Source organism: Apodemus sylvaticus, chromosome 1 (assembly GCF_947179515.1).
Source record: "Apodemus sylvaticus chromosome 1, mApoSyl1.1, whole genome shotgun sequence".
Classification (NCBI taxonomy): Eukaryota; Metazoa; Chordata; class Mammalia; order Rodentia; family Muridae; genus Apodemus; species Apodemus sylvaticus.
In genome coordinates, this window is record NC_067472.1 from 170,997,920 (window position 1) to 171,119,815 (window position 121,896).

At 45.0% G+C, this 121,896-nt stretch overlaps 6 protein-coding genes, 1 long non-coding RNA gene and 1 pseudogene across 14 annotated transcripts; 5 read left to right on the plus strand and 3 right to left on the minus strand.

Annotated features, from left to right (window-relative positions):
- Positions 1-6,601: 6,601 nt before the first annotated feature.
- LOC127670189 (zinc finger protein 883-like) lies at positions 6,602-22,564 on the minus strand. Of its 3 annotated transcripts, XM_052164569.1 has the most exons (5): positions 22,402-22,564; positions 17,874-18,102; positions 15,680-15,806; positions 15,438-15,523; positions 12,394-12,470 (listed from the first exon to the last, which is right to left on the minus strand). In XM_052164569.1, exons 2-5 carry the CDS (start codon positions 18,009-18,011, stop codon positions 12,429-12,431), a joined length of 393 nt encoding a protein of 130 aa, XP_052020529.1. In that variant the 5' UTR covers positions 18,012-18,102; positions 22,402-22,564; the 3' UTR covers positions 12,394-12,428. The 3 variants fall into 3 exon arrangements, with proteins under 3 accessions (XP_052020513.1, XP_052020521.1, XP_052020529.1); XM_052164553.1 differs by lacking the exon at positions 15,438-15,523 and having other exon boundaries at positions 6,602-12,470; positions 22,402-22,562; XM_052164561.1 differs by lacking the exons at positions 15,438-15,523; positions 22,402-22,564 and adding an exon at positions 22,131-22,394 and having other exon boundaries at positions 6,602-12,470.
- A 235-nt stretch (positions 22,565-22,799) lies between these two features.
- LOC127676705 (uncharacterized) lies at positions 22,800-22,938 on the minus strand (annotated as a pseudogene).
- A 3,200-nt stretch (positions 22,939-26,138) lies between these two features.
- On the minus strand, positions 26,139-39,756 carry LOC127670173 (oocyte zinc finger protein XlCOF6-like). Of its 4 annotated transcripts, XM_052164542.1 has the most exons (6): positions 39,520-39,756; positions 37,018-37,246; positions 36,742-36,797; positions 34,051-34,177; positions 33,696-33,794; positions 26,139-28,736 (listed from the first exon to the last, which is right to left on the minus strand). In XM_052164542.1, exons 4-6 carry the CDS (start codon positions 34,082-34,084, stop codon positions 26,356-26,358), a joined length of 2,514 nt encoding a protein of 837 aa, XP_052020502.1. In that variant the 5' UTR covers positions 34,085-34,177; positions 36,742-36,797; positions 37,018-37,246; positions 39,520-39,756; the 3' UTR covers positions 26,139-26,355. The 4 variants fall into 4 exon arrangements, with proteins under 4 accessions (XP_052020502.1, XP_052020493.1, XP_052020475.1 ...); XM_052164533.1 differs by lacking the exon at positions 36,742-36,797 and having other exon boundaries at positions 37,018-37,154; XM_052164515.1 differs by lacking the exon at positions 36,742-36,797.
- An 18,781-nt stretch (positions 39,757-58,537) lies between these two features.
- LOC127670235 (uncharacterized) lies at positions 58,538-65,984 on the plus strand. 2 transcript variants are annotated; one of them, XR_007974492.1, is made up of 3 exons: positions 58,538-58,836; positions 63,961-64,080; positions 64,941-65,984. It is a non-coding gene; the product is annotated as an uncharacterized LOC127670235 (long non-coding RNA). The 2 variants fall into 2 exon arrangements; XR_007974487.1 differs by having other exon boundaries at positions 58,542-58,768.
- Positions 65,985-77,784: 11,800 nt separating this feature from the next.
- LOC127670242 (myeloid cell surface antigen CD33-like) lies at positions 77,785-82,533 on the plus strand. Of its 2 annotated transcripts, XM_052164644.1 has the most exons (7): positions 77,785-78,056; positions 78,126-78,506; positions 78,782-79,060; positions 80,686-80,779; positions 81,030-81,096; positions 81,679-81,774; positions 82,003-82,100. In XM_052164644.1, the coding sequence occupies exons 1-6, from the start codon at positions 78,020-78,022 to the stop codon at positions 81,748-81,750; spliced, it is 930 nt and encodes a 309-aa protein (XP_052020604.1). In that variant the 5' UTR covers positions 77,785-78,019; the 3' UTR covers positions 81,751-81,774; positions 82,003-82,100. The 2 variants fall into 2 exon arrangements, with proteins under 2 accessions (XP_052020604.1, XP_052020594.1); XM_052164634.1 differs by lacking the exon at positions 81,679-81,774 and having other exon boundaries at positions 77,798-78,056; positions 82,003-82,533.
- A 12,203-nt stretch (positions 82,534-94,736) lies between these two features.
- Positions 94,737-94,998, plus strand: LOC127682588 (anaphase-promoting complex subunit CDC26-like). Its single transcript, XM_052179016.1, is given in 2 exon segments — positions 94,737-94,820; positions 94,822-94,998. Coding segments are annotated over 2 exon segments (261 nt in total).
- A 5,400-nt stretch (positions 94,999-100,398) lies between these two features.
- On the plus strand, positions 100,399-107,649 carry Siglecl1 (SIGLEC family like 1). Its single transcript, XM_052194444.1, has 6 exons — positions 100,399-100,656; positions 101,875-101,950; positions 102,774-103,055; positions 103,431-103,536; positions 104,304-104,451; positions 107,533-107,649. Exons 1-6 carry the CDS (start codon positions 100,399-100,401, stop codon positions 107,647-107,649), a joined length of 987 nt encoding a protein of 328 aa, XP_052050404.1.
- A 4,698-nt stretch (positions 107,650-112,347) lies between these two features.
- LOC127682594 (sialic acid-binding Ig-like lectin 10) lies at positions 112,348-121,515 on the plus strand. The gene is made up of 6 exons (XM_052179028.1): positions 112,348-112,387; positions 115,738-116,028; positions 117,523-117,804; positions 118,654-118,935; positions 119,075-119,177; positions 121,410-121,515. The coding sequence occupies exons 1-6, from the start codon at positions 112,348-112,350 to the stop codon at positions 121,513-121,515; spliced, it is 1,104 nt and encodes a 367-aa protein (XP_052034988.1).
- Positions 121,516-121,896: the final 381 nt, after the last annotated feature.

Here is a 121,896-nt window from a genome sequence, read left to right on the forward strand (position 1 = left end):
AACAGTCTGTTGAGAGGTGATCCTGTTCACTGTGTATTCTAATGCTGATTTCTATGACCAGACATTTGTCTACAGTCCAGATGAATAGCACCGTCCAGCATCTTAGATCTCAGTGTTATGGAAACATTCTTCTCCATCACCTTCTGATCAGTAGATTGGAGCTGATTCAACCTATGACTGGGCAGAGGAGGAAGAAAGGCTGGAGCTCCGACCCTAGCCAAAGGAGACCAGAGAGAAAGAGGAGGAGAGGCAGCCATGAGGCAGAGAGTCTAGGAGGAGTCATGAAGGGCAGGTCACCAAGGGATTCACCCTGAGGTTGTGATAAGACAGCAAATATGAGAACACACATGTACAGAGCTATGTACACACATGTACAGACCATGACTCAAACTGCAAGTAACACAGTGCCTGTGGCTGGGAGGTGAATAGCTTAGAAGGTTAGAATAGCTTAGGACCTGCCCAGCTTATGTTTACATCATGTTAATAATAATACCAGGTTTCTGTGTCTGTCATTCAGGAGCTAATACAGGAGTAGAAACCCCACAAAGAGTTTCATTTCCACAGACTCTGGATAATTACAGCCTAAGTTTCCCCACTTGCCTATTCCTGAGGATGTCATCTCTCTTTTCCTGGTCTTGGGACTTTCCCCCTCCCCCAACTACCAGGACTATGGGCCTGGAAGTTCCAAATGTAAGATTTTTCTACAAATTTCTAAACTTCATCTTCTGTCGCTAGTCTATATCTGTTTCAGCAGACTTCCATTCGACTGATAGACACCACCCAGTAATCAGCTGGGAACTTCAACCTGCTCCAAATGGCTGCAAGCCCTGGACTTGCAGGAAGCCAGTATGAGCCAGCGTAGCTGATGTGAATGTTCCCTATCTCTTCAGCTGGGTGCACTAACCAGATGCTTCTGATGACTGCCCCATTAGCTGAATCTCTTCCAGACCTCTGACTAGCATTCCATCCTTCCTGGACCCTGATAATGGACATCCTAATTGCAGCAGCAAGTGGTTGCAGAAGACAGCACACCACTCCTTATTCTCTACAAAGGCTGGAGTGTTGAGTCAAAAGGAAACTCCCTGGCAGAGGGGACAAAAAATAGCTACCCTACAGTGCCTAATGGCATACTAGGAAAGGTACCTGTTAAAACAAAATAGACCTGAACCTATCAACAGATAGATTCATTAGCTCAGATAGTTTTACAACATGACAGGGCATCTGACCTGCTTTATGCAAGACAAGGAGGTTATTGTATGGCTTTAAGTAAAATTCTTGTTTCGATTTAAACCACTGGAAAAATTTTAGACACAATTGGCAAGAATTAGATCTCCTAACAGCAGAGAAGGGCGGTCTTTCCTCCAGGAGAAATGTTGCTTCTATATCAACCAATTGGATATTGTAAGAGATAAGATCCAACAGCACCACAAAGATCTCCATAAATATTATCAGGTCCTGGCTATAGAACTGGAGGCCTGAGACTCCTCTTTACAAAAGATTAAGCTTCCCCCTATGGATTCTCCCCCATTCAGCAGGAAGTAGTTTAATGATGACATCACCCTCTTTGCTGACCCCTGATTAGTTATCAATAATAAACAAAAAAGGGAAGAATGTAGGGTAACTGGCCAGTGGAAATCCCCCTGCTGGTGACTTGACCCTGACTCTGAGACTTTGAAATCCCCATCCCATGACTAAGCATTAATGGCCAAACCATATTTCAGGGTTAACAGATAAGCACTGCGCTTTTCAATGGGTTCACTGCACATGCTCCAAAGATCCCAGAAAAGCCTGGCCCTCTATCCAGCCCTGTGATGTCTCTCTTTTCATTCAGAGGCAGCCACCGTTCTGGGTTTCTCCCTGATAAATCTTTTGTGTGAGGTTTGTTGCCTGGTGTGGTTTTTGTGATATTCCTTGGTTCCTGACTGTCAAAAATTCCCTTATGCTGAGAAGAACCCTTACACATTTCCATACTGGAAATACCATAAGGGCAACCGAAAATGGTCAAAATCCCTAGTCCAGGGCAGCATCACAAAAAGCTCAGCACTGGAACACTTGGCTAAACCCATATCCCCTGGCTTTTAAAAAAAAGTCTCTTTTATTAGTCTTGAAGATGCTGTGTCCCCAGTTTGGGTCAAAATTGAAAAAATTAGTTTTCACCATTTTATCTACTTTATGTTATTTTTTTCTCTTCTTGTAGGGTGTGTCAGGTCTCACAGCAGGGCTTCTCTCACACTCCTGGCCAAAAAGCAGAGAGGTTGTCCTTACAGACACTCCCCAGCCCCGGGCTCCACTGATGCCCTTAGCAATCCTGCTCTCCGGACTCTCACAGGACCTTCACCCCACCCCGACTCTGCAGTTGCTTCAGCACACACCAGTGCTCAGCAGCACCACATCCTCCCTACTGCCACCCCTCAATTCACACCACACACAGAGAGCTCTTCACACAGCATGCCGGGGCCCTAACTTGTGCCCACAAAGGTCACGAGGCCTTGTTGCTAACAGTCCAGATTCCCTCTGTATCCTGGCAAAGATAACACTCTCAGACCACCTGAAGATCTAAGCATAAAGAAATATTCAAGATTCCAGTAACAATTTCCCTCAGACTTTCTTCAGGAGGTCAATGAAGCACAAGTTCACCAACAATTGTGGAGTTTCGTTACTTATTTTCCTTTAGACACTGTCATGATCGAGCCCATTCCATAATAGTACTGAAGCTACCACAAAGTGTTTCACTTTTGTATAGTCAGGAAAGACTCCAGAATATCAAAGTGTAAAAGTCTGTCTTACATTGGCAGGGGACTTATTTTCTTGTGTGTGTGTGTGTGGGGGGGGGGGGGTTGTCAAAGGGTGAAAAAAAAATCCAGCACTGCAGAGACCAAACAGAACACAAGAATAAAGTGAAAGATTTGGGGAACACTCTCTAGTCTGGGCTGTTCTCAAGCTCTTTGTGTAGAACAGGGTAGCCTTAAATGTGCAATGATCCTCCTGCCTCTGCCACCTAAGTAAGTGCTGGGATCACAAACATATCTCATCACACCCTGCTTCACAGTTTTGATATTCCCACTGAAAGAAGACATCAGGAGTGCTACTCTTGTGAGCAGTTTTAGCGTCAAAGACACAGCTCCAGGATTCTTAAGTCTAGGCTCAGACAGTTGTCTCCACATGTCAAAATTATAATAAAACTACATAAAAGTTAATTTAATGCAAAATCAATCTGTCCATTTGCCTGCATCTCTTTAACATATCATTATTCACAACCACTTATTGTATACACTCACCACTTTGATTTTCCAGAGTCAAATAATGTCCATATTTTTTACCTTTCCAGCACCAGCCCTACAGCTGGCTTCTGAGTCACACCATCATCTCTGTTCTGATGGTCAACACCACGACCAAAAGCAACTTAGGGAATTAATTGGTTTAATTCAGCTTACAGGCTACAGTTCATCACTGACTGAAGTCAGGGCAGGACCTCAACACTTGGCTAGCTTCCTTATATAGCCCAAGATCATCTGCCTAGGGAACTGTGCTACCCACAGTGGGCTAGATGCCGTACATCAATAACCAAAAGACCACAGCCCCACTCCCAGCCAATCTGATCTGGGTAATCCCTCAATAGACACTCCTTCTAAGGTGACTTTAGATTGTCAAGTTTACAATTAAAGGTAACTAGAAGACTTGACTCCTCGAGTTGATGAACCACAAGCAGAAGACAAAAGTGCATGTTTCCTTCTTCTTTGTTCTCAGCGGAATCAACAAAAGAAGAGGTGCAGAATCTGCCATGGGAATTTGGATTAACTTTTCACTTCCTAGTGGCCTGGACTGACCACATGCACAGCCTTACATTTCATTTCAGCTTGCAAAACTGTTCACTGTTCCTCTTGACAAATTGCACTTGCACACTTTCTGACATGTTGCTCAATTATCTTTATTCTTTACTGTTTTGACAATTCTATCAGAATTCTGTGTGGTGAGACTATTCATACCCCTTTTCTCTCTCTGTTCCTTACTCTACCGTCTATGGCTTTGACTCAGCATGGAGACCTGGAGTGTCCTCACCTCTCCTCTCTCCTTCCCAAAGGCCTATTTTCATGCCTGAAGGGACCTCACAGATCTACTTTCCTCAAGCTTAGCTTCAAGTTCACCAGACTATGAGCCTGTTCCCACTATGTGCCCTTCTAGGAGTTTTTTCTATTTCTTCTTTGTCTTAAAAGACCATGCTTTGCACATGGGCCTGCCCATATGGACAGTAGCTGAGTGTGGTCTCAAGGTAGTTTTTCTGGAAAACTGGTACTGTTTGTTCTTCATGGACCTTGGGAATTCTTGACAGGATGACAGCAAGAAATACCTTCTCCCAGGGTAGCTGGACTTTCTGATGTTATTCCTAATTTTCAGGACTTGAGTCAGGTTAAAACAGAGCCTTAAAACCAGTAACCCTTCACTTCTGTGATGCTGTAACTGCCCCTGCTGAGGGCAGGTGAGTGGGCAAAGGGACAAGGCCTAGTGGAGGGCAGATTAACTATCTTATCTCCCCAGAGGGCACCTGGGTCAGGATTCAAGACCTCGGTTGGCAGTGCCAACCTCAATGACCATACAAAAGAGTCTGTGACTCTTCATGCCATGTAGTTTCCACTGCCCCACTCTTCACTCTTCCAATGATTTGTCTGTGGCTAATGAATACAGGAGCGGGACAGACTATATCACTCCTGGGGTTATACCAACAAAGATCAATCAGTGGAAGGCCAAATCTACTTCTTCAAGAAATTGAAGAAAACACAACAACAACAACAATTAGCCCCTGCTCTTCAAAGCATGGAAAAAGTACATAGGAAAAAGGCCCTTATGTGACAGATGAAAGAATATATAATGAGCAGGGAATAAAATCAGAAATGGTGCCCTGAGGATTACCAGGGCAGAGCTAGAGGGGATTGTGGAGATAGGATACTAGCCTGCCTGGCAGTTGAACTGAGGCAATACTGAATTTTAAGGTACATTTGTTACATACAAACAAAGGCTTCTTCACCTTTTGTCTCTTTTTCTCAGTGGGTCACAGAACCCTAGCATCCACATCCTGGAGAAACCAAGGGTACATCCATGCCAGTGTCCTGACCTCTGTGCTGCATCTGTGAGCCAGGGACAACCTTACCTGGATGGCAGCTATCTTACCTTTCTGGGCCCTAAAAACCATCTGAGCTCTTCAGTGATGATGTTCACTATTAGAACTATGACACCCAAATTACCTGCCTAGTGACCTCTCCTGGAGCTGGTATAATTGCACGCAGAACTGTTGAGGTAGAGACTCCTGAGTGTGGAGTTACGAACACTGAGTACCTGACGGTGTGGGAGAGGGGAACCAGAGCTGGGAAATAAAGGTGGCTGTTTCCTGGAGGCGCAGCTGTGGGTACAGAAAAGGGTCCATAACTATCCCTCTGCATTTGTGTTCTGTGGGGTAGTGTACCCTTTCCCATATTTTCCTAAAGGTGAATTTTTTTCTCTTCTCCAAGATACTGTATAGAATCTCCAAATCTCTGTCTCAAAAGGAGCAGGCCCAGGCAGCAGGCAGCTCTTCCCAGCTATGAAGCAGGACCTCTTCACCTCAGTTCAGATGCTCATCTCTCAGCCTCCATAAACCCGAGAGAGTAACCATGGTTCATGACCAGTGTCATCCTCTGCAGACATGTGAGCTGCCAGGTTACTTGTCTCTACTGCTTGTCACTCCTCTGGATATCTGCCACCAGAGGCACAGGGTGACCTTCATATAGAAGTGCTGTGTGTTTCAGGCTCCTTTGATCCATCTCTAGTAGTCCCCAGGTCCTTATTTACTCAAGGTTAAGTGACTGTTCTAGGAGACAGAATCGCATGGGCAGTATTCAGAAGACACAGACAGCAGTGCATCCCAGAGTATTTTGCTTAGTTCTCTTCCAGAAATGATCAATATCCAAAGAATACCTTGATCCCAGGTTTGTTCCCTGGAGTGTCAACAGTGAGACTGGATGGTCCCTGTTTCCTGACTGAGAAACCCTGGGCATGAATGGACCCCAATTCTCTGGCAATCTTGTACTAATGGGCAGCCACTCCTGATTTCTTTCTGCTAACAGAAATATGCAGTCATCTTATATTGGCATTACGTCTTTTAAATCAATTCCTAAATGCAAAATGTAGCTGGATAAGGTGCCATTCTGAGAATCATGTTTATGTCGTTCATAATGGGTGGACAATTTTTTTTTTTTTTTTTGGTTTTTTGGATTTGTTTTTTTCGAGACAGAGTTTCTCTGCCCAGCTTGGGTGGACAATTCTTGATGAATATAGAAATTAAGTTTCTACCTACTGAATACAGGACAAAACACCTTGGTTTTGTTCTAGGGATGAATTATGAGACACAAATGTTAAGCATTAAAAAGTGAAAAAAACAGTGAGGCAGTGGTGGTGCACGCCTTTAATCCCAGCACTTGGAAGGCAGAAGTCAGGTGGATTTCTGAGCTCGAGGCCAGCCTGGTCTACAACATTAGTTCCAGGACAGAGAAATCCTGTCTCAAAAATACAGCAAAACAAAACAAAACAAACAAAAAACCCCCCAAAACAAACAAAAAAACCAAAAAACAAAAAAAAAAAGTGAGAAAATCCTATTTCTGTAATTTGTATAGTAGTTGGATTTAAGGTTGGGTGACACCTGAGTTGATCAGATATAAAGGAAGATCTGGAGATACACACACACACACACACTCCAAACCCTGACATTAAGAGGAAGGACCCAGGGTCCAGTTAGCAGTTTCCTTCAGCCTCATCCACATTTCTAAAAGAAGACCAGACCCCTTAGCAGATGGCATTGTGGTGCATATGAAGATCTGCTTCATGAACTCAAACTCTGCCTCATTTTCCACATTGAATGCTGCTCTGAGATGAGATGGTTTGGAGAAGTCAGAACTTAGTCTTAGTTCTTGTGGGACCCAGTACAGGTGAGTTCTCAGCACTGCCCTCAGCAAGTTGCTACTGTCATAGGGAAGTTGTAGACTTCATATCCATGGATTGTAGCAGGAGTAGGGAGGACAACTCACCATGAGCCTGGTGTTAACTGGAGGTCGTAATGTTGGTGTTCAGATTTAGCACAAGTGCTATAGGATGCCTTCATACCTGGTTCTGGAGATGTAAGAACCAGACTCAGTCATAAAACACTAAGCTTGTGTCACAGCAGTCTTAGTACTACAATCCAGCATAGCTGACAGTCCTAATTCCCACTACAATCAGAACTCTTGTTGAGTTGCTTACTAGGAAAGATAATTACTGGGGGTTTAGAAGGCTAGGGTTGACCAGAACCGGTAGCCTCTGCCACCAGCAGATGGCTGATATAGGATAGCTGATAAGATCAGGACTAGAGATTTCTAGGCCTAAAAGTTGTTATCTGGCATAGTTTAGAATAATAAAGCAGTCTAGAGTTTTCCTTCTGAGGAGTTAAGGTGGGAAGGAGAGAGAAGACAGGGTGGTTGATGGTGGCTTGGCAAAGCTGGCTTTAGAGCTTAGCCTGGAGCACGGCCCCGGACAAAGGAGGCAGTATGCCTTTTAAAATTACACACGACAGGGTGATTGGTGTAGACAAGGGAGAATATTCTGATTACAAGGTTCACATTGTCAGAAATCTGGGAAGGATCATCGAGATGGTGTGGTACTGGTTTTCCATACAGCTGATGAGGTATAATTCAAGTCCCAACCATAGGAATGATGTCCTGGATCAATCTTCATGTGTTTTATGATCACCTCTGGGCCTCTCCACATTGGCTCAATAGGATTTTCTCATAGTATACTGGCCTCAGTATGACTTGATTTACTAAATGGCAGGTGAAGGCTTCATGAACAGGCATTCAGATAAGAAATGTAGACACTCTACTGTGTTTAGTGTCGCCTCAAACACCATGTTATTTCTGTTATATTTTACTCATTGAACTTGAAGATGATAGGGACAGACTCATCTTTCAGTAGTTATTGTAGTCAGACTTACATTGTAAGTACCTGTTGGATGGGTGACATTATGTGTCTTTTTTTGTAAAAGTATCATTTGGCCAAGGTAGTGGCACACCTTGATAATCCTAGCACTTGGGAGGTAGACATAGAAGATTCAAGATTTCATAGTCATCCTCTGCTATACTGAAATTAGAATATAACCTGGACTACATGAGACTCGGTCTCAAAAACAAAAACCCCTAAGACACCCCACCCAAAACCCGACAAGAAAAGTGAAATAAATAAGAAATACATGGTCTGAACCAATAAGGAATATTCATGTCTAGAGGGTCTCAATGAAAGAAAAACTGAGGGACATAGGGGATTTGTGAACCATAAGTAGATACCTGATAGGTTAGGGCCATTGTTTCATAGGAAGAATAGCAACACAAAACAAGCGTAGTAAAAGAGGAGCTAAGAACATAGGAACCCAAGAGAGAACATGGGAGCACATAAGTTCAGGAACAGTTGACAAGAAAACAATGATTAAGGAAGGTACCGAGATGCAGAACCAGGAAGGCAGGCCATGAGTTGACATGGGCATCCCAGAGCCCTCTATTGGTCTTCCTAGATTGGCTTAGAATAGTTGACCAAACAATAAAAACTTATTTTCTCACCATGTTTGAGGGTAGAATGTGGAAATCAATATATTGGCGAAGGGATGGCTCATTTTGAAAATACCAAGGGAAAAATCATTCTGTTCTTTTTTTTTTTTTTTTTTTAAGCTTCTCTTGCTAAGTCACCAACATTCCATGGCTCAGAGATGTCACTGAAATCTCTGCCTCAATGATCCTGTCTTCCAATATCCATGCATCTTTACATGGCTTTTTCATAAGTATGTCACTAACCCTGGCTAGTGACCAACCTTGACCAAGTTTGCCTGCATCCTAAGTTACTTCTCCAAAGAAGCCATTTTTACGAGGCCATCTTCTGAGGTTCTGGAATAACATGAATCAAGGAGAAACATTACTCACGCCAGCACAGATGGGCTGTGGAGGCACTGGCATCAGTTCATGAATAGTCTGGGTTTCTGTATCTCTTCTCAAATGGCACCCTGAAGGTGCTGATCTCTAGGAACCTGAGACTGGACATGGTGGTAAGAAATCTAGTGAAAGGCCTAGGAAGTAAAAACTAGCTACTTTGTCTGCTGTCCAACATGCTAGGGACAAGCCCAGCACAAGCTGTCTCTTCCTAGACAGAAATGAAGAAAGTTTTGTGACATTTAAAAATATTAGTATCATCTTGTAGAAGAAAGGGAGGAAGGATTGAAGGAGCCAGAGAGGTCAAGGACATCACAAAAACAAAAAAACAAAAAAACACAGAATTAACTAACCTGAGTCTATAGGGGCTTGCTGAGACTGAACCACCAAGAAGAGAGCATGCGTGGGAAGGACCTAGGCATCCTACACATATGTAACAGATATGCAGTTTGGTATTCATGTGGGACCTCTATCAATAGGAGCAAGGGCTCTCTCTGACTCAGTTGCCTCCATTTCCCCTAACTGGACTACCTTGTCTAGCCTCAACAGAAGATGTACCTAGTCCTACTGCAACTTGATAGGCCTTGATATCCATGGGAGGCCTCCCCTTTTCGAAGGAGAAAAGGAGGAGGGGGGAGTAGGGAAAGAAGGTGAGAGAGAGGGAAAGTTCTGACCAGAATGTAAAGTAAATTAATTCATTAATGAAAATAAGAATAAAAATATTACTATCCAGCCAGGCACACTAGTGCTCATCTTTAATCCTACCCCTTGGGAGGCAGAAGCAGGCAGATATCTGTGATTTCAAGGCCAGTCTGGTCTATATAGTGAATTCCAGTACAGCCTGAGCTACATAGTGAGACCCCGAAAAATAAATCCCACATCAAACAAATAAAAAAAATTGATGTATTATTGATGTAATTTCCAATAAACTTTTCTATAAAGCCTCAAAACCTTGTAACCTTAACTTTAGGTCTCAAATATTAGTCAACATTTCTTCAACATGCAAAGAAACACAATCCATAAAATATCTACTACAATACAGGTATTTGTGCTTCTTCCTATAAGTTGATTAATATTTTTTGAACATATATTTATGTTTAAACAAGCAATACATAGCTTTTTTTTTTAAAAAAAAAACTATGGACTATGGCTTGTATAAAGTTTGTATATGTATTGTGTATAGACACCTGTGGCATGTTATGTGTGTGTGTTTGCCTGTGGTGTACAGAAGACAAAGATTTTACCAACTGAGTATTGCATCTTTCTCGTCTCATTCAGATCTGTTGATAAATAAATTTTCACTAAAACTAAGGGGCATATTTTGATGAGGGAAATGGATGAGGAATTGACTCTACAATAATTCTTTTGTATGATGAGTGCCAGGTATGAGTACTTGAGTCCATTGAAATGACATGATTCTGAGGAACTTTCTACATTCACAATACATGTCTCTTTTCAGTATTGCATGGATGCTGCACCTAGAATTGATGAACAATGTCTCATAGCTTCAGGAATGGGAATATGTGTGATCTTGACTATATGCCTTCTGCTGATACACAGCAATGACGGATTTCCCATAGGCAGAGAATCACTATAGTTTCTCTGCACTCTGAGCTTGCTCATAGGAAGTCACTTGTGAATTCTGCATGAAACCCTTTTCACCTTTGTTATGGACAAAGGGTTTGCCCCTACTGTGAATTTTACAGTGTCTATAAAAAGAAGACTTATCACTGAAGGCCTTCCCACATTCAGCACACACATATGGTTTCTCGCCTGTGTGAATCCGTTGATGCTCTTTGAGATTGGCTTTGGAAGACATTGCTTTGCCACAGTCACTGCATATGTAAGGCTTCTCTCCAGTGTGAATTCTCTGATGTGTGCTAAGAACTGACCTATCATTGAAAGCTTTTCCACACTCAGAACACACAAAAGGTTTCTCCCCAGTGTGAATCCGATGATGTACCTTGAGGTGGGATGCTCTCCGGAAAGACTTCCCACAGTCAGAGCATTTGTAAGGCTTCTCACCAGTGTGAGTTTGCTGATGCATTTGTAGGTGAGAGTTTCTTCTGAATGACTTCCCACAATCATCACACTTGTAAGGTCTCTCACCGGTGTGAATTCGATGATGGACGTGTAGGTGCGACTTCACACTGTATGATTTCCCACAGTCATGGCATTTGTAAGGCTTCTCCCCTGTGTGAAATCGGCAATGCTTCTTCAGATCTGAAGCATAAAGAAACAACTTCCCACAATCACTACACGGGTAACATTTCTCTCCACTGTGAATTCTCTGATGTGTAGTGAGGACTGACTTTTGGCTGAAGGCCATTCCACAGTCAGAACATACAAAAGATCTACCATCAGTGTGAATTTGATGATGTACCTTCAATTGGGATATTTTCCTGAATGATTCTCCACAGTCAAAGCATTTGTAAGGTCCTTCACTGGTGTGAATTCGATGGTGTGCAAGCAAGTTAGATTTAATGCTGAAAGATTTCCCACAGTCAGGGCACTCATAAGGCTTTTCCCCTGTGTGAAATCGACAATGCTTGGTTAGATCTGAAGCACAAACAAACATCTTCCCACAGTCACTGCACGTGTACGGCTTTTCTCCAGTGTGAATTCTCTGATGTATGGTGAGGACTGACTTTTGGCTGAAGGCTTTTCCACAGTCAGAACATGCATAAGGTTTCTCACCAGTGTGTGTTCGAAGGTGAACCTTTAGGTGGGACGTGTAACTGAACGATTTCCCACACACGTGGCATTCATAAGGCTTCTCCTTTGTCTGGATTCCACGGAGCACTTGCAGGCTAGACGCACCTCTCAGTGATTTGGCACAGTCAGGACATTCATAAGGTGTCTCGTCTCTTTGAGCTTCTGAATGGGGGGTCAATTTAGATTTATGAAGAAAGGTTTTCCCACATGTGTGACAGATAAAAGATGTCTCCATATTGTTAGTTATTTGCTGTTGACAGAAAGCTGTCTCACCAGTGAAGACCTTCTCACATCCAGTATATTCAATTGTTTTGTCTTGAAAATTAATTTCATGATCCATAAGTGGTGGAATAGGAGAAAGTATGTTTCCAAACTGACTCTCTGTACATAGACCATTAGAAGAGCCTTGTGTAAAAAACTGATGCGATCCAATAATATCATTAAGCTGCTTTATGGTATTGCTTTGACTGTCATTATTTGCTGTTGGAGGTACATATTGTGTAGAAATGAGATGGGGTTCCAAAAGAGTAGATTCTCCAGTTTCTTCATAGTCACAAGCACTGTCTATGTTCAGGATTTTCTGGTTTCGGAAAGCATCAGGACATACGGGTAGGCCCTGGCTTTGCTGGTCTGTCTTTGCAGCAGTATCATCATCCTGCCACAGTTTCTCTAACACGGAGCAATGTGAGGGGCCACGTCTTGTGACTTCACTGGCCGCACCACTTAGAAATGAAGCTTTCACAAATATTTGTTGATGTTGTGTGTCAAGCTGCAATTTACCTGAGGGGGGGAGAGAGATGAAGGAACAGGCAGTGAACAGGATGAAGAATCACACAGAACTGAATCTGAAGAGTGAGAAATCTGAGTCAGGTAGTATCCTGCTCATCACACGGATACTGCTGCTAAGAAACAGGAGATAGCCCTTATTATATACCAAACTCCATATACACAGCACCCATGTGAGCTATGCAACTTTCTGTACACTGGACACATGAACTCAAAATACACATGAACTCAAAATAACATGCCCCCCTACCCTCACAGCCACATCTACTTTGCTTGTTTCATACATGAAAAGATGTGGCCAACTAACAACCAAGCTGATTTCTGGGGAAGATTTGGTTTGGGCAAAGGCAAACAGCTCAACAAATTAGATCCTTAGCCATACAGATGTAGTACACAGAAGGGGATCTGCCAAGGCTAGTATATGGCTATCTTAGTCAGTGTTTCTATTCCTGCAAAAACATCATGACCAAGAGGCAAGTTAGGGAAGAAAGGGCTTATGCAGCTTACACTTCCACGTTGCTGTTCATCACCAAAGAAGTCATGACTGGAACTCAAGCAGGTCAGGAAGCAGAAGCTGATGCAGAGGCCATGGAGGGATGTTACTGACTTGCTTCCCCTGGCTTGCTCAGCCTGCTCTCTTATAGAACCCAAGACTACCAGCCTAGGGATGGCACCACCCACAAGGGGCCCTCCCCCCTTGATCACTAATTGAGAAAATGCCTTACAGCTGGATCTCATGGAGGCATTTTCTCCACTGAAGCTTCTTTCTCTGTGATAACTCCAGCCTCTGTCAAGTTAACACACAAAACCAGCCAGCACAGTGGCATTGCTGGTGGACAGCTAAGATCTAAAGAACAGACTGCAGAAAAGATGTCAGTAGCTCTAGAGAAATGCATATACATGTCCCTTGCCCTTTTTCTCATACATTTTTGGTTAATTTTCTTTTTCTTTATTGTGGGAGTGAGGATCAAAACAGAGCCTCACTCATGTTAAACAAGTATTCCACCCTGAGTGATTAGCTACACTCGCAAATTTTTATTTTCTTTCTTTCTTTCTTTCTTTCTTTCTTTCTTTCTTTCTTTCTTTCTTTCTTTCTTTCTTTCCTTTTCTTTTTTAAATCACATACATAGGAGGTAGGCTGGAGAGTGTAGTTCAGTGGCTAAGAACACTTGTTGCAAACCTAGTGCAATGCAAACTGCCTGTAATCTACAAGGGTAACCCAAGGGAAGGCTCCAGTTATGTGGGATACGGAACCTGAACCAGGTCTTTTCTGTAACCAGGAAAGGTTTCCAGTGGAGGTTTCCACCAACACAGCCACAAAACCTACCACCTACAATTTGTTCTGTCTGCAAGATGTGCTGGGGTAAAGGTATTGCAGAATTGGTGAGACTGGCCAACCAATGGTCCAACTTGAGACCCAAACCACAAAAGGGAGATGACATCTGACACAGCCCAGAGCACCAGGAACTAGAGGCTGGATAGCTCTGAGGCCTAGGATAGAACCAAACCAAACAAAACAACAAAAGGCAACAAAATGATTCTTAATGTATTCCGCTATACTTGTAGAGCTTAGGATTGTCATCAGAATGGTTTCATCCATCAACTGATAAGGAGCAGATGCAGAGACCCACAGCCAAAACATTAGGCAAAGTTTGGTGAATCCTGCAGAAGAGAGCAAGGAAGGATTGAAGGAGACAAGAGGGTCAAGGACAGCACAAGAACACAGCCTACAGAACCAACAACAGGACTCAGAGAGCGAATCAAAAATCAGGGAGCCTCTATAGGTCTGACCTAGGCCCTCCGCAAATATTATGGTCATGTAGTTGGGTTTTCCTATGGGACTCCCAACAGTGGGAGCTGGGCCTGTTCCTGACTCTCGCCTGCTTTTAGGACCCTTTTCCTCCTACCGTGTTGCCTCGCATAGCCTTGATATGAGAGTATATGCCTAGTCTCATGTAACTTGTTATGCCATGTTTGGTTGACATCCCTGGCAGACCTGCTTTTTTCTGAAGTGGAATGGAGGAGTGGATCTTGGGGAGAAGGAGTGAGGTAGTTTGAATAGGCTTGGTTCCCATAGATTCATGCTTTTGAATGCTTGGTCATAGGGAGTACACTATTAGGAGGTGTGGCCTTGTTGGACAAAGTGAGTAACTGTGTAGACCAGCTTTGAAGTCTCCTATGCAGCCGGGTGGTGGTGGCGCACGCCTGTAATCCCAGCACTCTGGGAGGCAGAGGCAGGCGGATTTCTGAGTTCGAGGCCAGCCTGGTCTACAGAGTGAGTTCTAGGACAGCCAGAGCTATACAGAGAAACCTTCTCTAGAAAAAACCAAATCAAAAAAAAAAAAAAAGAAAAGAAGTCTCCTATGCTCAGGCTCCAATCAGTGTGGAACCTAGTCTCCTCCTGGCTGCCCGGGGAAGATGTTCCTCTTCTTGCTGTCTTCTGATCAATATGTAGAACTCTTGGCTCCTCCAGCATCATGTCTGCCTGCATGCTGTCATGCTTCCTGCCATGATGATAATGGACTAAACCTGAAACTGTAAGCCAGTCCCAAACTAAATGTCCTTTAAAAGAGTTGCTGTAGTCATGATGCCTCTTCACAGCAATAAAACACAAACTAATATAAACTAAGGAGGTGGGGTGAGGGGTTGGGAGGAGAGGGAAACTACAGTAGGGATGTAATATATGAGAGAAGAATAAACTAAAAAAAACAAAGACCATTTGTTGTTCTTGCTGATGACTTAGATTTGGTTCCCTGAACCCACACAGCAGCTAAATTCTAACTACAGTTCTAAGGAATATGATGTTCTCTTCTGGTGTCCACAGGCACTGCACACACATGGTATATGGACATGAGAAGGTAAAACACTCATACACATATAATAAAAATAAAACCTTAATACACATACACCCCACATTTGTTTGTTTGTGTGTGTGTGTGTGTGTGTGTGTGTTGCACATACCATGGCATATGTGTGGAAGTCAAAATACAATCTGGAGGAATCAGCTTCACCTTTTACCATGCAGGATCCTTGAGTCAAACTCACTACTGGCAGCACGAAGCAACACATGTAAATTACCAAAAAGGAACGAAACATCAAGACAAAAGAAGGAAAAAAATCACGGAAGACTTGATATTCCACCATATTTGGAAAAGAGAACTAAGTAGGGCCATATCTTAGCTCCCCAGGCCTGCTGTGCTCACCCACTGACAAGAGGTGGCTGTAGATCTCCAGCATCACCTCCTGGTACAGGTGTCTCTGGGCAGAGTCCAGGTGCTGCCACTCCTCCTGGCTGAAGTCCACAGTCACATCATCAAATGACACAAATCTCTGTAATAACATACTCACTGTAAATTGACATTGACAAGCAGAACATGTGTTTTCAGTTACCCTCACCCCTTAAATTAAGCTTTCTACAAAACACCTATTTTCCATTGCATTTTGGGGCATAAAGGAAAACAATATATAGAAAATAACTTGCCACCTATTAAATACTACCATCCCTTCCCCAGGAGGCCAGAAATAGGTTCTTTTTCATTCTCTATCAAACAGTAAACACCATGACAGTTTATTAAGCCACATCGTACTTGTCTGCAGCTGTGCTGGGTCCCTGGGATTCAACACTATATGAGATTTTGCTCTTAAGAAGCTCAGACTTGCCGAATAGCAAACACAAAGACTCAAGTATGGGTCTATAAAGGACTATTTTTAGAAATACATACAAAGCGAATTGTTGGGAAGAGTGAGTTAGGCACATACCTGGGAATGGCTGTCATGATGATAATTGTCTAATTAGCAATGTCTGTTGCTAATCTGAGTACAGCCACTTAGACGGAAAGAGAGAAGTTTGAACTGGAATGTGGAATAGCATATTCTATAGGAGAACTAGGATGGAGCTGGATGGGAGGAAAAGCCATGGTTTCAGGGTGTGACAGTTCAGCGTAGGAGGAGACAGTAACAGCCATAAAGCTTACAAACTACTTGTCAACCAAATCACAAGGAGTTCTCGGGGTGGGGGGGGGGGTTTGGGGGGAGGGATGAAGAGGGTATAGAGTTTACAATTTTGAGTCACGAGTTGTCACTTAAGTAATTCATTGCAGGGACATAAAGATCTTCAACTGTAAAAGGCTGGTCTTACTGCATCCAGCGTTTGTCAGCAGCATCTAAGACATAAATGCAGCCTTCTGAAGAGCAGTTACAACTACAGCACTTTCCTCTTTGAAAATGGCTGCTAAACTACACAAGAGAAGCACTGCCAGGTCTCCACAAACTGCCAGGGGTTTGGGATGATGACCCCTGAACGCAGTGATGATGACCATTATAGGAGAGAGATGACCAGCATGCTGTGAACCTGCAAGGGTGCAACAGTGCAGGCATGGCACCACTGTGAAGCTTACTGCAAGAATAAAATAAAATTGGAGTCTGACCATTCTGCAGAGCAGAGATCTCCAATGCAAATACAACAGGAGTCATCTCAACATTTCTAGCGGCCATGTTAATTACACACCGATGAAATCAACTTAATGGCATATTTTAGTTAGCCCGGCATATCCAAATTATTATTTTAAAATACTCAGCTTCAAACTAAAGAGCAGGCTCAGCTAAGTGCACTGGCTTCCAGAGATCTGGGTTCAAAACCCAAGACCCACATGGCAGTTCACAACTGGCTGTTAATTCCAGTTCCAGGGGATGTGATGGCGTCTTCTGGCCTCTGTGAGAACTATATGCACACGGTACACTGCTATACAAGCAGGCAAAGCATCCAAACACATATAATAATATATATCAAATTAAGATATTCAGCTTTGAGGAGCTAGTGTGTATCTATGAGCTGGGAGAGAAAGTCAAAAGACTCAGAGACTTATACACATGTGTGGTAAAGAGAATGCTATGTAGCTGTTACCTTGGCACTGAACCATTCCCTTCTGCAGGAAGGGAGGAGAGGTTCTAGAGGCCACTCCTTCATGTTACATAAATGTGTAAGCCGGACACACAGCTGGGGAAGGCTGTAACAGGTATTGGAGACGCAACTGCCGGAGTCGCCCATGCCCCTGAAGGGTGCACCTCACAGTTGCTACCATAATTAATATACACACTAAAAGTCTCTGCTTCACTAAGCTAGACTTCGGTGCACCTACTTTTTTGTCCTACCAGTCCTTTGGGTTGAATAGGAACAGGATTCCCCAGGGAGTCATAGATGGGCAGATGAACCTAAATCTAAAAAGCAGCACAATGAACGTGTCATGTCATGAAAAATGAGGAAATGTTGGGGTTTCAGCCCCCGCGTTTCACTTTAGCTGGAGAATCAAGGTTGTCTTAGGAACACGAGTCCAATCTTCTGCTTCTATTGTCTACAATCTAGCTAGGAAAAGTTGAACTTGGGCCATCTCTCCTCACCTCACATGATCCATCCTGCTCTTCTGCTCCCAAGAGCTGGGGCATCTGGAAGAAATTCCTATCAGTAGGCATGTCTTCTGTGGTTTCTACGCTTGGTCTGTCTCTAATTTTCTCAGGATTCTGAAGATAGGTCAGCATGTGGACGATCCTCGTAGAGTTGCAGGGCAAAAGCCAGCTTGGTTATGTTGAGAGAATTGGCGGTGTGAATGGTTCAGCCTCACCCAGAGATCTGCAAAGATATCAGAAAGTCCTGGGAAGTCCATGACCAAACTATCACTCACCCAACATTTATTTGCCCATGACAAGTTGAAAGTTCTACCTGAAGGTCATCTTGTAGACACTGCAGACAAAACCCAGAAATGACCAACTCTCCACCCTACTCTTAACTGTGACAACAGGAAGGTGTTAAGAGCAAGGTGACATAAAGCAAGGATGCAGGCGTTGGTCACTAGCATTGGGAATTCAATGCAGGATAAGGCTCATCAGTCCTCAGCTTTTGACCCAGCAGGTCAAAAGTATGATGGAAAAAAAAAAAATCAGCTAGCTATAAGCTTATTTTCCGGATGATCTTTTCAGCTGCATGTCAGAGGCTACTATACCTGGTGTATTAAGAGGAGGCAAGCGAGGCTGTATGATGTTCCCTGATATGACCTAAGGTCATCAAATGGAAGAGAAGGGATCAGTATATCTGACTTACACAAAATGACACTCTGCCCCAGTTCAAGTTTTTGTTTGTTTCTAGGCACTTCCTAATGGACCTCACAGCCTATCTCTTCTAACATATCTCTGTAACTCACTACCACAAGTCCCTTCTTGATCAAAAAAGATGAGGTATACACAAGGACCAGGACCTCTGTTCTGTAATCCCATTCTTTCCTCCTTTTTATTTTGTCCATTTTGTTTTGTTATTCTGTAGCTATCTGTAGGCTGACAGGGAACTCATTACATACTCCATGATGGCCTTGAGGTCATAGGTCATAGTGCCGCTGCTCCATCAGGCTATCAAATGTATGGATTACAGGTATGGCCATCCCTCTGGCTAACTATGGATGCCTTCCTTGTCTGTAATGAGTCACCCAGCTATACTGGATGCGGTCACTCCGATCAATGATTTTCAGTGACCTCTAAAGACAATACAGGAACGCCAGACTACAAACTACCTCCTAGTGACTGACATGCTGCAGGACCCTGAAGTTATGGCTAACATAATTTTTCTCTAGCATGTTTAATTTCTTGGTTTCCCCATAACCCCAAGTAACTCTCAACACAAGGGACCAAATAACACAGCCCAGGCTGTTAGCAATATTGATGCTGCTTTCTTCTTTTGAGGCAGGGTCATTTGGCCTGGCTGGTCGTGAACTCATAACACAGGTTGGTTTTGATATTCTGATTGTCCTGCCTCATCCCCCAGTAAAGGGAATAAACATATGCTCCACCAAGCCTGGCTTGAAAGCAGCACTGAAAGAAGCTTCTAGAAGCTACTTTGTCAGCCATACCTAGTGGCTGACTACACAAAAACACAGCTCTCACCTCCAAGGGAACAGGAACAGTTTATTCTAGAGCCCAGTCCGTGTGCATGGCCTGGGAGCAGAGAATCAGGTTATATGACTACCACGTTCCAATGCAGCAACAGCATGATGGGGATTTGTATAAGAGAACAAAACGAAGCCAAACATCAGAGTAGTTCTAAAGTACATTGGTGAGAGTCAAAAATGAAGTAGGAACAAATAAGTCCATGGTTGGGGGTCACCACGACACGAGGAATTATACTGAAGTGTCACGGCAGTAGGAAGGCTGGGGACAGCTGCCTTGGAGGGAAAAGGTGCTTGCCAACAAGGCTGACAACATGAGTTTGATACCTGGGACACCATGATAGAAAGAGTGTAACTCTAGATAGTTGTCCTCTGACCTGACCTATTCATGCTCCTCCCTCCCCCCCAACAGAGAGACAGAGACAGACAGACAGACTCTGGGCTGGTGAGATGGCTCAATGGTTAAGAACACCGACTGCTCTTCCAGAGGTCCTGAGTTCAAATCCCAGCAACCACATGGTGGCTCACAACCATCCTTAATGAGATTTGACGCCCATTTCAGGAGTGTCTGAAGACAGCTACAGTGTACTTACATATAATAAATCTTTAAAGAGAGAGAGAGAGAGAGAGAGAGAGAGAGAGAGACTCAAAATGCAAGGTAGGAGGGCTGGAGTGAGAGACTGGATGATACCCTCTGGCCTCCATGCTCACCTGTACACATACATGCACCCATAGCCAAATAAACCTGTACATAACACACACACCCAAACAATAACAACAAATAATGCACACTGGTGGGGCCGTTAGGTAGGCAGGTTACAACACGGTGAGAAAATCTCCCTTACAGGCCTCACATGCTCTCCAATGACATTCTTAGCCTTCCAATTGTTGCAAACCAATGGGCTGTTTAGGTAAACTACATAGACAGGTATTGACTATCTGTCGAGGGGACCAAAGACAACTAACGAGAGACTCCACACCTGTATATAAACTCTCGACAATCACCCTAATACTTCTCAGTTCATCAGCCTTGAAGCATCTTTAACACAGGGGGAGCTTTCGGTTTCTGAAAACTTTGCCTGCAGACCTGCAATCCCAGCACTCCAGAGGCAGGTGGATCATAGCCACATGGTCAGACTGGCCTCCAAACTAAGTTTCAGGCTAGCCAAGGGTACATAGGAATACCTGGTCAAAAGATAGGAAGGAAAGGAAGGGAGGGAGGGAATGGAGGGGGGAAGGGAGGCGATGGATGAGGGGGAACAGTGGCTGGAGGATGGCTCAGTGGTTAAGAGCTTGCTGCTCTTGCACATGCCTCAGGCTCAGCACCTAAACATTTATGTGGCTCCCGGCCTCCTGGAACTCTGATTCCAGAGGGTCAGATGCTCACTAGGCAGACACTTGGTGTCCCTATATACAAGAGTTCAAACACTCATATTCATAAATCTTAAAAGATGAAACACACACACACACACACACACACACACACACACGGCTTTTACTAAAAAGCACTCTGTATGTCTTCTGCACTTTGGCTCTGACTTAAACGCTGCTCCAATTCCTAACCTACTTCATGCCCAGCCTGGCCTCCATAACGCAGCCATCCTCCAGCCTCCGCGTGTAGAGTGCTAAGATTACAGGACAGTCGTGTGTGACCACAACCTTTCATACATCACGCTCTATTCCTAAACTTAACCCCAAATCTGTGCACCAGAGACAGACATGGGGACACTGGGTCACTTTAACTGTTTTTTCTACTTAATGCAACCAATGTCTCATCCTCTGCTTTTCTTTTGTTCCTTAGCATTTAAGAGGTGGGGATTAGTTGGAGAAGGTAGCTCACTCGCAGTTAAGGAAAAACATTTTTTAAAAAGATTTTGCCTGCCTGTGCACCATTAGCTGGGAGGCCAGAAGGGGCCAGAGGTGATCTCGGACCCCCGCAACTGTTCCACCAGACACCGTGTGAGTGTGGGTGCTGGGAACCAAGCACTGCTCATCCCATCTCTGCTCCCCTTCTGCCTGTCAACGTCGCTGTCTCTTCAGTAGGCAGACTGGATGAGACTGGCCCTTGCCGGTCTGGATGCAGGAACCCAGGCTTGCGCCTTACAATCTTTTTACAGCAGCACCTTCACCTTTCTGCCTAACTGTCAATCATCAATCTTTGCCATATTCACAGGTCCCAGGCACAGGCCAAACCTCCGATCAGGGCTCACATCTGCAAAGGACCGCAATATTTATGTAAACGGGCAATTGTAACTGAATTGGGATTATTTTGTTTAATCTCTTTTCTGACTTCAGCTGCACACAGGGAATGGAAATATCCAGAACACCTTCTGTCCCATCTTAGATGACTGTGCCCTTATTAAATACACCTAAATACATCCGGCTTTCATGCAGTTCCTTCTATTGCCAGCACTGCTTGGACTGACACAGATGCCTCCAGTGTCCTCACACTGTGGTCTCCAGTTTGGGCCAAACGTGAGTAAATTCATTTCCCCGTTTTCTCTTACTCTTTGGAGTTTTTCTCCTCTCGCAGGCCAGTGTTTGACTAGGAGCCAGGGCTCCAGTTACCAGCTACTCAAGCAGCCCAGAAAGCAGCGCGGTCGCCCTCACAAAGCACCCTACACTGGCCCCAGGCTCCGTGGCTGCCCGAGCAGCCCCGCTCGCCGCCGGCCTCCAAAGCCAATCCCCGACGGAGCGGGGGCTCAAGCCACCATCAGGTCCTCACCCTGAAGCTCCCGGATGCTGCAGCGCCCACTCCCTGGGTCCTGCCCCGAAAGCCCTCACAGGGTAATTGTCACGGACGACGGTGGGAAATCCCACAGGAGAGCACACTGGGGAGTGATAAAATACAGTCGCGGAAAACCCGCAGCAGAATGGAAGCGAGCCGAACGACCCCCCTCTTGATCCACGGCATCCCCCTGCAGCGGATTCAACCATCACTCAGCCCGATCCTGCGCTCGGCAGCACAGCGTCCTCTCTGCTCCGCAGCCACTCACCTCACACTGCACCTTAGAGAGGCTCTGCACACGGCACGCCAGGGCTGCGAGACTTCCGCCCACCGACACCCACAATTCCGTGGGTTCGGATTCCAAACACCCACGCTACCCTGGCAACGACAGCCGAAGCGAACTACTTTAAGATCTGAGCGGATGTGATCTCTCTAGGCCACTTCCGATTTGAATAAGGGTTCCCTCAGTTCACTAACACGTAACCCTCTTGGATGATGCGCATGCGCACCACCACTGGCGGAAGTAAATCTTGCCAGTACTTATTATGGCCCATCTGGTGGTTTCTGATTTTTTTTTCTCCCCAGAAAAAAAATGGCTGAACCCACACTCCAGGGACACAGAGGCAAGCATCAAAGTGCATCAGTTCCATACAGCCAGGCAAGGCCTGTGGAATGTGATAGAGTCAAAGTCCAAGACTGTCTCACATTGGTAGGGGATTTACTACCTGTATGTGTATATAATTCTAAGAGACTGTAACATTACATCTTCCTACACTTGATCTTAGCCAAAAGGCCGAGAAGCGATACATTACATCTTCCTAAATGTACCTTTTTTCTGTATTTTATTTTATTTGTTTTGTTTTGTTTTTTGTTTGTTTGTTTGTTTTTTCGAGACAGGGTTTCTCTCTATAGCCCTGGCTGTCCTGGAACTCACTCTGTAGACCAGGCTGGCCTCAAACTCAGAAATCTGCCTGCTTCTGCCTCCCAAGTGCTGGGATTAAAGGCATGCGCCACCACCACCCCGCTGTTTTATTAGATTTATTTTATGTATTTTTTTTGCCTGCAGGTTGAGTTTATAGCATCCAGGACAGCTGCAAGAGCAACAAGTGTGCTTGGTCTGTTTCTCTCTTTCAACTTTCTCTTTATTTTCACCAGAACTGAAACGGGTTCTTATTTTTGAGACGGCCTCACTATGTTGGTCTGACTGGCTTGGAACGGGACATGTAGATCATTTTGGCCTTGGACTCCCGGGCTTCCCATGGCCTCTGCTTCCCAAGTGCTGGGATTAAAGATGTATACCACCACACTGGCCTTTTCTAATTTTTCAAAGACTGAAAACTATGTGGTGTTATTAGGAAACAGGAGGTAAAATCATATGGAACATCAAAGGTGAGACTCTGAGATGAACCATCCTGCGTGCCACACTGGGGCATCCTCTCAAGTTTCCCAGAGGATAGAAACCTGTTCTTACTTAGTAGTAAACTTTTTTCTAAGTTGCATAATAGAAACAATGTAGAACTAGGCGGGCAGTAGAAATAATGGTAAATGGAGACACCAGTCAAATGGAAAAAGCATCTCTAGCATTGTAGTGAATAAATTAGTAGACCTAATGTACAGTATGAGAATAAGTAAAGTATTGAATGAGTTATCTCCACACTAAACACGTTCTAGCCCTAGATGGACATCTGCGCTTATTCCATTTCTTTGCTATTGTGAACAGAGCAGTGGTGAACATGGATGTGTCAGTCATTATCTCTGTGGTATGATAGAGATTCCCGGTGTATATCCAGAAGGGGTTAGCAACATGATTGAGTAGTTTCTAATTTCAGAAACTACCACTAAGGTTGCATAGTGAGATCTATTGTTTCAAAACCAAAACGAGTCGAACAAACTAAACACAAGAACAAAACCCCAGACTGATTTCTCTGGAGTTGTAACAAACTGCATTCCCTCAATCAGTGAGTGAAGACTCCCTTTTCTTCGCATCCTCAGATTTGCTGTCCATCGATGACAGCCATCCTGACCAGGTAAGAAGTTAGCTAAGGAGGTAAAACACTTTACAAAGAATTTGACAGTATGTCCTCTTCAGAGAGTTCTCCGCTCAGTTCCTTATCCCATGTCTTTATTGGCATGTTTTTTTCGCTTGCTTTTTCATGGTCTAGGTCTTTTTAAACATTAAAACATGACTTATTGGGAATGGACTAGTACAGCTCTGGTCAGTTCTCACGAAGTGTCTTTCTTTGGGTGGAACAGGCTGCTGCTTCTGTTGAACCCAGTTACTGTTCCTTTGACTACCTCTTTAATTATTTCCCTTCACCCTTTCCAGAAAGTTATCACAAGTCTTTTCTTGTTGTTGTCAGTTTTTGTTGTTGTTTTCTAAGACAGTCTCTCTCTCTCTCTCTCTCTCTCTCTCTCTCTCTCTCTCTCCCTCCCCCTCTCTCTAGCACTGGTTGTCTTGGAACTCATTATGTATATGTAGACCAGGCTGGCCTTGAGCTCACAGAGTTCTGTCTGCCTCTGCCACCTGAGTGCTGGAGTTAAAGGTGTGCACCAACACAACTGGCTATGGATTATGGCATTTCAACTGCATGGGATACTATGCTACCAGCAAAGGTATGTATGTTAGGGTAGAAAAACAATACACACAGAGATGTGATTTTTATAAAACAAAGAGATTCAACACAGGAATATGATTTTGAGAATAGTAACATACACACACACACACACACACACACATACACATCAGCAAATATTTGTAGCTTGGAGATCACAGTGACTTAGTGGTGCTAATGGAGCAGCAAAGCAACCCCAGAATACATACAAATGAATATGGATAAAACTTTATTTAAAAAAATCTAGGCAGGCATGGTGGCATATGCCCTTAGTCCTAGCACATGGGAGACAACAGTGGCAGATGGGTCTCTATGAGTTCAAGACTAGCCTGGTAAGCTGCAGGTTAGCTAAGGTTACATAGTGAGACCCTGTCTCTAAAAAAAAAAAACAAAAAAAAAAAACCAAAAACAAAAACAAAACAAAAAACCAAAAAGACAAAACACCAAAAACACCACCACCACTACCACCAACAAAAAACCCCAAACAAACCATAATGGGCATAAGCTGGCTCAGTGGTGAATGGCACACGTTCAATTCTTGGGACCTGAATGTTGTTAATATAGAACAAACTCCCACAAATAGTTCTCTGACTTCCATAAATGTGCTGTGTCACTCATACACGCACACAGACACAGACACAGTCACAGACGCATATGCTCACATTCTACACTATTGTCTTCTGCATCAATGACTGGTTGGGTCTGTCTATGTAGTTCACTACAGATGGTCACATAGAAAACAGGTACGATGAGCTAACATGAAAGAGAAAAGTTATAATAACAGGAACAGTGAATGCTATAGAATTTCACTTATGAATTTATCTCAAAAGTTACTTTTATATGATGAAAAGATTACTAATTATTGATAGTACAGTCTCAAGATGGTGTGACTAGGGGATAGACTGTCAACACAAATTAGATTCTTCAAAGAAGAAACTCCTGTTAGGAAAACCCCACTCGACTGAGATGACATATATGTAAGTACTGATGTCATATAAATAAGAAGTGTGCAATCAGACATACATGTTAGACACACTTTGGCAGAGAACACTGTCTTGTTTCCTTTCTTGCATTTTAGAAACATTATTTTCCTACAGTCTGGTAACAAATGTGTCTTTTGCCATTTTCTATAGAGAAACCCTTCTCCGCCCGCTGCTTTAGGGTTTCCTCCTAGGATGAATTCCGAAATCCTATTGCAAATGTCTCTCACAAATAATGTGTTTATCCACAAGCAGTGTATATCTATATATTTTAAAGTACAGAAGCCATAATGTATAATGAATTTCTTTAAAATATTCACTTCACGGAACTTAAAGATTATATCTCAGTTAGGAATATGTTTACAGACTATGAGGAAACGTGCTTCACACAAAGACAGCCTAAAAGAACTGTGTCTGGTACGAGCTGCTTGGTATTTATTGTAATCTGACATGCTGTTAAGAGCCTTTTAACACTCAGAGCACAGTAGTGTCTTTCTCTAGTGTAGACCCAGTGCTGCACATCCAGTTGGAATGCACTGCTGGATGATTTCCCATCCTCCCTGCATTTCTACGTAGGAATGACGATGAACATCAGTGGATTGTGTTCTGGGACAATTTCCTATGGCATTCCTAAGGCTTCTTGCCAGTGTGAGTCCGCTGATGGCATTTCAACACATACTTCTGGAGAAATGCCTTCCCACATTTTTGACAGACAAAAGATCTCCCCCTAGTGTGAGTCATCTGATGTCTAGGTAAAGATGACTTATTGTAGAAGCCCTTTCCACATTCAGGGCACACGTAGGGTTTCTCGCCTGTGTGAATTTGCTGATGGGATGTCAGTGCTGACTTCTGGATGAATGTCTTTCCGCATTTTTGACAGACAAAAGGTCTCTCCTTAGTGTGAGTTATCTGATGTCTATGCAAAGATGACCTGCCAAAGAAGCCCTTCCCACATTCAGGGCACACGTAGGGTTTCTCGCCTGTGTGAATCCGCTGATGATCTCGAAGTTGGCCCTTTGAGGCCAGGGCTTTTCCACAGTCACCACATTTGTAAGGCTTTTCCCCAGTGTGTATTCTCTGATGGGTCTGCAGCACTGACTTCTGACTAAAGGCTTTCCCACACTCACTACATATATGGTGTTTTTCTCCAGTATGAATTTTCGTGTGTAGATTGAGGGATGATCTTCGACTGAAGGCCTGCCCACATTCGGAACACGTGTAAGGTGTCTCCCCAGTATGAATTCGGAGATGCTCTTTCTGTTGGGAGGAATTGCTGAACGACTTCCCACAGTAGTTGCATTTGTAAGGTCTCTCCCCCGTGTGAATTCGATGATGGACTGTTAGTTGGGATGAGTGACTGAATGATTTCTCACAGTAATGACATTTATAAGGCTTCTCTCCTGTATGAGTTTGCTGATGAGATGTCAACTGTGACCTCTGGAAGAAGGCCTTCCCACATTTATGACAAACAAAAGGTTTATGCCTAGTGTGAGTTATCTGATGTCTCAGGAAACCTGACCTACCGTGGAAGCCTTTTCCACATTCAGTACACACATAAGGTTTCTCTCCTGTGTGAATTCGCTTGTGTTCTTCCAGTTGGTACTTGGAAGCCAAGGCTTTCCCACAGATGCTGCACTTGTGAGGCTTCTCCACCTTGTGAATTTGGCAATGCACATTCAGTGAGAATGAGTACTTAAAGGATTTCCCACAGTCCTGGCACGTGTAGGGCTTCTCCCCGGTGTGAACTCGATGATGCATCTTCAGTTGGGATGCGTACGTGAATGACTTCCCACAGTCGCTGCATTTGTGAGAATTCTTCCCCAGGTGAAGTGTCTGGTGTGTGCTGAGCTCTGACTTCTGGTTGAAAGCTTTTCCACACGCATTGCACACATGGTGTGTTTGTTTGATATGGATCTTCTGGTGAACGGTGAGGCTGGACTTCCGCTTGAAGCCTTTCCCACAGTCACCGCATTCATAAGGTTTTTCCTTCATATGAATCTGGTAATGCACTTTCAGTCGGGACGGACAGCTGAACAATTTCCCACAAATAGTACATTGATAAGGCTTCTCCCCAGTGTGAATTATCTCATGCGTGTTGAGGATTGACTTCTGCTTGAAGGCTTTCCCACATACAGGACACACGTAAGGCCTCTCCCCTGTGTGTATTCGGTAATGTACCTTCAGCTGGGATGTATTGTTGAATGATTTGCCACAGTCATGACATTCATAAGGTTTCTCTCCTGTGTGAATTCGATGATGGACCTGCAGGTTGGACGTTCGACTAAATGATTTCCCACAGTCGGGACACTCATAAGGTTTCTCTGGGTGAGTTTCTTGATGGGAGGTAAACTCTGTCTTCTGGAGGATGGCTTTCCCACACTTGTGAGAGACAAAAAGTCCTTCTCCAGTGTGAGCTGCCTGGTGTTCACAGAAAGCAGACTCGTCGTAGAAGACCTCTCCACATTCCGTGCATTCATCTGGTTTCTCATGAGAATGAACGTCTTTCTTTGCAAGTGGTTGTTTATGTCTGGGAACTTTTCTGCACTGGTTACCTTTGCACGGATTCCATCCTTCATGAGCAATGGTGCAGTTAGCCTTAGAAGAGTCTTGTGTGACAAGGTGACCAGATGTAACAATATCATTAAACTGTTTTGTGACATTGCCTTGTTCTTCACCATTTGCTTCAAGGTTATGATTCAAACGTTCTGCAAGTAACTTTGGAGCTCCCCGTTGTGTAGAAATACGGTTGGATAATAAGGGAGTGTTTTCCCCGGGCTCTTTACATCCACAGTCTCTGTCTGCATTCTCTGTTTTCTTGTTGAGGAAAACACCAGGACCCCAGGGTGGGATCTGGTTTTGCCGATCCCTTTTTGCAGGGTCAGGATCTTGCCACAGTTCTTCTAAAATAGAACACCACAAACCGTGCCTTGTGATGGCACTTGCCTTACTGGTTTGAAATGCTGCATTCTCAGAAGCTTTCTGTCGAGGAGTGTAAAACTCTGACTCCACTTCTGGGAGAAGAAAAGAGACATGCACAATGAACAGGATGGGTGAGAAATCACAGAGTTAATAAACAACATGCACAAAAAAAAATCTGTGAGGAACTTATGCCAACAAGCAGAACATGCCTACACTCCTTATGTCATGCCAAACATTAGCTTTCCTTATGGTGGAAACTAACTCGTTGTATCCCACAAACCATCTCATAAAGCAATTACAACTGCTTTCCCTGTTTTAAAGATGAAGAAATAGTAATGTGAAAACTTAAGTCAGAGGTAAAGATGGCTGCAATAATCTGCGGGGAAGATTGTTTGGACAAGGGCATTGAATTTGATTTATGTAGGAGACCTAGTAGGGCAAGGTGTAGGGAAGAAAGTGCTAAGGCTGCTATGAGGTAGCCTCAGTGGACAGCCAAAGGTTGAAAGCAAACAGAGACCAACAAAGCAGAGGACTTCAGTTTTAGAGAAAAGCACACTCTTGCAGGGATGGAAGTTTACTTAATCTAGGAAAGCACTCTCTATCTCTGAACCATAACCTAAGATCAGTAAATTTTCTTTCTTTTTTTAACATCAATTTACACATATAGTGGCCTTTTCTGATCTCAACTATATATGAGCAGTTAAAAGCATTTGCTGCTTTTGTAAAGGGCTGGAGTTTAGTTCTCAGCGCCCACAGCAGCAACCAGTTAACTGCAGCTATAGGGGATCCAACATCCTCATCTAGCCTCTCTGGAAACCTTGATACATGTGGCATTTAATTCCATAATGAAATAAAACTAAAAGCCAACAAGAAGGGAAGCCACAGAAACTGTACAGATACATGGACGTAAAACAGTATATTCTGAATTAACAGTGAGTTGCAAAGAAATCAGGGAAGAAATGAAATCATTTCTGGAACAAAATGAAGAGGAATACCAACTTACCATGATCTTTGGATACAGCTCAGACAGTTCCAAGAGAAAGATGATATCTGAGATATTTACATTAAAGAAATCAGAGTTCAACTTAATGATGCAACTAAAGGTCTCAAAATAAATGAAGAAAAAGGCAAAATCCAAAGTAGATGGAAAGAAAAAAAAAGATGTAACATAACAATACACAGAAGGAAACAGACGAGACTGGGATTTAAAAGATGGCTCAGTTGTTAAGAGTACTGGCTGCTCAGTTCCCTGCATCCACATGGCAGCTCACAACTCCCTGAAACACCTGTCCTAGGGGATCAGATGCCCTCTTCTGGCCTCTGTGAGCACTGCACACCGGGGTGCATATATGTTAGTGCAGGCAAAACACCCACCCATACGCATTAAAAAAAAGTGTCCAGGCAGTGGTGGCACACACCTTTAATCCCAGCACTTGGGAGGCAGAGGCATGTAGATTCTGAATCCCAGGCCAGCCTGGTCTACAGAGTGAGTTCCAGGACATCCTGAGAAACCCTATCTCAACAAACAAACAAACAAACAAACAAACAGTGAGATTGAAAAACTCCTAGCCAAACTGACAGGGAAAGAAGACTCAAATTAATAAAATTAGAATTGAAAAAGAGGTTATTACAACAGATTCAAAAGCAGTTTACCGGGGAGTACTTGGAAATCTTACATTAAAAAAACAAAAAACAAAACAAAACAAAACACCAAAAAAACCCTGGAAATTTTAGAGTGATTAAAATTTTAGTCACATATGACGTATGAAAATTAAAACCCTGCTGAGTATAGTGGTGCATGCCTTTAATCAAGGACTTGGGAGGCAGAGGTAGGTGGACCTCTGAGTTCAAGGTCAGCCTAGTCTACAGAGTGAGTTACAGGACTATTAGAGTGAGACTATGTCTTGAAAAACAAAAAAACCAAGGAAATTAAATCAAGAAGATATAAAAAAAAATAGATTCATAAGAAGCAGCAGGAAAGCCAGGCGGTGGTGGCGCACGTCTTTAATCCTAGCACTTGGGAGGCAGAGGCAGGTGGATTTCTGAGTTCAAGGCCAGCCTGGTCTACAGAGTGAGTTACTGGACAGCCAGGGCTACACAGAGAAACCCTGTCTTGAAAAACCAAAAAACAAACAAACAAATAAGCAGCAGTAAAATATCTCCATACAAAGAAAACAGAATATTCATTGGGAGAATCTTCCCAAATCTTTAAGGAACAGGTAACAGCAACACTCCTGAAACCTTTCCATAAAGTGGAAATGGGAGAAACACTAAAAGACACACTGTATGAAGCTAGAATTTGTATCTAATACCAAAACTGGATAAGGACACAACATAACAACAACAACAACAACAGAAATACAAGGAAACTACAGAATAATTTCCTTGATGGAAATTGACACAAAACATCTTAAGAAAAAAATTTCAAAACACATTCAAGAATATATTAAGAAGCATCTTTAACAAATTGTGCTGGGACAACCTGTAAGAAAAAAAGAAGCTAGATCCCCATCTTTCATTTTTCTTAAAAAAGATGCCTTTATTTTGTTTCATGCATGTGCGTATTTACTGACAGTGCCTGTGGCGATCAGAAGAGGAAGTCAGATCCCCTACAACTGGAACTGTAGATGGCTGTGAGCTGCCATCCGGGCACTGGGAACCAGTACTGGGTACTGGGAACCAAACTGGGTGCTGTGGAGAGCAGAAAGTCTCTTAAGTCCAGATAAACAACTTAGACTGAAAATTTGAATGTAATAGATGATGTTATAAAACTGCTAGAGGGAGACAGAAGCAAAACTTTTAAAGACACATGCATGGGCTAGGACTTCTAGAAAAGGACTGCAATAGCACAGGAAAAAAAAATCCCACTAACTAATAACAGGGTTATATAAAAACCTGTACAGCAAAAGAAACCGTCAGCAGAACGAAGAGGCAGCCAATATAATGGGAAAGAATTTTTATAACTACAGATTAATATATAGACTATGCAAAAACACCAAATTCCCCAATCAAGCAATAAATTTATTTAATGGATAATTCTTAAAACAAATGGCTAATACATATTTGAAAACGTGTTCAATATTTTCAGTCATCAGGGAAACACAATTTCAAACTTCTTTCATATTCTGGGTCACCCTAATCAGAATGGCTATTAAGAAAAGAAACAGGGCTAGTGAGATATGGCTCAGTGGTTAGGAGCACTGACAGCTCTTTCAGAGGTCCTGAGTTCAATTCTCAGCAACCACATGGTGGCTCACAACCATCTGTAATGGGGTCTGATGCCTTCTTCTGGTGTGTCTGAAGGCAGCAACAATGTACTCGTGTACATAAAAGAAATTAATAAATCCTTCAAAAAAAAAGAAGAAGAAAGAAAAGAAAAGAAAGAAACAAGAAATGCCGGCAAGGAAAGCTACAGCCCTGCTCCGGGGTGTGTAAACAACTGTAGCCACTATAGAAGCCAGGGTGGAAGGGTCTCAAAGAACTCAAAACAGAACTTCCATATGACCCGGCCTGACTGACCTGCCTATATGCCTGGAGGACTCCAGGTCTTACGTATGAACGTAAGCAGGCCTGTTTGCACAGCCATTTATGCTGCACTGAGAAACAGAACCGGATGTCTCTCGACAGATGAAAGAACTAAAAGAATGTAGAACATGAACCTCAGGGGGAAAACATGCACCTCAGGGGTTTTAGTTAGCCACGAAGAAAAAACGAAATCCTGACAACTGTAGTGACATGAATGGGACTTGCCGTGAGGTGAGGGGAATGAAGTGGCACTCCTTAAAGACTGAGTACCACGTTTTTTCATTTAGGTGGCCTCTAGATTTTAATTTCTGCATGTGTACATACAGGTATGTCTGCATGTGTTGTATGTAAATAGTCAAAGTAGAAAAAGGCCTTGCCCGGCGATGGTGGCGCACACCTTTAATCCCAGTACTTGGGAGGCAGGCAGAGGCAGAGGCAGAGGCAGAGGCAGAGGCAGAGGCAGAGGCAGAGGCAGAGGCAGAGGCAGAGGCAGGTGGATTTCTGAGTTCGAGGCCAGTCTGGTCTACAGAGTGAGTTCCAGGACAGCCAGGGCTACACAGAGAAACCCTGTCTCGAAAAACCAAAAAAAAAAAAAAAAAAAAAAAAAAGAGAGAGAGAGAGAGAGAGAGAGAGAGAGAGAGAGAGAGAGAGAAAGGCCTTAATAAGGTATCTTAAGGGAGGAAGATACAGGCAGAGAGGGGACATTTCGTAGCAAGGAGGGGGACCGACAGGATGGGTTTGGAGGAGCTCAGTGGGGAAAGGGCCAGGAGAGGAAAACATGTGGCAGCTATCACAAGAAAAAGACAACAAAACTAATTTTAAAAAAATCCAATGTTTTTTTTATCCACCCAACCAACTATGCAGAAAGCTTGGTATCTCACTAGTCTATCTTATCCATGTTGACACAGCTGTCTGTCTACACTTCTACCACACTGGGGACTGAACCCAAGGCTCTGCACACGCCAGCCTTCCAGGCCACCACTGAGCTATGCATCCCCAGCCCTAACCATGGTTATCATGAAAAAAGAAAAAGACCAATTTCTTCCCCCAACCAACACATGTATCTATATTCTCAACCACCACTGAGTTCCCTTCACTTGCTTTTTGTTGCCAGTTTGGTAACGCCCAGTGTAGACAAGCAAGGTGTGCACATAAAAACCTATGCATCGATCTTCAGAATAGGGTTGTTAGTCAACTTGGGTGTTGCTGTCACTACGACGAGGCAGCCAGCTGCCCACTATTCTCCTCTGAGGGTCTTATCCTCACTCCTAGATCATAGTGACGCAGTATTGTAGGATTAGCTGTAGAGAGTTGCTGTAGGAAGCAAGCTTGGTGCCCACCATCCCGGTCCATATTCACAATGTACTTGGTACCTGGTTCATATTCACAATGCACTGTGGCATTAGCTGTAAAGAGTGTGGGGGGGAGACAAGCCTGGTGCCCACTACTAGGGGAAGGAATGAATGAGGTAGGCTGGTGACGACGCTCTAATAACATCCACCTCCGTCTAAAGTCTACCCACTCACCTTGACACCAACAACGAGACGGGGACTTAACCTCTCCTGTCTGTTCCTCCTTTCTTTTCTTTATCCTGAAGATGGCCCCGGGGCTAGGAATAGGGCAGCCTGTAGTTGGAAGAATATCTGCTCAGTGTGTAGCTTTTGAGGTCATCCAATGAGCTTAGTGCTGGCTGGTTGGAAAATTAATATTTTGTACTGGGCACAGAGTAATTAACTTGGAGTATCAAAAAGTAATGAACTACTGGGACAGACCATGAGAGAAAACCATGACACACTTTTGGTATCCCACCATGTTCTAGAGAAAGAAGGAGGAAGCATTTTCAACAAAGCCCACCCTGGACCCCCGGCCAGCCATGCTCACCCACTGACAAGAGGTGGCTGTAGATCTCCAGCATCACATCCTGGTACAGGCGTCTCTGGGCAGGGTCCAGGCGCCGCCACTCCTCCTGGCTGAAGTCCACAGTCACATCCTCAATGGACACCAGTCTCTGTAATACAAAATATAACGCTGTAACACTCTATAATACGCAATGTGCAGTCCATTCTGAGTTACTCTTCATTGGAGAGGTGGCCCGGCACACAGCAACCTAGCTCAGTGATTCTTTACTGTGACAGATCATTCAGCTTTCTAGGAAATATCTATTTCATAGTATATGGATAAGAGTATGCAAATATGTATTATATAATATATGTTATGTAAATATTTCAGAAGTTAAGAAAGTTTCTAAAAATATCCATCTCTTGTACAGTCAGATTTTCATCCCCAAAGCAGCCAGAAATGGGTTGTCACTGATACTTCAAAACGGAATAAGCAGCTTAAGACTTAGATCTACCATTATTCTAGGATTCGGGGAAGGCAGCTCAGTGGAGTGGTGAATTATCATGATTCGGTGAGGACCAGGCAAGGGAGGAGCACTCAAGACTGAGGACTTCGCGTTGTTTCATTCTAACTTGGGGAATTAATGAATTCAGAAACACCCCGCATCAAAATACCTCCAGTATCTTTGGACATAAATAATAAATAGTCCATCCACGAGCCAGAGGACAACTCACTGAAAGATATATTACAAATTAAAAATAAAGTTTGAAATTGCATTTTAAAACAATAACAGGTAGGTGTGGTGCACGCTTTTAGTCCCAATGCTCTTAAGAAAAAGGTATGCAGACCATTACCAGTTCAAGGCTAGTCTGGTCTAGACAGTAAATTCCAGCCAGAGAAAGCTACACAGTGAGACTCTGTCTCAAATGAACAGACAAAACAATAACAATTTTTAGACAGATTAGAAAGTAAAACAGATATTCTGCCAGCAAAAGAAAAACAAAACAAAAAAAAAAACCCTTTAATATAGAGAATTAGGGTAAAGGAGATTACTCAGCAGGTAAAAATGCTTGCTGCCCTGCCTGATGATGACTTCAATCCCCAAGATATACAAAGTCAGAGAGAGAGAGACAGAGAGAGAGAGAGAGAGAGAGAGAGAGAGCTGCAAGTTGTCCTCTGACTTCCACAGAATACCTGGGTATGCATGTGCCACTCCTCACAATGAATGAAAACAAAATCTAAACAATCGATAATTAAAAAGTACAGTGGAGCTGGGCGGTGATGGCGCACGCCTGTAATCCCAGCACTCGGGAGGCAGAGGCAGGCGGATTTCTGAGTTCGAGACCAGCCTGGTCTACAGAGTGAGTTCCAGGACAGCCAGGACTACACAGAGAAACCCTGTCTTGAGAAAACCAAATCCAAAAAAAACCAAAAGAGAGAGAGAGAGAGAGAGAGAGAGAGAGAGAGAGAGAGAAAAGAAACAGTGGAGAGTCAAGTTTGAAGGACAGGATTTCCAGAAGGGCGGGTGAAGAGGAAATAGGCAGCTCACAGAGCGCTTCAGGGAGAGTAAGGAAGAGCTTCCCAGCCTAGACTCTGAACCTAGCCAAGGACACGTGTTGAGGTGGAAATATTTCCAACAGTGTGCGTATATATCTGACAAATTATTTCATATATAAGTAATGAAATGAATGGTATGCTGGAAGAATCTGGTCCCATCGTGAAGCTGTGTGAGGACTCTGAGTGCTTGTCAGGAAACAAGACCCAATCTGCGACCTCAGCTTCTTCAAAAAACCATGGAGTTGTTCTTGGAATGGGTTTTACTTCCAGGTAAAGCGGCTAGGAGTGAAATTACTTCGGATTGCTCATTACAACTGGCTCTTGTTATTTATTTGTTTATGTGTCTCTGGAAAAACACAGTTTTGCTGTGTGCATGTGGCTTGCCTGTTCTACACACCTTGCCCTGGAGATTGGACACCTGATGCATGCGATTCCCCTTGGCCCTCTGAGTATAAATTACCTGCTTGGAATAAAGTTGGTCACTGCATGAGACTTCAGTCTGCCTCTGTTATGGTTTATATATGCTTGGCCTAGGGAGTAGCAGATACTATTGGGAGCTGTGGCCCATTAGAGTAGGCGTGGCCTAGGTGTGTCACTGTGGGTGTGGGCTTTAAGAGCATCATCCTAGCTGCCTAGAAGCCAGTATTCTTTTTTTTTTTTAATATTTTTATTTTCTATATTCTTTGTTTACATTTCAAATGATTTCCCCTTTCCCGGATCCCCTCTCCCCATATGCCCCATAAACCTTCTTCTCTCCATCCATTCTCCAATCACCTCCCTCCTTTTCCATGAAGAAGTATGGAGAGGCTCCTGATCCTGGAAAGGATTGACCTAGCATTGGAGCGGAATATAAGGACGGAGAAGCCAGTATTCTGCTAGTTGACTTCAGATGACAATCTCAGCTCCACTTGCACCATGCCTGCCTGGGTGCCGCCATGTTCCTGCCTTGATGATAATAGACCGAATTTCTGAACTTGTAAGCCAGCCCCAATGAAATGTTGTCCTTATAAGAGTTGCCTTGGTCATGGTGTCTGCTCACAGCAGCAAAACCCTAACTAAGACAGTCTCGTTTCTCGGCTCCATTCTCCCAAGCCTCACAGCCTCTAGAGCAGAACACAGCATGTATCTCAATTTTTGGCAAAGCATCCTCACACACTCATCATCTCTAAGACTTACCAGCCGTGAATCCACATCAAATGAACTCCTTCGACAGACTCACAAAATGACAGTGGCTATGAAATGGGACAAGAAGACACAGGATTGAGGACTCGGCCGGGGACACAGGTTTGAGGGCTACATCTACCTAAGCACCAGGACGCAGGACAAGGAGTGACATGACAGACTAGGAGGTGCAGGAGCACTGGCCCCTGTGGTCTGCCTCTGGGAGCCCAACATCTGCTACTTCCCATGTCCGTGTTTTAGAGCACTGGACCCTGGGCAGCTGCGGCTTACCTCACATGACCCATCCTGCTCCTGTGGGTGCAGTCTCTGGGGCTTCTTGGGCAAATTCATGTCAGCAGGTATGTTTCCTCTCTTGCCTCTTTGCTGGCAGATCCAATTCTCTCAGGGACTGGAAGCCGGATGAGTGTCTAGAGGTTCCCAGAAGAACAGTTAAGCAGAGAGGCCAGCTGTGGTGAGGTAGAAAAATCTTGCAGCCTGGATGATGTGGCCTGACTTAGACCTAAAAGGACAGCAGAAAGCCCCAGTGAGGGAATGACCTTGTGTCCTCCTCAGCCAGCGTTAGCCCATGAGTTTCTGAGTGCCCAAGATGTCACAGTGTAGACATGCTAAAACAGACAATGCTCAGAAAAGCCCTGCCCTGGTACTCACCAGGGTGATGACAAAGAAAACCCAAGCACCATAGCCTGGGGTCTGGGGAGGTGGTGCAGTGGGTAAAAGAACTTGCTGTATCAGCATGAGGCACTGAGTTCAAATCCCCAGCAATCTGAAAAGGCAGGGCTTGGCTACAAATGCCTGTAACTCCAGTATTGTGTGGGACAAAGAGAGAAGGACCTCTGGGCTCTCTGGCTATCAGCCTAGCTCCAGGTTCAGCGGCAGACCCAATCTCAAGGGAAAAGACAGGGCGTGATGGAGCAGGATACACAATCTTACTCTGGCCTCTGCGCAGGCGCACTTACAGACTCGCGCCTCTGCCCACGCCCACACGTATATACCACATACAACACACATGCCAAAACCCAAACAACTCCCCTTCCCTGACGTAAACACAAAACACGATAGTTAGGAAGTATTCACTGCCGCTGCTGTATCTTTTGACTTGTGAGAAGATGAGGAATTAACCTAGTTGTTTCCACAGCGAGGATGTGGGTGTGTACCATGGGCACCGAGGACCTGCGGTGATTTAAAGCTCAGCGCGCCCTCAGAAGCTGCAGAGAAATGTGTATAAAAAGGCGTTCAGGAAAAATAAATAAATTAATTAATTAAAAAAAAAAAAGGCGTTCAGGCTGCTCCTTTTTTCTGAGCTTTGTTAAGCTGTTCACACACAGGCCTGCCCAGCCCCCAACTTTTTGAGACATGGTCTCACTATGTTGCTGCAACTGGCCTGGAGCTTTCCGTGTAGAGCAGGCTGGCCTCAAACTCACAGAGTGCCACCTGCCTCTGCTTCCTGAGTGCTGGGACTACAGGTGTGCGCCATCGCACCCAGCTCTCACGAGAGCTCCTTTAACCGTGTCATCAACTTTAGTATAACCATTTCCCTTGACGAAATGACAAATAAGGCTATGTGCTGGTCCAGAATGCACCCTAGGAAGAAGAGCAGGAGCAGTCTCGTTCGTTCCCTGCTCTAAACCACATGCAGTGCTCGTGGTCTCGTGCGGTCCCTGTGTGCCCAGAACCTAGAACCCTTTCTTCTTCCTCCTGCCTTCTGAGAGCAGAGATGTGGCGCAGTGTGGTGTGGTGATGGCCACTCCTGGCTCTCTCTGCCTTTCTTTTTACATCTATGCCCACACTGACACCTTGCTTTCTTCCCTTAAATTCAGTGGCTCAATCTCTTCCCTACCTTGGAAACCCTGCACATGACCAGCAGGCCCTCCACACAAAGCACTTCTCCCCTGTCCACAATGTCCTCATGGTAAACCGAACATATTCACTGACATCCCGGACTTTCACACTGACCTGAGGACTAATTTGACCTCAGGGTTAAAATGGGCATGCCTGGTTCCACAGAACATTATTACTTACTTTGGCGACCAAGAAATGTTCACTAGAGATGGCAATTGAGGAGTTTCCAGAGACTCCTCAATAAACTCAATAGTGATACCCAAAGAACATCTCCCAATAAGGACACAGGGTCATTCTGCTCAAATGCCAATCACTGGCTCTTACTGTGATCATGTGGTCTCAGCAGAGGCAGCCTTGAACCGCCTCATTTGCAAAGGGTCCTGGACCTCCCATAAAATGAGCCTGGGGATAAGGATTTGCCTTTTAAACTTTGCTCTGCAGCGCTAGCTCCTTACAGGAGATTGCATGCTAGGAATGAAACGGTCCTGTCTTACAAGCCCCGCTGCCTGCACAAAGGCTCATCTCGCAGCTCTCATGCCTGTGCCCACTTCAGAGTGTGCACGTGCAAACCCCCTGGCTTTTGTTTCATGTGTTCCTAATATTAGCCTCCCCGGCCGGCGGCACAGGCTGCCTGGGAAGGGCCGACCTTTCCCAGCTGAGCCCAAACCACCAATAATCTCATTTTCCATTTGTATCTGCCTTTTCTCTTCTCGCAGGCCATTAGAAAGCAGTGCGATCGCCCTCAGAGACGCTAGCCCCAGGCTTGCGGTAGGGAGCTGCATTGTCTCTCTCCGCACCCCTGCTCTCCCAACTCCCACGGGAGTCCCACCCCAGCTCAGCCAGGGCCTCCCCCAGCAGCGGTGTCAGCTGTTACTCAACACTAAATCAGCGTTCAATAGTAGGGCTTCCTCCCTGCGCCGCCGCTGCGCTCACCTCTCACAGCACCGCAGAGAACTCCGCACAGGACCCTGGCGACTTCCGCCCCGGGCTCTCGGCGTTAGAATCCAAACTCTCCTGCAGTGCGGGCAACGATAACAGAACCGATCTCCGCGGAGATTTAAGCGGATATGACCAATCCAGACTACTTCCGTTTACTATAAATCTTTTGCCTTTTTTTTTCTTTGCCTTTTTTTCCCTTGTGAAGGCTGGAGAAGAGCATGCGTGCTACCCTTTGTGAAGGTACAACTTGCCAACACTTCTCAAGGATCTTCCTGTAGTTTCTGTTCCTTTAGGAGCTGTCATGGCCACTCCCACAATACAACGATACAGAGACCACCAGTACAGTAGGTTAGTTACACATAACCAGGCAAAGCTTGTAGACTGTGGCACAGTGAAAGACCAAGGCTGTCTCATATTTACAGGGGATTTTACATCCTGCCTATACGTGTAATATCACTTATTTCTAAGAGACTGAGATGCTGCATATTACTAAAAATAGCATTTGTCTGTATTTTCTCGGAGACTTAAAAGATTTCTTTTTTTCCCTCTAAACTAAAAAGTAAATAAATAATAAATTAATAAATAGAAAAAGAAAAGAAAACTAGGTAGGTTTGTTGGGAAATGGGAACTGAAGATGGATAGGATCTTTAAAGGTGAAAGTCTGAAATAAATGTGACACCGAGGCTTTTCACGGTCGCCAGAGGTGTGTGTGTGTGTGTGGGGGGGGATCTATTCTCAATTGCAAGTGTTTGTTTTTAGCTTGGGAGGCAGAGGCTGTCGGATTTCTGAGTTCAAGGGCAGCCTGGTCTACAGAGTGAGTTCCAGGACAGCCAGGGCTATACAGAAAAACCCTATCTCAAAAAACAAAACAAAACAAAAAACAAACAAAAACAAACAAAAAACAAAAAAACCCAAGTGTTTGCTTTTTAGTTCTGTATTATTTATTGTGTTTTGCATATATAGAAAATAGTGCAGAGGTAGATGGAGAAGGTAACAATGATAAATGGGGAGAGAGCAGTTGTCAGTGAAAGCGTCCAGTACAGTAGAGGAAAGAAATCAATAGGCCAAAGTAGAACATTAGAATAAAATGAAAGCTCGTGTGACATAGCTCAGGTTAGCATTCTCTCGGTCTGTGTAGACCAGAGTGTGGCACTGAACAGGGACCGTCCTCCTGCTCTGCTTTCCGAGGGCTGGGAGGGTACGCCATCCTGCCTGGCTTCGCGGATGATCTTGATCATCTTGAGAACAAACTATAATAGTGGTGCTCTCGTGACCAGGGCTTTGTGCCCAAAGATGCAGCTCCGCGGGTCCCATTGAGCAGCCCCAGGCACCCATCACTACATACCGAATTATATTAAACTACATAAACGTTAATATGCAAATATCAATTTCTGATCGTTTGTCTGCTACGTCTCGGGATACGATTGATACCCACCCACTTACTGCAGCCCGGCACCGCCCGGCTCTTCCACGGGCTCTCTCCTACGCTTCCCTCCCTAGTCAGTAAACACGGTACAGCGTCCATCTGTAGCACAGCCTGAGCCACAGCCAGTCCACCGGGAAGATGGAGCACTTGCCCCGCGAGGTGATGATGCACAAGAGAAGCTGGAAGTGTATGCCTCTCCTTCTTTCTGCTCCGTGAAACTGACCTAATGGGCAGCTGAGGAGGTTGCCCGGCCGATGCCAGAAAACCACCCCATGCATCGGGAGGCTGAACCACAGATGCCCTGGACAACGTTAAGGCCAGGTGTGCGGGAACACACCCTTAATTCCAGCACTCGGGAGGCAGAGGCAAGCAGATGTGTGTGAGTTCCAGGCCAGCTAGGGCTACACAGTGAGATGCTATATAAAAAGAAATAGCAGAAATGTACACAAAACAAACTGTCTAGGGCTGGGCAGTGGTGGCGCAAGCCTGTAATCCCAGCACTTGGGAGGCAGAGGCAGGTGGATTTCTGAGTTTGAGGCCATCCTGGTCTACAGAGTGAGTTCCAGGACAGCCAGGGCTATACAGAGAAACCCTGTCTCGAAAAAACCAAACACAAAAAAACAAACAAACAAAAAAACCCCACAAAAAACAAAAAACAAAACCAAAAACAAACAAAACAAAAAACAAAAACACAAAAACAAAAAACAAACTGTCTAGAAGGGTAAAGGGTAGATTAGATACCTGGTAGTAGTCACTACGCTACTCAGGGTACAATACCTTAAATTGGAACTGAGACATTTTAAGCATGTAGTGGAGAACAGAATTTTCCGGAAAAAGCTGGAAGTGAAGATGGGTAAGTAGGGAAGTCCATAATAAATTCATGGAGCTGCGTGTGTGTGTGTGTGTGTGTGTGTGTGTGTGTGTGAGAGAGAGAGAGAGAGAGAGAGAGAGAGAGAGGAGGTCCCGTGATGGTGGAACTTTAGATGCCACCCAGGTTCCACAGAGTGAGCTGAGCTGGAAATGACTGCAGAAGAGTGTAAGCAATTATTTATTATAAATAGGGTCTCGTGTGCCCCAGGGTGAGGCTGAAGATCAGCTCAAGTTCTCATCCTCCTGCCTCCACCTCCTGAGTACTTAGATTACAGGACTATGTCACCATACTGAATGATGCGGTGCTGGAGATCATGCCGGGGTTTCTCCCTGGGCAAACATTCTCCAACTGAGCTTAGTCCCAGTGAGGAGCAGAGTGAGTGGTCACATGGGCATTTTAAGTACAAGGCTGAGATGGTCATAGACATATTCCAAAAGGATTGACTTTCCTATAGGAATCAAAGCAAGAGTACGTGAAGATGTGATGGTGGCCAGATCTGCCTTGCAGAACTGGAGACAATAAATGTAGCCTGAATGGAGGTTACTATAGTAACGCTTTTCTGCTCACCAAAAAGGTGCTACTGTACTGAGATCTTTACAGTGTAGTGTACACGTTATACTATACTGAGTGACAAGACGTGGATGTAGTGATACATTTCAATATCACCAGGGAGAGATGACCTGGTGAGAAGCCTGCATACCATACACACTGAATTGATTATGAAGGGAAAGGGCACCAAATTATAATCTGACCATGCTTCTAGGCCAGAGCTCTCAAGTGGAAGTTCAAACGGAGCCGCAAAGTAATTCAGAGATTCTAGCAGTCACACTGAAATAGAAAGAAATGGAATCCCAGTAACAGTATTTGATTTCGCCTGAAATGTCCAAATGAGTATTTCTAGATACTCAGCTTTCGAAAGCCGATGAGTAGCTATTACGTGGAAAAGTTAAAAGATCGAGGACTCTGGGACCAGAGATATGTGTATGAAAGAATGTGGGACCCTTTCCTCAAGAAGTATTTTCTCAGTTATTATAAAGGAATTATGAGGGGGGGGGCGGAAAGGGGCTGTTCCTCGAGTAACAGTAAACAGCCGCTGTGAGGAGACTGTGGTGATGCGGTCTCCACAGCTGCCAGGCACGTTAGGGGTAGGGTGGCTCTTAAGGCAGCTATTTCAGCTACCGGTGCTTCCGGATTTTTAAGTCAGACCAATGCTCTCACTGGTGTACTAAGATGGACTGTGATGCAGTCATTTCTTTGGTCTGTCATCTGCTCTCCATCTGCTGTGGATGTTAACAAAAGTAATGCAACAGAGGGCTAAACTTCAACCCAACAGGAGGCAAATGCGCATGTCACAAAAAAGCTAGGTGTTAGGGGACATCGGTCCCCCGTGGACTGTCCACTCCTCTATGGAGGATGAAGGCCATCTCAAGAACAAAGAGCCCAGGAACCGCTGCTTCCGGTAACGGCTGTCTAGTTTTGCAGATTTGAACCTGGGACAGCCTCCGTACCTCCCATAATCCATTCTGTTCCTTTGCTGGGGCTTCTGGGAAATTTCATGTCGGCAGGCACGTCCTTTGTGGCTTCTACCTTTGGTGTTGCTTGCTGGCAGCTATGATTTCCTCAGACGTAGCAATCTGGGGAATGTCTGGAGGCTCCAAGCAGTGGTGGTTGGTAAAAGTCAGCTGTGGTATGACAAGAAATCTGGCAGTTTGTACTGTGTAGGATGAATACACTAAAACTGGAGACATAAACTTTCTAGTAAATGTTGTGAGTGATGGAAGTTTCTGTTTGAACATCATCTTGAATAATATGACTCAACTTCTAAAAAAAAGTCTTAGTTTCAGATTTAATGAAATTCCGTATTTGGTGAACTGCAGACCTAGGGTTCAGCCTCGAGGAGTACTAGGGTAGCCAGTGCCACTCAAATGATTGGGTTTCCATGACTAATGCACAATACACTGGGCAGCCTCAAGGTCAAAGCGATCATTTCTACAGCTGACGGAATAACGTTGAGGCCAAGCTCACAGAACGAGTGGAAATCTGGGTCAGTTGCTGCTATGAATAAACTGTGTGTGGATTCTTAGAACTGTTAAGGGAATAGACTCAGTAGTTTTGTTATATATTTATTTTTTGCTTGTTTGTCTTGTTTCTAGGCAAGGGAGGTCAGATTTTCTTGATGCATTAACATGACTTTTTTTTTCAGTGTTTTCTCTGGCTATCACAGTGATTGAATTGAGATTGACCCATCTGGTTCAAGCCTGAGATTTCCTCATGACCAAAATTTCGGTCTTGGGAAGATGCACTGGTCACTTTTTTGTCAATTTGACACAAACTAGAGTCCATTAGGAAGAGGAAACCTCAATAGAGGATTGGCCTCCGTTGGTCTATGGGCATGTCCATGGGGCATTTTCTTCAGTACTTGGTGTGGGAGGACCTGACCTGCTGTGGATGGTGTAACTCCTGGGTCAGTGGTTCTGGGTTGGGTAAGGAAGCAAGCCAATAACCCTCACACTTTCAGTTTCTGTTCCAAGTTGCTTCCCTGAGTTCCTGTTTTGGCTCTCCTCAACGACAGACTGGAACCTGTTAGTCAAATAAGCCATTTCCTCCCAAGTTGACTTTGGTCATGGTGTTTACCACAGAAATAGAAAGCAGACCTACAGAAAAATGTCAAGGCCTCCATTTCTTTGCATTTAAAGCGAAGCTTCTCAGTATTGACAGCTTCTCTCTGCGGCTGTGAGAAATTAGCTTATCTGCACAAATTTCTCACAGCGCTAGCTTTATCTTCAGGGAACTCAATTAGAACTCACCAGTGCCCAGTTCCACTTTGAAGACCTCAGATTGATTGATCTCTCAGTTCTTGAAGTGTGCACTCAACAAGCTCACTCCGCCTGTCATCATCCTGAAAGGGTTTGGGGCTCTTCTAGCCAGGAAGAAAACAGGTTGGCTCAGAGATGCAAGGACTGCTTAACTTGAAGTACCAAGCCACAATGGCTTATTTCTCACGTGTGGTGTGATGTACAATCATCTCTCCTTGCATAAGTAAGAAAACCAGGCAGGGAAGCCACGGCACAGGGACTTGGCTCTTAGGTCTGTGAACTCAGACCAAGTGGATTACAGATTTTTTTTTTTTGAGATAGGACACTGTTTAGTTTGGCTTGGTCTTCACATGCTATGTAACCAAGGAAGCCCCTGAATGTGGGAGACCAAACTGTGGTAAACCAAACCTTCAACAACTCTCACCTTGAGAGTTCACTGACCTTGCAGTTCACAGCTGAACCACCCTCTTCTTCTTTAGTGATCATAACTGGCATGAAAAGAATAAATGGTTAATTTGGACAAATCAGGAGGTGACTCTGGGGACAATATCTTAGTGTGCTATGGCTTGCCACGTGGACCTGCTTGGTCGGGTGGCCCAGAATCAACCCATGTGGCAAGCAATAGCGCACAGCTCACATGATGAAGCCCGTGAGTCCCAGATTGCAACTGTGACTGCGGCAGCGGCAGCAGCAGCGGCATAGCAGAAGCAATGGGGGGCGGGGGGCAGCAGTGGCGGTGATAAAGGCGGGGGTGTCTGCAGTCCTGTTCGAAGTTGTAATGGTGGAAATGTGGGCCGCAATGAGATACACCAGGCCAAACAGTTCCACGTGGGACTTTATTTAAGATGGGGAAAGGGGTAGCGGGCAGGAAGAAGGAAGGAAAGAGAGAAGAGAGGGAGAAACGCTACCCAGTTATATATGGGTGATGATGTAAATTACAGGTAAAGGTGGGCCACTGAATTCTGGGTATATGGGGGCTGTTGCCTTGGCAACAGGCCCATAGTTCTAATTGTCGCCTATATGACATCACAGACCTCTCAGGTCTCAGTACCAACATCGTGATGTTTCAGTACCCTCAAAGTCAGGAGTAAGGAGGTCTGGTGCATTTCCCAGAGGAGGCTTTTGGGGTCAGGGGGAAGTGCAGTGCCTCAGGGGTAGAAACTGAGTGCTCAGCCCAGTGGGTCATATGGGGATCTATGGTTGGTGCGTCCTGTCGTCCACAGGAAGAGGTGGTGATTTAGAGCAGGTAATGGCAAGATGCTGAACAGGAGGGCATCAAGGGGAAGCAAGAATGCAGAGTCCCTGCAGCGTCTCCAGTGGTGTTTGTTCCGTGGATGCCTCCTGATGAGTCTCTAATGGTCCTGGACACAGTCACACACAGCAGATGTCTAACACACAAATGTTTCCGCTTGCAGTTCAGCAGGAGGTCTGGTGGGTTTCCTAGAGGGGAGTGTGTGTTGGGGGAGAGTGCAATGACTCAGGGGCAGAAACTGACTGAGATCAAATTGCCTGTGGTGAAATCAGTGCTGGTGGCCATTGTTCTAGAGAGAGAGAGAGAGAGAGAGAGAGAGAGAGAGAGAGAGAGAGAGAGAGGAGAGAGAGTGTTTACTTCTCACCTCTCCAGGTGATGGAGGCCACTGACATGCTGGCCTCCTGCCCTGTCATTCCCCCTCGCTCCTGGAACCCATCTCCTTCTGCTTCTCACACAGGGGGACAATTGTAATCGGATGTGAGGACCACTTGTGTGATGCAGAATTGTCCCCACTCTGCACGATTCTTCATGTAGTCTCTCGGTGCTTGACTGGCAAAAAAAAAAAAAACATAAAATGCTTGTGTTTTATCTCTAACACTGCAGAAACTGCAGATGTCTGTCATCACAGCATCTAGGAGGAAGATGTAGGGTAATCAGGACATTAACGCCATCCCTAGCTGTAAAACTAGTTCAAGGTCAGCTTGAACTGAATACAATTCTGTCCTAAAGAAGTCTGGAAACAGGTAGATATAGCCTGTTTTATTTCCTTCTTAAAGCGGTGGCTTCACAGTAATGGAACAATAATTGCATTGAAAAATAGTCCAGGAATGTGAACAGACATCTCTCCAAAGACAGACACACTGTCAATACACACAAGACAAAACACTCAACGCCACTAGTCAAATTGAAAGGCAAGTTAGACCCTTGAACTGGAGGCTGGGGGCTCAGTTGAAAGAGTACTTGTCCATTGTGTACAGAGCGAGCCCTGCATCCCATAAACCCAGCATGCTTGCAATCCCAGTATGTGGTGGTAGGAGGATAAGAACCTCAGAGTCACAGTAACTACATAGTGAATTCAGGGCAGATGGAGAACCATAAATACAAGCATAAATATGTAAGTAAAATCAGCATCTTTATGTTTGTCCCAGGAAAGCAGACAAAATGGCGGTCATCGTATTAGGTGATGTAAACCAGACTAAGAAGTATGATTTTTTTTTTTTTTGCTGTGTGCATAATCTGAAAAAGACACAAGAACTGAAAGTGGAAGAGAGACAAGCAGGGATATTGGAGAAAGGGGCTGGTGGTGTGGAACTGAGGGGCAAGAGAGAACAGTTGAGGGGTAAATGTGATCAAATCGCGCTCTGTGCATGCGTACAAATGTCAGTGTGACCCCTCAAAATGAACATATACCAGTAATAACTTACAACCACAGTCAAATACCACCTCATGCCCATTTCTTTTCTTTTCTTTTTTTTTCTGTTTGTTTAACTTTTTAAGGAACCACCAAATTACTTTCCATAATGCCCACACAAGTTTATATTCCTACCACCAGAATGTGATGATTCCAATTCCTGCAGATTTTTTTATGTTTTTTTTTTTTTACTGGATATTTTCTTTATTTACATTTCTTTTTTTTTTTTTACCTTTTTAAAAAAGATTTATTTATTTATTTTATGTATTTGAGTACACTGTAGCTGTCTTCAGACACATCAGAAGAGGGTGTCAGATCCCATTACAGGTGGTTGTGAGCCACCATGTAGTTGCTGGGAATTGAACTCATGACCTTTGGAAGAGCAGTCAGTGCTCTTACCACTGAGCCATCTCTCCAGCCCCCCCTTTATTTACATTTCAAATGTTATTCCCCTTTCTCCATTTCCCCCCTTCCTGGAAACCCCCTATCCCATCCTCCCTCTCCCTGCTTCTATAAGGCTGATCCTCTACCCACCCCACTCTCACCTTCCCACCCTCAATTCCGCTACACTAGGGCATCTATAGAGCCTTCATAGGACCAAGAACCTCTCTTCTCATTGATGCCTGACAAGGCCGTCCTCTGCTACATATGCAGCGGGAGCCATATGTACGCCGTGGTTGATGGCTTAGTCCCTGGGAGATCTGAGGGTCTCTGGTTGGTTGATATTGTTGTTCTTCCTATGAGGTTGCAAACCCTTTCAGCTCCTTCAGTCCTTTCTCTAACTTCTCCACTGGGGACCCTGAGCTCAGTCCAATGTTTGGCTGTGAGAACCCCCTCTGTATTTGCAAGACTCTGGCAGGGCCTCTCAGGAGACAGCCATATCAGGCTCCTTTCAGCAAGCATTTCTTGGCATCCACAAGTGTCAGGGTCTGGTGACTGTATATGGGATAAATCCTCAAGTGGGACAGTCTCTGGATGACCTTTCCTTCCTTCTCTGCTCTACACTTTATCTCCATATTTACTCCTGTGAGTATTTTGTTTCCCTTTTCAGAAGAACCGAAGCACCCACACTTTGGTCTTCCTTCTTCTTGAGCTTCATGTGGCTTGTGAATTGTATCTTGGATATTCCGTGCTTTTGGACTAATATCCACTTATCAGTGACCAAGAGTAACTATTGAAAGTAGGAAGTGCAGGTGCTAAAGGGGACAGAGGAACTGGAACTCCAGGGCACTTCTGCTGAGAATGTGACAGGATGCAGCTGCTGCACAAGCTCTGTGGTAGAACCCCAGACAGACAGACACAGACACAACGCACCAATCCAGCGTCTCCACCTCTGACTACGGCTTCTCAGGGTCTTGGGGGAACTTCTATGATCCACAGTCACATCAATGTTAGTTACCCAGCTCACAGCAAGAAGCAACGTGGGTATCCACCACAGAGCAGGGTATGTCCGAGGCACACATAACGCAGCAACCTTACTTGTCCTGGGCCCAACAAGCAGAAACCCGGACTGCATCGCTAACTGTGGCCAGCAGTGAAGTGGGACAGGAATGGTGTGAGTTCACTCGCAGGAGGTGGCTGGCACAGTCACTCTTAAGGAAACTAGAAAGTCACTTTTCTTTCCCCCCAGCATTGAAGAGAAAATGGACACAAGCCCCAGCTCTCACAAAGAAGTCGTCACTACTTGATAAGCGAAGGAGAATTTAGTTTTCTCCGAGTGACTCTTGCTGGGGATACAAGCCACATTTAAGGACACACCCTATGCCCAGCAGTAGATGGGCAACACAAAATAAAATCAATGGTATTTTTGGAATATTTTTTGTCTCATAACGTTTTGTCTGAGTTTTTTTTTTTTTTAAACCTAACAGGTCTTTTGTTTATGGTTTACAATGAGTTTTTGGTTTTATGTGAGTGTGGATGTCTTATTCTTTTTTATTTCATCTCATTTTATTTTATTTTTTAATTTTATTTATTTATTTATTTATTTTGGTTTTTTGGATTTTGGTTTTCTCGAGACAGGGTTTCTCTGTATAGCCCTGGCTGTCCTGGAGCTCACTCTGTAGACCAGGCTGGCCTCGAACTCAGAAATCTGCTTGCCTCTGCCTCCCAGAGTGCTGGGATTATAGGCGTGCGCCACCACCACCTGGCAAAAGTTTATTTTTTAAATGCTTGTTTGTTTGCTAACAAGAGAAAGAAGGGGGTGTGGATTTGGGTCAGCAGGGAACATCTGGGAGGAGTTAAGGGAAGAGAAACAGTAATCAGAATACAGGGTCTAAAAAAACTCAGTAAAAAAGGAAAATATTTTATATGTATGACTTTTTTTTTTTGGCCTGTATATATGTATGTGCACACTGGAAGATGGAGTTGAATGCCTAGAACTGAAAACCTAGATGGTTATGAGCCACCACGTGGGGTTCTGGGAACAAAACCCAATTTATTAGTATGGGCCCTCTGAATGGAGATTCTAGGTTTTGGATGTTTCTGTAGTTTTAAAAAGTGTCAAAAGTTTGTTCAAAGGGTTGACTGAGCATTTGTTAAAAGATGGCCTACTGAAAAGGAGCTGGAGATGCCCAGTATCCCTTGCTGTAGTGTTGCTAAAGGGATTTTAAGGCTCAGGGAAATTGCAATGGTAAAGTAAGTACATTATATAAAGCCTAATCCTCCACAATAGGCAGGCCTTTCATTAATCCTATAAGATACAAAATAGTGAGAAGGGAACCAGTACATTTGAAGAGCTTGCCCTTTTCCCTGTGTCAGATCTCAGGGCTGAGCATGCTGCTACTCAAGTTGGATGGATTAAATGCAACCAATGGGTTTAATCGGGCCCAGAGGTAGCAGAGGCCAGTTGGCAGCATTGAGTTACCAAAGATCAGGTGATTATAGTTATCACAATAGAACAAACAAAGCAATGTTCACAATGGCCTAACCTATAATGGTCAGCACAGGCAATGTGAACTTTATAGGAGCATGACTTGTATGGTCCTTTGGTACTGGCTAATCAATCATTGTGGTTCCATGAATGAAATTGATGATAGCGTACTGAAATTTTGTTTGATACATGGGAAAATTCTCAGATGAAAGAAATGATGCATTGACTTATGGCAAAAGGGACTCTCTGCCCACATATCACTGTCCAGACCTGAGGCAGTTTGAAGACCCAGAACCCCTTGAATGAAGGGAAGGCCAGGTTTCCTTGAAGAAGGACCTTGATAAAATATCTAAAAGGTTTTACTTAGCCTTTTCACGGTCCTCAAAAAAAAGGGGGGGGGCTTACTGCTTTTTATAAAGTAACTGTACACTGGAGGAAAGAAATCAGACTTTCCAGGGTCTATCAGATATTGGCTCTGAGTTGTCGCTGATTTCAGGAGATCCCCAGAAACATCATGGCCTTCCACTTAAAATAAGAGCTATGAAGGTCAGGTGGTTGAGTTTTGGCTAAAGCCCAACCTGTAGCACGTAGGTCCTGTGGGTGCCTGAGCTCATCCTGTCTTATTTCCGCAGTCTCAGAATGTATAATTGAGATAGATAAACTTGAGCGTTGCAGAATTCTCATATCGGTTTGCTGACCTGTGAAATGAGGGCCATTAAGGTTGAAAACACTGTTTGGGTCTAGATTTTGGGCAAGGAAAATACTGATTTGAAAACAGTGTAATATCCATGAAGGAACTGCAGAAATTAGTGCCACCATCAAGACTCAAAAGATGCAGAGATGGTGGTTCTCACAAGGTCTCCCTTTAATTCACTGTGGTGGTTTGAGCAAAAATGGTCCCTGTAGGTCTATAGGGAGTGGCACTGTTAGGAGGTTTAGCTTGTTGGAGTAGGTGTGGCCTTGTTGGAGGGTGTGGCATTACTGTGGAGGCAGGCTTTGAGGTCTTGTTGGAGTAGGTGTGGCCTTGTTGGAGGGTGTGGCATTACTGTGGAGGCAGGCTTTGAGGTCTTGCTGGAGTAGGTGTGGCCTTGTTGGAGGGTGTGGCATTACTGTGGAGGCAGGCTTTGATGCCTTGTTGGAGTAGGTGTGGCCTTGTTGGAGGGTGTGGCATTACTGTGGAGGCAGGCTTTGAGGTCTTGTTGGAGTAGGTGTGGCCTTGTTGGAGGGTGTGGCATTACTGTGGAGGCAGGCTTTGAGGCCTTGTTGGAGTAGGTGTGGCCTTGTTGGAGGGTGTGGCATTACTGTGGAGGCAGGCTTTGAGGTCTTGTACGCTCAAGCTAGGCCTATGGCAGTCTCCTTCTGCTACCTTTGGATCAAGATGTAGACATCTCAGCTTCTTCTCCAGCACCGTGTTTGCCAGCATGCTCCCATGTTTCCTACCATGATGATAGTGGGCTAAATATCTGAACTGTAAGCCAGTCCCGATTAAATAATTTCCTTTATAAGAATTGCCATGATCGTGGTGTCTCTTCATAACAATAGAAACTCAAACTAAGCTACTAACCTATCTGGCCAGTGCAGAAGACAGATGGGTGGTGGAGAATGACAGCTATCAAAATTCAACCAGGTAGTGACTCCAATTGGGGCTGCTGTGCCATATGTGACGTTCTTACATAAGCAGATGAACACATCTCCTGGTACATGAGATGCAGCTGTTGATCTAGAAAATGCCCCTTTTCTCAGTACCTGTTCATAACAACCATCAGAAGCAAATTGCTTTTAGTTGAGAGTCCCAGGAGTATACCTTTATAGTTTTGCCTCTCAAGCCTTGTGTCATAACTGTGTCAAAAGGGATCTTGATCATCTGTCTCTTCCACAAAATATCACATTGGTTCACTATATTGATGACATGCTGAGACCAAGTGAGCAGAAGGTAGCAACCACTTTATACATTGGTAACATATAGGTGCATCCGTGGATGGGAGATACATCTAACCAAAATTTGAAGCTCTTCTACCTCATTGAAATTCTTAGGAATCTAATGGTGGGGGCATGCAGAGATATTCTTTCTAAGATGAAGAAATAAGCTATTGCATCTGTCTCCTCACACCACCAAGAAAGAAGCACAGCATTTAGTGGGCCTACTTAGGTTCTGGAGACAGCATATTTTCACATGGGTGTGTTTCTATGACCCATATACCACGTGACTTGGAAAGCTGCTAGCTTTGTTGGGGCCTGGGACAGAAGAGGGATATTTACAGGGTCCAGGCTGTTCTACAACTTAGACCATATGATCCAGCGGTACTTGAAGTGTCAGTCAGTGTTAGATAAAGGGACTTTGGCAGACCCCTACAGCAAAGCTCTACTATCCTCGACAGAAAACTATTCTCCCTTTGAAAGATAGCTCTTGGCTTGCCATTGACCCTTAGTGAAAACTGATTATTTGACAATGAGCTACTACATTACCATGCAACCTTCCCATCATGAGCTTCTCATCATGATCTAGGTGTTATCTGGTCTGCCAAATCATAAAGTAGGACATGCACAGCAGTGATTATTACCAATGGAAGTGGTACACACACATACACAAACACACACACACACACACACACACACACACACACACACAATTGGGCCTGAGCAGGTCCTGAAAGCACAAGAAAGTTATATGAAGAAGTTGCCCAGATACCTATGGTTTCTATTCCCATTGCAATGCCATCTGCTGCCAAGCATGCACCTGTAGCCTTATGGGGGTGTTACCAATGATAGATTGACTGAGGGAGAGAAGACTAGGACCTGGTTTACTAATGGTTCTGCACAGTATGCAGGACCACCCAGAAGTGAACAGCTACTGCATTACAATCCCTTTCTGGGACGACCCTCAAGGATATTGCTGAAGAGAAATCTTCACAGTGCGCAGAACTTAGAAAATTGGTGAGAAAGACATCTGGGGAAGAATTATGGGCGAAAAATATGAAGGTACTTGTGTCCCATGTGTTAATCAAAAGGTGACTTCAGCTGAGGAGGAGTTCGGTAATCAAGTAGGTAGGATAACCTGTTTGGACAGTCTCTTTCCCCAGCCATTCTTTTCATTGCTTAATGGGCCCATGAACAAAAGGCCAAGGTGGTTCCAATCATAACCGCTAACCTGGCTACGGTTGGTGCTGGGTCCACACCTCCCAACAGCAGAGATCAATGCTGAGCTCCAAATACGGCACTATTCCACTGGGTGACAGGCCGGAGACCTGCTGGCTGGCTGAATGCATTGGACCATTTCCTCCATGGAAAAGACAACACGTTGTCCTTACTGGAGCAGATACTCATTCTGGTTATGGATTCTCCTTTCCTGTATGTAATTCTTCTACCAAAATTGCCATCCGTGGACCTACAAAATGTCTTATCCACTGTCATGATTTTCTGCACATTCTTACTTCTGACCAAGGAACTCACTTCACAGCCAGAGAGTGTGACAATGGGTCCACACTTACTAAATCTGCTGGTATTACTATGTTCCCCAGCACTCTAAAGCATTTGACCTGATAGTAAGATGGAATGGCCTTTCCAAGTCACAGTTACAGTGCCAATTGGTGGCAACAGCCTGGAGAACTGTGACGGGTTCGCTAGAATATGGTATAGTCTTTGAATTAGTGTCCAATATATGGTATGATTTTTCTCATAGCAAGGATCCTTGGGTCCAAGAATCAAGAGGTGCAAAAGAGAATAGTTCCACCCATTATCACCCCTTGTGACCCACCAAGAAAAAAATGCTTCTTGCTCCCAGGACCGTAAATTCTGCTAGTCTAAAACTTTTGGTTCCAGAGTAAGGAAAGCTCCTGATGGGTGCAACAAAAAACATTCTATTGAACTAGAAGCTCAGACTTCCACCTGGCCACTTTGGACTTCTGGTGCCTCTAAACCAACAGGCTCAAAAAAGAATAACACTGTTAAGAGGGTTGATTAATCCAGATTACCATGGAGAAATTGCATTGTTTCTTCATATTGGAAGTAAGAAAGATAATGCCTGCAATGCAGGGGATTCTTTGGTTTTGTTTGTTTGTTTGTTTGTTTTTGTTCTTTTGTTTTTCGAGACAGGGTTTCTCTGTGTAGCCCTGGCTGTCCTCTAACTCACTCTGTAGACCAGGCTGGCCTTGAACTCAGAAATTCACCTGCTTCTGTCTCCTGAGTGCTGAGATTAAAGGCATGTGCCACCACTGCCTAGTGGTGCAGGGGATTCTTTCAGCCCTAAAATTTAGGGTGTCTCTTGCTTCTACCATGTCTTGTGATTAAAGTCAAGGGGAAACTATAAAAGTCTAATCCAGGAAAGATAATAAAGGGCATGCACAGACCATCAGGATTGAAGGTATGGGTCACTCCTCTAGGAAGAGAGCCCAAACCTGCTGAGATGTTTGCTGAGGGTAGTTGAAATACAGAATGGATGGTAGAGGAAGGTAGTTAATATATACCAGTTAATGCCACATGAGCAGTAGTGGAAATGGGAATTACAGTTAACATAAGTGTTTTTATCATTTTGTTAAGGATGTATTTGTGCAAATACATGTATTCTCTTTTCTTGATTTTGTTATAATGTAATGTAACATCAATTAAGAAAATATCAATAGCCGGGCATGGTGGTGCACGACTCTAGTCCCAGCACTTGGGAGGCAGAGGCAGGTAGATTTCTGAGTTCGAGGTCAGCCTGGTCTACAGAGTGAGTTCCAGGACAGCCAGGGCTACACAGAGAAACCCTGTCTCAAAAAAAAAAATATCAATAGTTATCTTATTTAAATTTGAGATACTAAAAGAATGTCCCTCAAGGGACATTGCCACCTATTCTAAACTTATAATGTGTTTGCAGTTGTAAGAGGAATAGTTATATTATATTAGGGCATAATTATGACCTGGTTAAATATAAAATGCATTTGCAACTGTACATGGGATAGTTATACCATGTGTAGGTGTTATTATGACATGTCCTTTGTTTTCATTTGGAAATTAATCATGACATAAGGAGATATGATTATATGTCGAGTTGACACGGGATGGACTTGTGATGGATATTCTTGGTTGTCAACTTAACTACATCTGGAATTAACTAAAACCAAGATATAGAGTGGCAGACCTGTGAGGGACTTTTGAGAAAATCCACTTCTAGTCCAGATATTGAGGTAGGAAGACATGACCTCAGTCTGAATTTTGAGGTGGAAAACACGTTTTTTTATACAGCTCTTTTGAGTTAGGAAAAACAACCTCTCATCTGAGTCATTTCTTCCAGAAGCCTCTATAAGGGCGTGGAAGAAGGCCTTGCTCTTTGCATGCTTGTTCTTTCCTCGCCAGCAAGTCTATTTCTTCTGGTACTGTAGGTACCAGAGCCTACCACTGGGATGCCACCATTCATTGAATACCAGATGAACCATTCAGCCTCTCAGACTGAACATCTGGGTTCTTGGACCTTCCATTCATAGGCAGCCATTGTTGGATTAGCTGAACCTTAGCATGCATGTCACTTTAATACATTCCCTTTCTATCCATTTATGTATCTGCCTGCCTATCTATCTATCTATCTATCTATCTATCTATCTATCTTCTATCTATCTATCTATCTTCTATCTATCTATCTATCTTCTATCTATCTATCTATCTATCATCTATCTCTAGTGCTTTCTGGGTTTTTTGATAGTCAGGGTATAGGGTGGGGGTAATACTGAATTCATATGATCTTCAGTCCAGAGATGAGGTGGCATTTAGAGGATCCAATCCTACTGAGAGAGAAAGATCTTATTCTAGGGTTGACCACATTTCTGCAGGGAAATCAGGGTTGATGGCAGAGGTGTTCTGGTGGCTGTGGTAGAGGCAGTAGTTAAAGCCAGGCTTCATGGGGTATTCCTCATCATCCTTGGGTGAGTGCTGCCCTGAGAGTTTTAAAAATCACTTACTGCTCTTGCAGAGCACCTGGGTTTGGATCCTGGCACCCACACAACTTTTTGTGACAGTGTCTGAGCCCCCTTTTTCTGGACCTCTCAGGCACCAAGCACACACATGGTGTGCAGACATATAGTCAGTCAAAACATAAATTTATTGATACATAAGCAAAAGTTTTAAAATTAAAAGTTAGCATCCTAGGGTAGAATGTGATTTTCGTGGGTAGTCACCTCTTTCCTCTATCGCCATCTTAATTATATCACTGACAAACAGAAGCTGGGCTTGTTTATCGTGAACAATGTGACTCTTAAGCACATGGTCACTGAGATGCTGAATCTATGTGTGTGACAGGTGTGGCCGCACAGCTTCACTCACAAACGCCTTGATACTTGGGACATACACTCTTGTGCTCATGTAGACATTGATTGGTTCCTGGACTTGTTTGTTGTTCTTTGCTTTGTCATCAGAAAATTTGAAATTTAATCTGAGCAATTTTGAAATACAAAGTACAAGTGTAGTCACCGCAAGCTGTGGATGATTTCCACACTTATTTCTGCTCTTAAACAGCCATTTGCAGCTTCGCCAGTGTACTGACTATTGTCCCTTCTGGGATCTCTGACTTTTCTGATTGCACATAAATTGCCAAAATGGGGATTACACATAAATTACCACAACAGAATAATCATCTTTCTATGTCTGTCTTGTGTAATATCCTTGAAATCCATCTGTTCTTGCAAATTCTTCTTCTTCTTCTCCTCCTCCTCCTTCTTCTTTTTCTTCTTCCTTTTACTTCAACTTCTCTTTTTTCTCTCCTCCTCTTCTTCTCTTCCTCTCCCTATTCCTCCCCTTCTCTCCATCCATTTATCTTTTCCCACTGATGGATATTCACTTTGGTTCCATTTCTTGGCTTCGATGGCATGATGCAGGGGTCTCCCTAAGGCACTGCCTCTATTCTCTTTAGCTGTCAGTATTTCTAAGAACAGATCTGCATTGAGGCATTTTAGTTTTTTTGCACACTCTCCACATGGATTAGCACAGCGGCTCTGTTAAGTTATGTCCCCACAGTAGCATGGAAAGACTTTCTTTTCCCCACACCCTTGAAACGCTCATCTTTTTTAAAAAATTAATTTATTTTTACTTTATGTGTATGGATACTTTGCCCATGTCCAAGAAGGTATTCACAGAAGTTAGAAGAAAGCATCTGATCCCCAGGAACTGAAGTTAAAATTCTTCTTGAGGGCTGTGATATGGCTTCTGGAAATTGAACCCACATTCTCTGGAAGAGCTGTTAGTGTTTGTAACCCCTGAGCCACCTCTCCAGCTCATCTTTCTGGTAAAAGCTGTTACAACAGTGGGGAGGTGCCACAGCACAGTAGTGTTGATTAGAGTCAGTAAGACTGGTCCTTTTTTTCCCTACCCCTGCCCATATGTAGCTACTTCTAAGTACTATAGCTATAGATGCCTTTGGATAATGCATTTTACTTTTAACTAGGCCCTTTTTATGTTCCTTCTATATTATATGCTTTCTTTCCCATTGGTTACCTGTTCACCTTTCTTATTGCAAAGAATTATATATATATCAAGAGTAAGACTTGCTTTTTTTAAGATTTTACTTTGATGTGTGTGTGTCTGTGTGTCTGTGTGTGTCTGTCTGTGTGTATGCCACATGAGTGTTTGTGTTCACAGGCCATAAGAAGATTTCTGATCTCCTGGGGATGGAGGTACAAGTGTTGGGAGCTGTCTGACATGGGCTCTGGGAACTGCACTCAGGTTTTTTGTAAGAGTAGCAAGTGTTCTTAACCGCTGAGTCAACTCTCTGGCACCCAAGATTAGATGTGAATGTAGGGCTTCAAATATGTTAGGTAAGTGTGGGAAGTGCCCTTTGACACCTCAAGGCCTCTGTAACTTTTATTTTGAGATAGAGTCTCACTGAGTTGGCCAGTTTGACCTGAAGGATATTCCACATTGGAGGCTACAGTTTGACCTTGAGGTTAGCTAGCCTGGACTGTGTGATTCTCCTGTTCCAGTAGGTGAAGTTGCTGGGATTAAAATGCAATAATCCTGTTTATCTATTTATTTCTTGTTTCCTGTGGTTTTTATAATGCTCCCAAATGCATTATTTCTCAGGCCAGTGTCACATGAGCCGGTGATGTTTCATCAGCACTTTTCAGAGCCTTAGGTCCTGCATTTAGGGTTTCATCTGCTTTGAGCCGTTTTAGTATGTGGTGTTGGTTCACTGACAGGAGCTATTTTGGAGAAGGGTAGGGCTGGAAAGAGGAAGTTTAGGAGATGGATGAGGCAGCACATAGGAACTGAAATGTCTGATTGCAACACAGAGGAGAAGTGGCCGTGGGTCGGAGCTTCTGCTCTCTTTTTTCCCCATTAGTTAACTTATTCACATTACATCCCAGTTGCTGCTCCCCCACCTCCCAGTTCACCCCTCACACCTTCTCTTCTGAGAGGTGGAGCCCATCATTTCCCTCCCACCCTGGTACATCAAGTCTCTGCAGGGTTAGGTGCATCTTCTCCCACTGAGACCAGACAAGGCAGCCCAGTTAGCAGAACAAGATCCACAGACAAGCAACAGAGTTAGGGACAGCACCTGCTCCAGTTGTCGGGGGACTCTCATGAAGTCGGAACTGAGCATGTGCTACGTGCTACAAATGTGCCAGGGGTGAGGTAAGGTCCAGCCATGCATGCTTTTTGGATGGTGATTCAGCCTCCAAGAGTCACTCCCAAAGGTCCAGGTTAGTTGACTCTGTGGTCTTCCTCTGGAGTTTCTATCCTCTCCGGGTCCCTCAATCTCTGCTTTTTTATTTCTCTGAGAACTACTTGACAGTTCTGTCCCCATGAACCTCTGATGGCATCTGGCACAGTCACATGCAGTGCTCATCAGAAACAGACATTTCTATCTCATGGCTTAGAAACATGGGAATCTGAAGTCAGGTCTCCTGGGTGCTGGTCTGTGTATCACATGGCCGTTCCTGTGTAGAGTGGAAGAGTCCCTCTCTTTCCCACTCTGCCTTTGTGGTCATGAGGCCTCACTTTGAGTGTGCATCTATTCCCCTCCACTTCTCCTTAAGACACTTGTGATTATGCCAGCTGGAGAGTGCAGGCTGTCACATTGCACAAGGTTCTTAGTCACATCTGCTTCTGCTAAGACATTTTATAGACGGGAAATGTAGCATTTACAGGTTCCAGGAAGCAGGGCTTGGGTTCTCAGGGGTTCTGTAGAGCCAGCTGAGCTGCCCTGCATTCATCTGTTCCTGGTGCATCTAGTATCCATCCGCCCAGGGCGTCCCTGCTCCTGGAACATCCCTGGATCCACATCTTTGAGCAACTCTCTATCCATGTGCCCCAAGGGGCACCCCTGTCTCATCTGCCCCTGGGGCATTCCTGCATACTCCAGATTGGGCCCACTGACTATTTTTGTTCTGCTTTTTGTCCCTTATACACTAGTGGGCTCCTCATGTGATACACACTAGAGCCCAAAAGACTGCCGTTCAGAAAGGGACTATAAAAGGGTGAAAAGTGACTCACAGAGGAAAATATCTAAGAATAGGTATCTGTAGCCACAGTATACGAATGATTCTTAAACAGTGCACAGACATTATCCCAGTTTTTTGTTTTGTTTTGTTTTGTTTTGTTTTGTTTTGTTTTCCCTGAGACAGGGTTTCTCTGTGTAGCCCTGGCTGTCCTGGAACTCACTCTGTAGACCAGGCTGGCCTTGAACTCAGAAATCTGCCTGCCTTTGCCTCCCAAGTGCTGGGATTAAAGGCCCCACCACCTCCTGGCTCATTCCAGTTTTAATTAAAGAAAAAAAAAAGTAGCTGTTCTGCATCAAGGAAACAACTACAACTAATAACATGTGAAAGTTGAAAGAAAACATAAAATCCAAACGAAGCCATCTAAAGGAGCTGTTGCTGTCCACAGACTGTGTGTGTTTAGCGCCTGAGTTTCTACAGTGGCATTCTTCAACACAGCTGTTTCATGGGATGGTGGTGAAGGCATCACCACAACATAAATGTGTCGAGGTCAGAGAACAACTTGCAGGAGGAAGTTCTCTCCTACCAGCATGTGGAGTCTTGAAATCAAACTTGTGTCCTCGAGTTTAGGGCCAGCACCTTTACCTGCTGAGCCATCTTGCTTCTTTAACAATTCCTTACATGTTTGTAATACAGTGTAGTCATATTATCTCCTGATATTTAACTCTATTACCCACCCACTCCTTTCTCCCTGTTCCCTCTGAATCACAAAATGCTCCCTGCCTGCTATGTGTTATAAGTGACTGTTCTCTGAGCCTACAGACTTCCATCTAGTGGAGTTCAGCTGTACTCCTGTAAGACTCTGGAGAGCCTTAACTTAACCTTAATTTACCTGAGACCCCTGAGTGAAGGTGGAGACAGGAATCAATGCAAAATGCAAAAGGGATTTTATTTAATATCCAGCATTCTAGGGTCGCCCTGCACAAGGAGGGAGAAAAAACAATGGCGCGCAGTGGGCTGTGTGGGCCTTTATACAATCCTCATTAGGTACAATGTGATTGGCAGAACAGTGTTACCTTTAAACTAATTGGTAGTTAGGGAATGAGCTAGGAGGCCAAAGAACTCTGGGCCTTCCCTAGCTGCAGGGGCCACTCTGTGGTCTGAGAAATGGATTTAGCCTCTCCCTTCTGGGAGGGGCAAGTGTTCCATGGCCTTTCCAAAACTCCTGAGTTAACCCTTTCACTCCCTAGAGAAAGGTCACTGTGGCTGGGCCAATCACCTAGCAACACTACATGTGCTCTGGGGGAGGGGCTGAATTATATGGAGTCTGGGGGAAGTTAAGAGAAAGAGCTCCACCTGCAGCTATGGGGAAGCCCTCACTGGTGTGTTAGTTATAGAAGGCAACTTGAAGAGCAAGCCGACAGGGAAATGACTGTCTGTGTTTTATAATCCAAGACAGCTAGTTTTCTCTAGCTCAGTGTCATATATATCAAAGATGGCTGCACGGGTATCGACAGAGACTAGCGATGGTCATACAGGTAAGAAATCACAGACCTGTGGCCACACCAAGTAACTTCAAAAATTGAATGAATCGTCAGTGGCTGACTGGTCTTATAGGTGAGGTAAATTTTCAGAAGACTCACGATTACTCCTGCTCCTAAGAGGATGATGAACCTGTGAGATCCAAGCAGAGACAACCAAGCCAGCTCAGTCAGTCAACAGGTTCTCCAGCACAGGGGCGAGGATTAAAAAGAAAAGAGACAATTAGACAACATCATAGCATGACCTCAGCTGGTTCTGAGGCTGAGGCAAGTTTATTATATATTTTTTTTTCCAGTCTGCTTTTATACCACTTTAAGTACATGAAAAATGATAATATCAGTTTTGGGTCAAGGAACAAGCAAGGCAATAAACAAAATACTTAAACACCTTTCTAGGGGCTAGTCAGGATTACCAAGACAGCAGGAATGCCACACATGCCTTTACTGCGGGTGCCCAGAGCTTTGCATTAACTCAAATGTAAACATTCTTTGTCTGGGCCTATTTCCTGTGGCCTGGCCCTGCCTTGAGTCAGAGTCCAGCCTTGAGCTTACTTCTTTTTTCCTGGCCTGGATGTCAAATTCCTGACAAATGTCTAGAAGCAAGCAAGTGGTCCAAAAAGCTCTCTACACGGAGATGAACATTGTTTGCTCCAATCTGGAGCTAGGGGGAGGTCCCAAATGGAGAAGAGTTTGAAGACCACAGACACTGAGACCCGAGGAATAAAATCACAAAGAAAAGACAAGTCTACAGCCATCACTCTGGGCTCCTCATCGTGCAGAGTCAGGGAAATGAGGTGGAAAAAGCAAGAAAGCTTCAAAGGAGAGGCTGGGTATTGTCGGTCTCAGACGCCGCAGGTTCAGGAAGTGTGTGTGTGTGTGTGTGTGTGTGTGTGTGTGTGTGTGAGAGAGAGGGGGGGGGGGAGGGGCGGAGAGAGAGAGAATGACTCTTGGATTCAACTGGGTCTAAGAGCAGGGAGGGAAGACATCTCTGGTGAGTGATGAAAGCTGAAGGGAGAGTGGGTGTGGGTGTTTGTGTGTGTGCACGCACTCGAGAGCATGACAGTTGCTAAGAACACTTTAGGGAAACTTTGCAGTTAATGAGAGTTAGAAAATAGGCCAGTATCAGGAGGTGGCCATATTCTGTAATCCCTGGCCACATCCAGTCACATTAGGCTGCCCCATGCCCGTCTGTGAAGGGTATCTCATGCCCAGTGCAAATGACACTGTCATGACCTCCTGTCTTATGCTAGTGGCATTGCCATGTCATCTCTACCACATGGAAACCCACAAGAAGAACTCATTGGATAAAATGGCGTTCTATCTCTTTCTAGCTCACTTGAATGTCCCTCTTTATTTAACAGTCTGTCTTTATCCTTCTAGCACCTGATCCATCTTTGCCTTGCTGCCTTCCTGCAGATCCAGGGCCCTGCACATGTCTTTCAAAAGAGATCTGCTGGAGGGGGAGGGGTCACCAGCAGCAGATGGATGGCCTTGTGAAGGACCAACCACTCCTCAGGGCTTAATTTCCCTGTGTATAGAACAGGTCAAGTAGCACTTTCCTACCTAGTTCTTGTGACTGGTTTGTTTCATAGATCTTCCAGAAAGCAAATAAATGCTATCCATATTGAATAGTGGTCTAAGTGACGCTCTGTTGGCTAGGTTTTTTTTTTTTTTTGTTGTTGTTGTTTTTTTTTAATGTCAACTTTACACAAACAGAAGTCATCAGAGAGGAGGAAGTCTCAAATGAGAAAATGCCTCCATAAAACAGTGCTGTAGGCAAAGCTTAGGGCATTTTCTTGATCAGTGATGGCTGGGGAGGCCCAGCCCATTGTGAGCGGTGTCACTACTGGCTTGGCTTGGTGCTCATGGGTTCTATAAGAAAGCAGGCTGGCCGACCATAAGGGGTAAATGGTAAGCAGCACCATGGCCTGTGCATCAACTCCTGCCTCCAGGACTTTGTCCTGTTTGAGTTTCTGTCCTGACTTACTTCAAGGATGAACAGAAATGAGGAAGTGTAACCCAAATAAACCCTTTCCTTCCCAGGTTGCTTTGGTCATCATGTTTCATCACAGTAATAGCAACGCTAACTAAGACAGATGATGTCAGAAACTGTTCACTGATGAGTGAATTCAATTACTACATGCCTTTCTCCATGGCCCGCTGTGACTCTCCTTTTAACTCTACATGCAGGGCCTACAGAAGGAGTCTAAGCTACACAGCTCTGCTGAGCCCTCATGCTCTTCAGAGAGGCAGACAGATCAGAGCATATATTACATGCTCCCTCACCCTAGTACTCAGAGATCCAGACCCACTGAAGAGACCTCAGGAGCATCACTCTCACCTGGATACCTTTGTTCTTTAGGAATGCTCACGCTCAGAGACTTCACATCCCTGTAGGCAACGGTTACAGACTGCTGTATGTAAATATCTCACTGGGTGGAAACTATTTAACCTTGAAGTCAAAGGCATAGGGTCAAGTGTGTCCCCTTTCATTTTTCTAACTGTGACATCAGGAAAGACATTGTCCCCTCTGTGTCTTTTCTTCTTCCTCTGTACAATGAATGTCAAGATTCCTATAGCCCAATGTTTCAATGCAAGTCAATGAGGAAACTGTAGGAATCCTGATGAAGGGAGAGGGTGGGTATGCTGATTCTTCCTGCTTGGAGAACTTGATCCACATGCTCATTGTGATCTCCATATATACAGTACCACCCTGCCTGAGCCTCACTCTCTGCTTGAAACCCTATAGAGACCCCCTACCTGTCCTGACTTGCATCCAGCATCCTCTCCCTTCACTCAGACTTCCCTTCTTGTAATCCCACTTGTGCTCTCTGCCCTGCTTTAGGTAAAATGACATATAGGAATGAGAGGCGCTTGTACACCTGAGAGCTGACCACAGGGGAAATACCTCCCCAATCCGCACCCCCAAACAATAATTGAAAACCTTTCCAACTTTGCCATCTAGGTAAGAAATCAAAAGCTCGTCTGCTCTCTTTGTTTTTTAATCAAGGTTTAGATGGTGAATGCGTCAGGCTTTGAAATCCTCATGGTCTGTGCTGCAGCTATTGCTGAGGTAGCTGGCCAAGTGATGGAAGGGTGACAGACTGAACAGGTGACTGAGGAGAGAATGAACAGGTGACTGATGGGTGACAGGAACAGGTGACTGATAAGAGACAAGATGAACAGGTGATGAGGGGTAACAAAATAAACCAAGTCCCAGTCTGATGACCAGGCTAGTTTATGGTGAACTATGATCCCATTTCCTTGTAACTTGGTCCCCAGGTGTCCTTACAGAGTCTGTCACAGCCTAGCACATCCTTAGGGGACCATGGAAGGAGGATAGCATATGTGACATGGCAATAAACCTTTCTGTAGGTCTAGACCTAGGCATGGTTCACAGGCTGGCAGATGCTTTCTCTGTTGACCCAACCTTTCCTTCCCACTCTCCTTCTGTCTTGACCACAATCTCATCTCATAGACATCCTTAGCTCTCTGTGGACTGTGCCCTGCGTGATCTAGGGCAGACTGTGTGGGCAACTTCCTTTGGGAACACATAGCATCCTCTAATGACAGGGCCCGGTTAATCAGGCTGCAGCTACAGGGAACCACACAAAAGTAGATTAAATCACATGTTTGCTTTCTCAATTGAGAGACTGAGAGTCCCGGATCAGGGTGTTCACAGGGCAGTTTCTTTCTGTGTCCTGTCCTGTATCCTTCCATGGTTCACTGGGCATGTGACTCTTTCAATAAGGACACTGATGTTTTATACCAGAGCCATGCCAATAACATCATTAACTGAATATCTTTTCTATTATCTTGTTCCAGATACACTCACATTCTGACAGGTTGGAGGCTGAGGCTTCTGCACCTGAACTTGAACAGGATCCAGGGCATCCAGTGAAGCTCCAGGACTGTACACATCTGACTGCGCACAGAGAGGTCTTCCCGCTTCCGCGAACAGGGCTATAGGCGGTAGGGAACCCAGTCGACACCAGCAGTCTCTGCACCTGGACCTTCTTCTTGTGAGGCCACAGGGGGAAAAGGAGGCCCTCTTCTTTCTCCCTATATGCCAGAGAACCCCCAATCTGTCCCCAGGATCTGGCCCAGATGGAACATTTCCCTCCCTGGAGCTGTTGCTGGGAATTCATAGGCCCTGCACCTGGGTTTTCTGATTCAAATATGAGAGGCTCACAAGGAACCGCTAGGTAGGCCTCCTCCCCTGTGCTGCCTGTGCTTAGAGCAGGTCAAGTGGCAATCATGGATGCTGTCAACAGAGCTTCTGTTCTCACAAGTACTTAGCCTCTTGTTTTAAAATGACCATGCTCAGGCTGTCCATTGTCACAAAGAATGAACTCTTGAAGACGTGTAACTGTTACTTGGCAGAAGTCACCATTGGGGTTGTGTGTGCCATGCCTTTGGCACATTTGTGACATGTTCCTCATGACAATGTCACATGGAATACAGCCCTGAAATCTCTTTTGTCATTTCTTTTTACTGCCAACCCCTCAGCCCTTAGCTATTGCCAAAGAACAGCTCTTACACTGCCTTTCCCCCTGCTCTGGCATTGACTTTTGGTCCTTTCTGGACAAAGTATCCTTGGCAAGATAGCCAGGTGCTGAGGTATGCTCTTAAATGTATGTACTGAAATTCCAGGATGTGTCAACTAAGTGGGACCAAGAGGGAGGTCTGGGTGTGACTCAAGAGTCCAATAATTACCAGTCTGTTTCCAGCTCTTTTTTTAGTACTGATGTTAAATAACCATCCGATGGAGTTCAGGAGAAAAAAACTCAGCCATCCTTTCTATGCTGTCCTACATTGTCTCTGTTCATGATATCCCCACCCTTAGAAGAATAAAACCCTCGAGTGTCATGTGTTATAATCCTGATGTGCCCCATGGACATCTTAACCCTACTAGGAAAAGCACCCTTGGCAAGCTAGTCAGGTGCTAAGGTATGCCCCTGAACCTGTATACTAGAATTCCAGGATGCATGGTAAAATGGGACCAGGAGGAAAGTCTGGGTATTACTCAAGGGTCTACCAAAGATACCCTGTACAGAGAGGAATGTAAGTTCTGGGGGAGAGAGACTTTTATATCATGGACAAGAGCCTCTAGGTGAATTATGTCTTTCATCTGAGATTCTGGACAAAGATGAGGTCCTGTGATGGGGAGGGCGGGGATTCAATGCTTGAATTCCAGCTCATGCTGGTGCCCCATTCAGTATCTAGGTCTACATGTGCTACTTGTTCCTTTGGCTTTCTTCTGGTGTGGCAATGACTACCAATCATGTGAGAGTGACAATGAGAACACATTGTGTAACTTGATTCTTGAGAAGAATGTACATTCTAGGTCACATGAGGTCATCTAGCATAACACCAGGGTTTGTCAGAGGTCTGAACATGTGTGGAGACAGTGAACTACAGTCTTGAGTGTTGAGTATAGAAGGGATGGGTAGGCTGGGGTGGGAAGGTCAACAGGTTAGAACAGCCACTCTGAATGATTGAAGTTGCCTCTGGGATTCATACTGTCTCTACTTAATTGCTTTCTGGACCTAGGATTGTAATGTAGTATTTTAAAGGCCCTGTAAGTCAAAGCTTCCTGAAGGATGTAGCTTGGTTGTATGTCAACTTGGTGATTATATTGGAAAGGTGCATATACAGATGGGTTCTTCCCTGTCCCAAGAAAATGTCTTTTCCTGAGAGAAGCAACATTCCCCAACATCATCAAGAGTCTGGATGGGATCATCACTGACACAGACATAGCCCGACAGGCTCATTCTGTTGCTGAGTCTCCATTTTTCTCATGGAACTCTTCCCCACAGTTCCAACAAGATTTGATCCATTTGCACTCCCCCTTCATTCTCTTTGCTTCTGTAGCATAACCCCAAGGACTATCTGTGTTGCTCTGAGTGCATTGAGTTGCTTCTCAATACCCATGAGGCCAAGGCGAGAGGATTGAAAGATCTAGGCAAGCCTGAGCTACACAGTGAGATCCTGTCTCTAAGAACAAAACCAAGATTGAGCTGATCCTGGTACTAGCATGTCTGGGAGCTTGAAGACAAGAAATCTCTCCTGATTGGTGAAAAGGAGAGAGAAGGAAAGTCAAGGAGGTGGACAGTATGGTAGCCAAAGATATGTTTGAGGGTTGTTGCAGTAAATCAGAGTTGAAAAGCGGCCCAGCAGCAGGAAATGGTTGAGTCTGCAATTACCCATTATCTCCAGCAGCACTGATGCTGTATCTCCAGGATGTACTGTTTTCTGTGATGGTCACCTCATACCTTGTGCTAACATGGTATCCCCACCACATGAAGATCCACAAGGAGAGGATAGGATCTGATGAAACTTCTGCCTCCTTAGCTTGGTAGCACAGTCGACAGTGCTGTGGAAAGTTAGTAATCTCTCTTCATTATGCTAACACCCAAGCCACGAGGCCCATCTGAAGTGGGAATTTATGTTTTTGTTGGAGACTCAGTTATGTCATGTAATGTGTTATTGAAAACTGTCTTGTGAGAGAATGTTTTGCTAAGAACAGATATGCGGTGCTTTTCTGGAAGCTGTCTGGTAAAAGTGCATATAATGTTTTGCTGAAACAGACACTTGAGAGTACATATGATGTTTGGAAAAAATGTAAGTATAACATAACAGACAGTAGATGATGCTCTTGCATTGGTTCACCTTGCTTGTCTTCTCTGATTTTTGCTTGTCATGACTTCTTGGAGAGAAGTGTGCTTGGGGAATGAGCCTGCTGATTATGTTTGGTGTTTTGCTAGTAGACTGGATTGCAGACAATGAAGATTGGAATTGCCCCAGGGAATTCTACTTCTAAACAGGTTCACATCCCCCTTGTCCTATTAACTATCTTCCTCCCCTACCTTTGGTTAGTGGGCTATAAGGGAGGTTGAAGCATTTAAGAACCCTTATTAAAGTGGGTTTTAAAAAAAATCTAAGCCTACACCCATCTCTGCATTTTTTTCTGTATGCTAAATGCGGTGTTAGCTTGTTTTCTATTTCTGTAATAAACATCATGACCAAAATCAACTAGAGGAAGAACAGATTTATTTCAGCTAACAGTTATAACCACCATTGATGAAATCTATGGCAGAAACTCAAGGAAAGAACTAGAGACAAGAACTGAAGCAGAGACCGTGGAGAAATATGGCTTTCTCAGACTGCATTTTTATACAGCACAGGACCACCTGCCCAGGGGTGACACCACTGACAGTGGAATGACCCTTATACATCAATCATTATGAAGAAAATGCCCCCACAGACTTGTATACAGGCCAATCCAATGGAAGCTTTATCTCAACTGAGGTTCCCTCTTTCCAGGTGACCCTAGTGACAAGTGTCCAGGACACAAGGTCTCTTGGGGAGCTTTTGGATGGAGTTGATGATCAACAGAGTAACTTTATGAAGAATCCATGTTCCTTGAGACTTAAGTCTATAAAATGGGCGAACTGACACATTTTCCTGGTACGTCTTGGGTATGTTTAGGAGATCTGGCAAGCAGCAAATAAATGCTGCAAGTGTTGAATGAGCAATGAAGCAATGTCTTCAAAACACCTCAGGGAAGAATGAATGCGCAAGTGTCTTATTATAATGAATCCTCATCATGGACCCTTTCTGCCTCACTGAGTCTCCTCCCTGTGCCCTGCTGTGACTACGCTTTTTCCTCTCCACACAGGCTCAACAGCAGAATTCCAGTAGGTACAGATACACTGAGAACTCGAGTTCCACACAAGAGGCCCTTCCTTACCTTGGGTCATGTAGAGCATGACCTACACTATGCCTTCTTCACATTTCACAGGGTGAGGCCTGAGGAGGGCCCTTTTCCTCAGTACTCAGAGATCTCAGCCTACTGAGGAGCCTCCAGGAGCATCTCTCTAATCTGGAAAACCATATCCTCTATGTAACCACAAGGGCAATTCCCAGAGTCTTCTTCCCATTCCTGCTGGGTGTGAGTCTCCCACTATGATGAGCTATTGACTTTACACTAAGAGACCTGGGACCAAGTCTACATTCCTTCACTTACTAACAGTTTGACATCACCAGAGTTACTGTCCCCTCTGTGTCTTAATTTTCTAATCAGAATATTGATTCTTTATCCTGCTCCTCTCAAGCACCTTCCCTCCTCACGCTCTTTCTCTTCTTCCTCTTTCTCCTCATCCTCCTTCTTCCCCCCTTCACACACACACACACACACACACACACACACATCTTACCCTCTTCCTACTCGTCTCCCCTCCCTCAGTTATGTTTTGCTACTTCTAAAATCATGTATTAATATTTCTACAATATTCTAAAACCCAGACTTGATGACAGTCAAGCTACTTTCCAAATACCCAGCCCCACAGATTCATGTAAAAGGTTTTCGCCATGGCTTTCTAGGTGAAAAGTCTATTTTGTAACGGGTCAAGTTATAAATATTCCATGCTCTGCTCCATATGGATGCTGTGGCAAATGCCCAACTCTCCTATTTAAATCTAATAGGAGCTGTGGGCCTTCTGCCAGTGAGCACATGTGGTTATGTCCAGTAGAACGTCAGTCACAAACAGGCACCGGTGGGCTCCAGGGCATCAAGCTATGCTCTAGACCATTCTTATATGGCTTCTTCTCCTCCACAGCTGTGTCCTAAGCTTTCGATCCTGAGCCATTATGTCCATGCCCGCTATGGGGCATCCCTTCTTGTCTCTGTCTGTGTGTCCATGCGTCTTGTCTCTGACGGCTTTCCCCCCTGATGCTGAAACTTAATACTCTTTGAAATGAGTTCAAAGAGTCAGGAGAAGGAGTTTATGATCTTCCACACGAACAACAAATAGGTAGTAAAAAACAAGCAAAAAAGTCGCAGTGTAAATGACCAAAATTCCCATAATAATCCCACCAACTGTGGATAAAAGCACTATGCTAACATCAATGATGCGAGCTAAGGAATCAAATGGAAGTTCCCAGGAAAAGCATCTGTGGTTCACACCTTCTCCTCTTTTCTCAGAAGGGACAATGGAATCTACTTTAGCTTAAGGTAATGTAATGGGATATTTCCTAAGGACAGAGTTGCACCTTGAAACATTGAAGGGCAACTTTAGAGTTCTTATCCAAAGAAGATGGCATTGACTCCATTTCCCTTCCTTCTCAGTCTAACATAACTTGAAACCTTGGCAATGGTGCTAGAGACAGCCAAGGAGAACTTGAGAAAGTGGTGACAAGATGACTAATATGAGAGTAGGAATAAGGCAGAGATAGACTCACTCCTCACCCCCCCCCCACGCCCTCATCACCACACACACTCGGGAAGGAACCGCAAACACACCCATAACACATGGTGCAAGGCAGCCTGTGTTGTGATCTTATGATCTCTGATTTCTAGGTGGAAGAGAAGCCCTATAGCACCAGGTCACCAGCAGGACTGACGTGGCAGGACAGTCTTTTGACTATAGCAGGAATAAATGGCTATAATATATTCTCTGTGTGTGTGTGTGTCTCTCTGTGTCTCTGTCTGTCTCTGTCTCTCTCTTTGTGTGTGTGTGTGTGTGTGTGTGTGTGAGTGAGTGAGAGAGAGAGAGAGAGAGAGAGAGAGAGAGAGAGAGAGAGACTCTCCCCTGCTGCCCAGTGTGTACTCTAACCACACTCTGGTATCTGTAACTTAGTTTTTTCTTTGATAACTTGTATGATGCTTAAGTGAAGCAAAGACCTCACAGGAGCAGTAGAGACTCACACACATTCAGAGGCTTTGGCAAGCGCAATTCTTTTCCTATAAGAAAAAATTATTTTTCTAGGTGTGGCAGGATAGATTATCTATCTCATCAGTAGAATCACTGATTTACAAAAGGACAAAATTTTGGCTCATAAGTGTACAGATTTGATCATTAACCAAATATCAGTGCTTAGATAGCATGATGTATTAACTGGCTGTGGCTGAGGGGTGACAATTTGATTAAGAGTGACAGCCTAATCTGGTGCCTGAGAGGGTTCCATTTGATCAAGTGACTGATGTGATGACAATCTGGCCAGAAAACTGAGGACTAATTAGATGACTAGGTAAGTGACAGGTGAGAGACTGACATGTGACTGAGGAATGTCAAAATAAGCATGAGTGACATGTGTACAGGTGATTGACATGTGACAGATTGACCAGGTGACTGAGAGGTAACAAGATGAACAGTTCACAAGATGAACAGATGACCCTTGAGGCTCATGATGACCTGGGTGGTACACAGTTTCCAGCTGGAAATCCTAACTGACTGAACCAACCTTCTCCACTGCCCAAGGATGCCCAGTGAGCTATGCCCCTGACTCAGGGAAGAGCCCCAACGTGTGCTGATGTCTGGGTGTTCATTCTCTAACCAGGGCTCTCCTCTCACAGAATATTGTTAGGTTCAGGTCAGGAATAGCCAGCCATGGTCAGCCTGCCAAGCTAAGGAAAGAAGGGCACAGAACACGGTCACACAAGACCACTACACAGCAGCCAATCAGGCAGGTGGAGCATATGCCTGTCAAAGCTGATTCATAGACAGCATAGCCATTCAGGAGCTGAAAATTCATCACCCCTCCCCCCTGAGCCAATTGCTAGTGATGGGTGGGACCCTGAGGTCATTGGCTCCAGTTTTTGTTTTGGGAACCCTTTCATGAATACACTCACACCTGCAAACTACACAACCCCCATCCCAGATCCCCTGGCTTATCTTGGTGAAGCAAACTTTCTCAACTGCAGAGTTTTTTCCTATTGCATAGTTTATGACCCATACATTGTATAAACACATTTACACCTTCATGTATGATTCTGCATATATTATGATTCCCTACTGGGATATAGTTTGTTTTCTCAAGTGGTTTCTTCATGGTGTCCGGATCAGGACCTGGTTCCTTGCGAGGAATGTCCTTGTCTCTGGCTCAACTGTCCTATTCTCTGGGGAGACCCACACATAATCTCCTGGGCTGCCATGGCTATATGGCTTACCCCAGACTTTGGCAGTCTGTGACCCTGTTTCTGCTCCTGCCCCTCATATATCTCTTGAGAGTCTGTCTGTCATTTCCAACCAAGTAGAAAACCATGGCCCCTGAGGCTGGAAGTCTCAGATCAGGATGTGCTTGAGAATGTTTGCACGTTCACGCCCTCTGTGTCTCTATGTCCAAAGCTCCTCTCCTTCTTCTTTTTTTTAAAATTTTTCTTTATTTTTTTATCGATATAGTCTTTATTTACATTTCAAGTGATTTTCCCTTTCCTGGATCCCCCCTCCCTGAAAGTCCCATAAGCCCTCTTCTCTCCCTCTGTTCCCCAATCCACCCCTTCCCACTTCCCTGTCCTGGTTTTCCCCTACACGGCTGCAAAGCTCCTCTTCTAATGAGAATACAATGGTATTGGGTTAGGGCCATGATAAATGCCTCACTACAACCCTTTAAATGGTTTGTTCCAGACGCAGGCGTAGTTTGAGGGACTGGGGAGTTGGGACATCAAAACATGAACTTTGACCTGATTAATCCCATGATGCTCTGTGAGTACAGACATGTGACTATGTCGAGAGCGGTTCTGTCTCTTCCCTAGGTAGCACAAAAGAAACCAGGGAGCCCAGTCCCTACGGTTCCTTGGGAAAACTCAGAAAGAATTCCTGCAGGCTGTGGATAGTGAGGAAGGGCTTTCTGGGGACGTGAGTCTCAGACTGAACAATGACGACAGACAAGGTGGCCCACGGGAATTCTTGCACAAGCTAAACACCCAACATCCATGAGTCTAAAAAAAAACAAAACAACAACAATAAAAAACATTGTTCCCCATTCTCTCATTGGATTCAAAGACTGAGCATTGTGCCTGTCTGAGCTATGGATTCTTTGGCTGTGATAAAACAACAGGACAAGAAGCAACTTGGAGGAGAAATTGGTTTATTCTAGCATACAACTCTCAAGTCATTGTGACCCAGGGTGACAGTCCCGGGGTGTGTAATAAGACAGGTTGACAAATCCAGGGGGTGGACTGGAGGATGTGGAAACAGGAGAGCTGTCTTGCCACTCGTTGTGTGCAGCACTCAGGAGAGCAAGTCCTACACCTCAGTCCGGGAGCACAATAGAGCTGCCGTTGGTGTTGTGAGTGCATGCAAGCTCCCCACCCCTCAAAGATGTGAGTATGGGAGAGAGGGTCTCACCCCCGAGCCTGGGCATCATGGGAGACTTAGCCCCGAGCCTGGGCATCACGGGTGAATTAGCCCCGGGCCTGGGCATCACGGGAGAGTTAGCCCCGAGCCTGGGCATCATGGGCGAGTTACCCCCCGAGCCTGGGCATCATGGGAGAGTTAGCCCCGAGCCTGGGCATCATGGGAGAGTTAGCCCCGAGGGCATTAAAGCAGGTGAGCTTGCTCCACCCCTCACCTTGCCTAGGCAGCATAGTAGAACTGGCTCTGGTGGTGGTGGTGGTGGTGGTGGTGGTGGTGGTGGTGTGTGTGTGTGCAGGAGAGCCAGGTCTGAGGATGTAATAATGGGTGAGCTTGCTCTTCTCCTTGCCTGGGTCGTGCTGAAGAGCTGGCCCGAGTGGCATGGGTGCAGTGTGGGAGAGGTTGTCCTGCTGTACGAGCATGGGAGAGCTGTTGGGCTACCACCCAGGCCACATCAAGATCTTTGAGTTGGTGCGTGCCGACATCTCCACCATCTGTCAACTGCTGAATTGTGTGAAGGTGCTGGTCCTCCAGAACCAAAGCTGCAGGATCTCCATGACACAGGACAACCGTAGGATATCTGAGAGGAGTCCCATTGAGGGTCTGCTAATAGTATAGCAGAAGCCAGAGGCCTCCTTGAACAAGACCAATAACTCATTGAAATGTTCATTTGCAAGAAAAGCTGTTTGGACGAGAGGATATATACTGTATGACACACTGTGACGCACCAGAGCTTCATGGTGAGATGTTTTGACTTCTTTGGGGGGGCAGGTTGCAAGGACACAGGGTGGAAATGGGAGGATGGGGAGATGAATGATATTAACAATAAATGAGAAATAAACAATGAATCAATAAAAAGGGCTTTTTAAAAAAGGTCCTTGATCCACTTGGACTTGAGTTTTGTGCCACATGATAAACATAGATCTATTTGCCTTCCACATGCAGACATTCAGGTAGACCAGCACCATTTGTTGAAGATGCTTTCTTTTTTCCATTATATGGTTTTGGCTTCTTTGTTAAAAATCAAGTGTCCATAGGTATATAGGTTTCTTTATCGGAATTTGTGATGCCTCCAAAAGTTATTTTATTGTTTAGGATTGTTTTGGCTATCCTGGGCTTTTTTTTCCCATATGAAGTTGTGCTTTCAAGGTCTGTAAAAAATTGTGTTGGTATTTTGATGGGGATTGCATTGAATCTGTAGATTGCTTTTGGTAAAATGGCCAATCCTACCGATGTTAATCCTACCTATTTTGAGCATGGGGGATCTTTCCATCTTCTAATCTTCTTCAATTTCTTTCTTTAGGCACTTAAAGCTCTTGTCATACAGGTCTCTCGCTTGCTTGGTTATCGTTATAACAAGACGCTACTTCCTGTAGCCAGGCAGGATGTCCACTGGAAGGATAAGGACACCAACTCACCCACAAAACTTTCAATCCAAAATCTGTCCTGTTTAAAAGAAATGCAGGGACAAAGATGGAACAGACTGAAGAAATTCCCAACCAATAACTGGACAGATTTGAGACCCATCTCATGGACAAGCACCAATCCATGACATTATTAATCATACTCTGTTCTGCTTGCAGGCAGGAGCCTAGCATAGCTGTCCTCTGAGAAGCTCTACCCAGCAGCTGACAAACAGATACAGATACCTATAGCGAAACGTTGGGTAGAAGTCAGAGAAGAACCTTATGGAAGAGTCAAGGGAAGGATTATAGGCCCTGAAGGGGATGGGAACACCACAGGAAAACCAACAGAGTCCAACTAACCTGGACCCCTGGGAGCTCTCAGAGTCTGAGTTACCAACCAAAGAGGCCCTTGGCACATATGTAGCAGTTGTGTAGCTCAGTTTCCATGTGGGTCCCCAACAACTGGAGCAGAGGTTCTCAGAGCTTTGGCCTGACTGTGACATTTGTTCCCTAACAAGGCTGTCTTGTCTGGCCTCAGTGGGAGAGGATGCGCCTAATCCTACAGAAATTTGATGCCCCAGGACTGGTGGATATGGGGGGAGGGCACACCATCTCAGAGAAAATGGGGAGGGGAAGGAGGAGGGACTTTGTGAGGGGGACATTGGAAGAGGACAGCCTTTGGTATGTAAAAATAACCAAAGAAGGTCAAAATAGAAAAAATAAAATAACAATTTAGGAGGTACAAGAATTCCTGCCCTGACTTCCCTGGATGATGGACTATAAACTTAAAGATGAAATAAAACCTTTCCTCTCCAGGTTGCTTTTGGTCATGATGCTTTATCACAGCCATTGAAACCCTAAGACAAAAATTGGTACCAAATCTTTTTTTCTGCTGCCCACTAATCCAGATGTAGAACTCGTGGCTCTTTTTCCAGTACCATGACTCCCTATGGGCTGCCATGTTTTACTCCATGGTGACAATAGACTAAACTTCTGAACTATAAGCCAGCCAAAAGGCTTAATGGACCATACTAGCAGGAGCATGAAAGACTGGTGCTGAGGGTGATTCGAACTGTGGAGGTCAGGTTTATATTTGGCAAGGAATGTGACTACTTTTAGCCCTTGTCTGAAAAGTATGCCTGATGCCAACTTGAGAGTTTAGGTTAATTGCATCGGCAAAAGAGATTTCCAAATAGCCTAGTGTTGACTATGCCCTATAGTTATTAGTAGCCAGTCTTATGCAAATCTATAATAAAAAGGAGCAAACCGAGCAAAGAAAAATACAAAATATATAGTTTGAAGCAAAAGGAGGTACTAGGAATTATAAACAAATTAAAGAAAAGCCTGATACTCATTGGACTAAAGGGAGTGGTGACCTCAGAGCAAGACCCCACCTAGCCAAGATTCTAACTTGTGAAGAAGAATTTTTTAAAAGTGAAAAGTAATTTTTAAAAAAGTTTAGTACTGGTTGTGGTGTTATACACCTTTAATCCCAGGACTCAGAAGGCAGAAGTTGGCTGATCTCTGAGTTCAAGGCCAGCCAAGTTTAGACAGTTAAGGAAACCACTGAAAACATGAATTTGGGGGAAAATGTATTTCAGTAAGGGCTCTATGCCCCAGCCCCAGCAGCCACATTCTTCTCCAAAGTATCACAGGAACAGTCTCTAGGCCAGTTAATAATCTTTTTCTCCTCTGAAACCTCTTGAGCAAGGCTGTCATAATCTACATGGCTCTCAGTACCACTCTTGTTCTTGCTCCTACCAGTATGGCCCATTAAACCCTACTTAAAGTATTCAACTGCCTTTCTAGTAAAATCCAGAAATCCACATTCCACCTACAAGCAGTATGGTCTGACCCGTCGCACCGATACCTGACTCCTAGTACCAACTTCCGTCCTAGCCTGTGTTCTATTGCTGTCAAGAGATGCCATGACCATGGCAACTCTTCTAAAAGAAAGCATTTAATTGGAGTGTTCTTACCATTTCAGAGGTTTAGTCCATTTTTTTTTTATCATAGCGGGAAGCATGGCGGCATGCAAGTAGACATGGCACTGGAGAAGTAGCTGAGAGTTCTACATCCAGATCCGCAGTCAGCAGGAAGAGAGAGTGACACTAGATCCGGCTTGAGCCTTTGTAACCTCGAAGTCCACCTCCAGTGACACACTTCCTCCAACAAGGCCACACCTCCTAATCCCTCTCAAGTAGTGCCACCTCCTGATGGCCAAGAATTCAAATATATGAGACTGCACGGAGGGGGAGCATTCTTAGTCGGACAACCCCACTTATGATATTTTATCACAGAGACAGAAGCTCTAAGACAGGGACTGTATTCTCTCTGCTGAACAGTGAGCCACAGAAGGGACACAGACAAGGACATCTGCCTCTGCAACCCTAGATGTTCTCTCCAGGGTCTTCTGGATGTTTTTCCCTTGCTGGTCTGTATAACCCGCTCTGTGTGGTTCACACCAGGGACAACTGAGGAAAGGAAGTAAGTGCACTGGAATGTCAAGCTGGGGGACACATTTTACAAAGCCGTTGGAGTTTGGTCCTCCTGTTCTACCCACTTATCCCTGAAAACCCTCTCGCTGGATACACAGGGTAGTCAAGGCTCCCAGCAGTTCCCTCATCCCTCCCTGAGGCAGCTGGAGTCTCTCTTCATTCCATATAGAACTTCTTAGTCTTTCCTCTCCATTTTCCAGCAAGAGGAGCTTCTTGTGATGTGCTTCTGCCACATGCTCATTCATTTATTCACTCCTTCATTCATTTATTCATTTCCTCATACTTCACCCTAGGGGACATTCATCCCCCCCCACGCCTCATTTCTTTGTAGGGTCTCTGGCTCAGGAGCCAAGATTCCAGCTGGTGGTCCCTAAGTCGGTGACAGTCAAGGAAGGCTTGTGTGTCCATGTGCCCTGCCATATCTTGTTCTTTATTCATTACCCCTCAAGGTTCCTCTGTTAACCACTTGAACCCTGCCTCTGCCAGACTGATTTTTGAGAGCATTCAGAAGCTGTGGATTTTCAGACGTCATCTAACGTTCTGATGGTGCCAGCGGAATGGGAGGGAGCCACAATGAGGAGACGGGAAAGGGGGTGGGCTCTCCTGAATGAGTGCAGCCCAACATGTGGACCATGGAAGGGTTTAATCTTCAAGTTCTGTGGCAGCTCCAATAGCATACGTGTGGAGAGTTCCTTCTCTGTGGTCAGTTACTCTCTGCTTGATCTCATTACTGAGGTTCCAGTGAGATTTCTTCTCAGTCCTGTGACACCATAGCCTGCAACTCTCATCCATGACAGGAAGTTTCAGCCACCCAACCTTCCTTCCCCTTTTACTTGTCTGAACCCAGGACTGCTCACTGTGCTATGTTGTGGCCACTGCTGCTGCTCTCGCTGTGTGCAGGTGAGTGGCAGGGAGGGCTGGGACAGCGGTTGGTGGGACAGGACCAAGATACCTCTCATTTCTTTGTAGGGTCCCTGGCTCAGGATTTAGAATTCCGGCTGGTGGTGCCTAAGTCGGTGACAGTCGAGGAGGGTCTGTGTGTCCACGTGGCCTGCAGTGTCTCCTACCCCTCCATTACCTCCACTTTTGGACCTGTCATTGGCTCCTGGTTCCGGAAAGGGGACACTCTTCATGAAGACCCTCCAGTGGCTACAAATGATCCCAGACAACTTGTGCAGAAGGCAACACAGGGCCGATTCCAACTCCTTGGGGACCCACAGAGACACGACTGTTCCCTGCTCATCAGAGATGCACAGAAAACTGACACAGGAGTGTACTTCTTCAGAGTGGTTAGAGAGCCTTTTGTGAGATATTCTTACAGAAAAAGCCAGCTGTCGCTGCATGTGACCCGTAAGCAATGAAGTCACCTGATAGTATCTTAAGAGGCCACAATGTGTCTGTGTGTGTGTGTGTGTGTGTGTGTGTTGGAAGACTTATACCTCATCCTTGGTAGGTCTGTGAAGCAGATACTGGACTGTGTGAGAGAAGATGGTTGTCCTGAGGCAGAGTCTGCTGTCCAGGGAGTTTCTGAGTGTCTACCATGGCTTATGTCTCTACCTTTCTGTCTGTCTGTCTGTCTGTCTGTCTGTCTGTCTGTCTGTCTGTTTCTTTCCTCCCTTCCTCAGCTCTATCACGTACTCCTGACATCATAATCCCGGGGACCCTGGAGGCTGGCCATCCTAGCAACCTGACCTGCTCTGTGCCCTGGGCCTGTGAGCAGGGGACACCCCCTACCTTCTCCTGGATGTCAGCTGCCCTCACCTCCTTGAGTTCCAGAACCACCAACTCATCAGTGCTGACCCTCACACCTCAGCCCCAGGACCATGGTACCAAACTCACCTGTCTGGTGACCTTCTCTGGAGCAGGTGTCACTGTGGAAAGAACCATCCAGCTCAATGTTACCTGTGAGTGTTGGGTCAAGCGACAAGGCTCTGAGTATAAAGCAGGGCTTCATGGTTGCTGTGTCTTGGTGGCCTGGCTATTTGTGGGTCCTGGAAATGCACAAGCCCTGTCTTTCTGACTATGATGTCTTGACTAGTTATGGGAATTCCTGTCTTGTCCTCAGCTCAGCTCAACATACAGACTTTTTCTCTAAAAGATTCTGTACAGGTTCTCTAGTTTCATGTCACAGGTAGGGAGAGCTATCATGGAACTCTTCAGCTCAGCCTAAAGACCACCTCTCCTCACACTGGAGGCACTCTTTGGTACAGAACCAGTGACCCCCCTCCCCATCCACCGCCTACACAGATCCATTAACACCTGAACCCACAAACTCCTCAATCCTTTGGACCTCTGAACATGAACCTTGGCTACTGCTCAAATCCAGCTGGATCTGACCGTAACTGAGAAACAGGTCTTAAGGAAAGTGTGGAGAAAGGTGCCTTCCTCACGGAGAGGGATGAAGTGGCCCTGTCCTCACCTATGCAGTTCCCGGCAAAACCTTTGTTTCTTGCTTGGGTTTTGGTGCTGGCGACTGATCCTGGATGATCCCTAAGCCGTACTCCAGACTCTGAGAAATGCTCTGAGTTCTGTCGTCAGGGGGACTTTGGAATTGCCTGGTTGTTTTTATGTCTATAATTTTATGTCTGTAATTTTACTTTACATAAATTCATTCAGTACTAACTTCACGAGTACACAATCTACACCGTGCTAATTTAAATTCATTAGTATATAATCTATACAGTATTAACTTCATCACTAGCAACTGTCATATGATAAGGAGCACACTATGGGACTCCAGAACCTTTGCATGTCCCCAGATAGGACCTCTGATCTGCAGCGATCACTCCCTGTGCTCCTCCAGCAAACGCTGACCGACTCTGCACATTTGCCTCATCTGTACTTTTTACAAAAATGGAACCCGGGAAATGTGTCGTTTTGCATCTGACTTGCTGTTTCCCAGCATCCTGGGCTCAGGTCTCTGTGGCACACAGCAGTCCTGCATTCCTTGAGCACCCAAACGGCACCCCAGTGTCGCATAGACCACACTTGCTCATCAGCCTGTCAGAAGACAGACTCTGGAGTCATTTCTGCTCTGCGTTTATTGGGCACCAGGCTTGGGGAACGTGCGTTTGTGTGAATGTTTACCACCCCCTCTAACAGTGCACAGGAGCTCTGCACACCCCACATTCCCGCCAGTGGGGTCACTTCCCTTTTTAGGAAAACACAGCCTGTCACTGTGCTCAGAAGTGTCCTACTGTGGTTTTCATTTAACTGACAATGAAGGAGACAGTGATCTCCTGTTCTCCGTGACCATTTCCCCATCTTCTGAGAAGTTCTGTCTTGCGGTCTTGTTGCTGTTTATGAATTTCTTTGTTTGGGTTCCTTGTGATGTAGGCTGAGAGAGACTGCTGGGGAGTGTTGACTCATCACGCCTATGTCAGCAAGGAAGTTTTCTTATTCGATGGGTATTGTTTTTAAACTCTCGTTACTGTCAGTCAAGACACCAAATATCCAAGTCCAACTGAGAGAGGAAGGACTTGGGCTGTGGTTTCATGGGAAGCCCAGCCCAGTGCGTGTGTTTCTGCAGGGAAATTGGACCAGATGAGAGAGGTGGTCCTGGTGGCTGTGGGGGAGGCAGCGGTCAAGCTCCTGATTCTCGGACTCTGTCTCGTGTGTCTCATGTAAGCACTGCCCCTGGGATATAAAGAAGGCCTGTGGACGACAGGAGTGGGGTGTGTGTGTGAAGAGATCTGCACAGAGCAAATGAAGCAGGGGTGTGTGTGTAGGGACTGCACATGAGCTAGAGGTCTGTGCCCAGCTCTGGTGCACGTGCTGACTGACTCATTTCAACAATGAGGTGGTGGTAGCTGGTCATGTCTGTCTCGTCTCTGACACAGCAAGTGCCCACACTTTGATCCTTCCTTTCCTCAGTGTGATGTTCTACAGAAGGAAGGCAACAAAGCTGTCAGTGCACATGGACTGTGAAAACCCTGTCAAGGTTAGTCACCTGGGGCCCATGAATTCCACGTCTCTTTCATGCCCGAGAGAGCTGCATTGGGGCCTGGCTCAGCCACCTGGAGTCATCCAGAGCCACCTTCCTGCTGGCACCAGCTCCATGTAGAGCCCACTGTGGGTTTCTCTTACTCTTTCCACTCCCACGCCATGAAACACCACCTAGCCTCTCTCCCTCAGCCTCTCTCCACCTTTACCCATTTCTCCACACTCACTCTTGTTCTCCTTCTTCCCTCCCCGCTTTCGACGGAGAGGGCTTTATTCTCCTCTCCTGGTAAACATCATTAGGGGCAGGAAGCGATCCCATTTTATAATCACTGCCCATCTCCAACAGCGTCTGGTGGCGGGGCTCCAGGAGGTTCCACTCACCTGTCCGTGACAGGCACCTCATGCCTTGTGCTAACAGCACTGCCATGGTGCCTCCCCCACACAGAGACCCACAGTAGGAAGTGGGCCTTGGGGAAACTGCTGTTCCTTAGTCTCTCTCTGGTTGACCTACATGGCAGCCATTGCTAGCAGTCAAGTCTTGTTTTCCCAATCTGCGGTCTTCTCTTACCATCTGAACCAGTGTCTCATCTCTATGGTGCTGCCCTCCTGTGGACGCAGTGATCAGTGCACTTGGCGATTCAGGCACATCTAGAGTGGAGCAGAGAGAACGAGATGGGTGAGCATTTGAAGGACCTCACCCTTACCAGTGAGGGACTAAGTGATGGCTTCAGAACCATTTGTGGAAGAAGGGCCTTATCACACTGAATGCTCTACACAGACTCTCTCTCTCTCTCTCTCTCTCTCTCTCTCTCTCTCTCTCTCTCTCTCTCTCTCTCTCTCTCTCTCTCTCCCTGAATCTCCTCCCTGTGCCCTGCTGTGACTCTTTTCTTTCCTCTCCACACAGGCTCATCAGCAGGCCTACAAGGTACACAGCGACCCTGAGAACCCAAGACCCTTGCAGAAGGACTCGCCTCAGGAACAGAGCAGTATCTACACCAAGATTTCCCTGGATTCCATGGGACTGGAGCCTCAGGAGTACTCAGAGATCTAAATTCAGCAAGCTCTGTTCTCGTGAAGCACTTGTGTCCTCCATGGCTCCCCGCAGATAATTCCTGGATCCCTCTGATCCCGACAGACAGTGGGTTACGCAGCTGTGTCGACCTCGTCTGACTTTGCAATAAGAGACCTGTACTCAGTATAATGGTCCCCACCTTCTCCTCCTGCCTCATCTCTCTCTACGTCTCCCTCTCTACATCTGTCATACGGATGGATATACACATGTGTGTGCCAATGCTCTGGCCCATGAGTACATGTATGAAGGCCAGAGGTCAAGTGTTCTCTCCATCATCACCATCATCATCATCATCATCATCGTCATTATTTTGACACAGGGTGTGGTGGTTTGAATAAAAATGTCCTCCTCCATTGGGCACAATTAGGAGGTTTGGTCTTGTTGGAGTAGGTGTGGCCTAGTTGGAGGAAGTGTGCCACTGGGGGTGGGCTTTGGAGTTTCAAATGTTCAATCCAGGCCCACTGTCACTCTATTTCCTGATGCCTGCCAATCCAGATCTGGAACCCTCAGCTCCCTGCCTCTCCAGCACCATGTCTGTCTGCATGCCGCCATGCTCCCCGCCATGACCGATGATGCACTCAACCTCTGAACCTCTAAGCCATCTCCAGTTAAATGCTTTCCTTTATAAGAGTTGCTGCTGTCACAGTGTATCTACGCAGCAATAGAACCCTAACTAAAGCACAGGCTCTCTCCCTGAACCTGGAGTTTGCTGTTTAGACTGGCTGGCCAGTGAACCCCTTGGTCACCTCTTTCTGACCTCCAGTATTTTGATGTGAGTTACATACTGTGACTCTGTGTGAGTAACTTTGTGTGAATGCTGGGAATCCAAAGACAGGTCCTCAGTTTACCACCAAGTCCCCTCTACCGCCTCCTGCATAATGGTTTTCTAGAGACTCCATCGCCTTTCTAGGTATCAGTGACAGATGTAGTGAAAAAGAAATTGGGGAGACAATGCCTTTCACAGTAGTCTAAAAAGTACTTGGAATAAACTTTACTAAGGAAGTGGAAGGTGTGTATATGAAACCTCTAAAACACTAAAGAAAGATAGGAAGGCAACAGAAAGTCCTCCCATGTTCATGTTTCATAATAAATAGTCTCTAAGGATGGACATTCTACCAAAAGCAATCTACAGACTCAGTGCAGCCCAGTCAAATTGGAAACTCCATTCTACACACACACACACACACACACACACACACACACACACACACACACACACATTTTTTTAAATCCAAAAATTCATACTGATGCACACAATACCCTACATTGTCAATGCAGCCCTGAGGAATAAAAGTGCTGTTGGAGATGTGATGACACTGTTTTTCAAAGTCTAGACTGAAGCCACACAACTAAAGATGGCAGTTTTTTAATTTAAATTTTTGTTTTATGTGTATTATTTGCCTGCAAGTTTGTTTGTGCACATGAAATCAGCCCGCCTACATAGGCTGGAAGGCTGCTTCATAGCTGCTGAATTGGAGTTACAGATGATTGTAAACCATCATGTGGGTGCTGAGACTTGAACCTTGGTCTTCTGCAAGAACAGCCAGTGCTTTTAACTGCTGGGCCATCTCTTCAGCCCCCAGCCATTAATCTTTGACAGGGAAGTAAAAAGTATACATTGGAGAAAAGTTAGTCTCTTTCAACAAAACACATTTATCTATACACAGAAGAATGAAACTAGACCTCTCAACCATATTCAAAAATCAATTTAGATCCGCTTAGATCAAGTACCACTTCCTCTGACAAGCTGCCCCACATTTAGCTTCTGCATAACCATGCAGGGTGGACTGGGGAAGGGCTCATCAATCGCAATGCTTGTCATCGTTGGTCATATTAAACTGGATGATATGTGTGTGTGTGTGTTTGTATGTGTATGTGTGTGTGTATGTATGGTATATGTGTATGTGTATATGTGTGTGTGTATGGTGTATGTGTGTGTATGTGACTGTGTATATGTGTGTATACGGTATATGTGTGTGTATGCGTGTATGATGTATGTGTGTGTGTATAGTGTATGTGTGTGTATGTGTATGTGTATGGTATATGTGTGTGTATGTGTGTGTGTATATAGTGTATGTGTGTGTGTATGTGTATGGTATATGTGCGTGTATGTGTGTATGTATGGTGTATCTGCGTGTCTGTGTGTCTGTGTGTATGTGTGTGTGTGTATGGTGTATGTGTGTTTATGTGTGTCCCCTGTGAAGTATGGGATATTAAGCAAAGACCTGACTTCTACCCAGGAATGCCAATGATTTCCTCACTTAATTTTTATTTTTTATTTTTTATTTTTTGGTTTTTTTGAGACATAGTTTCTCTGTGTAGCCCTGGCTGTCCTGGAACTCACTCTGTAGATCAGGCTGGCCTCAAACTCAGAAATACACCTATTTCTGCCTCTCAAGTGCTGGGATTAAGGGCATGCATTACCACTGCCCAGCTGTCACCTATTTTTTTTTAATTTCAGATTGCTTTATTTTTATTTATTTATCTATTTATATTTTTTGAGACATAGTCTTGCCGGGTGGTCTGCCTGGCCTTGAGGGAAGAAACTGAAGTGGGCACAGATGTTGGACGGATGCAGGTCAAAAGATTGATGATCTCTGGCCTTGTAACTTTCTTTTTTTTCCTTTTTATTGGATATATTCTTTCTTTACATTTCAAATTATTTCCCCTTTCCTGGTTCCCTCCCACCCCGAAAGTCCCATAAGCCATCTCTCCTCCCCCTGTTCCCCAATCACCCCTCTCCCCCTTCCCTGTCCTGGTATTCCCCTACACTGCCTCATCACATCGAGCCTTTCCAGGACCAGGGGCCTCTCCTTCCTTTGATGTCCAACAAGGCCATCCTCTGCTGCCTATGCATCTGGAGCCATGTGTACCATCTGGTTGATGTTTTTGTACCTGGGAGCTCTGGGAGTACTGGGTGGCTCATATCATTGTTCCTCCTATGGTGCTGCAAACCTCTTCAGCACCTTGGGTCCTTTTTCTAACTCCCCCACTGGGGCCTCAGTTCAATGGCTAGCTGAGAGTGTCCCCCTCTGTATTTGTCACGCACTAGTAGAGCCTCCCAGGTGACAGCTATATCCAGCCCAGTCAGCAAGTACTTGTGGGCATCAATAATAGTGTCTGGGTTTTGTAACTGTATATGGGATGGATCACTAGGTGGGGTAATCTCTGGATGGTCTTTCCCTCAGACTCTGCTCCACACTTTGTCTCTGTATCTCCTTCTGTGAGTATTTTGTTCCCTCTTCTAAGAAGTACCAGAGTATCCATACTTTGTTCTTCCTTCTTCTTGGGCATCATTTAATATGTGAATTATGTCTTGGGTATTCCAAACTTTGGGCTAATATCCACTTATCAGTGAGTGCATACCATGTGTGTTCTTTTGTGATTGGGTTACCTCACTTAGGATGATATTTTCCATTTCCACTCATTTGCCTAAGAATTTCATGAATTCATTGTTTTTAATAGCTGAGTAGTATTCCATTGTATAAATATACCACATTTTCTGTATCCATTCCTCCGTTGAAGGACATCTGGGTTCTTTCCAGCTTCTGGTTATTATAAATAGGGCTTTTATGAACACAGTGGAGCATGTGTCCTTATTACATGCTGGGGAATCCTCTGGGTATATGTCTAGGAGTGGTATAACAAGGTTCTCCGGTAGTATCATGCCCAGTTTTCTCAGGAACTGCCAGACTGATTTCCAGAGTGGTTGTACCAGCTTGCAATCCCACCAGCAGTGGAGGAGCGTTCCTCTTTCTCCACATCCTCGCCAGAACCTGCTGTTTCTCGAATTCTTGATCTTAGTCATTCTGACTGGTGTGAGGTGAAATCTCAGGGTTCTTTTGATTTGCATTTCCCTGATGACTAAGAAATCGAAGAAGACCTCAGAAGATGGAAAGATCCCCCATGCTCGTGGATTGGCAGTATTAATATAGTAAAAATGGCCACCTTGCCAAAAGCAAAATACAGATTCAATGTAATCCCCATCAAAATCCCAACTCAATTTTTCATAGAGTTAGAAAGAGCAATTCTCAAATTCATCTGAAATAATAAAAAACCCAGGATAGCTAAAACTATTCTCACCAGTAAAAGAACTTCTGGGGGAATTAGTATGCCTTGTAACTTTCTAACTATGCTGGACGCTGGAGCTGATGATAGCTTCTGGAGACTTATTTTTCAACACTCTCTTGCTCTTTCTGTGGCTGATAATCACTGACTTCTTTTCTCTATAACTTTCTATGTTTTGGAATACACAAGATACAATTCACAGACTACTGGAAACTCATGCAGACAATGGCCTTGTTGGACATCAAAGGGAGGAGAGGCCCTTGGTCCTGAGAAGGCTGGATGCCCCAGTATAGGGGAATGCTAGGACAGGGTAGAGGGAGTGGATGGGTTGGTGAGTGGGGGGGTGGGATAGGTGTTTTTGGAGGGTAAACTAGGAAAGCGGATATTTGAAATGTAAATAAAAAAATATCTAATAAAGAAAACTTAGCCCTTCCATACTGTCTGTGCTTCCTTAAGGGCTCGGGCCTTAACTCTGATTGCTCTGTGCTAAAGCTTATCCATTACTACTGCACACTTCATTAAACACCAAGGAAACTTTACTCTCTCTCTATTATCTACTTTACAAATCTCTGTGCTTGATTAGTGCTAGGAAACTTAACTCTTGCTTATTCTATAATTCACCATCTTAACTCTAAGTTACTCTGATGCCCAAAACTGCAGGTCTCTGGCAAATTAACACCCTATTGTTAAACAGCGGAGCATTAAGTAAGGGATTAATCCCTAGGGCTCCTTTCTCTCTTGCCCAGAAACCTCACCTTTCACTGGCCAGGTAAGAAGGAGACTTGGAATAATAACATTTATCGAACCAGGAGAAGAGAGTCACACTAGCAATAGGAAAATCTTTTACCCGGGCAAATATGCACAAACACACATCCCTTCATACACACATTCATATATGCACATTTATTATCTCATACTTATTTGTGGGGCTCAGCAATCTGTCTCATCAACTTACATACTAACACACTCGTATATGTATATGTGTATGCGTGTGTGTATATGTGTGTGTGTGTGTGTGTGTGTGTGAGAGAGAGAGAGAGAGAGAGAGAGAGAGAGAGAGAAAGCCTCCAAGAGCAGGTTTTATTGATCTAGTGCAAAAAGAACACAGTCATTCTGGATGAAAAACAAGCTCTAACTTTTATTGCTCAGAGAAAGGAAAAAAAACCTTCGACCCTTTTATTGCTAAATAAGTTAAATGGAGAGTCTCATTGTACAAAAAGCCTGCCTGCTGATTTCTGCTCTCCCTGCAGCTCCCTGTCTTCTGACTCTCATCTGGTTTTCCTCCTCAGCCCCTGTTGTAGTCTACTGCTTACAACCTTGCTTCTACCCTGCTTCTCTTCTATTTCTCCCTCGTCTACTTAATTCTGCTTTCTCCTCCGTCTCTCCTCGTCTGCTCAGCCCCCCCATCCCTGTAAAGTCTCTAGGTTGCTTCTACTTCTCTGTTCTTCGTCTGCCCTCTACCATCTGCCTTGGTTTCTAATTCTCGTTCTGTATTCTGTGTTCTGTTTACTTGACGTCATCGTTCCTAGTTTTGTACTTTCCCAGGACACATGATCACACGGCATTCCGGCAATCAAAAGTTCATCCCAAGTTTAAACATAAATTTAAGTCATACATTGAAGAAGACGTTGACAGCAGAGATGTCTACTTGTGTCTCATTAAGGCTAGTTATCTAGTTAGGCTAGTAAGGCTCATTATCTGTTACTTGTTTCACAGGTTTGTGGAGAGTCTAAAATGATATAATTCTTATGTCTAAGTTAACACTGAAGTTTAATATAGTTAAACCCAGTCAATATTTTATCTTCTGTCCTTGCACCTACAATAAATCAGTCGTTACTTTTACAACCTTTAGTTCATTGTTTTATGGCCTAAAGGAATGTATTCCTAAATATTAAATCTGTATGCCTGTTTTCCATCTGGTACAATTAGCTCGTGATATAAGAAGAATTTCAGAGTCCCAATTGCAGCTATCATATTATAGAGGGCTCTAATTGTAGCCCCTATTGTATGGGCTTAATAATTACTAGTATAACCTTAGGAATTCTTATAGAATCATTGTTAGAAATGAAGAAATCATCTATTTTTCTGTATAGCATCACTATAAGACAAGTACTTTTGGATGATATACAGAAAACCTGCTCAATAGAGTGGCCTAAGGTGCAGAGATTGTTAAATTAATTTAATAATGATAGGAAAAACATCAATAGCAGGAATCAAATCCTGAGACTTGCCCCTTGGGCCTTGCCTCCAAGGGCTCATCACCTCAGGTCCATAATGAACCATCTCTGGAAGATCACCTGCTAGCCTTTGGCCTCTCCTAGATGGCTCCTGACCAGGTCTCACTCTGAAGCCCAGGCCAATGTGGAACTCATGGCAATCCTCCTGCCTCAGTCACCTACATGCTACATGGTGACAAGTTTGAGTCACCATGCCCATCTAGCTCCCCTGCCTGGTTTTCTTCATTGTGCTATTTTTTACTTATTTTCCATTCATATTTCTAAAGATTTGTTTTACTTTTTATGAGTGTGAGTGCCTACATCTCTGCCTGCATGCCTCATGCATGCAGTGTGTACAGAGGTCAGAAGAGGGTGTCATATACCCTGGGACTAGATTTACAGACAGTTGTGACCTACCATGTGGGTGCTGGGAATCAGATCTGAGTCCTCTGGGAGAGCAGCCAGTGGACTTAGCCACTAATGTTGCTACAGCCTCTCCATTCATGCTTTTTTTTTTTTTTAGTTGTTTTCTCTAATCTTAAAGTGACATTAAATTTGGGTTAAAAAGAAAATTCAATCTGTGGAATACTGCTTATACAGGAATAGGAAGAAGAGGAGGGTTTGAAATTGAGATTTTTCCATTCTTCTCTTACATCACACAGCTACTAAATGCTGCCCAATTCTACGATCATTTAAAACTTACTTGGTTTTTTTTTTTTACATTAAATTTTAAATGTGGGAGTTTTGTGCTTAACATCCCACAAGGCTTGCTGGTTAAGAGCATGTAATGTTTTTGTAGAAGATTCAAGTTGGTTTCTGGTACCTGCATCAATTGACCTAAAATACCATGCAACTCTAGCTTCAGAAGGTCTGATGCCACCTTGTGGTTTCTCTAGGCACTTGGATTCACATGGCACAGGCAAACACACACACACACACACACACACACATTAGACATTTAAATTTAAAACATGTAGTATACTTTTAATTTTATTGTAATGTTCCTACTAATAAAACAATAAAGCAAACTCATTGGTTCACCAAATTGGGCTTTTGTGCATTTGTTGATTCGGTCTGTTGTGGACTTTCTTTCTGGGGGTGGGTATGGGTTTTTGTAGCATCTTCCCAGGAAATGTCTGTAACATAGTAGGTCTCAGCACTCCTAACAGATAGCTCACAACCATCTCTAACTCCACTTTCAAGGGATTTAAGCCCAGTTTTGGACTCCATAGGCACCTGCACACATATGACATTCACAGATAAATGAAATAACAATGATAACAAATCAGTTTTTGAAATAATTTGATTTTTGAGGTCTGTAAAGAACTGCGGTGAAGTGTTGATGGGAATCCTATTGAATCTGTAGATTGCTTTTGGTAAGAAGTAACATTTTTACTATGTTAATTCTTCTGATCCATGAATATGGAAGATCTTTCCATCTTCTGACATCCTCTTCACTTTCTTCCTTCAAAGACTTGATGTTTTTTAACATAGCATTACACCAAGATATTTTATACTATTTGTGACTATTTTAAAGGATGTTGTTTTTCCCTAAGAGCTAGTGGGCTTGTTTTTTGTTTTTTGTTTTTGTTCTTTTTAGTTTTGTATCCAGACACTTTGCTAAAGATGTTTATCACTTAAAATTTCCAGGAGTTCCCTGCAAGAATTTCTGGGGCCACTTATGTATACCATCATATCACCTGTGAATAATGATACTTTGACTTCTTCCTCTCCAATTTGCATCCCCTTTATCTCCTTTAGTTGACACATTGCCCTACCTAGAACTTCAAGCACTATATTGAGTGGGTATGGAGAGACTGGACAGTCTTGCCTTTCCCCTGATTTTAGTGGTACTGCTTTTAGTTTCTCTCATTTAGTTCGATGTCGGCTATCACATTGCTGTGTTGCCTTATTGTGTTTGGGTGTGTGCCCTGTATGCCTGATCTCTCCAAGACTTTTATCATGAAGGGGTATTGGACTTTGTCAAAGGTTTTTTCAGCATCAAATGAGATGATCATATTTTTTTCTTCTTTCAGTTTGTTTATATGATGGGTTACATCGATAATTTTTCATATGTTTAACCATCCTTGGATCTACTTGATTACAGTGGATGATATTATTGAGTTGTTTTTATATACAGTTTGCAACCATTTTATTGAGTATTTTTGCATCAGTGTTCATGAGAAATTGGTCTGAAGTTTTCTTTTTTTGCTGAGTCTTTGTGTGGGTTAAGTATTAGGGTGACCATAATATCATAGAATGAGTTTGGCAGTGTTCCTCCTGTTTCTATTTTCTGGAATAATTTGAGGAGTATTATTATTAGTTCTTCTTTGAAAGTCGGGTAGAATTCTACACTAAAATCATCTGACCTTTGCCTTTTTTGTTGCTATTGTTGGTAGACTTTTAGTGACTACTTCAATTTCCTTAGGGGTTATAGGTCTATTTAGATTGTTTATTTGATCTTGACTTAACTCTGGGACCTCATGAAGTTGAAAAGTTTCTGTAAGACAAAGGACACTGTCAAAAGGACAAAATGGCACCTTACAGAATGAGAAAAGGTCTTCAACCCCACATCTGACAGAGGGCTGGTAGTGAAAATATATGAATAAATCAAGAAACTAGACATTAACCAAATAACCCAATTTAATGGGATACAGATTCTCAGCAAAGGAATCTCAAATGGCAGAGAAGCATGTTTTAAAATGTTCAACATCTGATCTGCAGGGAAATGCAAGTCAAAACAACTCTAACATGCACCAGAATAGCCAAGATAAAAAAAAGAAAACTCAAGGAGTATCTCACACTGGTATGGATGTGGAGCACGGGGAACAAATACTCCTCCACTTCTGATGGGACACAAACTTGTACAGCCACTTTGGAAATCAATTTGGCAATTTTTCAGAAAATTGGGTATATATTTACCTCAAGACACAGCTATACCACTCCTGGGCATATATACATAGGATGTCCACCATAACCAGAGTATGTCCACCATACTTGCTCAACTGTGTTCATAGTACCTATTATATTCATAATAACCAAAAACTTGAAACAATCTATTCAGCCATCAAACAAAGAACAGAAAAAGAAAATATGGTATGTTTACACAATGGAGTATCAATCTGCTGTTAAAAACAAATATATCATGAAAATTTCAGGCAAATGGAGAGAACTTGCAAAGATCAACCACGAGAGTCCCTTCCTGCAGCCATCTTCTCGGCCACTGAGTCCTCTGGGGCACCTCCATCTGCACTGAGCTGTCTGCTATCCCTAGAGGACCTGCATCATCCTGTCACCTCTCTACCCACCTTCCCTGCTGATCCAGAAGTACACAGGTTAGATTCTCTTCCTAAACCCATCTTCTGTGCCTGCTGAGTCCCCTGGGGGCACCTCCAGGTGCTCTGAGAGACCTGTTATTCCCATTGGACCCCATTTTCCCACCATCCCTCTCTGTCTTCCTTCTTCTGTATGTTGATCCAGAACCATACAGTCCAAGTCAGCCACACCAGTATCAGGGAGGTTACATCCCCTCCCACTACCTGATACAACTAGAATATCTAGAGACTAAAGCCATCCAGATGGCTAAAGGACCTCAAAAGGACACAATAAACAAAAGCTAGGGAATATGACAACTTCAGAGCACAGCTCCCCTACTAAAGCAAGCTTTGAATATCCTTACACAACTAAAGCACAAGAAAATGATCTTAAATCTAATCTGATAAAAATGACCAAAAAAAAAAAAACCTTTAAAGAGGAAATAAATAAATCCCTTAAAAATACAGGAAAATACAACCAAAAGAGTAGAGGCCTTTAAAGAGGAAACAAAATCCCTTAAAGAAATACAGGAAAATAAAATTAAACAGGAAAACAAAATAAATAGACCTGTTTAAAATCTGAAAATGGAAATTGAAGCACTAAAGAAAATAAAACTGAGCGAACTCTGGAGAAGAGGAACAACAGATGCAACAAGCATCATCAACAGAATGCAAGAGATGCAAGAGATGCAAGAGATGCAAGAGATGCAAGAGATGCAAGAGATGCAAGAGATGCAAGAGATGCAAGAGATGTAAGAGATGCAAGAGATGGAAGAGATGCAAGAGATGGAAGAGATGCAAGAGATGGAAGAGATGGAAGAGATGCAAGAGATGGAAGAGATGCAAGAGATGCAAGAGATGCAAGAGATGCAAGAGATGGAAGAGATGCAAGAGATAGAAGAGATGCAAGAGATGCACGAGATGCAAGAGATGCAAGAGATGGAAGAGATGCAAGAGATGGAAGAGATGCAAGAGATGGAAGAGATGCAAGAGATGGAAGAGATGCAAGAGATGCAAGAGATGCAAGAGATGCAAGAGATGCAAGAGATGCAAGAGATGGAAGAGATGGAAGAGATGGAAGAGATGCAAGAGACCATCTCTGGCATAGGAGATACAATAGAAGAAACTGATACATCAGTCAAAGAAAAGGTTAAATCTAAACTATCATGACATAAAACATCCAGGAAATATGGGATATCATAACAAGACCTAACCTCAGAATACAAGCATAGAAGACAGTAAAGAGTCCCAGCTATAAGAACCAGAAAATGTTTTCAACAAAATCATAGAAGAAAACGTTTCTGATGCCTATAAACATAAAAGAAGCACACAGAACATCAATTAGACTGGACCAGAAAAGAAAATCCTCCCACCACATAATAATCAAAATACAAAATCTATAGAATAAAGAAAAAGTATTCAAAGTGGCAAGGGAAAAAGGCCAGGTAACATACAAAGGCAGACCTATCAGAATTATACCTGACATCTCAACAGAGACTCTAAAAGCTAGAAGGACCTGGAGAAATATCTTGCAACCTCTAAGAAACCACAGAAGCCAACCTGGACTGCTATACTCAGCAAAAATCTCAATCACCATAGATGAGAAAGCAAGATATTTTAAGACAAATCCAAATTTAAAAAATATCTATCACAAATCCAGTCCTAAAGAAAATACTAAAAGGAATACTTCAACCCCAGGACTACCTCCAAGAAAACACAGGAAACAAGTAATTCCACACCAGCAAAAACAAAGGAAACTAACATGTACATTTCCATACGAATTCCATAAGTAATTCCATACCAGCAAAAATAAAGGAAACTCGCACATGCGCACGCACACGCACGCGCGCGCGCACACACACACACACACACACACACTAACACCACTAACATAAAAATAACAGGAAGTAATAATCACTGGTCATTTCTCAACATCAATGGACTCAATTCCCTAATAAAAAAAACACAGGGCTAACTAGATAGATTTGAAAATAGGGTCCATTATTCTGCCACATAGAAGAAACATATCTCAGCAATAGAGATACATACTACCTCAGAGTAAGGGGCAAATGGGCCTAGGAGGCAAGCTGAAATAGCCATGCTAATATCTAATAAAATAGACTTTCAACTAAAATTATTCAAAAGAGAAAGGGAAGGACATTTCATATTTATCAAAGGAAAAATCTACCAAGATAATATCTCAATTCTGAACATCTATGCCCCAAACATAAGGGCATCCATATTTGTAAAATAAACATTGCTAAACCTTAAGTTGTACATTGAAACTCACACAGTGGGAGACTTCAACACCCCACTCTCACCAGTTGACAGGTCATCCAGACAAAACTAAGCAGAGAAATAACAAAACTAACATACATTATGAATTAAATAGACCTAATAGACATCTATAAAATTTCATAAAACACAAAAGAATCTACCTTCTTCTCAGCACCTCATGGATCCTTCTCCAAAATGGACTATATAGTCAGTCACAAAGCAAGCCTCAAGAGATTGAAGGAACACCTTGTATCTGATCAAACCACCATGGGTTAGAGCTAGACTTCAACAACAGGCACACCAGAAAGCCTACACACTCACGGAAATTGAACAACTCTCTACTCATTGATCTCTGGGTTGGGGAAGAAATAAAAAAAGAAGTCAGTGAAAAGGTAGGCACAGTTCGGGCTGCGCAGCAATGGAGTCATGGTGGGAACGGAGGATCTGGGAAGCTTCTGAGACCTGAGAGAGATTTCGGCAGTGACTTTCAACTCTTTAGCTCAACACAGGAAGCATCTGATTAATGAATAATTTACTCATTTAGGACCCGCTTAGCTCCTGTGGATACTCTTGTGAATTGATTCATCTGTTTGTAACTGAGGCTTGGCACCCACAGCTTTCCTTCTCCTGCCATTTTAACAGCCTGTAGCTCACTGGGTCTGGCTCCTCTAAAGTCCCAGTCAACTTCAATATGCTGCAACGAGAACAAACTCTCCTGGAGCTCAAGTTCGATGACATTGAGGAGTCTGAGAGCACTTGAAAGGACCTGGAGGCTCCTTAAGAAACAGAAGGAAGATGTGGAAGGTGTAGGAACTAGCGATGGAGAAGGGGCTGCTGGGCTCAGCAGTGACTCCAAAAGCAGGGAACAAATGTTTAATGATCGCGTTGGTTATAAACCCCAATTCAGACACACACAAAACCACACACCTCAGTTTGGAAACTTTGAATTTTAGAGATGGATTCTCTTGCATGCCAGAACCCTGGGACGGAATACATGATGACAGAAGTACCAACCAGATTTAGAGAATTACATGTGTGCAACCAAGCAGAATGTTTTCTGTCTCCTGCGGGGAGAGATAACTTTGTGTGGCATTATTGCTGTCCAACCTTTCTGATGGGCTGGAAGCCAAATTCTGGCTTGTTCCTGGAGAATTGGACTGTAGAAAGCTTACCTGATTTTTGTGTTTAAAAATAAATGAATTTTTGGAAAAAATGTGAGACGTCCTTAAAGGTGGTAGCTCTACGAATCCCCAGCTCTGACTGGTAACTGCTACAAGTGACGTCATTCTCCTTGTCTTTACAAAAAGACCCCAGACCCAGAACACTTGCAGTTGACCCCCTGGACGTTGACTTAACTTGTTTATTCAGTGTCTGGTGACCGCTGACCGTTCTGCAAACAACAGCAATCCCAGATGATTGTGTTCAAGCTACAGTCCAGCACTGGGGGCAGGGGGCGGTGCTGGAGTAGGAGTCTCAAGAGTTGGAGGCTAGTCTGGGCTACAGAGTGAAACTCTGTCTCAAAATGTCAAAAATAAAATAAAATAAAACCAAGTCAAAGATCCCTGCCCTCATGGAGAGTGAATTCTAGTGATTAAATTGTCAGAATCAAATCCACTTACACAAGGGGAAAAGGCTTTACACAAGGTGGGAAACACAAGGTGGGAAACACAAGGAACTCTAACAGTGAGAGACATTCTATTCTTCACTTGGGACTCATCTAAGAATTTTTGCACAATTAATCCCAGCACTTGGGAGGCAGAGGCTGGTGGATTTCTGAGTTCAAGGCCAGCCTGGTCTACAGAGTGAGTTCTAGGACAGCCAGGACTACTCAGAGAGACCCTGTCTTAAAAACCAAAAAAAGAAAAAAAAAAGAATGTTCTCATGCCAAGAATTTAAAAGAACATCCAAAATCTCTAGAAAAATAAAAAAGAAGAAGCAAGCACATCTAAGAGGAGAAGGCAAAAAATAATCAAAACTGGGGCTAAAATCAATCATTTATAACAAAGAAAACAATACAAAGAATGAATAAAGCCAAGAGCTGGTTCTTTGAGAAAATTAACAAAATAGACAAACCCTTAGCCAAACTAACCAAAAGACGGAGAGACGGTATACAAGTTAAAAAAACAAAACAAAACAAAACAAAACAAAACAAAAAACCAGAAGTGAAAAGGGAGACACAACAACAGAAACCGAGGACATTCGAAGACTCTTCAGATCCTCCTTCAAAAGCCTATACTCAACAAAATTGGAAAATCTTAACAAAATGTATGATTTTCTAGGCAGATACCACTGTAGATCAAGATCATGTAAACTATTTTAAAAGCCCTGTGTTCTGTAAGGAAACAGAAACAGTCATTAAAAATTCCAAACAAGAAAAAGTCTAGGGCCAAATGGATTTAGTACAGAATTCTACCAGACTTTCAAAGAATTAATAGCAATACTCTTCAAACTATTCCATAGATAGATAGATAGATAGATAGATAGATAGATAGATAGACTGGGATAGGAAAGGCTCCCAAGAATCAATGTAGGTGACCTTAGCTGAGACTCACAGCAGAGTGGGAACATGGGACCTGAGGAGTCCACTTCCTGTAGTCAGGCAGGAGCTCTAGTGGAATGACAGGGACACCAACTGAACCACAAAGTTTTCAACCCCAAATGTATTCTGCCTACAAGAAATTGAGGCACAGGGATGGAGCAGAGACTGAGGGAATGGCCAAACAATAACCAGCTCAACTAAAGACCTACCCCATTGGCAAACACCAATCTTTGACACTACTGATGTTGCTCTGTCAGGCTTGCAGACAGGAGCTTAGCATGGCTGTCTTTGAGAGGTTCACCCAGCATCTGACTCAGAGACCCACAGTCAAACATTGGATGGCACTCTGGGATTCTTATAGAAAACTTGGGGCACAGATTTAGGGCCCTGAAGGAGATAGGAACTCCATAGGAAGACCAACGGTCAACTAACCTGGACCCTTGAGGGCTCTCAGAGACTGAACCACCAACCAAAGAGCATACAAGGGCTGGATCTAGGTCCCCAGCACATATGTAGCAGATGTGCAGCTGGGTCTTTATGTGAGTCACAAACCAGAGTTGGGGCTATCCCTAAAGTTCTTGCCTGTCTGTGGAATCCATTTTCCTAGTTCAGCTGTCTTTTCTGGCCTCAGTGGGAGAAGTGCCTAGCCCTGCAGAGATTTGATGTGTTAGGAAATTCCTGGGCAGGGTGGAGATGGGTTTCCAGTTCTCTCAGAGGAGAAAAGAAGTAAGGGTGGGGGTAGGTGCTGTGGGAGGGGGAACCAGGAGGAAGGACAGTGATTGGGGTGTAAAGTGAAGGAAGGAAGAAAGAGAGAAGGAGAGAGGGAGGCAGGGAGAGAGGGAGGGATGGAGAGAGAGAGAGAAAGAGAGAGAAGAGGAAGAAGAAGAAGTAAAAGAAGAAGGAAGAAAGAAAGATAGATAAATAGATAGAGATAGATAGATATAGATAGATAGATAGATAGATAGATAGATAGATAGATAGATAGATAGATAGAGATAGGCAGATAGATAGAGATAGCGAGATAGATAGATGGATCATCCTGAGTAAGGTAACCCAGACCCAGAAAGACAAGCATGGTATATACTCACAAGTGGATATTAGCCATAAATAAAGGATAAGTATGTTACAATCCACAGACCCAAAGAAACTAAGAAACAAGGATGCCTTAAGGGGACATGTGTGACTCTCACTAAGAAGGGAAAATAGACATCATGGATGGATGGGGCAAGACATTGTGGGGGAGAGCTGGGGTTGGGAACAGGGGTGATCAGGCAGGGTCAGAGCAGAGCAATAGAGTACTCAGAGAGACAACTGGAATTGGAGGGGGTGTATTTCTAAAACAAGCTAGAAACCTTGGACAGTGGGAACTCTTAGAAATCTATGAGAGTGACCCCCAGCTAAAACTCCTGGCAATGGGGAACATGGAGCCTGAACTAGCCATGTACCAACAAGCAAGACTTCCAGTGGAAGGACTGGGACACTAACCAAGTAATAAACCTTAATCTACAATTAGCTCTGCCTACAGGATGTGAAGAGGTAAAGATGGAACAGAAATTGAGGGACCGGACAACCAATGACTGGTCCACCTTGAGGCCCGTTCCATGAGAGGAAGCCCACACTGCTATGATAGTCTGCTGCACTGCAGACAGGAGCCTAGCACAACTGTCCTCAGAGAGGCTTCACCCAGCAATGGGATGAAAGAGATGCAAAGACCCAGAGCTAAACACTTAGGGGATTCTGCAGAAGGGGAGGGAGGAAGGATTGTAGGAGCCAGAGCGGTCAAGGACACCATAGGAAAACCTACAGAGTCAACCACACACAGAGTCAGCCAGGGCACACAGGAGCTCAGAGACTGAACCCGGGACAACCAGACAGCACGCGTGGGGCTGACCTGGGCCCTCTGCACACATGTAACAGTCATGTAGCTTGATCTTCATATGGGACTCCGAACAGCAGGAGCAGGGGACTTCTCTGACTTTGTTGACTGCCTTTGGAACCCGTTCCCCCTACTGGGCTGCCTCATCGTCTCAATAGGATATGACCCTAGTGTTGCTTCAAGTCGATGTGCCAAGGCTGGGGGATACCCATGGAAGGCCCCTCCTTTCCTGAAAAAAAAAAAGACGGGGAGAAGGAGCAGACTGAGGGAGAGGGGAATGGGAAGGACTGGGTGGAGAGGAGGGTCAGGATGTAAAATATGAAAATAATTAACTTAAAAAACATAAGAATGACCCAGGGATTCCCCACCATGTAATAAGGATACATGCTCTACTATGTTCATAGCAGCCCTATTTATAATTGCCAGATGCTGGAAAGAACCCAGGTATCCCTCAACAGAAGAGTGGATGCAAAAAATGTGGTATATCTACACAATGGAGTACTATTCAGCCATTAGAAACAATGAATTCATGAAATTCTTAGGCAAATGGATGGAGCTAGAGAACATCATACTAAGTGAGGTAACCCTGACTCAAAAGGTGAATCATGGTATGCACTCACTAATAAGTGGTTATTAACCTAGAAAACTGGAATACCCAAAACATAATCCACACATCAAATGAGGTACAAGAAGAAAGAAGGAGTGGCCCCTGGTTTTGGAAAGACTCAGTGAAGCAGTATTCGGCAAAACCAGAACGGGGAAGTGGGAAGGGGTGGGTGGGAGGACAGGGGAAGAGAAGGGGGCTTACGGGACTTTCAGGGAGTGGGGGGCTAGAAAAGGGGAAATCATTTGAAATGTAAATAAATTATATCGAATAAAAAAATTAAAAAGAAACAACAACAAAAAAGCATAAGAATGTTATATTGATTCTCAGGCAAATGCAAATTAAAATCTCAGTGAGCCAGTCTCTCCCTCCCTCCCTCCATCCCTCTCCTTCTCTCCTCCCTCTCTTCCTTCACCCCCTCCCTCTTCTTTCCCCCTCCCTCTCTCCCCTCCCCCTCCCTCCTTCTCTCTCTCTCTCTCTCTCTCTCTCTCTCTCTCACACACACACACACACACACACCAGAATGGCTAAATTTATAAAATGACTCTTGTCATGTGTGGCTGATATGGAGCAGGTTAAGGTGTCCACTTGACAGCATCTTAGGAAGTTAAGCGAACCTGTAGCACGTGAACCCCTGATGTCCTGCTCCTTCACCCTGCCCGTGATTACGGCTATATTCATTGTGTATGAAGCACAGTCAAGTACTTCAACCTCGAGAGACGGTTGCGAAAACTTGTCAACAAAACGTGACAAGAACTGCAAGTCTTAGTGAGGCAGTCAATAAATACAATTTTAATATAATCTTTTAGCTAAAATGCAGTCTGGAAAATGTGAAATGGGTCAGAACGTATGTGTAATGGGTCAAGTAGAAGAAAATCAAGCAGGGCTTACCAACCGGAAAGCAAATAAGCAGGACTGGAGGCCAAGGTGTGATTTCATGAGAGTGGTCTTGAAAGGCCTTGCTGAGGAAACTCCCGCCTGAGTTCCAGCGGCTCATACTAGCTTCTGATTGGCTCAGAGCCACAACAAAGAGGGGCGGGACTTGCAAGTTCAGCTCCTGACTGTGGTGTCTGTGCATTATAACCTCGCTGATTGGCTGTAGCATAGGAGTGCAGCTATTCGTTGGCTGCTGGGTAGGATGCTTATACCTCTCCAGGTCACTGACAGACAGACAGACAGACAGACACACAGAGACAGACAGATAGACACGCATGCGCATAGGCGTGCACCCCACCACCACCACACACACACACACACACACACACACACACACACACACTGCAAAGACTGTATTGCACCCCTCTTGTGGCTAGAGTCTGGCAGACCTAAGATAGATGACGGGCCACCTGGGCCTGTGGGAGAGTCTATGGAATTCTTGTGCATGGAAGTTGTTTGTCCCTGAAGACCACCTCCTGGGGACACAGAGTTTCTCCCTTAGTCAAGCAGTCCTCAGCCAGTGGCATTCCTGGACCTCTCACGCGGTAGCCACGGAGCGGTTAGGCCGCCCGGCAGCCTCAGCTCCAAGGTACCGCGAGCTCCTTGGCTCATCTAAAGCCGATCCTGGATCGGCAGCAGAGAGCGGCTGCACACCGGTCGGTCGGCTCGCCAGGTGCCTCTTTCTACGCTAGCCCGTCTGTCAGCCCTCAGCATTTGGTCAGCTGTTCATCTTGCTCCCCTCGGTCACCCAGTCAACCTGTCACCTCTCTGTCACTTATTTGTCCCGTCTCTGTCATGCTCTTCTTCATCCTGTCAACCCCTGAGTCACCTTCAGTATGTCACCAAGTTAACCAGAAAAGAAGCAAGTGGATCACCACTCTCATAGAACAAGCAAGAAGTCTGTGAGTTAACGATCAGTTTAGTGACCATGTGAGGTAGCTTCATAAATCAGTAATCCAATAATCCATATCTGTCATAACCTGCCAGGTTAATACATTAATTAGGCTCCCGACAGTCTCTTGGTCAATTAATTCTAATTACACACTAATTATTTTAGCTCTCGGAGGTGGAGGCAGGAGGATCAGGATTTCAAGATCATCCTCAACTATATAGAAAGGCCAGCCTGGGCTACATCAGAGTCCACATAAAGCCAAACAAAAAAATTAAAAATTAAAAAAAATTAAAAAAAAATCTAACAGTTGGAGAGCACTTGACTAGCAAGGAGGCTACGGAGACAGGCAGATAGAAGCGTGCTGAGGGAAAATAATTTGGTGGATCCCTGAGAACAAGATGTGAAGTAAAATAAGAAGTGATGAACAGAGGAAAACCAGGAAGGGACCGGTGAGGAGCCCTCCCAGCTGTACTCCTTTGAGCCGGCCGAGGGGAGCGGGAAGAAATCAGAATTATAATGCCAGGTGGATCCCTATGTCGCCAGCAGCAACTCCCACCCATGTGAAGCTGAAAACAGCGTTGGAGAGGGGATGGTATTTGATCAGAGTGATGTGGTGGTGATTTACCAGCAGAACTTGGGCCAGGATGCAGATATTGGGTTTATTCTGGGGTTTTAAGTTGGGAAAGGAAGGAAAAATTGACAGTACAAAAATGAGGCTCGTGTTTGGTGGCAATGTAAGGAGCACTTGTGACCAGGAAACCTGGGTAGTGGTTTCTTCCTTGGGGGGAGGGAGGAGGGAGGGGTAGGAACAATCGTTCTTTGTTTGTTTCCTGCGACCCTGGTACTCATGAGCAGAGACTAGCCCACTCTCTACAGCCAGTTACAGCTGTCTTCCTGTTTCAGTCTTCTAAGTCATATGACTACGGGAGTGAGCCACCACATCTGGCCATGAACTTCTGATTGATGACTCATTTCTGGACAGTGCAAGGAATGCCAAAAAAGCCTAAATTCTACCCAGCCCTCTGAATCCTTCCCCCGTCCCTCGCATTTCAACGCAGGTGCGCCATTCTTTCTCAGTAACAACAGCGGTCTCTTCCGTGGTTGCCTTCAGTCATTCCCAACCTGGCCCTTTCTTAAATAGCCCTAGTGGAAGAATTCCAAAGAAACACGTCTCCATCCCATCTCTGCACAGTGAACCATCCTTCCATGCGTCCCTACTAGCTTTTAGGACCTTGAAATGCCCCAGATACACAGTATTGGGGCTTTGCAGAGGATCATAGTGGATGTTCCCTACCCCTAGATATGCTCGCACATCCTGTCCCATGTAACTCTTGCTTCTCCGGGTCATCTGATGCTTGGGATGATCAAGAGGGTGTCAAGTACCTGCGTGGTCAGGACGTTTCTGCTCACCCACTTCCCCATCTTCTTTCAGCTGTCATCACCTCACTCCCCACAGGGAATAGCATCGTACGCCTAGGAATTCTTGCAGCTACACATGGACCCCCTACAGCCACAGCTCGGTGAGTTGGACAAACAGCACTTCTAGAGCTGTCTGGGGAAGCTGCAGACAGGACTATGAAGAAAGAGGAGAGAACGGTGTGCAGGACAGAGCGTCATTCTGGATTAGACATCATCTCTAGAAACCCCAGGAAGGTGCTGAGAGCCAGGCTCAGCAGGAGAGGACCTGCCCAGAGTCCCCAGTGAGGCACTGGGAGTGTGGCTCAGTGGTAGAGCATTATCTAGCATGTAGGAGGCTTTGAGTTTCACCCTCAGTAGGACAAACATAGAAAAGAAGACTGGGTCCTGAAGGAAGATCAATAAAGAAAGTCAGGTCTTCTTCCTGACCCCTGACCCCTGACCCCTGACCCTTCCTCTCCACAGAACCTGCCAGACTGCTTAACTCCTTCTGCTCTATGGAGAAGACATTACAGTGCAGTTGTTCCTTCCATGGGATCCCCACACCCTCTGTGCAGTGGTGGGTGGACGGTGTTCCTGTGGATGTAAACACTGGACATGGCCACCTCCAGGTGACCTCTACCACACTTGGTCCCTGGGACAACAGCACCCTCAGCCTGGCCAAGGACCTGGAAATGGGCACAGTTCTTCTCTGTGAGGGAAAGAACCAACATGGCATCCATGGTTTGAGCATCCTACTGATGTCAAGTGAGGGTGGGGACTTGGAGACTGGGTGAGGGCAGTGAACGGGGGTGGGGGGGTAGGGGGGACTGGCACTGAGGGCAGAAGAGGGGGCACAGCCTGGAATCTGAATCTGAGGTCTTAAAGGCTTCCTGAGGGGGTGCACGATGGCTTCACAGGGAAAGGTGAAGGTGCTGCCAAGGCTGACAACCTGAGCTCAGTCCTCAGGCGCCACACGGCGGCAGGAGAAAACAGACTGCTGCAACTTGTCCTCTAACTGCCATATATACACTGTGGTGCATGAGATGCAACACACACACACACACACACACACACACAATTTAGAGATTTTTTTCTTTACTTACAAAAAGAAAGCCTTACTGAAATGCCTTCTGCTTCCAGGTAGGGGCCCTTTGGCTCCCCAGATTTTCCTGGAAGCTCTGCTACGGGGCGTTGTCTACGCAGCCATGGCAATCACACTCCTCTTTCTCTGCCTCCTCCCCTTCATGTGAGTATGTCTTAGCTCAGTTCACGTTGCTGCAACAAAACAGCTGAGGTGAGCTACTTTATGAAGCACAGAGGTTTACTTATCTCGGGGCTCCAGAGGCTGAGGAAGTGCAGAAGCACAGTGCCGGCACCTAGAGCCAGCGAGGGCTTTCTTGCTGTATCACAAGCTGGGATCCCCAGCAAGCATCCTTTCTCATAAAGTCCCTAATGCCACCATCAGGGCCTGACCCCCTCTAATGCCATCTGGCAGTGAGAAGGGTGGTAATTGGGACTGGGTGACTGTCTATCAGGGGAGAGGAGAAGAGGAGTGAGGTGGTACAGCGTGAAGAAGAGGTTGGTTCGAAGGCAAATGCAGGCTGGGAATATCACTCAGGTGGTCGAGTGCTTGCCGGGCACACGCGGAGCGGCGGGTTTCAACCCCAGCACTGCATACTCTGAGTGTGATGGCTCAGGCCCAGATTCCCAGCACTTAGGAGGTAGAGACAGGAAGATAAGAAGTTTAAGGTCATTTTTAATGTGGTGAGTTCAAGGCTGGCTTGGGAGGATACATAACACTCTGTCTCAATAAATAATCAATCAATCAAACAAACAAATGACAAGGAAGTGCAGAGATGGCTCAGTAGTTAAGAGAGCAGAGAAGTTAGGTGGCAGTCCCGAGATCCAACAGCAAGCTGGCAGTACTATTGAGGCTCCAGATTTGGATGCTGATCACAGCCAGAGCCCACATGGGGGTGCAGAGAAGAACTGACCACAAACACATTTCCTTAGAGTGAAACTTCTCAGGACGAAGCAGGCAAGGAAGTGGGCCCAGATGAGAGAACAGGACTCTGTGGTTGGAACAGACCAGGGATCCCAGGTGAAGTCCAAGCAGCCTCGGAAATCCAGAACTAAGCCACCCTGTGAGGAGCAGCTCTCGGTGAGTGCCCCCCCAAGAGGAATCCAGTCAAGCAGAACAGTGTTAGCAGGAGAGAGCTTACATGCTGCTTTGGAGAGATGCTGCCCAACCTGTGGGCTGTATAAGGCGCAATGACCTTGCAGGTTGTTTTACAGGTGCTGAAGTTGAGACTCCAAGAGCATCATGGGATAAATTAAGATACATAATTTAAAGGATAATTAGAATTATCAACACACAATACATATATACCACACACAAATGTAGCATGCACACATTTTTTTTTGGATTTGGTTTTTTTTGAGACAGGGTTTCTCTGTATAGCCCTGGCTGTCCTGGAACTCACTCTGTAGACCAGGCTGGCCTCGAATTCAGAAATCCATCTGTCTCTGCCTCCCAGAGTGCTGGGATCACAGGCGTGCGCCACCACCGCCCGGCTGCATGCACACATTTACACTATATATACCACACATGTACACTCCATAAACATACACATACACACATAGACACATAGACACACCATAAATAACACATACATGTGTGTACATACACTATACATACATAGCATATACACCACATACACACACATATCCATATAAATCCACATACTGACCATATGCACACAACATACACATATACAGTTATAAACATACATACATACATACACACACATATACTCCATACACATAGAGATACATACATACATACATATGTATGTATGTATAGAATATACACACATATAATACATACATACACACACACACACACACACACAGACACACTGAATCCCCACTGGGAAGAGAACTAATTACACCCACACACTACCCAGCAGTAGTGGTAGCATCAGAGTGGAAAACACAGGTTTGGCCTCTGGTGTTCAGCAGGCAGCAGCCACCTACAGCCTCAGGCCCAAGTCTTGGCCAAGTGCTTGGAGACTGGGTAGTCCTTAAGTCTCAGATCTGAGACCAAATGCCTGAACAGGAGCAACTTAAAGGATTTGTTTTGGCTCATGGTTCAAGGGGTACAGTCTGTGATGACCAGTGCTAGCTGTCAGCTGGACAGAATGTAGACATACTCAGGAGACAGGTCTCTGGACATGCCTGTGGGGCCTGCCTTGATTTCACTGATTGAGGCAGGAAGACCTGCTCACTGTGGGTGGCACTATATATACCCTGGCTGGGATCATGAACGGTATAAGTGGAGAATCAGAGCCATGATTCTGACCTATCAAATCATGACCACTAGCTGGCATGCAGAAGTTCTTTTCTGTGTTTTCTGACTGTGCTGGTGATGTGATCAGCTGCTTCAAGTTCCTGCTGCCTTGAGTTCCCCATCGTGAAGGACTGCCCCTTGAACTATTACCCAAAACCACCTTTTTTCTGGCAGGAGAGATGGCTTGGTGGCTAAGAGCACTTCCTGCCCTTTCCAGAAGACCTGAGTTCTGTTCCAAGCATCCACATCAGACAGCTCACGACTGACTTCACTCTAGCTCTAGAGGATCTCATGCCCTCTTCTGGCCTCCGTCGGCATGTATACACATGCTCACATAGTCACACAAACACAACTAAATAAAAACACATCTTAAAAACACCCCTCCTCCCAAAAATAAAAAGTAGAGAGCTCAGGCAGGAAGGAAGGCCAGGCTCTAACTGAGCCACCTGTTACAGCCGTTCATCCATCCCCAAGTGTTCTACAACCCCCCCAAAACAGTACCTCCAGATGGAGACCAAACGGTCAACACAGGAGAGCCTGCATCTAATTTCTCATCCAAACCAAATCCCCAGGTTGATCCTTCCCTCGCCCTGATCCCTACAGCCCCAGGACATCTTGGATGGAAGAGTGCTTGCCTCGGTTTTATTTGTCATCTGTGAGTCTGCAGAACCACAGGCACTTGGCTGCTATTAGTTATTTTCTATTGCTGTGATAAAACACTAAGACCAAGAAGAGTTTGTTTGGGTTTGTGGTTCCAGAGGGTTCAAGAGTCCATTGTGCTGGTGGTAGTAGGCAGGAGAAGGGAGCTCACATGTTAAAATGCAAGTCAGAAGCCAGGTGTAGACAGTAAATGGGCCAGGAGAGACTATAAGCACTCAAAGTCCAGCCCCAGTGACATGCTTCCTCTAGGAAGGCTGGGCTCCACCTCACAAAAGCTCTATGACCTCCCTAAACAGTGCCACTAACTGGAGGGGGCAACTAAGTCATCAGATACAAGAGCCCATGAGGGAAATTTCTCATTCCAACCACCTCACCGGAACCCTCCTAAGGCCTTGTGCACAGAGCTAGTATCCTCCCTTTGTGGATAAACCAAGTGTAGTGCTTTGCACATGAATCACACACACACACACACACACAGGCTTGTGTAATTTGAACACTTGTTTCTCAGCTAGTTGTGCTGTTGTGGAAGACTATGGAACCTTTAGGAGGTAGAGTCTGGCTAAGGGAAGTGAGGGTGTGTGCTGATGGAGTTTAAGCTCCCGCACCCTGGTCACAGTTTCTGTCTGTTCTCTGCTCCCTGACTGGAGACTCAGTGTGACCAGAGCTGCCTCAGACTCTTCTCGCCATTACCGCCCTGCCTCGGTGGGCTGTACGCTTTCTTGAACTGTGAGCCGGAATAAACCTTCCCTCGCTATGCTGCAGGGATTTGTTTGGTCCTCAATAAGAATAGAAACCAATGCACAGCATCTCTTCAATCCCACCAGCACTTCCTGCAGTGTCTCCCAATCTGCAGGCTGTGCAGTGCGAGGTCCCAGGAATGGGGCACACTCAGCGTTTGCTCTTAGAGAGTCGCCAAGCTGGCAGGGAGCGGTGTCTTTCCAGAAAGAGAACCAAGTCAGAGGGTAAGGTGATCCAGAGCCTGGAGAAAAACCTGCAGGAGGACGTCGTATACAATGCCTCAGGAATCTGAGGGATATTCTGGGAGCCCATAGTTGCATCAGGGAGGGGCCAGAGGGAAGAGAGAGGGTTCATAGGCTCCAGTCAAGGAATGGTGAGGAAACTTAAGTCAACATTTGATCCGTGTTTACTTAGAGTTCATCTTCGGGTGTGGCTCCTTCCCCTGTAAATCGGTTACATCAGCATTTTTTGCCCCGCTCCTTTCTCATCTTCCAGGAAAAGGATGATAACCCGAAGCCAAGGAAGACCATGGAAACTGCGTCACATACAAAGTTCCTATTACCCCTGGAATTACAAAAACCCATGGAGACCCCAGAAGCCCCAAGTCCATAATAAACTTGAGGTTCTGGGAATCTGAGCTCACTAAGCCCTCCCTCTCAGCCTCTGTCCATCCCATACACTCCACGGGATGGAGACTACTCTTGGGCCTGCTCTTGGGACTTTTGAAGGTCTCCTAGTTGATTTGTTATTTGGGCAAGCTAAAAGATATATGTCTCACTCTGGGGCAGAGTCACAGGGGAGAAAAAATACACATGGCACTGTGAAACAAGGGATTTTCATTCCTTTCTTTACAACCAGTTCCACAGATTGGCCCAAAGACACAGAGACAAAGACAGAGGACGCACACACACACAGAAGCTCGCACAAGCCATTATTTTTAATCCAATTCTAATGTCAGTGCTTAGCAGGTGAAACCTTTTACAAGACCTCCCACCGCTATCTCTCTGCCTTAAATTTCTGTAGGCTCGCATAAAGTATACTTGAGTGGAGACTAGGTTGTGAAAAGTGGTACCCAGATTCACAGGTGGAGAAAATATGCCATGATGAATGCGAACTCAAAGTTAAAACATTGGAAAACACTGTGTCATGGGACCACATCCTGACCCTCAGAATTTTGATTCCTCGGGCACAGGAATGTGCCTGTCACAGGAACCTCCCTGTGTACTGGGAATGGTGTCTAAAATATAAAATGCATGCAGAACTGTTCGTGAAGTACTTGAATAGATGGATGGATTCATCGTGAACCATTGCAAGGTTTGGAGCAAAGCAGAGGAATGAGCAGATCTAGAGAGAGAGATTGCTCTCTGCATGAGAGATATGGTGCGTGTGGTGTCTTTGGAAGGGGCAGAGCTAAAACAGAGGCTGTGAGCCTTCTCAGGAGAACTCTGTAATGTTCTTTTCAGGAGAACATTACAGAGCTTTATGACTTTCCTGGGAAGATGTAAAGTGTTATGTTTTATAAAAAGAAAGGGAAACCAGGGATCTGTTTGGTGAAGGCTTGGTAAGGTGTGGGGGAAGGAGGTTCCTCTACGGACCCATGTTGAGGCATTCTTTCCCCATGAGGGACCAGGCACAAAACAGTATTGTATAGAATAGAGCTTATTCAGGGGAGGGGGAGAGAAGTTGAGGGAGTAGAGACAGAGAAAGGCAGAGAGAGAGAGAGAGAGAGAGAGAGAGAGAGAGAGAGAGACTTAAGAGGGGTCTACTAGAGCTGTAGTCACAGGCAGTTGTGAGCCTGTGCTCACAATGCAGGTGCTGGGAACTGAGCCTGAGTCTTCTGCAAGAATGATGAATGATGTTAACTTCTGAGTCATCTCTCCAAGTCCCAAGTTTAGCTTTCATCTCCACTCTGGGAGTACTACTTCGTCCTGTGCTTAGTAATTTGGAAAAATGAGTTCCCATCAGTGTGGCTTTGTTTTTTATTGTACCTCATTCATCCTGACTGTGAATGCCCATATGGTGGTCAGTGGACAACTTGTGGGAGTGGCCTTCTCCTTCTACCATGTGGACCCTGGGGTTCAAACTCCGGTCATCAGGCTTCACAGCAAGAGCCTTTACCTGCTTAGCTATCTCTCCAGCCCTAGTGTAGCCTTATCTGTGTGAGTCTGTGTTGACAGGTGTTGAGTGACTTTTCCTGGGGAGGTCTGAACATGAAACATCTAGCTATCCACCCCAAGGAGAGCACCAGTAGCAGACCAAAGACACACCCAAATCTAGCTTGGTGCACCAGTGAGGTTTCTGAGCTACAGGAGTATAGGTGAGGGGTTACAAAGAGGAACCTGGACGACTCAAGGGCAGTTGTGTCCCCAAAAAAGCCCACTCCAGGATGGGCGATGGCTCATGGCAGGTGCAGCCCTGGAGCTCCTGGGACAGCTTGCAGGCAATTGGGGCAGGAGTTGAGTCTCTCTGTAGCAGCCACTGTGGAATATATGTATATATGTATATATGTGTATATGTGTATATGTGTATATGTGTATATGTGCATATGTGCATGTGTGTATATGTATATATGTGTATATGTGTATATGTATGTATGTATACATGCATACATGTATATATGTATACATGTATATATGTATATATGTACATATAGGTATGTGTATGTATGTGTATGTTTATGTGTATGTGTATATATGTATATGTATGTATATGTATATGTGCATGTGTATGTGTATGTGTGTGCGTACGTGCATGTGTGTGTGTGTGTGAATCTGTGTGTTAACAGGTGTTGACAGGCCATATATATTTATATATATATGTGTGTGTATACATACACACATATACATATATGCATAGATATATACATGCATATATGTATGTATATGTGTGTATAAGTAAACATGTATGTGTATATATTTATATACTTATTTAAATATCTTTATATACATATATGTGTGTGTGTATACACACACACATACACACACACACAGGGACAGGTCTTGTAAATCTTGTACGTTTCAGGAGCTCCCTGGGCTTGTGTTTTTCTTCCTTTGCTCTAACATAACCATTTGAATTCAAAGGAAGCAGCTATATGAACCACTGATGAAAACAGAACCTTCTAAACTGGCTTGGGCTTCCTTCCTCCATAGAAATCCCTCAGAGAGGGACCAGAATATGAGGTGGGAGGGGTGAGTGTTGGCAGGTTTGTCAAAGAAGAGGAAAAGGAGACGGAAGGAGAGATGGAAGAGCCACCTGTGACGGCTTGCGCCTGTAACCCCGGAACTTCAGGCGTAAGGCGATCCTGGGATGCCTAGTGCGTTCCAGTAGCAGGTCAACCTTCCGAGTGAAATCCTATCTCACAACAAAAGGAACAAAGAGGAAGTGATGGGGCCACGCTGGAAAGAGAGCAGGGAGGTCTGGCTTCCTCCTAAGTCTTGTTTGGTTGGTTATAGGTGACTTATTGACAGGGTAGGAAATGAAGGGGTACACACAATGTCTTCTGTGGGAGTCAAGCTTGGCCAGGCATTGGTTGCTGGATCAATACCTTCCACTCACCCATCACCTTCTTGTGCGGAGGTATTGAGGTACAATCGTCCTTTAAGAGATGGCTAACCCAAGCTCTTGCAGAGCCTAGATCCACCTGATCCAGAAATGTAAAAACATCTCTTAACTGGTAGAGGCTCTGCTCTACAGAGCTGATTTGATTGCTAAGGGACCGGCTCTGAGGAGAGAAATCCGCTGCGGCGGCCCCGCCTTCCACGGGCTCCCTCTTGGCCCCTTCAGACTCTGATTTGTTCTGAACAGGCATGCGCCTGCTCGTTGGTACCTGTGTGGGCGGGGCTTCTGCAGAGGCCAGTGTCTGGGCTGATCAGTTAGGCTTCCTCAACTTCAGTCCTGCCAAGTCTACGCGACTTCATCCCTCCTGTGGGCTCATCGGGTGGGCATTGCGTCCTTAAATCAGCCCAGTGTGCCCCTCTAGAATCTAACTTCCCCAGTCAGTATCTATAACTTTCAGTCAGCCCCCTTACTGGATGCTTTCTGCTAAGTTTCTCTGTAATACCCAAGAGAAGGAATGCTGAGGAGCCGGGAGCCCTAGGAAACCAAGACCAGGAAGGAGGTAGAATTGGAGAAGAAATTGATCGTTTAGAGGAAGGGACAAAACGTTGCTGTTGCGACTGGAGAGATGGCTCATCAGTTAAGAGTGCTTACAGCTCTTGCTGAGAACTGGAGTTTAAGTCCCAACTGCCTATAACTTCAGCTCCAGAGGATCCAATGACCTTTTCTGGTCTCTGCTGGCATCCAAAGAAGAACAGGGGTAAAGAAGAACAGGAGGTTAAAACCAGACAGGACTAGAGGGGATTCTAGGTCAGCGTCGGCAGGCGGCAGTATTGAGACTCCCAAACAAAACAGAGCCAGGAGAAGAGCTCCCAGCTCAAAGGTGAGGAAAGAGAGGAGGGCAGTGCTGGCGATGCCGTTCACCCCTGAGATGCAGGAACCAACACAGAACAACGGTTCCCCTCTTTGATCTGAACTTGTAAGCCAGGCATGGCATCTCAGCATTGGGAAATGGGCACGGGAAGACCAGAGGTTCCGATTCAGGCCCAGTTAGTAGGGAGTTTGAGAGCAGCCTGTGCTACGGGAGACGCTGTCTGAAAATGTCAAATATAAGGGCTAGAGAAATGGCTCAGTGGGGATAATTACTCTTGCAGAGAGGATCTGAGAGAGATTTCCAGTCCCCATCCAGAGGGCTTATCACCACCTGCTATTACAGCTTCAAGGATCTCCCTCTCTCTCTCTCTCTCTCTCTCACACACACACACACACACACTAAAGTATTTACTTTTTTGCCCTATTTATAATGTGGATGTGTGTGTGTGTGCATGTGTAGGTTATGGGACAATTGTGGTTTCATAACAACCATCAGTCTAAAACCTTATCACAAACCTTGAGATTGCTTTGTGGGCTAAAGTGAACCCAGTGCCCCAGATCTTGAAGGAGGAAGAAGACAGACAAGATAGTTAGAGAGAAGAGAGCAGATATGTTAGGCTCTCAGGGAGTCACGGGGAAGATGCCTGTCCTCAAAGCTCCCAGCATCTGTTGCCAAGAGGAACCCAGCTCCCAAGGCGAGGCGATATTACGTGTGATTGAGGAGACAAAGGGCTCCATTAGGTAGCAACGTTATTTCTTCCCCCACTACCTGCCTCTTCGGCCACCCTTGTTCTCACCCATCCCAAATCGTGCCCTACAGGACATTCTGTCTGTGACCGGAGTCAGCAGCAGGAAACATCCCTGTTCTCTCTTGTCCCTGAGATGCTGTGGGGGCTCACGTCCCTACTTCTGCTGTATTTGGGTAAGTAACACACATCGTGAGACCATCACCTGGGACAGTGGAAGGGGAGGTGAAGGGATAATTGTTTGCCATGAGCTACAGCTAAGGTGCAGTCCACAGTGTTATTACAGAGGACCACATGGGCTCTGGAACTGTGTAACTTCCCCCAAGAGACTATTTCTATTCACTGCATACAGAGCGGGCAAACACACCAGAGGAATAACTTATTAGAGTCCAATTTGGAGACCCAATGGGTTTATTGATACAACTTACAGGAAACGGGTGGTTTGGAGTTATCACCTTACCAATTGAGCCACATCCGCAGGCCCTATTCCATTAAATTATTCTTTTAAAAAGAACACTATTTTTATTCATTCTGTATGAATAATTCATACATGTATACAGTGTAACTTGATCATATCCACCCACGCCCCTGCTCTAGAGACCCTCCAGGACATTCCCAATACCTCCTCCCAACTTCAAGTCTGCCTGTGTGTTTATTTTTAGCTACTGAGTCCAGTTCTTGTTGTGCAGAGGTCATAGGGTAGGGGTTATCCAGTGCAACATGGGCAGCCTACCAGTAGCCACCTCCCAAAGAAAAGTGACTCCTCCCACAGCTGTCAGTAGGTCCTCCACCATTTGTGCTGCCAGTTTTAGCTGGCTTGATCTTGTGCGGGTGACTGCACCTGCTATGAGCCCATGACTGCAAGAGCCACACCATATCGAGAAGGCAGCAGTCACAGCTACAGCTCCATCCATCCTCCATCTTTTCTGCCCCTTCTTTCTCAATATTCCCTGAGCCTTGGCCAGGGATAGAAGGTTGATATAGAAGTCCCATTTCCAACAGAACACATAGTCTCTCTTTTAATTAAAAAAAAAATGTTACTTTTTAAAAGATTCATTATTTTTAATTATGTGTATGAATGTATGTGTTTCTGTGTGGACATACACACATATGCACATGTGGTCTGGTGCCCACAGAGACCACAAGTGTCCAGTGTCCTGGTGCTGGAGTCACAGATGGTTGTGAGCTACTTGTCGTGGGATCTGGGAATCGAACCCACACCTGGAAGGTGTTTGCCTAGCATGCCCGAGGCCCCAGGTTTGGTGCACTGAATTGTGTAAAGCGGTGTGTAGTGGTGCACACCATCATCTCAGGAGCTGGGAACTGGGAGCAGAAACATCAGAAATCCACATAATCGCGGCTGTACAGTTAGCTTGAGGCCAATCGAGGCTAGAGACTTTGTCCCAACGAGAGACTTGTCTTTATGGTGATGGCCAGTTATATCAAAATCACATAGATTAAGATTAGCAAGGGAAGAGATGGTGAGGGGGGGGTTGCCGGGGACTAAGTACGAGCACCCAGTTGGCCTCTCCTAGGGAAGTTGTGCGGGCAGCACAGTTCTCTCGGCAGCAGTGCACAGTGACACACAAAGTGTAAGTTCAGGGCCCCCCACTCACGGAGCCCACCAAGCCTTGAGCACAAGGCTTTCCAGGGGGTCTGGTCATGCAGTTGTGACAGACCTTAGCATTCGATACTTCCAGAGATCAAAATGATGCTTATTATAAAAAATAGCAATGCTACAGGCTCTGTGGCAAGAAAGGTGAGATGAATTACCAACCTGCTACACACACACACACACACACACACACTACACACACATACAACACACACATAACACACACAACACATACAACACATATACAGACACACATACAACACACACACACAACATATGCAACACATAGACACACACACACCACACAACACACACAACAACACACACCACATACCATACACACACACACACACACACACACATGCACAAAGAGCTTCATTAGGAGAGTGACAGATGGTACAGGTATCCCAATGGGCTCCTGAACGGAGATGTTCTTAAATTCCATAAGACTGAGAGGGGCACGTCTGTTTGTTTTCGAGACAGGGTTTCTCTGTGTAGCCCTGGCTGTCCTGGAACTCACTCTGTAGACCAGGCTGGCCTTGAACTCAGAAATCCACCTGCCTCTGCCTCCCAGAGTGCTGGGATTACAGGCGTGCGCCACCACTGCCCAGTGACATGTCTGTTTTTATAGGCTCCGGGAGGGGGTAAGTTCCACAACATATGGCTGAGCCTGTGAGCCAGGAGTCACAAGATGGGCAGGCAGTGGGTAAATGTAACATTGCAATTCAGGCCATGGGAGGGCTCAACAGATTAAGACGATTGCTTCACGCTTTATGATTTGGGTTTGCTGTCTGGAACTCACATAGTGAAAGGAGAGAACTGACTTCTGCTAGTTGTCCTCTGACCTTCAGAAGCATGCACACACCCACGCAGGCAGGACTGCTCGCACACACAATGAGCAAGCAAATGGACAGATAGGTACAATGAAAAAATAACATTTCAATTCCCAGTTGTCCGGGGTTTCAGAGAGAGCTGGGTTTGCACCTGCAGAGGGCCTGAGGGGCTGTGAGGCCACAGCGGTTGTGGATAGTTTCTGCTGATGTGGTAAAAACACTGACAAGAAAGAAAGAAAGAAAGAAAGAAAGAAAGAAAGAAAGAAAGAAAGAAAGAAAGAAAGAAAGAAAGAAAGAACCAAAACCAAAACAAAACAAAATAGAAAACAAAAAAACCAAACCAAACAAAACAAGACAACTTGGGGAAGAAAGGGCTTATTTAAACTTACAGTTACAGTCTGTTGTCAAGGGAAGCTGAGGAAGGACCTGGAGGGAGAAACTGAAGCAGAGACCATGGAGGAATGTTGCTTACTGGTTTGTTCCCCATGACTTGCTCAGTTTCTTAGATAATCCAGACCTACCTGTCCACAGGTAGGGATAGCACCATGTCCACAGTGGGCTAGCCCACCTCCCCATGTGCATTAGGAATCAAGAAGAGACTCCCCCACCCCACAGACCTGCCCCACAGACCTGCACCCCCACACCTGCCCAGAGGCCGGTGTGACGAAGGCAATCTCTCAATAGAGATTCCCTCTTCCTAGATATCTCTAGTCTTGTGTAGAGTTAACAAAACTGTAATGCATGTGTCCAGAGGGCGTTTCAGGCAAGTGTGACTTGATCGGGGTTGGGGGAGGGGGAGTGGCAGCTAGAGAGACTGTAAATGAACAATACTACATATCCCAAGGACTCTGCCATAAATCACATGACTCTTAGACTCTCAAGTGTGACCAATGATGCATATTAATAGAGACCCTCTTACCAGGAAGGACTTTTCTGGGCCTCTGAGGTGACTTCTTTCCCAGATCTGGGCAAATGCAAAACCTGTCCTGAAAAGACAATGGTGTAAGCCTTCGATCGACAGGCAGGACTCTGAAAACTTGAGGTGGGACAGACTGCCATTTTAGCTCTCTTCCCACAGGGTTACTTTCTCCAGTTTTGGTTGACATCAAGAAGACAGCAATGGAAGATGGTCTGTGCAGTACAGTCCCTTGTGTGATTGAATTTTCCAAGGCATCTCTCAGAAATCCCAACATTGTGAGCTATAGGCTTAATGAAAACATCAGCTTCCGGGTGGGTACCATCCAGCCCAGGGCCCCCACGGGTGATGTCTCCACAGAGGAGCTGGAATACTGCATCCTGATGACCCACAACACTCTCAGAAGAGAAAACAGGACCTACTCGCTCTATGTGGGTCTAGGAGCTCAGAAAGGTACTGTCCTGAGGGCGGAGGGTGGACTCTCCTTGTCACATGATGTTTGGGCTCACACAGTGGTTTAGGAAGAAGGAAATCTAGAGGGAATTCTGGTGACCAGGTTACTTTATAAAACCTTGGGCCTCTCTCTCTCTCTCTCTCTCTCTCTCTCTCTCTCTCTCTCTCACACACACACACACACACACACACACACATGCACAGTTGTGCACACATGTATGCATGAATAAAGTAAATGTTAAAAACAACAACAACAAAAACCAACCAAACAAACAAACAAAACTAACCCAGCTAGGGACTGGTGATAGAGTGGTCAGTGGATAAAGGCATTTGCCACCAAGCTCAAAGACCTGGGTTCCATCCCTAGGACCCACGTAATGGAAAGAAAGAACAGACTCCTGCAAGGTGTCTTCTGACTTCCACATGCATGCCTGGCTGCACATAAATTAACTAATGTAAAATTTACAAAACCTTAGCTATTTAATTTGCAAAATGGCCTAATGCTTTAAGTACAGTTGGCACGTCTCTAAATAGAAGTTTCAGAAACAGAAGCAAAAGTCCTTGTAATCTTAGCACTTTAGAGCAGCGGTGATAGAAATGCCAGGAATTTGAGGTTAGCCTGGGCTACAGAGTGAGTTCCAGGCTTACCCACATGGAACAAGGCTTGGTAACACACATCTGTAATCTCAGCATTCCTGAGGTAGGACAGAAAACAGAGGCAGCAGGATCCTGGGAAGCTGCGGGTCAGCTAGCCTGGAATTCTGAGCAAAGAACAAGAGACCATCCTGAGCAAGGCAGACAGCAAGGACTATGCAAGTCTGTAAGGCATTCTCTTGATTATTAGCAGGATGGCCCAGCCGACCGTGGGTGGTATCACCCCAAGACAAGTGGTCCTAGGTTGTATAGAAATGCAGACTGAGAAAGCCAATTAGCAGAGTTCCTCTATGGTTTCTGCTTCAGTTCCTTCCTCCAGGTCCTGTCATGATTCCCCTCAATGATGGAGTGTGACATGGAAGTGTAAGATGAAATAAACCCTTTTATTTCCCAGGAGCTTTTGGTCATGTCTTTATCAGAGCAATAGAAAACAAACCAATACAGTGCACGTGCTTGCCACTGAGTGTGTGTAGAAGTCACAACTTGTGAACGGCTGTTCTTTCCTCCACATTATGAGTCCTGGGGACTTGTTGGAGCTGGTGGCAACTGCCTTTATCTGCTCAGACATATTGCTAGCCGCAAATAATGTAATTTAAATCGTTTTTTAAAAATCCAGAGTTCAGCATCAAGCTTACATAAGCTCCTTCATCTTGTGCATGCGCCTGGGGGTGAGGTGGAGGGGGCTTCCTGATAGCAGATTGGTGAGAAACCAGGCGAACATGGCAATCCCAGGTTCTGTGGGATTGTTGGAAGAAGTCCAGGGGTTCTGGTCAGAAATACTGTGCAGTGACATACCTGGAAAACACTAATCTAAACACAACCTTTTTCTCTCTCCTCCAGACCTGACCCAAAACCCAGAGCTTTACATCCCAGAAAGCAGTGTGGCTGGAGAGCCTGTGACCTTGACCTGTACCATGCAAGGCGTCTGCCAAGAGCCCAAAACTCTTTTCCTTTCCTGGAAAGGACCCAGCATGTCTTCCAACACGACCATCTCCATCCACCCCTCTTCAGCACTAACCGTTGACCCAAAACCTGAGGACCAGGGCACTAATCTCAGATGCCACTTAAAGCTATCCCTAGATAACCTGTCCAGCAGTAAAGTGGTCAAGCTACAACTGGTCTGTGAGTGCTTGGGTACTATCAGGACCTAGAGTCTGGGGGAAATGTTGGGCCCCAGAGAAAGACTTGGGCCCTGAAGAAGAGTGGTCATATTTTGACCCTGTGGGGCTGAGAGATTCCAGGTAAGAGTCAAGTCTGTGTTTGGTGTGGACTTCAAACACCAAAAAATGGAGGAGAACCCCTCTGGGTCTCAAAGTTTCCAAATCTTTTTGAGAATCAAGTAAGGCTGGGGGCTACAGAGATGGCTTAAATGGCTGAGAGAGCTCATTTATGCACGCTCATTACGTGCATTTGTTACTTTTTCTGTTGCTGTGATAAGACACCATGATGAAGGAGACTTATGAAAGAAAGAATGTTTATTATAGTTCCAAAGGGATAGAGTCATCACGGGAGACCTAGTAACTAGAGCATTATGCTAAGAGCCCATATCCTTTACCATAAGCAGGAAGCAGAGCACATAGGGAATGACTTAAGAATTTAGTTCTCAAAGCCCACCTTGTGACATACTTCCAACAAGGCCACACCTCCTAAACCTCCTCAAATAGCACCACCGACTGGGGACCGAGTGTTCAACTGCACAAGCCTCTGGAGAGCATTCTCATTCAAACTACCTACCACACCTCTCTCGCAGAAGAACTGGGTTCAGTTCCCCCTAACACCCGTGTTTGGCAGCCTAAACCTGTAAATCTAGCTCTAGGGGATCTAGTGCCCTCTTCTGGTCTCCGTGGGAACTGTACTCACGTGCACAGACACAGACACACATATGCACATAAGTATGAATGAAGTTGGGCTTTGGAGGAAATGAGGGGAAGTGTGGATGCCTCTCTGACCTCTGCCCCTTCTTCCCCACAGCACCCGCCAGGCTGCTCAACTACTCCTGTTTGCTGAAGAGGACACTCACATGTAGCTGTTCCTTCCATGGGATCCCCACACCTTCAGTGCAGTGGTGGGTGGGGGAAAAACCTGCGAATGTGAATAGCACAGATGCCATCCTACACACGACCACCTCCACATTAGAACCCTGGACCAACAGCTCCATCCACCTCATGTGGGAACCGGAAATCATTAGGAGACTTCGCTGTGAGGGGAAGAACCAATATGGAGTCCACACGTCCAGAATCTTCTTGATACCAGGTGAATGGAGAGAGGTCTGGTATGACTGGGATGGAAGTCCAGCCCTTGGAGACCAGGATGAGAACAAGCACAGAGCAGAAGGAAGAGAGTCAGAGTCTGAAGCCTCAGGAAGACTGTGCTCTCGTTCCTTCCATTTCAGATAAGAGCGCCATTTCCACTGTGTTCCTGAGAGGACTAATCCAGGGCATCGTGTATGGGACCATATCGTCTGCCTTATTCCTCTTCTTCCTCGTTGTACTGGTGTGAGTATCAGAGTTCAAATTCAACACCAATCCCTCCCTGAAACCTGCCATATTGACTAGTTTTTAAAACTACATTTATTCTTTTGACTGTGTGTGCATGTATGCGAGTATGTGTGTGCGTGTGTGCAAATGCATGTACCATTCATAGTATACATCTAGAGATCAGAGGAGAACTTTAGGAGCTGGCCTTTTCTTCCGCCGCGTGGGTCGGTCTTGATTGCAGGCTCCTTCAGTCACAGAGCTTCTCTCTGGACTTTCGTTAACCAGCGATGCTCGTTTCGTCATCACATTTTCTTCCGGTTTAGTTTCTGTTGAGTTGGACTCCCTGTTAAGTTCCAGACATTCTTTGTTTGCTTTTAGGGTTATACATATCCCTTTAAGCATAAGTTTAACTGCATCCCACAAATGGGATTACAAACTATGTTATCGTTTGACTGAAACACTTCCGATTTCCATTATGATTTTCAACCTAGTAGAAATATCAATGCTTTCTAGTAAATTGCTCACACTCTCCTTCAGTACCGAAGGCTCAGTGAAGTCTTTGAACAGGCTAGACAATTGTTCCACCAGTGAGCCACGCCCCCAGCCTCTCACTGGGGGATTCTGGGCAGGGGCTCTACCACTGAGCCACGCCCCCAGCCCCTCACTGGGGGATTCTGGGCAGGGGCTCTACCCCTGAGCCATGCCCCCAGCCCCTCACTGGGGGATTCTGGGCAGGGGCTTTACCACTGAGCCACGCCCCCAGCCCCTCACTGGGGGATTCTGGGCAGGGGCTCTACCACTGAGTCACGCCCCCAGCCCCTCACTGGGGGATTCTGGGCAGGGACTTTACCACTGAGCCACGCCCCCAGCCCCTCACTGGGGGATTCTGGGCAGGGGCTCTACCACTGAGTCACGCCCCCAGCCCCTCACTGGGGGATTCTGGGCAGGGGCTCTACCACTGAGTCATGCCCCCAGCCCCTCACTGGGGGATTCTGGGCAGGGGCTCTACCACTGAGTCACGCCCCCAGCCCCTCACTGGGGGATTCTGGGCAGGGGCTCTACCACTGAGTCACGCCCCCAGCCCCTCACTGGGGGATTCTGGGCAGGGGCTCTACCACTGAGTCACGCCCCCAGCCCCTCACTGGGGGATTCTGGGCAGGGGCTCTACCACTGAGCTACATCCTCAGTCCTCTTTATACTTTTATTTTAAGACAGCCTCAGCACACTGGTCTTGGACTTTCTTGCCTCCAAAGTAGTTGGTATAACAGTCCTGTACCACAGGACCAACAGATACACGTTCTAGCTTAAATTAAATAGAATCATAAAATATGCTATAAATAATGCCAATTTACTCTCCTTGCAGCAGTTTTTTTTGTTAAAGAATTTCTACACAGGCTTAAGTGAAATGGGCATTTCTCATTCGTTGAAGGCACTCACGATATACACTTCCTTCAAGTCAAATTCATTCAAGAGGGGGACGGAAAGATGGCTCGAATTAAGAGTACTTGCCTCCAACCCCTCGTGAGGGCCTGAGTTTGATCCCCCAGGGCTTACACTGTGGAAGAAATAATCCACTCCTGCAAGCTGTCCTCTGGCCTCCACACTCACGTTTACACATGCCCTGCAACACACACACACACACACACACACACACACACACACTAAATTAAGAAAGTGTAATTTTACGAAATTCATTGTGTTGCCAAGGTCTCCTTCGACTCCGCAAACAGAAGCCAGCCCTAGGTTTACGCAGAGCATGGCTCCCTTACAGCTTCTTACTGGTCTCTGGCAATGCTTTGGAAACCATTTTCAGTCATTTTTAATAGAAGGATGGTTCTCGGACAGGAAATGAAAATTTGGATCTTACTCTCTCAATTCACACGGAAGCCAAAGAAGGCTTTTCATCTGGAAAGGGGTAGAGACTAAGGAACAACTATAACAATCTGGCTCCCGTTGTTGGGGCGAGGGGAGCTGTATGATACCACAGAGCCCACGGTAGCTATGGCGTCTCCACAAGCAGGTGACTACTTATGTAATCGCTGCTACGTCCAGTGACTAGAACACCAAAACCTGAGAGTTTCTTGTACACATATATGCCAAAAATGTTAAGAGAAGAAAGAAATATGTAAAATAAACTTGTACCCAACAAAAAGAGTGTGTGTGTGTGTGTGTGTGTGTGTGTGAGGGTGTCCAGCACTGAAGTCGGTGTGGGGCTGAACTCAACATTCACCACAAGGTTCGTTGTCTTAGAATGAAGATGCTTAGTTGGTGGGAGGAAAATAAAACTTGCAAGAACAAAGAAGCCCCGACCCTCAAGAAACCAGTTTTGGGAGGCGCCAACCTGCCTGAAGTCTGAAGCGGCTGGTCTACTAAGCTTGGCTCCAGGTAAGTATGCTCTGCTCGCACCTTCCTAGGCACAGCCACCAGGCGGCGCTCTCTCCTTGGGAACGGCCATTGCAACCCTATCCTTGCACTCAGCTCTGTTCCAGCCTAAAGAGTCTTAACTGGAAGTGGGTCTGGGTTTGCACATTCTTCACACCGAGGTCCCATGGAACAGCGCAGACCTGCAGCGACCATGGCAAGGACCCTGTGGAGCTCCAGGCCCAGCACTGTCCCACAGTGGAGACCTTGGGGAGGAAATCCAGTGTAAATGCTTTGGAAGTCCACTGGGGCTGCCACAAGATGAACGCCTTCAAACCACAGATATTTCCCTCCCACCCCCCTTAATTCTGGAGGT

Bases quoted from the DNA above. Each gene is read 5' to 3' on its own strand.
- LOC127670189 (XM_052164553.1), bottom strand. From the start codon at position 18,011: ATGCTGACCTATCTTCAGAATCCTGAGAAAATTAGAGACAGACCAAGC. The intron at 15,807-17,873 runs GTGAGGAGAGAT...ATGTTATTACAG, and splicing joins AGCAGGATGGATCATGTGAG to AGATTTGTGTCATTTGATGA. The intron at 12,471-15,679 runs GTGAGCACAGCA...TCCCCCCCTCAG, and splicing joins CAGCCACCTCTTGTCAGTGG to GTAAATTGCAGCTTGACACA.
- LOC127670173 (XM_052164533.1), bottom strand. From the start codon at position 37,077: ATGAATTTGCCCAAGAAGCCCCAGAGACTGCACCCACAGGAGCAGGAT. The intron at 34,178-37,017 runs GTAAGCCGCAGC...TTTGTATTACAG, and splicing joins AGCAGGATGGGTCATGTGAG to AGACTGGTGTCCATTGAGGA. The intron at 28,737-33,695 runs GTGAGTGGGTAG...TTCTTCTCCCAG, and splicing joins GTCTCGTTGTTGGTGTCAAG to AAGTGGAGTCAGAGTTTTAC.
- LOC127670242 (XM_052164634.1), top strand. From the start codon at position 78,020: ATGTTGTGGCCACTGCTGCTGCTCTCGCTGTGTGCAG. The intron at 78,057-78,125 runs GTGAGTGGCAGG...ATTTCTTTGTAG, and splicing joins GCTGCTCTCGCTGTGTGCAG to GGTCCCTGGCTCAGGATTTA. The intron at 79,061-80,685 runs GTGAGTGTTGGG...GTGTTTCTGCAG, and splicing joins CATCCAGCTCAATGTTACCT to GGAAATTGGACCAGATGAGA.
- Siglecl1 (XM_052194444.1), top strand. From the start codon at position 100,399: ATGACGGGCCACCTGGGCCTGTGGGAGAGTCTATGGAATTCTTGTGCA. The intron at 101,951-102,773 runs GTGCGCCATTCT...TCCTCTCCACAG, and splicing joins TCCCTCGCATTTCAACGCAG to AACCTGCCAGACTGCTTAAC. The intron at 103,537-104,303 runs GTGAGTATGTCT...ACATTTCCTTAG, and splicing joins CTCTGCCTCCTCCCCTTCAT to AGTGAAACTTCTCAGGACGA.
- LOC127682594 (XM_052179028.1), top strand. From the start codon at position 112,348: ATGCTGTGGGGGCTCACGTCCCTACTTCTGCTGTATTTGG. The intron at 112,388-115,737 runs GTAAGTAACACA...CTCTTCCCACAG, and splicing joins CCTACTTCTGCTGTATTTGG to GGTTACTTTCTCCAGTTTTG. The intron at 117,805-118,653 runs GTGAGTGCTTGG...TCTTCCCCACAG, and splicing joins GGTCAAGCTACAACTGGTCT to CACCCGCCAGGCTGCTCAAC.